Source organism: Paramisgurnus dabryanus, chromosome 24, assembly GCF_030506205.2.
Source record: "Paramisgurnus dabryanus chromosome 24, PD_genome_1.1, whole genome shotgun sequence".
NCBI classification, from domain to species: Eukaryota; Metazoa; Chordata; class Actinopteri; order Cypriniformes; family Cobitidae; genus Paramisgurnus; species Paramisgurnus dabryanus.
This window is the reverse complement of record NC_133360.1, coordinates 27,020,638-27,142,533: the sequence shown is the minus strand read 5'-3', so window position 1 is coordinate 27,142,533 and position 121,896 is coordinate 27,020,638. Positions and strand designations below refer to the sequence as shown.

General features: G+C 37.2%; 6 protein-coding genes, 4 long non-coding RNA genes and 1 pseudogene across 19 annotated transcripts; 5 read left to right on the top strand and 6 right to left on the bottom strand.

Moving 5' to 3' along the window:
- Nucleotides 1-1,125: 1,125 nt before the first annotated feature.
- LOC135741056 (solute carrier family 2, facilitated glucose transporter member 9-like) lies at nt 1,126-6,212 on the top strand. 2 transcript variants are annotated; one of them, XM_065259695.2, is made up of 12 exons: nt 1,126-1,335; nt 1,683-1,781; nt 1,976-2,136; nt 2,368-2,492; nt 2,643-2,788; nt 2,942-3,074; nt 3,394-3,581; nt 3,658-3,768; nt 4,752-4,853; nt 4,991-5,066; nt 5,571-5,698; nt 5,819-6,212. In XM_065259695.2, exons 1-12 carry the CDS (start codon nt 1,291-1,293, stop codon nt 6,059-6,061), a joined length of 1,557 nt encoding a protein of 518 aa, XP_065115767.1. In that variant the 5' UTR covers nt 1,126-1,290; the 3' UTR covers nt 6,062-6,212. The 2 variants fall into 2 exon arrangements, with proteins under 2 accessions (XP_065115767.1, XP_065115768.1); XM_065259696.2 differs by having other exon boundaries at nt 1,150-1,335; nt 1,708-1,781.
- Nucleotides 6,213-12,184: 5,972 nt separating this feature from the next.
- LOC141281600 (uncharacterized) lies at nt 12,185-23,539 on the bottom strand. Its single transcript, XR_012335942.1, has 3 exons — nt 23,478-23,539; nt 23,252-23,347; nt 12,185-12,247 (listed from the first exon to the last, which is right to left on the bottom strand). It is a non-coding gene; the product is annotated as an uncharacterized lncRNA (long non-coding RNA).
- A 3,930-nt stretch (nt 23,540-27,469) lies between these two features.
- On the bottom strand, nt 27,470-31,667 carry LOC141281598 (uncharacterized). Its single transcript, XR_012335940.1, has 3 exons — nt 31,629-31,667; nt 31,403-31,497; nt 27,470-29,028 (listed from the first exon to the last, which is right to left on the bottom strand). It is a non-coding gene; the product is annotated as an uncharacterized lncRNA (long non-coding RNA).
- A 1,146-nt stretch (nt 31,668-32,813) lies between these two features.
- On the top strand, nt 32,814-36,876 carry LOC141281596 (uncharacterized). The gene is made up of 2 exons (XM_073813487.1): nt 32,814-32,901; nt 33,366-36,876. The coding sequence occupies exon 2, from the start codon at nt 33,696-33,698 to the stop codon at nt 36,672-36,674; it is 2,979 nt and encodes a 992-aa protein (XP_073669588.1). The 5' UTR covers nt 32,814-32,901; nt 33,366-33,695; the 3' UTR covers nt 36,675-36,876.
- Nucleotides 36,877-37,451: 575 nt separating this feature from the next.
- On the bottom strand, nt 37,452-46,259 carry LOC135741085 (sialoadhesin-like). Of its 5 annotated transcripts, none has more exons than XM_073813492.1 (9): nt 45,989-46,251; nt 44,200-44,277; nt 43,552-43,911; nt 43,266-43,478; nt 42,812-43,129; nt 42,410-42,619; nt 39,889-40,010; nt 39,625-39,781; nt 37,452-39,508 (listed from the first exon to the last, which is right to left on the bottom strand). In XM_073813492.1, the coding sequence occupies exons 2-9, from the start codon at nt 44,243-44,245 to the stop codon at nt 39,426-39,428; spliced, it is 1,509 nt and encodes a 502-aa protein (XP_073669593.1). In that variant the 5' UTR covers nt 44,246-44,277; nt 45,989-46,251; the 3' UTR covers nt 37,452-39,425. The 5 variants fall into 5 exon arrangements, with proteins under 5 accessions (XP_073669593.1, XP_073669592.1, XP_073669590.1 ...); XM_073813491.1 differs by adding an exon at nt 44,570-44,704 and having other exon boundaries at nt 39,430-39,781; nt 43,552-43,899; nt 45,989-46,259; XM_073813489.1 differs by adding an exon at nt 44,570-44,704 and having other exon boundaries at nt 39,430-39,781; nt 45,989-46,256.
- Nucleotides 46,260-55,405: 9,146 nt separating this feature from the next.
- LOC135741102 (solute carrier family 2, facilitated glucose transporter member 9-like) lies at nt 55,406-59,575 on the top strand. The gene is made up of 7 exons (XM_065259768.2): nt 55,406-55,412; nt 57,303-57,490; nt 57,567-57,677; nt 58,118-58,219; nt 58,357-58,432; nt 58,946-59,073; nt 59,202-59,575. Exons 1-7 carry the CDS (start codon nt 55,406-55,408, stop codon nt 59,442-59,444), a joined length of 855 nt encoding a protein of 284 aa, XP_065115840.2. The 3' UTR covers nt 59,445-59,575.
- A 726-nt stretch (nt 59,576-60,301) lies between these two features.
- On the bottom strand, nt 60,302-64,860 carry LOC135741064 (uncharacterized). Its single transcript, XM_065259708.2, has 7 exons — nt 64,806-64,860; nt 64,523-64,732; nt 64,066-64,386; nt 62,956-63,165; nt 60,914-61,043; nt 60,752-60,815; nt 60,302-60,665 (listed from the first exon to the last, which is right to left on the bottom strand). Exons 1-7 carry the CDS (start codon nt 64,858-64,860, stop codon nt 60,645-60,647), a joined length of 1,011 nt encoding a protein of 336 aa, XP_065115780.2. The 3' UTR covers nt 60,302-60,644.
- A 14,821-nt stretch (nt 64,861-79,681) lies between these two features.
- Nucleotides 79,682-84,321, bottom strand: LOC135741092 (sialoadhesin-like). 5 transcript variants are annotated; one of them, XM_073813500.1, is made up of 7 exons: nt 84,221-84,321; nt 82,422-82,495; nt 81,744-82,091; nt 81,455-81,670; nt 80,995-81,318; nt 80,590-80,802; nt 79,682-80,034 (listed from the first exon to the last, which is right to left on the bottom strand). In XM_073813500.1, the coding sequence occupies exons 2-7, from the start codon at nt 82,465-82,467 to the stop codon at nt 80,009-80,011; spliced, it is 1,173 nt and encodes a 390-aa protein (XP_073669601.1). In that variant the 5' UTR covers nt 82,468-82,495; nt 84,221-84,321; the 3' UTR covers nt 79,682-80,008. The 5 variants fall into 5 exon arrangements, with proteins under 5 accessions (XP_073669601.1, XP_065115824.1, XP_073669600.1 ...); XM_065259752.2 differs by lacking the exon at nt 84,221-84,321 and adding an exon at nt 82,787-82,926; XM_073813499.1 differs by lacking the exon at nt 84,221-84,321 and having other exon boundaries at nt 80,590-80,799; nt 82,422-82,519.
- A 3,905-nt stretch (nt 84,322-88,226) lies between these two features.
- LOC135741103 (solute carrier family 2, facilitated glucose transporter member 9-like) lies at nt 88,227-93,119 on the top strand (annotated as a pseudogene).
- A 120-nt stretch (nt 93,120-93,239) lies between these two features.
- Nucleotides 93,240-95,282, bottom strand: LOC135741122 (uncharacterized). Its single transcript, XR_010529348.2, has 3 exons — nt 94,423-95,282; nt 94,261-94,324; nt 93,240-94,173 (listed from the first exon to the last, which is right to left on the bottom strand). It is a non-coding gene; the product is annotated as an uncharacterized lncRNA (long non-coding RNA).
- A 137-nt stretch (nt 95,283-95,419) lies between these two features.
- LOC135741119 (uncharacterized) lies at nt 95,420-96,518 on the top strand. Its single transcript, XR_010529346.2, has 2 exons — nt 95,420-96,101; nt 96,307-96,518. It is a non-coding gene; the product is annotated as an uncharacterized lncRNA (long non-coding RNA).
- Nucleotides 96,519-121,896: the final 25,378 nt, after the last annotated feature.

The window sequence follows — 121,896 nt, the reverse complement described above, 5'->3', positions numbered from 1 at the left end:
ATCACTCTATTATTATCTGTTGGGCTGAAACAAGGCTTGGGGTAAACAAATCTCACATAATTTATGCATTTATAGCATTTTCCAATAGCATCTTTAATGTGAAGCAAGTAAATTAAAGGAAAACTCTGTTAGCATGAATAATCCAGCATGTGAGACAGTAATTGATTCTCTACAAAAGCTGTCTGATTTTACAGACATTACTCAACACTGAGAGTCATATGAACTAAACTATTTGACCTAAAAACAGCACATGGACACAACTCAACTCCAGTCATTCACTGTTAAAATCATTTTTTGTGATATTCAAGACCCCTTTTTCTAAATACTGATGTTTGTACAGTGAAGCATCAGCACAGAGTCATGTGAGGACCAGTAAAGGATGCCAGAGGTTGTTTAATACGATGATGCCACAAACAGAACACAAAACTCTTATTTTAATAAAGTCAAAGGTCACAGAGCAAATGAACGTTTAAAATCATTTCCATAATGAAAATGAATATGAATATTTATTGCCCTTAATTTATACTCATAACATGAACCGATTTAAAAGTATTTCCCTGATCATGATGCAAAGATGACAGAATAAAGAGCACTTATTGTTCTGTTATACACATAACTAATGGTTTAGTGATTTGAAAGAGTTTGCAGTCATAAAACAATAAATGTGAAAACAGAAACATTAGTGTTCATTTATCTTCTCCCACATGAGTTTAAATCAATGATATAAATCAGTCATTTGTTCTTTATTTCTATCATCTCTATATCATTTTTTCGTTATGGTTAACATACAGAATGTGACTTACAGTCATGTGAAACAGAAAGTACACCATAGTTTTATATATCAGGACATTAAAGTCATGTGGTCCTTGCAGCGGTTAAAAAATTAAATATTAAATAGTTTATCCTCGTTTCATAAATGATATTCATTTTTCCTTGTTTAATCTTGGTTATTTTATTATATTACTTTATTCTTGTCCAAATGTTTTATCTATTAAACGTCAAACAAACACTCATATCTTGAATGGTTACTCAAGCATTCGTTCAAGTGGATATAATGTGAATAAAGTGTTAAATCATGCGAGTGCTAGCATGTGACAGTGGGTTTAACATTTTGAAGTCTTCATAAGTCAGGATCTCTCCCTCACCAGTGTTAAATGGGCAAAGCTCCACCATAGACAGCGCACCTTCTTCCCCAAATAATCAGCAATGGGATTTTTCTAGCTAAAAGTTTAATGGGATACACAACACCCGCTTGCTGTTTTAGTTTTATTTGTACATTCAGTCCTACAAATGGCAGAGGAGGTTTTGAAAGATCCTAACAGGACATGTACAAGGGTATGTAGCTTTAATTTAGGTTTAATGTATACTTTTCTCAAGAGAGGTTTGTCTCTTAAACAGCAATAGACTGTTTTATGTTATATTAAATATACAAGAAATATAAAGGAATATGTCATGTTTTTCATCAAACCTATGTGTGCATTCAGAAATCTTTATGTCCTCTCAAAGTTTAAGAAGATGAAGGCACTGTTCACAAAAAAAAAAGATTTGGTTTAGAAGAAAGAAAGCCCTATAGGGATGATTAGTGTGGTGATAATAAAATATATTTTTAATTGTTAGATAAACAATCTCTTTAATGAATGTTATTTTAAATGTTGAAAGATTATTTGTCACTTTTTTAACAGCATCTTACCTTGTCCCTGTTGGCAGTAGCGCTGCTCTCGTCATTGGGAAGCTCTCTGCTTTATGGTTATAACCTGGCTGTGGTTAATTCTCCTGCGCTAGTAAGTGACCTAAATATGAATAATATGAGTGAAACTAATACTGTTTTGTGTAAAAGGACTCACTGTTTAGACTCAAGATCAAATACTGATCATAACATCATTATTTAATTTAATAATATAAATGAATATTATGATGGCAGACTACATAGAAAGGAGTTAAAGAGATGTTTTTCATTGTTCTTGTTCTTCATTAGTACATTAAGGACTTTTATAACCAAACCATTGTGAGACGTTATGGGTCAGGAGTGGATGAAGAGCATCTTACGCTTTTCTATTCAATCACTGTGTCTATATTTGCCATTGGAGGCTTGCTGGGCTCTCTCACAGTAGGAATACAGGTTACCAAATTTGGAAGGTAGAAAACAAAACTCGATTCCAGAATTAATTTATTTCAAATTTTTTTGTAATGAAAGATAAAAAAACTAACAGTGTAATGTTAGAAATAAATGCATACAGGCTATGCTCTTTATCACAGTTATTAAAGACTCATTTGTTCAATCTCAAACGTGTATAAAATATATTTACATGCATGTAATAGGAAGACACTTTTATCCAAAGCAACTTTGTGCGTTTGTCTAATTTGTAGGAAAGGGACGCTGATACGCAGCACAGTTCTGGTGTTTGTAGGTGGAGGGTTGATGGGCTTCAGTCGGTTATGTGGCTCACCAGAAATGATTATTATCGGTCGCTTCATCACAGGAATACATTCAGGTAAAGCAATGTCCTAAAAATTTACAATCTTTTGCTAAAAACAATCTTTTGCCTCGCATTTCTTGTGCTATTAGTATCTTACAGTTGTGATGTCTCTTCATGCATTTATCTGCTTTACTGATGTGTCCTCTGTCTGTCGTGGTGTTGTAGGGATATCTCTCAGCGTGGTGCCCATGTTTCTTGGAGAAATCGCTCCAAAGAATCTCCGTGGATTCCTGGGACTCATGCCCAGCATTTTCATCTGTTTGGGTGTATTTATTGCTCAGGTTCTGGGGCTTCATGAGATCTTAGGCAAGGTGAGTCTTGATTGAAAGTCCTCAATCCTTTACTGAAATCATTTAAAACAATTTTTGTGTTAAAAACTGCTGTTCATTTTTAGTTGATGTATTTACTAATATGAACTTTATTGTAAAGTGTTGTTGTATTTTTGATCTGGTGTCTCCACACAGGAAGAGTTCTGGCCTCTGTTCCTCTCTCTTGTCATATTGCCCACATTCATACAGCTCGTCTTCTTGCCATGGTTCCCAGAGAGTCCAAGATATCTTTTGATAGAAAAGCAGAACATTCATGCCACAATCACAGGTAAAGACTTTCAGATTCAAAGATTGTGACATCCTGGTCTGTGTCTTCTGTGGTTTTAGTGCCTTGTTTCGTCTTGTTCGTCTCTTTGTTGATATTTAATTCATCGGTTCTTGTCTTGTATAAATACGTGTAAGCTTTGCCTGTGCACATCGTGTTTTTTTGCACCAACCCTGTGTTTGTTTTTTGTTAAAAGATGCTCCTTGTTCCTGGTGAATGAGCAGATCAATAAATATCATAATCTGTGTTTTGATTCTCTGTCATTATATGATATCATGTGATCTTGTCGTCTGATTTTGCTTTTCTGTCCTGCTTGACGTAGCATTGAAGTGGTATCGTGCTAAGTGTAACATCCAGGCTGAGGTGGAGGAGATGCAGGAAGAGCAGCGAACTTTGACCTCAGTGAAGACGGTCTCAGTATTACAGCTCTTCAAGGATTCGTCCGTGCGCTGGCAACTTATCACCATCATTGTGGTCAATGCGGGAATGCAGCTGTCGGGAATCGATGCGGTGTGAATGTTGTGTAAAAAAGACAATAATGTTGTCGTAGATAAAAACAGGACTGATTTGACTTCTCTATTTTTAGATCTGGTTCTACACCAATTCAATCTTTGAGAATGCCGGCATTCCTGCTCATCAGATCCAGTATACAACAGTAGGCACAGGAGCCATAGAAGTCATCGCTGGACTCATAGGTGTAAGATTACATTGAATGCTAAAACAGTTTAAGATCTCGTGCATTATCATGATTTAATCACGAGTAAGCGGTGCTCTTGGGCATGATTGATCTAACTATAGGCTGCCAATATATGCAGAAACTCAATTTATACTCTTCAGATTGTGTTTCTACAGTAAAATCTGATATTGTATGCTGGTATAATATATAGACGAGTAATACCAAAGTTCATAAATAAATAAATAAATAATTACATGACAAGTCATAAAAATGTATAACTTTATAACTTTTATTACAACAGATTTTGCTTTATAAACATTTTGTGCTCAACTGCTTTCACATAACTCCACAGAAACGTCTAAAACTGTTTTTTATATTTTTGTGTGTTTGTTGTTTTCTTTATTGTATAATATGATCATAAACTCCTTGAGTTTAAAGCGTCTAAGGCTTCAGTCACACCAAAAGCGCTTTAAACGCTTGCAAACGCAAGGCGCGACGCACTGCCTTTTAAAAAAAAGAGCAGTGCGACGCGGCTTTTCATATTGCTAAGCAACCACCGAGTCAGCTGTCTTGTCAATCAAATATTGAAGCATGAGCGCTCTTTTGCTGTTAACTGTCATATCAGCAGAAACTTTAAAAAGAGGACGCTTGCTCTGACCTTGTTTGAGGGTGAGAGGTGCACAAACACACAGGAGAGAGTGAGCGAGTGGTGTCCGGTTCTTCAAAGCAACTGTAAACTTCCCTCACCACAACGTTAGGCCCGCCTCTCCCCTCATTCGATTGGACAATGGAAAGACACGAATGACGTCGGGCGCTTCTCCGCTCTCAGCGCTCCTTCAAAAACGCGTGCGCGGCAGGCGGCCAAAAACCGCAAGGCGCTCGGCGCGCATAAACAGCGCGCAAACGCGCCCTGCCCATAGAATATCATTCAAAAAAGGCGCCTGCAACTGCCATAAACGCTTTTGGTGTGACTGGCCCCTAACAGTGTTTTTCTGAATCTTTAGTGCTTCACTATTGAGCGTGTTGGCAGGAGGCCGCTAATGATCGGTGGTTTTAGTTTTATGTGCATTTGCTGTGCTGGAATTACTTTTTCACTTCAGTTTCAGGTAATTCTGATGATTTCTGAACTCTTTGTGTGTTATACGCTATTTACCTTTACTTTTAAGTTGTCTTTACTTTAATTGTAATCATAATTATAATTTCAGATTTCTAGTGACTTGTGTTTGTGTTTTTCTGTTGTCAGACTCATGTGTCCTTCATGCATTATATCAGTGTGATCTGTGTGGTTGGGATTATTGCTGGATTCTGTATAGGGCCTGGTGAGGACGTCACATTGGGTCTCATCATTACACATTGTTTGCCTGCTCATTTACTGGATTTATCTCTGAAGAGTAGTCGTAAAATGTCTAAAAGATTAAGTTTGAGCTTTCTTAATGAAGCTGGTATGTTTACAGATATTGCACTAAATGGGCTCACAGAATTTCAGACAAGCGACACATTTTACTGATTTATGAGCTCAAAAATAAACTCTGCTAAATAAAACTTTATATATAACTTCATGTTTAAACAAAGAAAAGAAAAACAAGAGATAATTGCAAAGTTTGGGTGTTTATTACTTTGTCAAACCCCAAAAGATCTCTAATTAAAAGTCTAATTTATTAAATTGAGCAACTAGTGCCACCTATGGGCAGATTAGTATCACAGGTCTCTGATATTTAAAGATGAATGTCCTGCTTTAAAATGAATATGGGGTGTAATAATAATAAAGTCTTTTATAACTCACTTTTCAATACAGTTAAAAACCAAATGCATCTTGTGTGCAGCCGGTGTCTCATTATTGTTGACAGGAGAGCTCTTTAAACAGTCTCATCGACCTGCTGCCTACATTGTAGGAGGATTTCTCAACTGGATATCAAACTTCACTGTGGGCTTTGTATTTCCATTCCTACAGGTAAGACTTCCTCAGGGAACATGAACATATATGATATATTTACATCTGAGATTAGATTATTTCATTCATCTATTCACTCACTTTCATATTTATCTGATATATTGTTCAATGTTTTTCCAGATGTCAGCTGGTGCTTTCTGTTATCTGGTGTTTTGTGGTGTGTGTGTTGGCGTGGCGCTCTATGTCTACTTCGTTGTCCCTGAGACAAAGAACAAAACTTTTGTGGAGATCAGTCAGATGTTTGCCTTAAAAAATAGGCGTGAAATTGAAAAAGAGCCCCTGGCTTTCGCTGACCAACTCAGTCTTAAAAAGATGAATGGCTATGGAAGTGTTGTGCCTGCAGATCTGGAGAAATCCTGTTGATGTTGTACGCTGTGATCTGATGCTGCTAAACACTGCTGCTCACAGTGCCATCAAAATCTGAGATTATTTTTGTTATGCTTTCAACTATATTATTGTTTAATATAGTTTTTAACTTAATTTACATAAAAAATATTCAATAATCTTACTTAAAGCTGTTGAGTGTCATTGTTTTCTATATTATAATACTTCTCTTAAAATGCAAAGACAAGTAAATAATAAATTAATTGTAATGCAGGCTTTATATGACAGTATTCACTTAGCTAAAAGTTCATGTTATTTTAGGTGTTTTTTTTTTCAGTAGATGGCAGAACATTTTCACCAGACTGGTTTAATGCAAAAACTTTAATCTTTACAGTGAATTATATTATTCATTTAGCTGACGCTTTTATCCAAAGCGACTTACAATTGCTGAATATGTCAGAGGTCACACGCCTCTGGAGCAACTAGGGGTTAAGTGTCTTGCTCAGGGACACAATGGTGTGTCACAGTGGATTCGAACACCAAAGGCGAGTGTCTTATCCACTGCGCCATCACCACCCACCATTAGACTTAAAATTTTACTATTTCATTAAAAACATGAAAATAAAGAAGAAATAACGGTAAATAAATATACCTTAATGGTGGATTAAAAAAAAATAAAACAGTGATATTACAAGTCAAATTATATATAAAAAATTTACTTAAGTAACATTTATAGTTACAAAATCACATTTTGTTAGGAGTAAACGGTTCAGTGTAAATGAACAGCACAATAAATAAAGATGTGAAATACATGAAAGTCTCCCTATCAACAAATAGCCAAAACTCGGCTTCGTTTCATCTTCTCCATTCATCGGCCTATAGTTTGTCAAAAACACTAAAAATCACAAATCAACATGGACAATTTATTGTTTCAATCTTGTAGATTTTCTACTGAGTCCTGAATGAAAGCTAAGTGCACTGAAGAGTAAAACTATAGCAAAGTTTTTACAGGATTTATGCATTGTGATGTTACAGTTGATCTGACACTGACACAAGACTGTTGAATGATAAACTCAATACTTCAATGAATAATTCATGTATTTGAACATTAGATTATTTACACTGAGTTGTCATTAATATGTCAATGTATATGACATCACTGCATCACTGATGTCACTGCTGAGAGACTGTTGCTAGGTGATGATGTCATAAAGAGAGTTGTGACATCACTCCAGTAGTTCTGATGGACAGACAGCTGATCTACTCACAGACCTGCAACATCTAACAATGACAAACACACAGAAAGAGATAATGTTATAAAATCTGACCATTAGTTTATTTAACATACAGATATACAGATTTTCTCACCTCTATTTGTTTGTCATCAGTTTTGTTTTTAGATGAGTTCAATTTATTCATACGGATGAAAAACCTGTAGGGTCAAAATTCACACTCTTACAATCTGAATTCATATCAGAATATTCACTGTATGTTATGCAGTTTTGAGTTTTACTTGATATTTTTACTTACCAGATCCATACAGCTCCTATAATGAGAAACTGAGGCAGAAACACCAACAGAGGGAGAAAGTCCATTGCTTCATTGGTTTTGTCAATTTCTTTAATAGTTTCATCCATCTCTTCATTGGTTTTGTTCATTGCTTCAATTGTTTTGTTTTGTCCATTGGTTTTATTTCAGAAGAAAAAGACACAAACTCAGTTATACTTAGAGAAGGCAGAACATTCAGAATATTACTTTTCTGTTTTTCGTCATCACAAAGATGATTTCAAAATCATCGGCCGCTAAAAGAAAAAAGCCGAAAATATAAACCAAAAATAAATGGTGCTCTGCCTCTCAGTTTTCAGTCTCACTGCAGCCGTTATCACAGCACTTAACTATACAGCAAAGTGTGATCGTGACAGCTGTGTGCAAATACTCAACAGGACACAAAACAAGTTCTGTGTGAAGCGCTTTACATTGTCCACTGGCAGTGCTAAAACACTTTTACTTTGGGTCATGCTAGAACATTTAATGCCTTTGAAAATAATGATAATATAAACTTTATTACTACCTAAAGTTCAAAACAGCTGAACAGTTCAACAAATGTTCAACACAGCTCTAAATAAATCACATATTTAAAGTAAATTTCAGTTCAATAATCCTCCAGTTACACAAACAGTTGAAAGCATACACTGTAAAAAAATTCCGTAGAAATTGCAGCTGGGTTGCCGGTAATTTACCGTAGATTTAAATTTATGTTTTTAACTGGCAACATTTTGTTCAAAGTTAAATGAACATTAAACATTTACAAGTCTTTGTCTTCATAGAGTAAAACTAAAAAAACAGCATCAAGCAAAACATTCTGGGAAACAAAATCTGAAGCAAAAAACTGAAAAAGGTTGATGATGACTTCTGGTTCCCAGAATGCTTTGCATGAGGCTGTTATTGTATAGTTTTATTCTGTAAAGATAAATATTTGTTAATATTTAAAATTGATTGAACTTTGAACAAATTCTTGCCAGTAAATTACATAAATGTAAATCTACGGTAAATTACCGGCAACCCAGCTGCAATAACATTGTAATTTCTACTGAATTTCTTTACAGTGTATGTTAAAATCTTGGCTTGCCAACTTCTCTTAATGTTTGGCTGTCGGCCAGCATTTTTCTCATGATATTTGCAAATAGTTGAGAAGCGGACACATTTTTGGACGTTCTCGGCCGCTCTCAGTGTCTGCTGTGACTCGTGACTTAAGTCTAATACAGACTGTGTGAGAGGCCATATGACTGACACATAAAGCATCCAATCATGTTACTGTCTGGAGATCCAATAGCAAGTAGAAGTTTATTGACACAAGTACAGTAAATAATAATCTCAATAACTTTTCACTTTTCATAAGTGAATATCATCCAGTGGCACAGAATCTCTCAGGACAGCACTGAATAGCAATGAGTAAACTAGAAGACATGCAAAGCAAAACAAGATAAATAATACAATGATCCGACACAGAGGAATGATCGACTCCACATATATACAGCTCGTGATTGTCTACAGGTTTAGCAATCAGGGTGATAACCGGGCAAACACGCGTAAACTCACGCCAACACAATCCAGAGAGAGAAAACAGATCCATGAACAGTGATAGTTACACTTTGTGCCACCTCATCTTTAGGTTGTTGAGTTTTCGACACAATAACAACTGCAAGCATCTTTCACAAACTTCTCTAAAGTTTATAACAACAAGATAAAAACACTTTAAAATATCTCGCATACTTTTAAAAATACAGCGTTTTTCGATCGGGATGAAGAATAATGTCATCGATGTAAACATGACAACTTTCTTCTTCAATCAGACGGCTTTATGTTGTTTCCGAGCGAACTCATAAAAATCACAACTTACATGTGTATTTCAACCAATCAGAGGATGACTTTAAATGTGACGTCTGAGGCTGAGACTATGATCAAATAAACTTGAGTAGGACATGTGTGTAGACTTTACAATGATGACACCTTCAGTTCATAGGTCACGACACAAGTTAGTAAACATCATCAGTATATGCGCTGGTTGTAACAAACACAGCAAGGTGAATCACTGATGACACTTTTGCACAGGGAGCTTGCATGTAGTTTATATAAATGTAAGCTTGGCCTGTATTTACAAGAAATAATATTCATCATTACTATTGCAATGTTAGGCTCGGCAGTTTTCTCACATTGAGTTTACAGAGTAAAACATATTTAACTTGACATGTTGATCAATATATCATTTCATGTTGCATTTTCATTTACTACTCAGTGATGGTCATAGATTATGATACATTTCTGACACTGCAGTAAAAAACTCTAAAAACTGAAAGGTTGGATCAACATAAAAATTTATTCTGATGGGTAACATGTAAAACTAATTTAAACTTGAGTTTCACTTTAGGAGAAAATTTTAAGTTGAAACAACTTCATTTTTTAGGTGTAACCAATTAAAGTAATGTTTTAACAGTAAAGTCAGATGTATGATGAGATGTTGTGTTACCTCTTACAGTACAGGAATACTCTTGTAGCTCCTCACTGTTGATTGAGTCCAGGTACAGCTTGTTTAATAAAGTCAATCCATCTGTTACCTGTTGTCCATTCTTATACCAGATGTAAGTATGTTTGGTATCCAGAGTGCAATTGGTTGAACAGCTTAATATCACTTTTTCTCCATCTATCACAGGGTCTGGACTGCTTCTCACTCGTGTACCTGAGATTTCATAAAACAGAGTTCACATCAACTACTTTTTAAGTTAGGCCTGAAATGTTTGATTCAGCTCAATTCAGTATGATGTGAACAATGGCAAGATAATGCAGTCAAACACACACATACAGATAAAATATATAATGTGAACGCAGCTTAAATTGCTTTGAATAAAAGCATCTGTCAAACACACGAGTGCAACATAAACATACAGTCAACATTTAAAGTGAATCAAAACCTTTCATAAAAGTTATTTTTGTGTTTTGAACAATACAATAGTTTTTGTCTAAGAGCAACTTTTTGATTAACATTAAATGTTGATTAGTGTATTTGTTTTGAAGACTTCTGTGATGAGTGTCCTCAACATCAACATAAAATCTTGAGCGACTTTGGAAATTTGCCACAAACCACCCACTTAAACAGGACGAGACCGTGTGACAACTCATGAAACCAGTTTATACCAGTTTCAGTTTTAATACTGGATTAGACTGGTAAATGCTGGTTTGCTGCTGGCCTGGCTGCTTACCAACATTACACTATTCACCAGCATCTGGTCAACCATGCTTGCAAGCTGGTAAACTGCATAGTCTAACTGGTAATGAAGCCATTGAGATACAGCAGCATCATATATGCAGTAATCAAAACACATCATATTATTTTCAACAACTTCAAAAACAAATTCACAACATAAACACCATACAGTGTTCAGACGAGATGAAATTTCAGATGATTGGCTCAAATTATTGATAGCATTAACATTTTAATATTTAAAATGTAATCTACTCATTGTTTAACAAAAGATTAAAAAAATATATATAAGGACCCTAAATCTGTAGCATAAATATATTCATCAAATCTGATCAGTGAAAGCAGCTTTACAGAGAGTTTATTATGAGCAGTTACCTGTAACAATAAGATCGACTCCAGGATAACCAAAAACTTCATCTGATGTGTTAGTGATGATGTTGAAGTGATATAATTCAGTGTCACTCATGTTGACGTCTTTGATTCTCAGTGTGTTTCCCAGATACTCCACACGACCAGAAAACTGATGATCCTCACGCAGATCACTGAGTTTCCCACTATGATAGTAATCCCAGGATGTTTTCTCTGCTGTATATCCAGTGGGATGTGAGTATGAAGAGTGAATATCTACTGTTGATCCCACTAAAGCACAAACTCTTGTAGAGGTGTAAGTCACACCCCAACAGCCACTGTTAGAAAGACCTGAAAGAGTCACAAAATACTGCTGTAACATTCACAATCAATTACAAACACACTCATACTGTATATGAATCAACAAGAAAACTGCAAAGTTTGTTCTTCCATTTTAATTTAAATATTTTATAAATGTCAGACTCACACACAGATGAAGAGGGAACTGAAAAAAACTTAGAGCAGGAATAACTGTCAGTGTTTCCACTGGATGACACAAATATGCTTTGGCCACCTTTTAAAGGTTGTCCATTCTTGAACCAGTGGTAATTATATTCAGATGTTAAAGGGCAGGAGGAATCACAGCTCAGTTTTACTCGCTGTCCTGTAGATTCAGGATTCATCTTCACCTGTAAAACTAAATAATCAAAACCTTACATTAGATGAGAAATGAAAAGAGTTTAACTGGACTGATGAGAATGTAAATGTACCTGAGACTGTAAGATTGACTGTGACTGAGCTGAGATGTTTAACTCCATCCTTCATAATGATCATGAGCTGATATTCTCCACTGTCTCTCTCTCTCAGATCTCTTATCATGAACCCTGAGTAATCTTTAGTGATCTCTTGATTCACTCGTCCTGAGTAATCTGAATCTAAAGTCAAATCTTCAGGTTCATCTTTGTTTCTCCAGTTTGTTCTCTGTTTCTGACTGAACCAGAACACAGTTTTGATGTTGATGTTTAAGTGATCACACCTCACTGTCACCCGTGTCCCCCTCGCAGCACAAATATTCTGTTTATCACAGGTTACATTAAAGTTATCCAATGTTAGGGACCCTGAAAATAAATATGAAATATTATTGACATTGTAACACAGTATAATGTAAATGTAAGCATATTTTTGAGACCCAAATGTAAAATTCTGCTCTAGAGAATAATGATGTAAATTAATTTGAATAAATCTGAGTTTATTTATGAGTTTTTCTTTTAAATCTGACCTGCTTGATTTCAAGTTAGCTGATGTATTTAATAATATTAACAAATTTAACTTTATTGTAAAATGTTATCAATGATCTAAACTTATCGGTGCCAATGTTTGATCTCAAGATGCACACCAGTATTTTTTGTGTAAGGTATGCTTGTTAAAGTTACTTAAATGTCTTAATATAACTAAGGCCAAGTCTGGATTAATCTAAACCCTGTCTAGGAAACTGACCCAACAGCATTATCTAAGTTATTACATTACTATCCAAATCAGTTGCTAATATAAATCACAACCAGGACTCACAAATAGAAGAGAGAATATAGGAATGTATTACTCTGTTCTCCATTGGAGAGAGAGAGAGAGAGAGAGAGAGAGAGAGAGAGAGAGAGAGAGAGAGAGAGAGAGAGAGAGAGAGAGAGAGAGAGAGAGAGAGAGAGAGAACCCAGATGCAGGCTTTGTACACAGCAGGGGCGTAGGCAGAAATTGTATTTTGGGTGGGCGGGGGCAAAAGTGGGTGGGCCTATAGTTTATCTTAGGATAAAATGACTTCACTAATAATTAAACCTTTTAGTAGAAAAAAAGAACAGACAAATTGCAAAAATAGTAACACCTTTACTTTTCAGCCAAGGCAATAATAAAAACAATGTCTACATGTTCAACCAACAGAGCTCAATAAAGGCTGGACAAACCAGGCCAGCATAGACAATAACCTGTCTTATTCAGTTTAGTCAGCAGTGCAAAAACAGTTCCCCTGAAAATAAATTAGGTTAAAAGTAAAAGAAACTTAAATAATAATGAAAACTCTCAGCAGAGCACAGTTTGAAATAAATAACAACACACTGCCTAATTTATGTTAAATCAACCATGTACAGTGCAATCAGCCTGGTGGAAATTAAGCTTTTGTGCAAAAAATATAGAAAAATAGAAACTCATTTAAATTAAACAATGTAGCCTATAAGGCATACAGCTATACACAACACACACAAAAATAGCAAAAAATTAAGGAAATCAGTTAAACACCAGGCCTTTGTTTTCATTCTACAGAACAAGACGCAAGCGCCTGGGTTTAGTGTTGAAAATAGAAATGATCTCATCATAGTCCAAAGAGTCACAGAGTTCTTTTTCAAAGGACAAAAGGCACAGGTTGTTGAGGCGGGTAGTACTCATGGATGCTCTGAGGTCCGTTTTAATCCTACCTGCAGTGGAGAACAGTCTCTCAACACTACAAGATGTCATGGGAAGGGTGATGATGACTTGAAGTAGTTTGATGAGGTTTGGAAATATGTCAGGAGCAGTGCTGGGCAGTAGCTTCACTACAAGTAGCGAAGCTAATAGTTTAACTAAATTTTTCAGTAGCTTGGCAGTAGCTTAGCTGCTTTCTAAATCAAATAGCTTTTCAGTAGCTAAGTAGTGAGGTAGCTTCCACACAAGCTACAATTTTCAAACATTTCTGAAGTCGTCCTGAATTTGAGAATAAGCGCGTCATTTGAATCGACACAGGACGTTGTTTGTTCCGTATTTTCGAGTTGTGCAGCCTTCGTTCATACAAAACATTACCAGTCGCATTCTGTGAAGACTCGTGCCCAAAAAACAAACGGTGCTATATAGCACCAAAAGTGGTTCTTTGCTCGTAATCATAGAAGAACCGTTTTTAGTGCCATATAGCACCGGTGAAGCACCGGTGAAGCACCTGTGTAGAACCATATAGTGCTATGTAGAACCAAATGTGGTGCTATATGGCCCCTATATGGTTCACAGTTTTGGTGCTATATAGCACCGTTTGTTTTTTTAGAGTGTACCTCTGACTGGGTTATGTCACCAAGCTAATATAAAAACATGTAATAAATGGGTTGGTATGGAGTTATAACATTTTAAAGTTGTTCACAAGCTTTTTATTCTGCAGACCACTCTACCTATAAATGTCTTCTTTTAAAAACTCACTCGCACCTCCCATCCATAAAGTAAAGATGAGCTGACGGCGCACACAAACTATATAGCCTATTGCAACATAGCAGAGTTTGAATTCTCTGCCAGGGTCGTTATTTTCTGCTATCCTCTAGCCGGCAATTGATTAAGTATATTTTTCATTATTACTTTATTAGCCTCATTGGGTGGGGAGAAAGCTATGCCATATAATCAGAAATATTATATATAGACTAGGCCAAAGTAACAAAGGTGTCCAAAAAGTTATACAAAATACAAAATGCTTTGTAAAAGTTACAAAATGCAACGCGAGTCATGTGCGGAGTCTCCTCTGGCACTCATCACGCACCGGGTCTGCTGTTCTGTAGCTTAAGTGCAACATGGAGTTTAAAGATGTAAAGAAAAAAAGAAAAACAGGAGAATTAACTTTGAGCAAGTTTGCAGGAAAGTCGAAGGCATGGAAACAGTTTATGTATACATTCTCACTTGTGCCAGTAGCCTATACGCCTTTTTTGTTTTCCTTTGCTTAAGTTTTTACTATTTCTAAATTCTAACATGGAAACTTTATTGACATCACTCGAGTTAAGGCGATTAGTGGACCTTTTAATTCACGGGTTTCATTCAATTCTATTTTTACACGTAAGTGTAATATTTGTGTGTTAAGTTTTGTTTCAGTTTATTGTTTATTTATTTACCAGGACAGTGCATATTAACAACAGTACACCTGTAACATGCCAGATTTAGCCAATGGCTAATTTTCATCTGTAGTCCTGATTGCCAGTTGTACATTGGCACCCTAAAAAAAGTACATATTTAAAAATATTTGCACTGTTAATGTAACAAACTTAAAATAGAGAGATAAAAAACATTAAATATTAATCTAGTCTAAAAATAAATTGTAAGCTCATTTACAACTCCTTACAGTAATTGCAGTTTACATCACACAAAACATTTCACAAGTCACGACAGTAACACAAACGAGCAACAGCAGAACTTTTAGTGTTGACAGGACTGATTACAATAAGCCAACGTTTCAGATGTAATCGAAAGAGACCATATGTATTTATATCTCTAATACTCGACGGAATGGTGTTCCCCTCCTGAGAAGCCCTGACAGAAAAGGCAGATTGACTAAAAGCACTTTTCCTGTGTGGAATAATACAGTCACCTCTAGAAGTTCCTCTAGTAATTCTGTGATTAGTTGTTCTAAGATTAATTAGATCACGAAGGGGTGGCGGGGCCATATCATGTAAGATTTTGTAGACCTGGCAACAATTAAAAAACTTTATTGAATTTTCCCAACTTAAAATATCATATTTTGATAAAATGCCGCAATGGTGAAAGGCTTTTGGTTTCTTATCTAATACTTTGAGTGTTTGTTTGTATAAAGATTGTAGTGGTTTCATGGTAGTTAAATTTGACTTTTTTACAAGTGTGCTTTACATGTGATCTAAAATTTAATTTATTGTCTATGTAAATGCCGAGATATTTATATTCTTGGACAATTTGTATTTTTTCTCCTGACACCATAATATCTGCATCATTTGTTGCCTTGTATGATTTAGTGAAAAACATACCCACAGTTTTTGACACATTAAGTTGTAGACACGATTGATCCAACCATGTTGTGACTTTAACCATTACCTTTGTAAGCTTATCAGCTACCTCACTTTTTGAAGCTCCATGTACATACAAAACTGTGTCGTCCGCGTACATTTGAATGTTAGCCTCCGGACACACCTGTGGCAGGTCGTTAATATACATACAAAATAAAACAGGGGATAATATGGAGCCTTGTGGCAGGCCAGTCGACAGAGGTAGGGACTCAGACTGACTATTACCAATACAAACAATTTGTGTACGTTGACAGAGATATGATTTTATCCATTTTAACACCTCATCTGAGAGATTATAAGAGGATAATTTAGCCAATAAGATACGATGGTTTACTGTATCAAATGCTTTTCTAAGGTCAAGAAAGACTGCTCCTACAACACTATTTCTGTCAAGTAATAACTTGATTTTATCAATAAAATAGCAATTTGCTGATTCAGTTGAATGGTTTGATCGGAATCCAAACTGTAGTGGGTGAAGATTAAATGAACTTTTATTTAAGTGGTCTTTTATATGATCAGATGTCCACTTCTCAAGGACTTTAGACATTACAGGTAAAATACTTATAGGTCTATAATTAGAGACAGATTGTGGATTACCTGATTTAAAGATGGGTGATACTATAGCGGTTTTCCATATGTTTGGAAATTCAGCTTGACATATGGATTGATTCATAATTTTTGTAATGGGACTAGCTAGTGATACGCTAAACTTTTTAAGTGTTGCTGTGTCCATTCCATGGACATCTTTCGCTTTGGATGATTTAAGTTTTTTAATTATTGCTTGCGTATTTGCTTCTGTAGCACAAGTAAACACAAGACTAGATTCTGTTGATGGGGTTGTACACACTGCAATATCTACAGATTTAAAACTCTGGGCTATGGCGGTTACAGAGTTAACAAAATAATGATTAAATGTCGTAGCTACTTGTGCTGGGTTCCTAATGCGCTTTTCATCCACCGTTAGTTCAGCAGGGTTTCTTGTTTTTTGTTCTTGGCCCATTAGTTTTTTTAGCTGGTCCCATACTAATTTTGTATTACCCCTTGCCTCAGTAATTATGGTCATAAAAAAGTTGGCCCTAGACTTTCTCAACATGGATATTACAGTGTTCCTTAACATAGCCACATGATGTTTATCATGTGACCGATTTGTTTTAATAGCCTTTTTCAGTGCAAGGTCACGCTCTTTCATTTTCTTAATGATATCTGCATTAATCCAGGGGAGACTATTTCTTCTTTTCCTATGTGTATATCTGCAAGTGAATTTTTTTATAATACACTGTAGTTTATTTGAAAGCAGTGTCGGCGCCAGAGAATACAGAATGAGCGGGCCTCCTGTTTTACTGTGGGGGCACCTGGTTCATCTTATTATTTTATTATTATTATTACTACATGGCACTGTAAAATGCTTGGTACTGATTGGCCAGTCGCAACATTCAAAGGTATTTTATTCCTTGAACAACCGCCTGAAACACAGCCTAACCCGGGTACTGCGAGCGAGTCACGTTAACAGAGACAGTTACGAATTAATACAGAATAAATATGCATAATTAATCACGTATATGAGATTGTATTTACAATGATTAAACCGAATGTTCGTCTTTTGACTTTTAACTTGTTTTAACGCGTCTGGAAACGTTTTCCCAGAAGGTTTGTATTTCTTTAAAATAAGCTAATAAAAGACATCAAATCAAAATGTTATGTCTATATATTTAATCATATAGCAACTAGCCGTGAAATTAGCGGGATTGTTACAGCCAGCCAAGTTGTTAAATAAATCCCTCACTATAGTAAAACCATAACTTATAAAGACGTTAAAGTGCAAGACTGGATAACTCACGTAAATCATAAAGACCAGTACATAACCAAATAACAGCAAATGAAAACAATGTTACTGACATATCTAACACCAGAATGAACTATGCGTTTTACCTTCAGAAGAGCTGCAGGCGACGAGAGGACTTTTTTCAACTTTTTAAGATTATTTGTCGCGAAATTTCTTCGTCTTGCTCAAATGCCAAGACTTACAAGTATACATTATTTAGACAGAAAATGAGTTCTCACGCATGGCGATTGAGCCCCCGAACGTGACAGTGGCTGCGTGTATGTAACTGGCTGACTATGTTAGCATTGCATTGTGGGTTAGTATTTTAATTATTATTTTTTATTAATTATACTCCGAATTTTAATCAGTATTCATTGTAAAACCAAATGTATTTGCATCACATTTTTTTAATAATTAAGTTCATTGTTATTTTGAGAAGTAAGGGGGCACAGTGACTCAAGTGGCCGGGCCATGCCCCCTAGGGCCCGCTCGTGGCGCCGACACTGTTTGAAAGTATCTTACTTCCCTCATGGACATCTTTTCCAGCTAACAACGGATCCCAGTTAAAATTATTCACTGTGTTTTGAAAATGTTCTTGGTCTTTATGTGGTATTATAAATGATTCCTGGTCTTTAACCTTAGAGACACCAAATCTCTTTTTTGACAATTTTCTCGTGACAAGTACTAAGTTGTGATCAGATATTCCTGTGATCATGTTAAAAGATTTTTTTATTCTTTCTGGTCTATTGCTGAATATCAAGTCTATCTGGGTTTTAGTTGATGGAGTTACTCTTGTAGGGCCTTTAATTACCTGTGTGAGGTCAAAGCGATCTGTTATTTGCTTAAGATTTTTCCTGACTACTCTGTCCTCCCAATTTACATTAAAATCCCCCATTATCATGACCTCTTTATCAAAATTACAATTTGACAGCATATTTTGCAATTTTTCATAAAAATCTATATTTGAATTGGGCGGACGGTACAGTACGATAAGGCTGAACGACATTTGTGGTGATAAAATAATTTTCAGCCCAATGCATTCTAAGTCACAGTCTGTTAAGTTTATCTCCTCATACAGAATACTGTTCTTTATATAAATCATAACTCCGACTCCTTTAGATTTTGCTCTGTCACGTCTAAGAATTTGGTAGCCTGGCACCGTAATTGCAGCAGATGGTGAATTTGCCTTTAGCCAGGTTTCTGACAGACAGAGAAAGTCTAAGTTTGATTTTGTTAAAATAAACTGAATTTGTTCAAATTTAGATACAAGGCTTCGATGTGCCCACCGAATAATCCCTTTGGTTTTAATTTTGAGTCCCATATTATTTTTGAGTGGTTGACAGTCTGAAAAACATTCCACTTCCTGTTTTTCACGACAGCTGGGTTTGTAGGCCACTTCCTGTGTTGACAAGTTTGACTTCCCAATAAATCGCTATTTATTTGATTTGCATCATGTTCCTTTGGAGTAAGTTTGCAATGCCTCCTGCGCAGCGGTGTAAAAATAAGATATTTTTCGACTTTAAATTCGAACATCATATCCTAAATTGTCGGAAAATATTCCATATAGATTCATTTGAATTTATAGATGTTTAACATTAAAATCGATGCATGGGAATAATTTATATACATTTTTGAAATGCCCACCACTCTTAAATGCGCATGTTCCTTGTTGTACCAGAGGATTTACACTTTAGTTCCTTTCATGTCGTTTTAATCATTTAATTCAATCTTTTTTACTTTAAATGTTACTTTAAATGTCCTGTAACATTTACATGTGCGTTAAACACCGCGAAACAATTTGGCTATATTTTTAAATAGTTTTTGAAAAGATGACCTTTCTCTGATATGCAGGATGAGGAGTCAGTTGGAGAAATAACGCTAGTCCTCGGGGCTTTTGGGCTGTGTGATTGAAAAAATCCTAAATTCTCTTCTGAGACATTGCGAAGCTGATAGATACAGATAGCCTAAATGCATTCGTCATTGTGGCTGTGAGTGTGCATGCTTGTCTGTTATGCTTATACGTATAGACGGGTTGCAGGTTTACTACAGGGTGCGCAGCGCGCATCCAGGAGGCAGAAAGCCCGCTTGGTGAGCTGATCCGCTACTGCAACAACCTTAATTATTGAAGCGTTCTTTATTGTTTGTATAAAACTTGACTTTAGTTGGATCTGCTTTTCTGTCTTTATTTTTGCAGTGTTACTGTGATACATGTATGAATTATAATGTTAGACTAGTAACGTACTAGTCGCATCTATGTTAACATCAGGCACCCAGCACTGACTCTGTTGGTACTATTTTCCCACGCAACAACTCCTTGGCATTTTGACTTACAGACACAGCTAGCCTACAACACAATAGACATCTCTTCTTTCTGCCTCTCGGTTGCTCGCAACCAGTTAATGATGTTGCCGTGCAACCCGTCTCTTCGCAGGGCTGAATCGCAATCACGTCGTCAAAACAAATCTGATTGGCTAATAAACACTGAATTAAATTAAATAATTTTAAAATTACTAAAATTATCCCTCTCTTCATCACACACCCCAAGCATGACATACAAAATGTCTTGGAACAGAAACAAACAATCAGAGATATTTATAAGCCATCATTTTATTGTCATCGCAGTTTTAAATCTTTGCCACCAGGGGGTGCTGCAGCCCCTGCAGCACCCCCACTTCCCGCGCCCATGCTTGTTGTTTTCCCCAAACTAGTTGTGACCACTGATCCTGCGAGCCTTGCCGGGAGCTTTCTCACTCTGGTCCCAGCTGTGATGTCCCAGCTTGTGATTTCATTTTTCTGCATCAACTCTTCTGTTAACTTCATTACTTGCTCAAAAGCACACCCTGAATTGTCTCTAAACCGAGCACAGCTCTCTTTTAGTCCCTCAATAAGGTCAATGCACTCAGAGACTGACAATGTTGGGCTTTGTAACCCCCGTGTGGCAAAATCGCTCATCTAAAATAATTTCCCAAATGTGATGAGTAAAAATAAGAACTTTTTTGTTTGTATTTGTTGCAGCAGGGACTCCGCCTCAACCTTCGATTGACCGCTGCTCATGTCACTTGTGTCCATGAACCCGATTGCACGTTCTTTTATTTTCCCTCCGTGAATGTATCTCACACAAACAGCAACCAGTTCACGCTTTGAATCATCCTTATATTCAGCTGCCATAAGAGCATAATAGGTTCCCGGTGATTCACACACTTCTGCTTTAATTTTACGCAACAGCAAGGAGGCTACGGACTCCAGCAGCTCATTTTGTATATCTGGGCTCATTAAAGTTCCGTTTCTGGGCAGCTGCTCTAGATGATTTCGGATCTGTGGATCATATTTCACATGAACTTGAAAAGTTCTATAAAATTTCCTTTATTGAGAGCCTCTTCGCTTTCCCTGTGTCCACGTAGGGGGATGTCCTGCTTGGCACAAAACAGCACAATGTCTAAAACGACTTTTAGATGGTCCTGATTCCTTTCAATAAATGAAAAGTCCATAGCATCATGGTTCATTTGATTTAACACATTTCCCCAGCCTGCAGTCTGGTTGGCCCTGTAGCCTTGAAACTTATCCAGTGAAACGGAGTGGGGCTTGCTCGCCTGGTGTTTTTCACATGCCTGTCTTATGTGCTTCCAGTCCACAAACCCCTCTCTCGCAAATGGGCTGTCAGCACCGCTGGGAAAATGTCTGCACATTTTACAGAAAATCGCGTCCTTAATTACACTGTACTCCAACCAAGAAAATTTTCCATACCACTTTGATGAGAAGCTTCTTGATTTTCCATTCTTGACAGTGCAGGGGAATACCTTCAAATTGGGTTGTGAAGGTTATTCATCGATTGCAGTTAGATCGGCGGGTAAACCTGCGTCAGGCTGACCGGACACTGCCACCAGAGAGCAAGCGGCAACCGGCGCCACCAGCGCCTGACATGCCTTCTTGTGGATTAACGAGTCAGAAGAACTGGCCTGGATGGACTCGGTAGATGGAGGCAGTGGCGTATTTTCTTCCTCAACTCTTGCTTTTGTAAAATAGCACATTAAAGAAACTTGTTTAGCCATTATTGTGGCAATTTTATCGGATAAAAAGCAGTTAACAAAGTAAGCTGGCTAAAAGCTGCCGGAGCCCGCCGACCCCCACAGAGACTACCTATCGGAACCACCATAGCAACCAAGCAACCAATTACGTTCCGGAGTCTTCAACCATTCAATTTTATTCACAAAGCAAATTAAACACACACGCCAGTATACAATAAATCAGGTTTATTAATATATTTCCTTAACTCTTTCCCCGCCATTGACGAGATATCTCGTCAATCAAGAGAAAACGCTTCCCCACCAATGACGAGTTTTTCCGTCTTTCCGCAATACCGCTATTATCCACTAGACGGCGCCCTTCCGCAACTTTTTAAACCCGGAAGTATTGCTTTATGGCAAGCTGCTGCATGTCCGTGTCTGTTTTAAAGATCACTCTGAATGGGATCTCTATGAAAAGTCCGTCACAAAAATGGAATTATCTCTGCTTTTTGCTCAAAATGTGGTGTTTTTGCAGAAACTTACCCACCCAGATAGCAAAAAATATCCGCATGGCTTCTATATGCCGCCAGCCCCAAGCTGTCGGCTATAGGTGCGTCCCACTGGCGGGGATGAAACTTTTGCCGCTGAATACGTCACTCTCATTTGTTGCGAGATGCCGCCAGCATGCAGCCGGCGGACCGACTGCTTAATTTATGCAAAAGCGGCTGCCGCGGCGGTCCGCCGTCAGACCTGTTTGCGATTATGCCCTTATGACGCTTACTGCCGCCAGAGCACCGCCGGTGGTCCGCCGACTCATTGCTATTTTTTGCTATCTGGGCATATTCAAAAGCTGATTACAAAAGAACTACTGAAGGTAGGATGAAACGTTTTTTTTTTTTTTTTTTTGAAAGCAGAGGGTCTGTTCTTTCATTTGGTATATTGTATGTTTATATATTTGAAGAAGAACATTTTCTGGAAGACATTAAACTTTTGTGAAAATCATGAAAAACGCTGCCGCTGGCTGGCAACTTTTTTAAAAACGCTGGCGGTGAAAGAGTTACATACATTTCAATAATAAAAATAAACTAAAAATGTATTTTGATCAAACAAGCCTGGGCGGGCCAGGGAGTAATGTGGGTGGGCCAGTGCCGCCCTGGCCCATTACTGGCTACGCCCCTGGTACACAGACAAGGTTTATTGGGTACAAAAGAAAACCGAATTTGTGCCTAAAACACCTAAACAAAGACAGATGATAAACAGAATAAGACTACACAAAACTATGACAGGAACTACTTAACAGTAAACTTGACAATAACTTACTAGACTAGCAGAGTACACATGTGTAAGAACACCAACCCCTTCAATATGATAATTTGCATCCGATCAACCTCAATCATATTGATTATAAACCACACTGATTCTTTTTCCCAGTAAGGGTTTTAAAAATGTATAAAAAGCACAAAACTGTCGTCTACTCAAAAGTGTTCATACCTTGAATGTGTAACAGCAGGATCAATGATGAGAGTCTGAAGTTCATGATGTAGTTTTGTAGAAAGTCACATAAGACCCAAAACTCTTTTCTTATTCCTGAGAGAAAACAAAACATCATTGTGACGCTCAATTCATCAGACAGTTATTACAGTAAAATAAAACACAACTAACATGCTTGTTTTAGTAATATTTCAAAGATTCAATACATATACATGTGTATACATACGTGCTCGTGGAGATCTCTGACTTCAACCAGTCTGTAAAGTTGTGTCAATATCTGAAGTTGTGGTAGATCATTTAATGATCTGATTATCGTACTCAAGCGGATGTTAAAGAAAAACCCTCCTTCACTTTTTGACACTTTTCATAGCATAAGAAGAAGGAAAGCATTTCATCACATGCTTGGACTTTACATATTTTGACATCTATTACATACTATTATATTAAAAGTTAATTAGCTGTTAATTATTGCTGAGTTCTGTAAAAGATGTCTCTTATCTTTACTTCATCTTTTATGTCTCCAGCAGAAAAAAATCTAATCATTAATCTTCATCTTTTTACTGCTAGTGCTCTTATTCTTGAGCAACAGTCTCAACTCCTTTCACAGGACAGATTATGTTTTATATTTTTATAAACCTGTTCCTTTCATTACTAATAAACTGCATGTTTTATATTTTCTACATTGGAATTTGGGGAAACCATTAAGAAATTAATGTAATTGTTTTAAAACCTGTAAAAGTGTTAAATGGAGCTGATATTGCTCAGAAAATTAAATATGTAATGCACGTGTAAGGAGTGAAGTTTGTGCAAAACTTCCTTCCAGACTTTCCAATGCAACTCATGTGGATCCAAAAATAAGCAGGGTACAAAGGAGCTTAAAGTCCCTGACAACTAGTTATATTTGAAAATCTCCCAAAAATCTGTTTAAAATCAGGTTATTATGTCCATTTAAAGATTTAACTAAGAAATGTATTTCCTTTCTCTTTCTGTCTGTGACGTGAAGTCAAAACAACATCTCTCTGGTCCTTAAAGAGTTAAAAATGAACAACATACAACTCCATCTTCTCTATGAACTTCTTGATGTTGGATGTGTGTTTGTTTGTAAATGATGTCAGAATCACATTTAGTTTAAAGTACTGCAGGTTAACATGTACAAGGAAATTGTCTTGTGCTGCGTGCAAAACCGTCTTCTTCCATACTTTATTGTAGGCGAAAGCAGTAGGCGAGGCGAGTAGTATGTCTGAATACATATTTTGATATGTTTGATAAACTACTGCAGCTAACATTCACTGAGGTAAAAGTTAATGATATAATAATAATAATAACATTTGTGAATACTCGCATGCAGCCAATACAAAAACTCAATAGTTTCTTCTAATTGATGACAGATTAATCGTCTCTACTTCCGGTAAAGTGATGTACTGATGTTCATTTATTATCTATGCACACATTCACTCCCTTCAGATTGTAATCTCATTTAAGATGGTGGAATATCGTGTTAAGTTCACTTAATGTCGAATGTAACGCACACATACTGATAAATTTTATACTGTAAACACAAAAGGTGTCATCATTTACTCACTATCATGTTGTTACAAAACTGTATTAATGTCTTCTTTTTTTGATAAACAAGAAGGAAGATAGTTTGAGTAATGTTGAAACCAAACCGATCAGAGGCCCCATTGACTTCCAAAATCAGAAAAAAATAATACTAAGGGGTCTTTGATTGGTTTAGTTTAAATTAAAGCAATTTACATGAAACTATCTATCAAACGCAAAAACATTAAACAAATATATATTTGTTTAATTGTAAAGACAGATTAAAAATGAGTGTCGTGTTCTTGAATCAGCATAAAAACTTGATCGGCTTTGCCACAAACCACCCACTTAAACAGGATGAAACTGTGTGATAGACATCTCTGCCCAGAAAACCAGTTTATACCAGCTTCAGTTTAATACTAGATTAGACTGGTAAGCAAAACACATCATATCAGAGACAACCTCAAAAACAAGTGTAAAATTCACAACATAAACATCAGTTCATGACAGGGCTTTTTCATTTCAAAATGTTATCCAATTATTGTTTAACAAAAGATAAAGAAAACACAAATGGTAAAGCCTCTTATGATCAAAAGCATCACTTTAGTCTTTATAAATGTGTTAAATACAGCATTATTATGAGCAGTTACCTGTAACAATAAGAATGACTCCAGGAGAACCAGCAAATTCATCTGATGTGTCGTTGAAGATCCTAAATTGATAAACAGCAGTGTCACTCATGCTGACGTCTTTGATTCTCAGTGTGTTTCTCAGATACTCCACACGACCAGCAAACTGATGATCCTCACGCAGATCTCTGAATTTCATGAGATTAAATACTCAAGGATATATTTTCTCAGACTGAATGTAATGCCAGTATGTTTTCTCTACATGTTAATAAATTCAACCTCACTGAAACTCAACCTGTGGAGAGCAGCTGCCCTTATTGTCCTTACACTCCGAAGTAATCTTTTTTAAGATGTTTTATTTTAATTAATATATTTATTTCAATGAATCAATGCACATATTTGTTCATTTAAAGTTTGCACAGATTACATACGAACGTGTAAACTTTACTGTTTGTTTCTTTAAGAGACATGATCTTGGACAAATACGGCCATGGGCAAATCATTTCTACATCTTCAGATTCTGCCGTCATGTCTTGCTCCATCACAGGCATTATAATAGGATTGATGTGTCGACTTTTCCCCAGACGATCTCCACAAAGATGAGTGACAGAACAATCACAGTAATGATCAAATTAAATTTGTGATCTAGTAAGAAGAGAAGAAGATGCTGCGCTGCTTAAAGGGCCGGTCACACTACACTTTTCATTACATTGACTTCCATTCATACACAAGTGAATGCGTCAGATTGGATATGCAAACTTGTGTGATGATATTTCGCAGGTCGCTGCATAGCAAAGTTCAAGTCAAAGCTCTGTGAATTCATATCAAATGGAGCATTGTGATCAGTACAAAACTGGTACATCACTGTGTGACCTTTCTCTCTACTGAAAAGTACAAATAAATAAAATAAAATATCAAACTGATGAGCTGCTCCCCACAGCAACGTCCAGCCAAAGTGTGACCGCGGCTTAAATCAGCCTGCAATGCAATTATTGAAATTTTCACCAAAATAAGTGTATTACTAACAAATACTTTAATAATAAATAGACTTAACTCTCTATGCATTTATTGCACATCCCATAATGCACAATTGATGAAACTTTCAAGAAGTCGTGAACCACAGAATCATAAAACCCCCTCGACTAATTCTAGTCAGAAGATCCCCAAAAAGATTGGTCGCAGTCTGGAGCTCTTGGTGCCCCCCTATTGCCCAATCCGTCTATGGATAATCTGGCACTAAGTAAGAAGCTCGTAAACAGATTCAGGGCGTTGTTGTTAGCAGTAAATTGCATGTAAAGCGTCTGTGGGAAGACAACTTTGTGGTTACGGGCTCTCCAGCTTGTCTTTAACTACACTGTCAGAAAAATTGTGTCCTAATATGAACTATTTACATACCTCAGATGTATTAATATGTACCTTTGAGATACTTAATATCACATACTTAAAAACTTATTTTTTCTTAAGTAACATTTCAAATAAAAGATTAAATACATATACATGTGTATACATGCGTGCTTGTGGAGATCTCTGACTTTAAGTGGTTTGTAAAGTTGTGTCTGAAGTAGATCATTTAATGATCTTATCTCATTTTCTCGTACTCAAGCCGATGTTAAAGAAACTCTTTTTGACACTTTTTATAGCATAAGAAGAAGGAAACCTTTTCATAACATGCTTGGACTTTACATATTTTGACAACTATTACATACTATTATATTAAAAGTTAATTTATAGCTGTTAATTATTGCTGAGTCCTGTAAAAGATGTCTCTTATCTTTACTTCATCTTTTATGTCTCCAGCAGAAAAAAAATCTAATCATTAATCTTCATCTTTTTACTGCTAGTGCTCTTATTCTTGAGCAACAGTCTCCACTCGATTCACAGGACAGATTATGTTTTATATTTTTATAAACCTGCTCCTTTCATTACTTATAAACTGAGCCAATAATCTGCATATGTTTTATACTCCACACGACCAGCAAACTGATGAACCTCATGCAGATCCTTTAATTTCCAAGCATTAATGTTTGACAGATACCAGTACCCACTAAAGCACAAACTCAGAGGTGTAATTCACACCCCAACAGCTACAAGACATAAAACTTCAACATTACTCCACTAAGGTCCTGTCCCAAATAGCGCACTTCATGTGTACTTTCGGTCTCGTGGCCTTAAATTGTGCACGCTCGCTTAGTCTTTGACTCCGTTGGGTGTCCCATCCATTTGGTGTCATTTTATGCTCCAAAGTCCACACTGCTGCAGGCTTCACGCACTTTACCTACCCAGAAGTCCTTGCGAAAGAGCAATCAGACCAATCAGACGACGGATGGGAGGAGTGATGGGCAACTTCTCTTCTTATTTTCAACGTGATGCTCGAGTCTGTCTCGAAATACGACTCTAGTGCACCGTTGTGGACAAGGGTCCCTAAAGTCTGCACTACATGATGTAATCAAAGTGTGGACTCTGAGGAAGTACACAAGTCCAGGGTGTGCCATTTGGGACAGGGCCGCAGTGGAGCCGTCATCCTCCATTGTGAAGAAATAAATGTGCAAATTCACATGCTGTAGTACTTTAGTCATATTTACAGAAAGTCTCGTTCCAAGACTGATAACACATCATTTAACTTAAGTAATTTCACTGTACACTTTATACAAGATAAAACAGATTAACATGAAAATTAAACTGAAATGTCAAGAACAAATAGGCCTACATGGCAAATATGATTATCAAAAAACATTTAACACACAAATAAGAGCTCTGTCAGGTAAGAAATAAAACACAGTGCTGAAATAAATGTAAGTTTGCTACATAAAGTACTGTATATATAATATGATGGTTATTTTCATAACATTATGTCATGGAAGCGTTAACACGTGTTTGACCAGCAGATGTCAGCAAATAGCAAATATCCTATTTTAAAAAACATCTTAACAAACTATATATTGTTGGTAAGCTCAGTTATCATATTTCAAGGCCATCTGATTGTAGAAATGATGTAGTGACAGTAATTTTGTCACTGAACCCATGCATATTAATAATTATATATTCATAACAATAATATCCTATTATAAATCCACAAAAATCATGACAACCTATAAACCATTAGATATCTATGGCTTTAAGAAATTGTGTCCATATTTCAAAATCTTTTAGTATTAATGTAATGAAAGTAATTTATTATTATTTGTGACATATGAGGCTTTGTTGGTAAAATACTATTGTGCAGATATGCAGCAGTGCTTTGTTAATGTCTGTCAGTTTTAACTCTTGATAGATGATCCCATAATCTCAGTTGCTTCATTTTTATAAATGCATATGGCACTTGCTAGCAGCCTCTTCAGTATAATGTATTTATATAGAGTCTGAAACTCTTTTAAAGAATGAAGTCTTTTATTTTTCAGTAAGCAGTGGCTGACAGGAGGAGCAAAAGATTCAGAAAATAACCATTGAAGGTTGAACATTTCCTTAAAAAGGGAAATGAAGGCAAAATCACAAAAAGCATGTAAAATGGCTAATAACAGAAAACCTAACATTTAAATACATTTTTTGTTATGCTTGGGCAGCTGTGCAAAACTCTTGAGCAGGATGGCAGCAGAGGTTTCCTGAGGTGTCCTGGAAAATATTTATCACCCAACAAGTATTAGTATTAAGTTGCCAGTATGCACTCATTGGCTTAATGGAGTTTAAAAATACAACACACTGTACCATGCTGTGATTTTTATAATACTACAGTGATGTTTAAAAACATAAAACCGTTCTACATGATTTCTACCCAAATCTGACATTGTGCAGTTAAAATCACCACCCAATATTAAGTTTGGGTAAAAATTCTTTCTTGCTCTTACATTTTAAAGCCTACCCTTGATTATCTCATCAATCTGATATGAGTGTGGAGTCCTAATAGTTAAAGAAAAAGAAAAAAAACAAGAAGAAAAAAAGCAACACTCTGTCAACAAACATCACATCTAAAAATGCTCTATTAGGCTTTATCACTACCTCCATTAACATTGTCAGAAGTGAGCTTCATCACTATTTTCTTCAGTCTATAAATCTCTCTGTTTGTAAACAACTTTTCTGACATAAAGTGTCTTCACAACTGCTTTAAGTCAGGAAAAACTGCGTTACACAACCCCACTCTTGTTTTCGGTAGCCCTAAGAAAGAGTTTGATCTCATCAACTTCATAAGTGTAGTTAGAAAAATCAATCTGAGACAAACTGATGCTAGAATCAGAAGATTCATTGCCACTTTCCATTTCGTCTTCATCAAACACATCCTCTACATCCGCTTTTTTAGCTCTGACATTTTGTGAATCACCAGATTTTTTCCTTTTAGAAGGAACTTTAAACATAGTTTATTCCGTCTCTGTCACCATTTCAGGGTTATTCCAATGCAAATTAACAGAAACAGTAAAGTCACTATCATTATCACTGTATCTGTATTAACACCAGTTAATAGTTTTAAAGGCTTCGGTATTCAAGCAACTTTCATTAGTTACGCTCTCACTTATCCGAATCACCACACTTTCATTCATGGGCAGGTTTTTTACTGCTCTTTCCTCCGCTATACTATCATCCGCCATAGGTGGATCAACGTTTGAGGGTCCAGCCTGCACTACTTTGCCAACATTAACAACAGCCAGCGAGTTGTTGTTCTCTTTGTCTTTACCCGGACAAGCGCGAAATAAATGTCCTATTTCCCCACAATTGAAACATTTAAAAACATAGACTTGAAGAAACGTCTATACATATATTTTGGGCAGTTTTTGCCTCTTTTCAATAGTGATGTTAGGGGAGGACAGGAAAGTACAGGGAGGAGAGAGGGGTATGGGATCGGCAAATAACCACGAGCAGGGAATCGGACTCGGGTCGCCGAAAGTGTGAAAGCACCACATGTTGGAGCGCTGACCACTACACCATCGGCTCTGACTACATGAAGGCTTTTAGTGTAACCAATTAAATTGTAACTTTAAGTCAGTGCTGTTGTTAAAGCATTTTATTTACAAATCTGTTATTTAGTTTTGATTTAATGCTAATACTTAAACTCTACATATCAATACAATATATTTATATTCTAGCAATCCTCTACCACATATTTTGCTATCATAACTGAGCTTATTTCTGTCAGCGATATAAATTACAGAAGGGTGATAATTGACAAGAAGTTCTTGCTGTTAACATTTCTCAGTCATTTCAGCGTTCATACAGACTGAACCACTGTAGTGAATCCACCCTTACAAACACAAAGCAGTCAATTGCATGTAAAGCGTCTGTGGAAAAACAACTTTGTGGTTACATTTTGGGCTCTCCAGCTTGTCTTTACTTACACTGTCAGAAAAGTGTTTTACGAGTTTGCCTCACTGACAATAAAGTGGGACTGCTAATATGCATGTGTGGCGTGCTGTCCCGGGGCGAAGGTCCGAGCTCGGGAAATACCCCCCGAGTTCGGAACGTTCGTCCCTTGACCGGGGAAGTAGCCCCGGGCCTGGGGTGTGCCCTGACCCGTGTTATTCCCGGTGCTTAGCTAAATGTACGAAGTGAGTTGAAGGGGTGGAGGTGGGTTTGCGATAATTCTGGAGAATGAGGGTAAGGAGTCTTGATTATTATAGAGCTGGTACTAAGTTGTTGTGTTGATTAGTGATTGATAACCAGCTGTGTTCATTGCTCAATGATCGAGAGCCAGCTGTGTTTATTGACTGATCAGCTCCTCCCAAACCTTGTTTATAAAACATCATGTCCTAATATGAACTATTTACATACCTCAGATGTATCAATATGTACCTTTGAGATACGCACTGTTTATGTAGAAATAAAGTTTACTTTTGAAAGGGTATCGCCCAAGTTACAGCTTCTAGATTTTCTTGTTTGAATAATTAAGGTTTGTATGACTCTTGTCTTATATCACTGTCTTAATGCAGTAAACAACACTGATGCTTTTCCCAAATGTCCAACAAGCACAAAACTGATGTTTACTCAAAAGTGTTCATACCTTGAATGTGTAACAGCAGGATCAATGATGAGAGTCTGGAGTTCATGATGTAGTTTTGTAGAAAGTCCCAAAGACCCAAAACTCTTTTCTTATTCCTGAGAGAAAACAAAACATCATTGTGACGCTCAATTCATCAGACAGTTATTACAGTAAAATAAAACACAACTAACATGCTTGTTTTTTGTAATATTTCAAAGATTCAATACATATACATGTGTATACATACGTGCTTGTGGAGATCTCTGACTTTAACCGGTTTGTAAAGTTGTGTCAATATCTGAAGTTGTGGTAGATCATTTAATGATCTGATTATCGTACTCAAGCGGATGTTAAAGAAAGACTCTCCTCCACTTATTGACACTTTTCATACCATAAGAAGGAAATCATTTTATAACATGCTTGAATTTTACATAATCGGTCAACTATTGTTATCTTTACGTGTAGCTGTTATTTGTTGGAGAGTCCTGTAAACAGTGGCGTGTTTACCATTTTGGGGGCCCTAAAGAAAGTCCAAGGAACTGGAGCCCCACATGCCCCAACATTGCCTGAAGGGTTTTCATTTGAATTGCACGACAGAAATATTGAGTATATAGAATTAAGTTGGACATATAAAAACTGATTTATTTTATTTTGAACTGCTTAACATAACATGGTATAAGACCAAAAAACGTGTTCCAAATGACCCTTTGTACAGAAAAATATTTTCAAGCCCCTCTCAGATCTATCCTTTGCTTGCAAATTCCTTATAGGATGTGTGAGGATTTGACAATGAACAAGAGAACCCAAGCGCAGACGATGTCGGGGAAAGTGAACATTTATTAACATGAAAAACAGAAAACAAAAACCCACGAGGGGGCAACTCAACACTAAACATGATATACAAAATACTAACATGACATACTAGACTTTGATATAAAACAAGACTGAAATCAAACATGAACTCAACAAAGTACAACACATCTGTACACAATGAACCAGCACAAGATAAGAGACAAGAGGAGATTAAATAGAGGAAAACTAAACAAACTAACGAGGGCAACACAGGTGAATGGGATGAACTGATAATAAATAATTAACAAGGAGAACAAGGGGGCGGGGACTAGGACAAGACACCAGAGGAACATGACCCAATATACAAGGCCATGAGCCTCCACATGGAACAAGAGACTGTCAGAACCCTGCCATCACGATAAAACATAAATATAAAAGAAGACTCTTATGGCAGAGTCCTGACAGGATGGATTTAAAACAATATAATTTATACACTACTGCAACTTCAGTCTGTGATCTTACTAAAAAAACTACATAAGAAAAAAAAGGTTAGATTACGATTCAGACAAACACAAGCAGTGAACGTTGTAAATTGGTTATTGCCTGGATTTGTAATGGGAATCACATAAATCTCATTTTCATGTTTTAAGATTTGTCAGTGCAGCTGTTTTCTGTTACGACAACTAAAACAGGCATCTTAATGTTGGAATAAACTTCAGCTCTGTCTGGCTTTAACATAGCAACTTTTTCAACCCTGTTAACAGGCGTCTTGCAGATGCCTTTGTGGCAGCTAGACGGAGGACAGAGTCCTGGAGTTTTATGATTGACGATTTACTGCTTTTTAGTAACATCTTTAATGTGGTGTTAACATGCGCTAAAACCAAAATGAGTCATGAAGTGAATGAAGAGAACCCTTTGACTGTGCTTTCATTTTATCATGATTTGTCAACCCCTTCTGTGAAACCTATTAAGTCCAAGATAGAAAGAAGATTAAACAAGTTTCAGGGAAATCTCTCAAATATATGCTAGAGTTACAAAAGAAGCAGATGAGGCTGAGAGACGTCTCTTTTATAGGATTTTATTTTAGATACTTTTTCTCATAATAATCTTCTGTATCGAAATCAGCAAATGGTTCTTTCTTTTAGTGTATGGAGGACAGGTTTAACAATGGGACAATCTAAACTTTGAGCAGGTCATCTGGGACGACTCAAAATGTGTCTCAGAATTAGTAAGCATTTTTTTCTGGCCAGGTTTGACTAAAGATATAGTTGAGTTTACAAGACATCGCCAGTACACTGCTCATCGATGCTCTACAAAAGATCCACTAAAGCCTTTGCCAGTATTATGAGTGCCATTTTAATGATTGGGTATAAATATTGACCCACTATAGAGGAGTAAGGCTGGTAACAAACATATGTTGGACATTTCTGACACGTTTTCCTTTTAAAGAACATTAAAGCCCAATCTGTAGCTTTCTGTTTGTTTCAGAAAGAGATACATTTACTTTTATATCTCTTTTTAGATGGCGGCGCGCATAGTCGCAGCGGCTCAGTGCTCCTTAAAACAATGCTGTATGTGGTTGCTGTTTGTATTATTTTTTGTTGTCAAGTCTACTCGGGCTACACCATATATATTCTACAATAGAGAGGAATTACTGTATATCGGGAGAACATTCAGAGTACCTATAACGAGTGCCTTCCAACACTCGCATAATATCTTACCAGGAATAGCAAGAGCACCGTCGTCTACATGGATTGTTTCACCAAATGTCAAGCACCGAAGGCGGCGAAGGGAACGAAAACAAAAGCGTGGCTGTAGGTCGGGCGTCTTGGCTAGGCTAAAGAGGGCTCCTAACAGACCACCACTTCCTAGCCTTTATGTCGCAAATGCGCGATCCCTGGGGAATAAGATGGATGAATTACATCTAGATCTGTCAAACCGGACAAACATACGGGATAGCTCTGTGGTAATCATTACTGAAAGTTGGCTAAACCCAGAAATCCCGGATGCAGCAGTTGAGCTAGCGGGTCGCTCATTACATCGGAGCGACAGAACAGAGGACTCGGGTAAGAGCCGTGGAGGTGGATTATGCATATATGTGAACAAAGACTGGTGTACGAACTCTACTGTTATTGATAAGTATTGCTCACCTGATATAGAACTGTTGGTTGTTAAGTGTAGACCTTTTTACCTGCCACGTGAATTTACTGTTGCCGTGGTAACAGCGGTCTATATTCCGCCAGATGCAGACCGTAATTCAGCATTGGGTCATGCACTAATAGCTATAGATAAGCAGCAAAATAATTATCCAGAAGGCATTTTTATTGTGGCTGGTGATTTTAACCATGTTAATCTTAAAACAGTGTTACCCAGCTTTGATCAGCATGTCAAATGTGCAACACGAGGGAATAATATACTGGACTGTGTATATTCTAATATTAAAAAGGGATACAGAGCCTTCCCCCTCACACACCTGGGACAGTCTGATCATTTGTCACTATCCCTGATTCCAGCGTATCGCCCCGTTATTAAAAAGCAGAAGACTATTGTGAGAACTGTTAAGAGGTGGTCTGAGGATGCATCTCTACAGTTACAAGACTGTTTTGAACGAACAAACTGGACTTTGTTTTTTAATCAGGATGTGAATGAATATGCTTTTACGGTTCTCTGTTATATTAGGTCCTGTGTTGAAAACATCACTATTAACACAAGCATTAGGATCCCTCCCAATAGGAAACCTTGGATGACGGCAGAGGTCCATGTCCTTCTGAGGGAGCGCAACACAGCATTTAAATCCGGGGACAGAGCATTATATAACACATCCAGGTACAACTTGAAAAAGGGCATCAAGCGGGCAAAAGCAGCATACAAGGAAAAGATAGAGGGCCACTTTACCAATAAAGATCCAACACGTATGTGGCAAGGAATACAACAAATCACCAATTACAGAGGCAGTCGTGAATCACCTATAAACATTAATGCCTCCTTGGCAGAAGAGCTCAACCATTTCTATACCCGTTTTGAAACATTAGGATCAGATAACGGAACTGCTCCTCTCCTTGCTGATACAGACCCTAAATTGATGGTAACGGTAGAGGAAGTGAGATGCAGCTTTAGGTCGGTAAATACTAGAAAGGCTGAGGGACCTGATGCGATTCCGGGGAGAGTGCTCAAAGAATGCGCCTACCAGCTCGCAGATGTCTTTGCAGACATATTTAATATGTCTCTGGCCACATCAACCGTACCGACCTGCTTTAAAACAGCAACTATCATTCCAGTGCCCAAACAGAGTCACGTCAGCACCCTGAATGATTACAGACCTGTGGCGCTCACCCCCATTGTCGCAAAGTGCTTTGAGAGACTGGTGATGAAGCACGTTAAATCTGTCCTTCCCATCAACTTGGACCAGCATCAGTATGCCTATAGAGAAAATAGGTCTACAGAAGATGCTATCGTTACAGTCCTCCATAAAGCGTTGACACATCTTGACAAGGGGAAGACATACGTGAGACTACTTTTTGTAGATTACAGTTCAGCGTTCAACACTATCATTCCTAACCAGCTGGTCACCAAACTTCTTGACTTGGGCCTCAGCAGCAGCCTGTGTATGTGGATCAAGGATTTTCTGACAGATCGCTCACAGACAGTGAAACTGGGCCCACACCAATCCTCAAGCCTGTACACCAGCACTGGAGCACCACAAGGATGCGTGCTGAGCCCGTTGCTGTATTCCATCTACACGTATGACTGCATCTCCACCCACCCTTCAAATACAACGATAAAATTTGCAGATGATACAACTGTGGTGGGAGAAATCTCAAATAATGATGAGAACGCCTACAGAGATGAAGTTGACAGACTGACAGGATGGTGCAAAAACAACAACTTGACTATGAATGTCAAAAAAACAAAGGAGATGATAGTGGACTTCAGACGGTGTAAGGAGTCCCCCCAACCCCTCATCATTAATGGTGAGGAAGTGGAAAAGGTATCTTGTTTTAAATTCTTGGGGATACTGATCTCAGAGGACCTCAAATGGGAGATGAATACAATCGCTATTGTTAAAAAGGCGCAACAGCGACTTTACTTTTTAAGAACACTTAAGAGGAACAACCTGTCTGCTGAGCTTCTTAAAGTCTTTTACCAATGTGCCATTGAGAGTGTCATAACATATGGGATGACTGCATGGTATGCCAACAGCACAGGGAAAGATAGGAAATCTCTTGACAGAGTTATAAGATCTGCGGAAAAAATCATTGGACTTCCTCTCCACCGATTGGACGATATTTACACGATCCGCTGCCTCCGCAGAGCACATAACATTCTGCAAGATGAGACACATCCCTCAAAACACCTTTTCTCTCTGCTCCCATCTGGCAGACGGTATCGTGCTCTCAGAGCACGTACTTCCAGGCTGCAAAATAGTTTTATCCCCAGGGCCATCACAGAACTGAATAACCATGTACCCCTACCAACCTGTCAGCACATTTGCACTTTATAAATAGGGATTTTATTTAATGGGACTTTAGAGTAAAGTTGGATGCCCTGTTTTTATATGTTTTTTTTTTTTTTTTTTTTATATATATTTTATATTTTATTTATTGTGTGAGTGTGTGTTTATGTAAGGGAGTATTGTTTTAGAGGTTGCACACGTAAATTTCGTTGTACAGTACTACTGCACAATGACAAATAAAGTCTATTCTATTCTATTCTATTCTTATTTGTATGTAAAGCATTGTGGATGTTTATGAGAAGACTTATGGTTTATTTACTGCTTTAGGTCAAGTGACAATTATACAATGCCAATATATGCAATTTAAAATACATGACAACGTGTACTTATAATACAAGATAACAATGTGGAGTTTGTCATGTGTTACAAATCATCATACTCATAAATGGTACAACCACAAATAATGTATTGTAACTGTTGTAATGATTATTTATTAGACAATACAACATACAGTATAATACTGTTTATTATAAGGGAATATAACTGCAATAATGCATTATAAACACAGACTTCATAGAAAGTGTTACCACATACTGCAGTCAAAACAGAAAACAGAGAAATATATTCAAAAGATAACATTTATCTGACGATTATGAATGTCTTAATACAAATATAATATGTGGATAAATATCTCAGAAAGGCAGGTACAAAAAAGCTTTATTAAAACATTTACAGTAGGAAACCTTCAGAAAGCCAAGCCTTGTTTTAATCAGTATCCTACAGTTTTATGTATTTAAGCATTTGTTTTGTCCATTGTTTCTGAAAAAAAGACACAAACTCAGTTATATTCAGAAAAGGCAGAAGATTCAGAATTTGACTTTTCTGTGATTCTCAGATTTCAGTCTCACTGCAGCCGTTATCACAGCGCTACTCAGCAAATAACCATCATGACAGCTGTGTGCATATTTTCAAAATAACACAAAAGTTCTGAGTGATGCGCTATGCCGTTCAGTGCCACTGGCAGCGCTGGTCTCTGGGTTCGGGCCTAATACAGACCCCGGAGCCCTCTCTTTGTTGAGGAGTGCTCCGGGCTCGGGCCAAATACCGAGCTCAGAGCCCTCTCCTCGGACAGCATGCCAAATACGCATATAATTTATTCTATCTGACTTATTTGTAAGTGTGAACTATTGAATTAGGCAATAACTAAACAAGATGTGTTCTTGTACTTGAACATTTCTGTAATTTTGTAGCATCTCACTTCAATATTAATGATCAGCTATGAGTGCTGCACAGTGAGACTGAAAGTAGCTCAGCGATGATGTCATAGCTGAGAATAAACCAATCAGCATCAAGGATTGAAACTATCTATTTTATAATTTACACTGTAACAAGTAAAAAGTTGGATCAACTTAAAGCTGCAGTCGGCAAGATTTTTTTATCATATTTACTGAATCCGACACTATGCTCATGGAATAAATGGACAGAATTTTTTTTCAAGCCAAGTCATATTCCTTTAACTAACACTTTATGTAGGCGAGACCAATAGCATTTTAAGGGGAGATTTTTTTGCCATTAATTCCATATTGAAATCTCCTGTGGCATACATAGCTGTACTTCGCATGACATTTCAGATTAAGGCAAAACAGCTAAATAACTCACTATATAAAAAGAAAACCGAATATATGTCACAAGGTGACGATCTTTTTGGGGCGGAACCAAAAGTTGGGAAAGTTTGGTTCCGCCCGGATGTTTCCGCCCAGACCGGAGAAAGGAAACACCGGACATCCGGCAGCTTCGCGAAGGGCTGTAATCAGTCGATTAAGCACAGCGGTGTGTAGTTAAGGAGATCGCCGGGTGATTGGACAACTGGAGTACACGGAGGAGTATTTAAAGAGCAGTTAAATCACAGTTCAAGGGGGAGAGGGGATCGACGCGGGGAAAGCTCCTCTGCCTAAGGCAGAAAAAGTAACTACGCACCTTTTGAAGAGCTCGCAGGCTCTGTTGATCCGGGCTGCGCTTGGAGCGCGCGGAGAGAAGACAGGAGCTGCCTGGGGCGAAAGAAAGGCGATACGTGGGTGGAGAAAAGGAGCACCCCGAAGAGAGCATTGTGCTGTCAATCTGCGGTGGACATGCTGGAGTAAAAGGAAAATCCTATGGGTAGAAGAAACCTTGGTCTAAGCAGCACCGGTAAAGGAATAAAGCAGGAAGGAAACTGACTTTTGTTTTGCAACGTAAACATAGGCGAACCGCTGTGAGTACCAACTCTGGTGTGGAGCAACTTGTAAAAATTAGCCTGTGCATTCGTTGGGAACCTCCAGGAAAAGGAGAACGAGAGTGAACATTAGGAGAACGGACTGTGGAAAGTGATACCTACCCAGAGAGCTGTAAACAGCCGAGCCGGTGAGAAATACTCAAAGTCCAAGTTAACAGTGCTTTTGTGTCCTAGCGGCCACCTGTGGAGAGAAAGGAGAACGAGAGTGAACATTGGGAAACCAGACTGTGGAAAGTGATACCTACCCAGAGAGCTGTAAACAGCAGAGCCGGTGAGAAATACTCAAAGTCCAAGTTAACAGTGCTTTTGTGTCCTAGCGGCAACCTGTGGAGAGAAAGGAGAACGAGCGTGAACATTAGGAGAACGGACTGTGGAAAGTGATACCTACCCAGAGAGCTGTAAACAGCCGAGCCGGTGAGAAATACTCAAAGTCCAAGTTAACAGTGCTTTTGTGTCCTAGCGGCCACCTGTGGAGAGAAAGGAGAACGAGAGTGAACATTGGGAAACCAGACTGTGGAAAGTGATACCTACCCAGAGAGCTGTAAACAGCCGAGCCGGTGAGAAATACTCAAAGTCCAAGTTAACAGTGCTTTTGTGTCCCAGCGACCACCTGTGGAGAGAAAGGAGAACGAGAGTGAACGTACGACGGAGAAACGTGAAGGCACGGGGGGCGAGGACCCCCTGTCGAACAGAGGAAGGTACGCAGACAGCGGAAAATCCCCTTACCGGTCACACTGATTTTATTCTGCCTCCAGGAAGGAAGAAGGAGGGCGCCACGGATAGCAGGGTCCAGGCCGGAGCCTGACGTTTCCCCTTCCCCCCGGCTTACGGTGGTTTGCACCCCTGTTGCCCTTGCCCCTGTCTGCCCGTGGCTGCAGTCTCCCTGGAGGGAGGAGTTAGAGGCTCATTAGTTTTAATTGCCCCTTTTCCCATTTCCCCAGTTCTTTTAAATATTTAAATTCAATAAAGCTTGTTTTATATTTTACTTACCTGTTCTCGTGTTTGTCTGGTCATTGGGTTGGCTTTGGGGACCTCCTCGAGGTGGAAGTTGAGAAGGGGCGTGGCTTCAGTCAAACATAGCCAGCCCCTGGGTGTGACATATATATCACCACCTTTAATGAATCGTTTATTAATTATTTATGAATTGTAAATGTATTAATTTTAGCATTTACTAATATTTTTTTTAAATCAAAGTTGAAACTGTTAACATTAGTGAATGCACCATGAACTACCATCAATTACTGTAATGACATAAACAAGAATTAATTAATGCTTATATACTCTATATTTTTCATTGTTTGTTTATATGCATTTACTAATGTGAACAAATACAACCTTTTCATGTTATATTGTTCAGTACACATAAACGAAAAATGCAGGGTCTGTTCTGTTCACCCAACAGCTTAAAGTCACAGTTATAATACATTAATACAGTATGTCTGAATATAAGCCCTGAACGATCAACTCGAGTCAAACTCGTGTACAATTCGCACAGGATGTCTGTAACCATAGTGACAGTTGTAAATTGAATGTCTTTGCTATTTTATGCGCAATGTTTCTGCTGTTTACTTTCTCCTAAGACCTAAATGGTCGTGTTTATGAGGATACTTGCAAAGACGGGATTTTTGACGAATAGGTGTTATTCAAGGCCAATAAAGCGGCAAAAATAATCACAAGCTCAATGAGAAGCGAATGCGCGGCTTGCGTGCTCCTCTGACACAGAAACAGCGGGCGCATGTAGCTATGTTGTTTGTGTTTGAATGGCTTTAAACCACTTGTTTTAAAACTGCGGTGCTTAAATATATGTACAAATGTTACGTTTTTGTGACCACGGGCAAATGCAACTGCAAGAACCGACAGGTGGATCAAAGTGGCGCGAGAGCATTTCGGAAGCAGTCTCCTCTTAAGATTCCTCAAATCGCTCTCACAGGATTTGGATGTCGTCTGCTCTTGGTTCTTGTGGGGCCAGATGAAGTTTACCCACAAGTTTAACAAACCTGTTGTATCAGCTACTGGTTAGATCAGCATAGCAGTCAAAAACGGGATGCGGGTGATCACGTAACTTAGGGGATAAATTATTTACCCCCAAAATACAGGTAATATTGTGCAAAGACACGCAAGTTACCTGGCTGTTTGGTTGTTTTAGCCCAAGGCTTGCCAATCTTCCTCATATCGCTAAGCCAAGTCATTCTCCATTGGTCTTTTACACCTTTATCTATCTCCAAAAATCACAGCTTTCCTGCATTATAAGTTTGTCCATGCTAGCTGAAATAAAGATTTACCTCAGCTTAACGTGATACAGCCAGAAAACACGGAGTGGATCCGGTGCGTAGTGATCACAGAACGCTTACAGTGGAGAGAGGAACGTGATTTGGCTCCACTCCAGGCTTTGATTACATTCCACTTAAAAAAGGTGAATACACGTCGTCTTTATGAAAAGTTAATTTAATAATTTTGCAATTGACGGAAATCCGTCTAGCGACGGAAAACTTTAATCCATGTATGCTCCGATAGAACAACATAAATTAGACAGTTTAAGAAAAAAACCCACGCTTCTACCTCCAACTAGAGCCTGTTATCTGGTTGGCAAAAATCCACCGCTCTCGGTTCATCTGGTCCAATCAGCGCAGGGCTGTGTAAAATCTGCCTGTCAATCACAGTTCCTGCACACGCCACAGATCCCCCCTTGCGTGTGAAACATTAGGCTGGTTTGACTTCATGAAGCGCCACAAGAACCGACAGCCGGATGACGTGAAAGTACACCGAAAACAATTAGTGAAATCATACAAGGTCTAATTTCGTCTCGCTCTCGTGGTACTTTGACGTCATCCGGCTGTCGGTTCTTGTGGCGCTGCTTGAAGTCGAACAAACCTAATATCACATGATTCTGCCTGAAGTTTTCAGCTGTGTTGGATTGAACGCAGCGTGATGGCGGAGAGAACATTCACTAACAAACTTCTGATTCCTTGGCTAACAACCAGAGCTAGGAGAACAACCAATAAAAAGAAAACAACCAAGGAAAAGAAGGAAATGAAGATAGAAAGCGACCGTGCCTGTAATAAAACTAGGATCAATATCGGACCAGCATTTGAAAGGTGGAGGGATCTATGAGCTTTTAAAGGGTTCTGGATGGATGCAGGTATCTTGACAGGTAATTGTGCTTTATCAACCATTTATTGTATTTCTGAGTGTTATGTAAGTAATCTAAGTATGCTTAAACACGCACTGATGAGGACGAGCTCGATATATGGTTGCTCAGTGGTAGTGTGGGAGGGGCATTAAAACTGAAAACATTCGAAATCATCTCAATCCTCCAGAGTTGCCGACTGTAGCTTTAAAGAGTAACTTCAGTCGGTAACTAAAACTACTTAAAATTTTACTTTAATTTCACAATAAGAAACAACTTAATTTTTAAGGTATTACCAACTGAACTTATTTTTTAAGTTGATCCAACAGTTTATTTTTTACAGTGTAACAGTAAAGTCAGATGTATGATGAGATGTTGTGTTACCTCTTATAGTACAGGAATACTCTAGTAGCTCCTCTCTGTTGATTGAGTCCAGGTACAGCTTGTTTAATAATCTCAATCCATCTGTTACCTGTTGTCCATTCTTATACCAGATGTAAGTATGTTTGTTATCCAGAGTGCATTTGGTTGAACAGCTTAATATCACTTTTTCTCCATCTATCACAGGGTCTGGACTGCTTCTCATCTGTGTACCTGAGATTTCATATAACAGAGTTCACATAAACTAATTTTCCAAGTTGGGCCTCATATTTTTGATTTAGCTCAATTGATAAAGCATGGTCTAAACCTCTAATCACAGTTGTGTTGATATCAGACTCCTACTCGAGCTATAATACTTCAGTATAATGAGTGCTGCACTACAGAGAGTTTATTATGAGCAGTTACCTGTAACAGTAAGATAGGCTCCAGGATAACTAGAAACTTCATCTGATATGTTAGTGATGAGGTTGAGGTGATAATATCCAGTGTCATTCATGCTGACATTTTTCATTCTCAGTGTGTTTCCCAGAAACTCAACACGACCAGCAAACCGAGGTTCCTCATGCAGATCCAAATGAGTTAATGGCAAACGCCAGGATGTTTTCTCTACTGTATATCCAGTGGGATGTGAGTATGAAGAGTGAATATCTACTGTTGATCCCACTAAAGCACAAACTCTTCTAGAGGTGTAAGTCACACCCCAACAGCTACTGTTAGAAAGACCTGAAAGAGTCACAAAATACTGCTGTAATATTCACAATCAATTACAAACACACTCATACTGTATATGAATCAACAAGAAAACTGCAAAATTTGTTCTTCCATTTTAATTTAAATATTTTATAAATGTCAGACTCACACACAGTTGAAGAGCGCTCTGAACCAGACACAGAGCAGTAATAACTGTCAGTGTTTCCACTGGATGGCACAAATATGCTTTGGTCATGTCCTTTTTGGCCATATTGTCCATTCGTGTACCAGTAGTAATAATCTTCAGATGTTAAATTGCAGGAGGAAACACAGCTCAGTTTTACTTCATCTGTAGATTCAGGATTCATTTTCACCTGCAAAACTAAATAATGAAAACCTTACATTAGATGAGAAATGAAAAGAGTTGAACTGGACTGATGAGAATGTAAATGTACCTGAGACTGTTAGATTGACTGTGACTGAGCTGAGATGTTTAACTCCATCCTTCATAATGATCATGAGCTGATATTCTCCACTGTCTCTCTCTTTCAGATCAAATATTGTGAGTAGTGAGTTATCTTCCCTGATCCACTGATCCACTCTTCCTGAGTAATTTGAATCTAAAGTCAAATCTTCAGGTTCATCTTTGTTTCTCCAGTTTGTTCTCTGTTTCTGACTGAACCAGAACCCAGTTGTGATGTTGATGTTTGAGTAAAAGCACCTCACTGTCACATGGTCCCCCCGCAGAGCACAAATATTCAGTTCATCACAGGTTACATTAAAGTTATTCAATGTTAGGAACCCTGAAGAAGAAACTGCAACATTATTAATATTTGTAGCTTATCTGTATTTAACTTCATTAAAATTACAGAGTGAGATGAGAGATTCAGACAATTTTGTTCTCAAACAAAAATCTAAGTTCAGTTTTAAATATACAAACTCACTTTAAACATTTTAGAGACTGATCCAAATGGAGAATCCAGCCTTTGGAGTACAGCGATGTAAATTAAATTAGACTAAACTAGTTTAAAATGTGACATACTTTTAACAAATATATAATAAATTGAAGTATTTTAGTACAACAACAAAACTGTGTTTCATACCTTGAATGTGTAACAGCAGGATCAGTGATGAGAGTCTGAAGTTCATGATTTCTCTTTGTAGAAACTCACATATACCAGCTACAAAACATTAAACAAGAACTTTTCTTATTGCTGATAAAAACACAATGTTAGTTTGACTGTGACTTTCTCAATCGGATGCAAAAATATGCTGTGCACATGTGCAGAACATTTGCGCTCCAAGTTAATGTATTATATTTATGAATCTCGTCACAGAAACACGCAACAACAACGCATTAATGGGGTCACGCGCTGTACTAAATTCTGCAGCGTTTGTGTTTACTTTTAAAACATTAGACTACTTAAAGCAATAAAATAGAGTTGTGACTTTTGAAAAGTATGTTTTCATTACCTATACTGGAAAACTTCTTAAGAACAACTCAGTTTTGACTTTTATACAGAGTAAAGCGTGAACTCCAACGAGAGATGCTGTCGCAAGCGTAGCGTTGCCAAATCCTCTGCTTTTTTCCACCAGTTGTTGTTTTTTCTGCGGGTACAAGATTAAATGATTTCGTTGATAAGTTATTGGTATTTGGGCTGTGAATAGTCATTGTGATGCTTTTGGGCTAGTTTTGAACGTCCAGTCGGATGGTTTTGAAACGTGAGTCTGGCAACCCTGGCTTTGCTTGCGCAGACTTTCGGTTCAGATTCTATATAATGTACATGTAAACGAACATTTAAATCAGATTGCAATGTTTAGGGTGCATGTAAACTGTATCGTCGTGAGTGAGTGATCTTTATTGACATAATATATATTATACAAAGAATGAATGAATAAATAAATAAATACATAAAATGACTACTACTGTCTACTACTCAGCCAGTGCTTTAGGGTTGACTTAAAATGATTAGTATTGTCTGTTAACTTTAAAGGAACAGTATGTAAGAAATTTATATCAATTAATCATTAAATGGCCCTGAAATGTCACTAGACATTATGAAATAATTTTCATTTCAAATACTTATATCACTGACAACAGTGGTATAACCAGGATATTATCATTGAAAAAGTGGAGTTGCAGCCCTCAACTGATGTTTATGTTGTCGTTTTGTATATTGGCCACCAGCTGTGTGATTGCAGTACCAGCTTTAGCCACATGTTTTGTGATTGCAATACCAGTTTTGGCCACAATCCTACATACTGTTCCTTTAAGGCTGCTGGTAACGCATTCCATATGACTGCTGCTGAATACATAAAAGATCCCTTGCCCTTACAACTTTTAAATCTGCATAAAACAAAATCAGTGGTACTACCCCTTGTTGAATAGCTGTGTACAGCATTTACCCTAGAAAAATAGTTACAAAGATATTTAGGTATTTGATTTTTAACTATTCTATGTACCATACACATTTTTATATATGTTACTCTTTCTTCTACTTTAAGCCACTTAAGGCTACTAAAATGAGCTGGGTTGAGGTGTGTGTGCGGGTGTAGTTTTAAAATAAGCCTCACTAATTTGTTTTGTGATGTCTGCAACTTCTGTTTGAAAATTTTAGAAATGGTTGTGTACCATGAAGTGCAGGCATAATCAAAACACACATTTATAACGATTTCAATCGTATTAAATTTAGTCGGATTGACAAATTTTGTGCATGTAAACATAGCCATTGTGAAAAAAAATATCTAGAACTAGCTAGCAACCTCCCCAGAAAAGTGTATCTATATCTAGTTATCAGTAAATGGTCAGTGAGATAAACTTTTAGGAAAATTTTAATTGTAAACTTAGCTTAATTGTTAAACTAAACATTATAAAAGCTGTTTTAAGTTTACCTTAGTAACTCTTAACAAAAGTCTAGTTGGTGGATGATCACGAGATGGTGCCTGCAGGGTCAGGGGAAAATCTGCCCCGACAAAACGTTGCACAACGTTTATTTAACAGAAACAGTGATGCGTTGAACACTCTGTTGTGATGACGCAAGAGTTGCACTACGGTAGCTGAGAGGCCATTCTTTGTGTTCTTTTTAAAATGTTTCTGAAGCCTGATGAAATCATTATAAATGTGTGTTTAATAATGTAAAATACCCTCGATGTTACAGTCACTGACCTTGCTGTCCAGAATGAAAGACAACATTCCAACTTGAACCCATTTTGCGAGCTGTCTCTTTACTACCGCGTGGTTTTATACATCTTTCCGCTGATTGGGCCGACATTTCTGACACACCCACCAAACAAGAGAAAATGCATCTAAAACCTGTTGCACACCGTTTCTAGGAAACATGTCGTTCAACCCGGAAACCGTAGCAAAATGTTGCACCTGTGTGAGCTTGAACGTGCCCCTGGGTATCTTCCATCCATTCCATATCCGTCTAAAATCAAAAACGGAAAACGATCAACCAGTTGTATTTTTTTTTAATTTATCGTTTCGATTTATGAAATGAAAAAAGAAAACTAGGAATTGATAGGCTACATTTTTCTATTTTGTTGCTCAGTTCTTACTGAGAAAAGTCTTTAGGCACGTTCACATTATAACTATATAGGCTACATTTATATCACACACGCAACATACTATAACTTTATGCTAATTCTTTCACGCGGTAATTTTATGTAATGGAACTCAGCTTCTCCATAGTGTCATCTGTCATTCAAATGCGCGTGCACTTGAAGTAATAGATTGTATTGGCTGTCAATGGTTTATCGTTAATCAGTTGGAAAAAATTTGCTCAGAAAGTGATCTCAACGATATCGTTCATTGTAACTTTATCTTTAGTTGTGGTGTGAACTCTTCTCTTTAATATAAAACAATTTTTTTTTACTTTTTTTTAAACTATATAGTTATATATCATGTGAACGGCAAAGACTTCCAATCATTAGCATGATTAATTATCCTATGACTGTAAATATCTGAAAAGGGTCAACAAGGCCCTTTTATGGTGCTGGAGGAAGGATTGGTGTGCTGCTTTGTCCTGCGGCCAGTCCAACCCTTATTTTTAAGAGAGAGTGATGTTAGGTGACTGGGTCCAGTCTTAGTCCTTAAACCCTGCACACAGTGCACCGGCTCACATCCTCCAGGTATTGGGGAAACTCTGGGAGGCTCTGACACGAGTACCAGGGAGAAAAACTAAATGATTTAACTTCACTTTTATTTTACTTTACACAAGTACCAAGAGTGCAGAGCACTGCCTTTCCCTGTTGGTTCATCGAACAGAATTAAACCCAAAAAAGCACTAAAAGATCTGAAAGTCCCAGAGCTAGAGATCATTTTTGACTGAGTAAGGCTAGGTTTCACACACAGGTCTACATAACTAATGAGAACTACAAGCTGCATAAAAATATTTCATCTACTTTACTAACATAATAAGTATATTACACTGGAGAAAAATGCAAAGGAAAATAAAAAGTATACAACTTTATAGATTTGTTTTGGAAGAGTTTTGTTTTGACCCAGAAGGGGTAACAGTAGATGGTGGATGCTGAGAGTTTTTAGCAGCTATAGTGCCATAGAAAGAGGAGCTGGAAGGCAGGTGAAGTTCTGCACACCCTTCAAACAGAACGGTGTAGAGTGACCTCTGCTGGTTGAGCTTCCACATAGCAAGAAGGGCTATAAATAATGTTACAAAACTAAAATGAGAATTAAATAATATAAACTTATAAATAATTAGGCTACCTGCTGTCCTAAGCTACATAAAAAAATGAGTGCACGTTAAAGATCACCAATGCTTTTACAAATGTTTAATTGTCCCTAACAGCCAGAGTTGTTATTTTTTTGTATGTTTTTTCACACCCAGTGCTACTTTAGTTGTACAAAAAAAAAAACGTTATATTAGTTCAGTTTTAGTCTACAATCACCTCGCGAACTATAGTGACTTTTATTTTGAAACTGGTTTTACTTTCGCTTTCAAAAAAGGAATAGACCACGTGACTTCTGTTTTTGGTTTATAGACGAAAAAACGAATTGACTGAAGTTCAAAGACTCTCTTTATTCTTTGTTTAAAAAGGAATAATGATAAAATAATCGACAAAAACTAAAAACGTGCTTTTTCTAATTGGTTTTTCGTTTTTTTAATCTGACACAAAAAGCGGTTATTTGCTTTCTACAGAAAAACGGTATTTTCGTTTTATAATTACAAACGAATTACGGATTATCCCCTGACCGAAAATGAAAATGCAAACCAATAAAAGAGAACATAAAATTAAAACTGAACTTTACATTTTAATTTTGTCCCTATTATAGCTTGAACATGAATAAAAATCCTTATAAGAAATGTATTTACAGATTCCTTTTCAAGCTTGCCTTTTTATTTTAATATTGTCAGTCTTGCCTCAAGATTATATAGAAAATGAAATCGAAATTGTCCGATGCTTTATCACGTTAAAAATGAAAATGAAGTAATTTATGTTAATTAATGTTTTAATAATATTTAAGTCCAAAAATATCTTCCATACAATATGAATAGGCATTTGATTAAAAAAAATATCTGCAAAATCTGAAATTTATAAGAAAGAACCGCGGATGTTTGTCTATAGCAACCAAAGCACATAAGCGCTTAAGCGCCCTCAATCGGCCATTTTAAGAACAACGCCTGGCGCGTGCTGCCTTCGGTGGAGTTAATTTTACCTCAAGAGATTTAATAAATTAATGATTTAATATACTTATCACTGCATATGTATTTCGTTTTTACTTGTGTTATATCACTCTGTTGCTGAAAATAGGCTTGGGGCAAACAAATCTCACTTAATTTATGCATTTATAGCATTTTCCAATAGCATCTTTAATGTGAAGCAAGTAAATTAAAGGATGAACTCTGTTAGCATGAATAATCCAGCATGTGAGACAGTAATTGATTCTCTACAAAAGCTGCCTGATTTTACAGACATTACTCAACACTGAGAGTCATATGAACTATTTGATCTAAAAACAGCACATGAACACAACTCAACTCCAGTCCTTCACTGTTAAAATCATTTCTTCAAACATAAAACAAAACAAATCATACATGACATGCTAACAGTTTATTAAGTGTACTTGATGCAGATTGGGATTAATGTATAAACATGCATCTGTGATATTCAAGACTTCTTTTTCTAAATACAGATGTTTGTACAGTGAAGCATCAGCACAGAGTCATGTGAGGACCAGTAAAGGATGCCAGAGGCAGTTTAATACGATGATGCCACAAACAAAACACAAAACTCTTATTTTAATAAAGTCAAAGGTCACAGAGCAAATTAACTGTTTTAATTCATTTCCATAGTGAAAATGAATATGACTATTTATTGACCTTAATTTATACTCATAACATGAACCGGTTTAAAAGTATTTCCCTGAGCATGATGCAAAGATGACAGAATAAAGAGCACTTATTGTTCTGTTATACACATAACTAATGGTTTAGTGATTTGAAAGAGTTTGCAGTCATAAAACAATAAATGTGAAAACAGAAACATTAGTGTTCATTTATCTTCTCCCACATGAGTTTAAATCAATGATATAAATCAGTCATTTGTTCTTTATTTCTATCATCTCTATACAGTATATACAGCATAGCATTGATCATTTTTTCGTTATGGTTAACATACAGAATGTGACTTACAGTCATGTGAAACAGAAAGTACACCATAGTTTTATATATCAGGACATTAAAGTCATCTGGTCCTTGCAGCTCTTAAAAAATTAAATATTAAATAGTTTTTTTTCTCGTTTCATAAATGATACTCACTTTTCCTTGTTTAATCTTGATTATTTTATTATATTACTTTATACTTGTACAAATGTTATATCAATTAAACGTGAAACAAACACTCATATGTTGAATGGTTACTCAAGCATTCGTTCAAGTGGATATAATGTGAATAAAGTGTTAAATCATGCGAGTGCTAGCATGTGACAGTGGGTTTAACATTTTGAACTCTTCATAAGTCAGGATCTCTCCCTCACCAGTGTTAAATGGGCGAAGCTCCACCATAGACAGCGCACCTTCTTCCCCAAATAATCAGCAATGGGATTTTTCCAGCTAAAAGTTTAATGGAATACACAACACCCGCTTGCTGTTTTAGTTTTATTTGTACATTCAGTCCTACAAATGGCAGAGGAGGTTTTGAAAGATCCTAACAGGACATGTACAAGGGTGTCAGGAACCACAAAAGTCAGGAATCCCAATGCAGAGGTTTTAATGAGAAAACACAATGTCAGGTATGTATAGGAGATAACACTCTATGTCTTCATGAAAATGTAAATGTGGAAGGAAAACACTCTGTGACGTCAGGAACAGGCAGGCACTCGCGGTGGGAAACCCAGCAGGGCTGTAGGACATCCACCCTCCGTTCACACTCGTAACAACCCGTCACAGGGCAGAGAGAGTTCCAGGCGGGGCACAGCAGGAGAGAGAGAGAGAGGCGGACTGAGTCTTCAGCAGAGAGAAGTGCTGGACAGCGCACAGCTGGCGTCCGAGGCTTACGCAGGATTACGCGCAGAGCGCACTGCAGCTGGACAGCGCTAGATGAAGTCGGCGCTCAGAGAATCCGCAGACAGAGTGTAAGTGGAGGCTAGGCGGGGAACACACCACTCTGGAGAGACTGACAGTGGGGCGAGGAATCTGAAGGGATAAGGCAGCAGAGAGCACGGTAAATAATCCAAACAAAACTACACACAGTTTACTCGACACGACAGGACTAGAACTAGCCAGGCTAGCGGGCACGAACATACAAAGACGAACTTGCAAGGAACAGAAGAAGCGAGGGGAATTTAAATCAAACCGGATGGGCAAATAATAAGGATCAGGTGTGGGACGCCGGTGAGAAGAGTCGGAGATAATGAGGTCACCAGATGGAAGGCGCGCACGTGTGGAGCTGTCAAAACATAAACACAACACAACACATGGTGAAACAAAGACAAAGCGGCCAATAAGACCGAATTCATGACAGGACTCCCCCCCCACGACCGCCACTGGGCGGTCCATGAGGAGGCTCACCCCGTCGCCGGCGGAGATCCTCTATCAGCCCAGGGTCCAGGATGTCCCGGGCCGGTACCCAACACCTCTCCTCCGGACCATATCCTTCCCAGTCAACGAGATATTGAAATCCCCTACCCCGGCGACGCATATCCAGTAACGACTTAACCGAATACACAGGGGCACCATCTAAAAGCTGAGGGGTGGGAGGGGTGGGGGCAGAGGGAACAGGGTTAAGGTGGGAAAAATACACAGGCTTCAGTTTAGACACATGAAAAACTGGATGAACCCGACCGAGAGCTGGGGGCAATCTGAGCCTGACCGTCACGGGATTAATGACCTTAATAATGCTGTATGGCCCAAGGAATCGTGGAGCCAACTTGCGAGAAGGCTCACGGAGAGGTAAATCCTTGGACGAAAGCCATACTTTCTGCCCACAGATAAAACGGGGCGCAGTTCTACGGTGACGGTCGGCCGCGGCTTTGGTTCGTCTGGAAATCTGACGTAATGTAATTCTAGCTTTCCTCCAGGTGCGTTTGCAACGACGGACAAAAGCCAGCGCAGACGGAACCACCGCATCGGGTTCCTGTGATGGGAATAAAGGGGGCTGAAACCCCATGGACGCCTCAAAGGGGGACATGTTAAGGGAAGAAACAGGGAGAGAATTATGGGCGTATTCAACCCAGGGTAGCTGTTGGCACCAGGAGCTCGGATATTGCGATGTCAGACAGCGGAGAGCTCTACCTAAATCTTGGTTAGCCCGTTCACATTGCCCATTGGTCTGAGGATGATACCCTGAAGACAAACTAGCCGTGGAGCCTATTTGTCTACAAAATTCCTGCCAGAAACGAGAAATAAACTGAGGACCCCTATCAGAAACAACGTCTGTGGGCAGACCATGTAAGCGAAAGACGTGTTCGATCATAACCTGGGCAGTTTCCTTGGCAGTGGGTAATTTGGGCAAAGGGACAAAGTGAGCCGCCTTGGAAAAGCGGTCGACAATGGTCAAAACTACAGTGTTTCCCCTAGAACTAGGCAAATTGGTTACAAAATCGATTGCGATATGTGACCAAGGACGAGAGGGAATGGGTAATGGTTTAAGCAGACCAATAGGGGCTTGATGAGAGGCCTTATTACGGGCACAAACCTGACAGGCTAACACAAACTGTCTGACATCGGGACCCATAGAGGGCCACCAAAAACGCTGACGTACGGTAGCCAACGTTCTCCGAACCCCCGGATGGCAAACAAACTTGGACTCGTGACCCCACCGGATGACCTCGGAGCGAAGCGCATTCGGAACCCACAATCGACCCGCTGGGCACCCTTCTGGCACTTCCCCCTCCCGGCCGGCCCGTCTCACCCGTTGTTCTATTCCCCAGCGCAGGGCACCCACCACCCGCCCCTCCGGGAGGATGGTTTCGTCCCCAGCGGAACCGGGGCTTTCGAACAAACGAGAGAGAGCATCGGGCTTAGTATTCTTGGATCCGGGCCGGTACGAGAGGGTGAAGTTAAATCTGTCAAAGAAGAGCGCCCAACGAGCCTGACGCGAAGATAACCTCCTGGCTGAACGGATGTATTCGAGGTTCTTATGATCCGTCCAGACCAGGAAGGGCTCCGAGGTCCCCTCTAACCAGTGACGCCACTCACCCAAAGCCAGTCTGACCGCCAGCAGCTCCCGATTGCCTATGTCATAATTTCGCTCTGCTGGGTTTAACCGATGGGAGAAGAAGGCACAGGGATGCACCTTGCCATCCTTAGCAGACCGCTGAGACAAAACGGCGCCTACCCCGACATCCGAAGCATCCACCTCCACAATAAATTGAGCAACCGGATCTGGAATAGAGAGAACAGGAGCAGAGATAAACCGGGACTTTAAAATATCAAAGGCCTCCTGAGCACTGGAATTCCAGACAAACCTCTCCTTAGTGGAAGTGAGAGCAGTAAGAGGTTGAGCAATCTGACCATAATTTCTGATAAATCGCCGGTAAAAATTGGCGAAACCCAGAAATCTTAATAAATCCTTACGGGAGTCGGGGACTGGCCATTCGGCCACCGCTTTGATCTTGGCAGGGTCGGGACGGATCTCACCGGGGGCAACAACAAAACCCAGGAACGAAACTGACTTACGATGGAATTCGCACTTCTCCGCCTTGACATACAACTTATTCTCTAACAGCCGGCGTAAGACTCGGCGGACATGCTGAGTGTGTTCCTGCATAGAGGGAGAAAAGATGAGAATATCATCTATGTACACAAAGACAAATTTGTTAACCATGTCTCTCAGCACATCATTAACCAGAGTTTGGAAGACAGAGGGGGCGTTACAAAGGCCGAACGGCAGAACGCAGTACTCAAAGTGTCCGGTAGGGGTGTTAAAGGCTGTCTTCCATTCATCTCCCTCTCTTATTCGCACCAAATGATAGGCGTTGCGTAAATCTAGCTTAGTAAAGAACTGCGCCCCCTGCAGGAGCTCAAACGCAGTAGACATTAAGGGAAGGGGGTACCTATTCTTAACAGTAATGTCATTTAAACCCCTATAATCAATACAAGGGCGCAGGGAGCCGTCTTTCTTGCCAACAAAGAAAAACCCCGCCCCTGCGGGCGAGGTGGAGGGACGGATGAGACCGGCACGCAGGGCATCATTAATATACTGGTCCATAGCCTCTCTCTCAGGACCCGATAACGAATAAAGTCTACCCTTAGGCGGAGAAGTGCCGGGGAGGAGATCAATAGCGCAATCATATGGCCGGTGAGGAGGCAGGGAGGTGGCCCGGGCTTTACTAAACACCTGAGCGATATCCGCATACTCCGCCGGGACCCCGGTCAAATCGACCGCCGGAACCTGAGGAAGAGAAAGAACAGAACCAGAAACAGCAGAACCAAGACATGACACATGACAAGACTGGGACCAAGACAAGATAATACTATGCTGCCAATCAACGTGAGGGTTGTGTTGCGCTAACCATCCATGCCCTAAAATAATAGGGGATAGAGACGCATGAAGGACGTGCAACACAATCTCCTCACGATGATTACCAGACACAGAGAGACTCACAGGAGAAGTGCAATGTGTAATCCGCGCCATCTGCTGCCCCTTGAGGGACCAGACATCCAAGGGGGACTGGAGAGGAACAACCGGAACACCCCAAGCGCGCGCCAGCGCTTCATCAATGAAGTTGCCCTCCGCACCAGAATCGAGAAGGGCAGTGGACGGATGATCACGTCCAGCGAAGGACAAAATGACGGGGAGCTGGGTACTGGAAACAGGGGAGAGTTTTGAAGAAGTGCCCACCAGGACTCCCGTACTCACTGATGGGCAGCGGCTTTTAACGGGCAGACCCTTGCAAAATGCCCGGGCTTCCCGCAATACAAACACAGGGCCTTCTGTATGCGCCTCTCTCTCTCTCTCTGTGACAGGCGCAAACGACCCAGCTGCATGGGTTCAGGTTCGGCTGATGGTAAAGGTGAAGAAGGGGAAGTGGTGGTCTCCTCAGAAAACACTCGCTGACGGATGGAACGTCGCTGATCACGAAGCAGTCTCCGAGCCTCGATCCGGAGAGCGAGATCAATAATAGCATCAAGTGACGGAGGAAGGTCATGAAGAGCGATCTCGTCCTGCAGGTCGTCGGACAACCCCTCTACAAACTGGGCTCGGAGAGCCGCTTCATTCCAGTGGCAGGCAGCCGCTAAAGTCTTAAACTCAATAGCATAATCAGTAACTGTGAGTCTGCCCTGAACAAGATGAGCCAAGCGAGCGGCAGCGGCGTCCCCGCGCACCGATCGGTCAAAGAGTTTCTCCATCTCTTCTCTAAACTCATCAAAAGACCGACAGCAAGGGTCGCTGGCATCCCACACGGCCGTAGCCCACTCGCGCGCCTTGCCAACCAGAAGGGTGATTACATACGCAACCCGGGTGCGTTCAGAGGCATAGCGGCGGGGCTGGAGGGCAAAAACCAGAGAGCATTGTGAGAGGAAAGCCCGGCAGGAGGCGGGATCGCCGTTATATGGAGGTGGAGCTGTGACGTGAGGTTCCGTCTGCAACGACTGACTGGGCTGGGTGGCATCATGACTGACCTGGTCAAGCCGAGAGGAAAGGTCGTTCAGACGGGTTGATAAACCCTCAACCTCTTGAGAAGTGGTGGTGAGGCGAGCCGAGTGTTGTCCTAACCATGAACCCTGCTGGGCGAGCGCTGACCGGAGAGCATCAACCTCCGCGGGATCCATCTTGGCAAGTTCGTCCTGTCAGGAACCACAAAAGTCAGGAATCCCAATGCAGAGGTTTTAATGAGAAAACACAATGTCAGGTATGTATAGGAGATAACACTCTATGTCTTCATGAAAATGTAAATGTGGAAGGAAAACACTCTGTGACGTCAGGAACAGGCAGGCACTCGCGGTGGGAAACCCAGCAGGGCTGTAGGACATCCACCCTCCGTTCACACTCGTAACAACCCGTCACAGGGCAGAGAGAGTTCCAGGCGGGGCACAGCAGGAGAGAGAGAGAGAGGCGGACTGAGTCTTCAGCAGAGAGAAGTGCTGGACAGCGCACAGCTGGCGTCCGAGGCTTACGCAGGATTACGCGCAGAGCGCACTGCAGCTGGACAGCGCTAGATGAAGTCGGCGCTCAGAGAATCCGCAGACAGAGTGTAAGTGGAGGCTAGGCGGGGAACACACCACTCTGGAGAGACTGACAGTGGGGCGAGGAATCTGAAGGGATAAGGCAGCAGAGAGCACGGTAAATAATCCAAACAAAACTACACACAGTTTACTCGACACGACAGGACTAGAACTAGCCAGGCTAGCGGGCACGAACATACAAAGACGAACTTGCAAGGAACAGAAGAAGCGAGGGGAATTTAAATCAAACCGGATGGGCAAATAATAAGGATCAGGTGTGGGACGCCGGTGAGAAGAGTCGGAGATAATGAGGTCACCAGATGGAAGGCGCGCACGTGTGGAGCTGTCAAAACATAAACACAACACAACACATGGTGAAACAAAGACAAAGCGGCCAATAAGACCGAATTCATGACACAAGGGTATGTAGCTTTAATTTAGGTTTAATGTATACTTTTCTCAAGAGAGGTTTGTCTCTTAAACAGCAATAGACTGTTTTATGTTATATTAAAGATAAGAAATATAAAGAAATATATCCATTCAGTAATCTTTATTTCCTCTCAAAGTTTACAAAGATAAAGGCACTGTTCACAAAAATAAAGGATTTGGTTTAGTACAAGAAAGAAAGCCATATAGGAGTGATTAGTGTGGTGATAATAAAATCTTTTTTTTAATTGTTAGATAAACAATCTCTTTAATGAATGTTATTTTAAGTGTTGAATGATTATTTGTCACTTTTTTAACAGCATCTTACCTTGTCCCTGTTGGCAGTAGCGCTGCTCTCGTCATTGGGAAGCTCTCTGCTTTATGGTTATAATCTGGCTGTGGTTAATTCTCCTGCGCTAGTTAGTGAACTAAATATGAATAATATGAGTGAAACTAATACTGTTTTGTGTAACAGGACTCACTGTTTAGACTCAGGATCAAATACTGATCACATCATTTAAATTCACTTTTAGATTATTCATTTTATAAAATATAAATTAATATCATGATGGCAGACTACATAGAAAGAAATAAAAGAGATGTTCAAGCATTATCGGCAATGCCAAGACATTTTGAGTTTGTTTGCTCCCAGAGGAAAAACTCCTCAGTATAAATGATGATGTTTTTCATTGTTCTTGTTCTTCATTAGTACATTAAGGACTTTTATAACCAAACCATTGTGAGACGTTATGGGTCAGGAGTGGATGAAGAGCATCTTACGCTTTTCTATTCAATCACTGTGTCTATATTTGCCGTTGGAGGCTTGCTGGGCTCTCTCACAGTAGGAATACAGGTTACCAAATTTGAAAGGTAGAAAACGAAGCTTCAGATCCCAGAATTCATTTATTTTACAATTTTTTTATAATGGAAGATGAAAAGCTACTAGAGTAATGTTAGCAATAAATGCATACAGGCTATGCTCTTCATCACAGTTATTAAAGACACATTTCTCAAATAAAGATTTACATTTTAAATGTGTATAAAATAACTATCATAATCTGTGTTTTGATTCTCTGTCATTATATGATATCATGTGATCTTGTCGTCTGATTCTCTTGTGTTATGATGCTTTTCTGTCCTGCTTGACGTAGCATTGAAGTGGTATCGTGCTAAGTGTAACATCCAGGCTGAGGTGGAGGAGATGCAGGAAGAGCAGCGAACTTTGACCTCAGTGAAGACGGTCTCAGTATTACAGCTCTTCAAGGATTCGTCCGTGCGCTGGCAACTTATCACCATCATTGTGGTCAATGCGGGAATGCAGCTGTCGGGAATCGATGCGGTGTGAATGTTGTGTGAAAAAGACAATAATGTTGTCGTAGATAAAAACAGGACTGATTTGACTTCTCTATTTTTAGATCTGGTTCTACACAAATTCAATCTTTGAGAATGCCGGCATTCCTGCTCATCAGATCCAGTATACAACAGTAGGCACAGGAGCCATAGAAGTCATCGCTGGACTCATAGGTGTAAGATTACATTGAATGTTAAAACAGATTAAGATCTTGTGCATTATCATGATTTAATCACGAGTAAGCGGTGCTCTTGGGCATGATTGATCTAACTATAGGCTGCCAATATATGCAGAAACTCAATTTATACTCTTCACATTGTGTTTCTACAGTAAAATCTGATATTGTATGCAGGTATTATATATAGAAGAGTAATACCAAATATCATAAATAAACAAAAAGTTATTTATTACTTTATAACAGATATTCAATTAACCTTTTACTACAACTGATTTTGCTTTATAAGCATTTTGTGCCCAACTGCTTTCACATAACTCCACAGAAACGTCTAAAACTGTTTTTTATATTTTTGTTTGTTTGTTGTTTTCTTTATTGTATAATATGATCATAAACTCTTTGAGTTTAAAGCGTCTAACAGTGTTTTTCTGAATCTTCAGTGCTTCACTATTGAGCGTGTTGGCAGGAGGCCGCTAATGATCGGTGGTTTTAGTTTTATGTGCATTTGCTGTGCTGGAATTACTTTTTCACTTCAGTTACAGGTAATTCTGATGATTTCTGAACTCTTTGTGTGTTATACGCTATTTACCTTTACTTTTAAGTTGTCTTTAATTTAATTGTAATCTTAATTATAATTTCAGATTTCTAGTGACTTGTGTTTGTGTTTTTCTGTTGTCAGACTCGTGTGTCCTTCATGCATTATATCAGTGTGGTCTGTGTGGTTGGGATTATTGCTGGATTCTGTATAGGGCCTGGTGAGGACGTCACATTGGGTCTCATCATTACACATTGTTTGCCTGCTCATTTACTGGATTTATCTCTGAAGAGTAGTCGTAAAATGTCTAAAAGATCAAGTTTGAGCTTTCTTAATGAAGCTGTTATGTTTACAGATATTGGACTAAATGGGCTCACAGAATTTCAGACAAGCGACACATTTTACTGATCTATGAGCTCAAAAAATAAACTCTGCTAAATAAAACTTTATATATAACTTCATGTTTAAACAAAGAAAAGACAAACAAGAGATAATTGCAAAGTTTGGGTGTTTTCATTACTTTGTCAAACCCCAAAAGATCCCTAATTTAAAGTCTAATGTATTAAATTGAGCAACTAGTGCCACCTATAGGGGCAGATTAGTATCACAGGTCTCTGCTATTTAAAGATGAATGTCCTGCTTTAAAATGAATGTGGAGCGTAACACATAATAGTAAAGTCTTTTATAACTCACTTTTCAATACAATTAATAATCAAATGCATCTTGTGTGCAGCCGGTGTCTCATTATTGTTGACAGGAGAGCTCTTTAAACAGTCTCATCGACCTGCTGCCTACATTGTAGGAGGATTTCTCAACTGGATATCAAACTTCACTGTGGGCTTTGTATTTCCATTCCTACAGGTAAGACTTCCTCAGGGAACATGAACATATATGATATATTTACATATATGAGATACAAATGAGATTATTTCATTGATCTATTCACTCACTTTCATATTTATCTGATATATTGTTCAATGTTGTTCCAGATGTCAGCTGGTGCTTTCTGTTATCTGGTGTTTTGTGGTGTGTGTGTTGGCGTGGCGCTCTATGTCTACTTCGTTGTCCCTGAGACAAAGAACAAAACTTTTGTGGAGATCAGTCAGATGTTTGCCTTAAAAAATAGGGGTGAAATTGAAAAAGAGCCCCTGGCTATCGCTGACCAACTCAGTCTTAAAAAGATGAATGGCTATGGAAGTGTTGTGCCTGCAGATCTGGAGAAATCCTGTTGATGTTGTACGCTGTGATCTGATGCTGCTAAACACTGCTGCTCACAATGACATCAAAATCTGAGATTATTTTTGTTATGCTTTCAACTATATTATTGTTTAATATAGTTTTTAACTTAATTTACATAAAAAATATTCAATAATCTTCCTTAAATCTGTTGAGTGTCATTGTTTTCTATATTATAATACTTCTCTTAACATGCAAAGACAAGTATATAATAAATTAATTGTAATGCAGGCCTTATATGACAGTATTCACTTAGCTAAAAGTTAATGTTATTTAGGTGTTTTTTTCCAGTAGATGGCAGAACATTTTCACCAGACTGGTTTAATGCAAAAATTTTAATATTTACAGTGAATTACATACTTATTTATTCATTTAGCTGATGCTTTTATCCAAAGTGACTTACAATTGCTGAATATGTCAGAGGTCACACGCCTCTGGAGCAACTAGGGGTTAAGTGTCTTGCTCAGGGACACAATGGTGTGTCACAGTGGATTCGGACCCGGGTCTCTCACACCAAAGGCGAGTGTCTTACCCACTGCGCCATCACCACCCACCATTAGACTTAAAATTTTACTATTTTATTAAAAACATGAAAATAAAGAAGAAATTAAGGTAAATAAATATACCTTAATGGTGGATAAAAAAAATAAAACAGTGATATTACAGGTCAAATTATATATCAAAAATGTACTTATGAAACATTTATAATATAGTTACAAAATCACATTTTATTAGGAGTAAACTGTTCAGTGTAAATGAATAGCACAATAAATAAAGATGTGAAATAAATGAAAGTCTTCCTATCAACAAATAGCCAAAACTCGGCTTTGTTTCATCTTCTCCATTCATCGGCCTATACAGTAGTTTGTCAAAAACACTAAAAATCCCAAATCAACATGGAGAGTTTATTGTTTCAATCTTGTAAAACTATAGCAAAGTTTTTACAGGATTTATGCATTGTGATGTTACAGTTGATCTGACACTGACACAAGACTGTTGAATGATAAACTCAATACTTCAATGAATAATTCATGTATTTGACCATTAGATTATTTACACTGAGCTGTCATTAATATGTCACTGTATATGACATCACTGCATCACTGATGTCACTGCTGAGAGACTGTTGCTAGGTGATGATGTCATAAAGAGAGTTGTGACATCACTCCAGTAGTTCTGATGGACAGACAGCTGATCTACTCACAGACCTGCAACATCTAACAATGACAAACACACAGAAAGAGATAATGTTAAAAATCTGACCATTAGTTTATTTAACATACAGATATACAGATTTTCTCACCTCTATTTGTTTGTCATCAGTTTTGTTTTTAGATGAGTTCAATTTATTCATGCTGATGAAAAACCTGTAGGGTCAAAATTCACACTCTTACAATCTGAATTCATATCAGAATATTCACTGTATGTTATGCAGTTTTGAGTTTTACTTGATATTTTTACTTACCAGATCCATACAGCTCCTATAATGAGAAACTGAGGCAGAAACACCAACAGAGGGAGAAAGTCCATTGCTTCATTGGTTTTGTCCATTTCTTTAATAGTTTCATCCATCTCTTCATTGGTTTTGTTCATTGCTTCAATTGTTTCGTTTTGTCCATTGGTTTTATTTCAGAAGAGAAAGACACAAACTCAGTTATACTTAGAGAAGGCAGAACATTCAGAATATTACTTTTCTGTTTTTCGTCATCACAAAGATGATTTCAAAATCATCGGCCACTAAAAGAAAAAAGCCGAAAATATAAACTGATAATAAATGGTGCTCTGCCTCTCAGTTTTCAGTCTCACTGCAGCCGTTATCACAGCACTATACAGCAAAGTGTGATCGTGACAGCTGTGTGCAAATACTCAACATGACACAAAACAAGTTCTGTGTGAAGCGCTTTACATTGTCCACTGGCAGTGCTAAAACACTTTTACTTTGGGTCATGCTAGAACATTTAATGTGTAGCATGCCTTTGAAAATAATGATAATATAAACTTTATTACCACCTAAAGTTCAAAACAGCTGAACAGTTCAAGAAATGTTCAACACAGCTCTAAATAAATCACTTAAAGTAAATGACAGATGATTTCAGTTCAATAATCCTCCAGTTACACAAACAGTTGAAAGCATATGTTAAAATCTTGGCTTGCCAACTTCTCTTAATGTTTGGCTGTTGGCCAGCATTTTTCTCATGATATTTGCAAACAGTTGAGAAGCGGACACATTTTTGGACGTTCTAGGTGTCTGCTGTGACTCGTGACTTAAGTCTAATACAGACTGTGTGAGAGGCCATATGACCGACACATAAAGCATCCAATCATGTTACTGTCAGGCAAGAGATCCAATAGCAAGTGGAAGTTTATTGACACAAGTACAGTAAATAATAATCTCAATAATCTTCACTCTTCGTATGTGAATATCATCCAGTGGCACAGAATCTCTCAGGACAGCACTGAATAGCAATGAGTAAACTAGAAGACATGCAAAGCAAAACAAGATAAATAACGCAATGATCCGACACAGAGGAATGATCGACTCCACATATATACAGCTCGTGATTGTCAACAGGTGTAGCAATCAGGGTGATAACCGGGCAAACACGCGTAAACTCACGCACACACAATCCAGAGAGAGAAAACAGATCCATGAACAGTGATAGTTACACTTTGTGCCACCTCATGTTTAGGTTGTTAAGTTTTCACCACAATAACAGACCGTTCTGCAACCATTATTCACAAACTTCAAACTAAACTACAAACTAAAGTTTATAACAACAAGATAAAAACACTTTAAAATATCTCACATACTTTTAAAAATACAGCGTTTTTCGATCTGGATGAAGAATAATGTCATCGATGTAAACATGACAACTTCCTTCTTCAATCAGACGGCTTTATGTTGTTTCCGAGCGAACTCATAAAAATCACAACTTACATGTGTATTTCAACCAATCAGAGGATGTCTTTAAATGTGACGTCTGAGGCTGAGACTATGATCAAATAAACTTGAGTAGGACATGTGTGTAGACTTTACAATGATGACACCTTCAGTTGATAGGTCACGACACAAGTTAGTAAACATCATCAGTATATGCGCTGGTCGTAACAAACACAGCAAGGTGAATCACTGATGACACTTTTGCACAGGGAGCTTGCATGTAGTTTATATAAATGTAAGCCTGGCCTGTATTTACAGTAATACTGAATATTCATCATGACTATTGCAATGTTAAGCTCAGCAGTTTTCTCACATCGAGTTTACAGAGTAAAACATATTTAACTTGACATGTTGATCAATATATCATTTCATGTTGCATTTTCATTTACTATTCAGTGATGGTCATAGATTATGATACATTTCTGACACTGCAGTAAAAAACTCTAAAAACTGAAAGGTTGGATCAACATAAAAATTTATTTTCTTCTAACTTAATTTTTTAGGTGTAACCAATTAAAGTAATGTTTTAACAGTAAAGTCAGATGTATGATGAGATGTTGTGTTACCTCTTACAGTACAGGAATACTCTTGTAGCTCCTCACTGTTGATTGAGTCCAGGTACAGCTTGTTTAATAATCTCAATCCATCTGTTACCTGTTGTCCATTCTTATACCAGATGTAAGTATGTTTGTTATCCAGAGTGCATCTGGTTGAACAGCTTAATATCACTTTTTCTCCATCTATCACAGGGTCTGGACTGCTTCTCACTCGTGTATCTGAGATTTCATAAAACAGTGTTCACATCAACTACTTTTTAAAGTTAGGTCTGAAATGTTTGATTCAGCTCAATTCAGTATGATGTGAACAATGGCAAGATAATGCAGTCAAACACACACATACAGATAAAATATATTATGTGAACACAGCTTAAATTGCTTTGAATAAAAACATCTGTCAAACACACGAGTGCAACATAAACATACAGTCAACATTTAAAGTGAATCAAAACCTTTCATTAATGTTATTTTTGTGTTTTGAACAATACAATAGTTTTTGTCTAAGAGCAACTTTTTGATTAACATTAAATGTTGATTATTGTATTTGTTTTAAATCTGAAGACTTCTGTGATGAGTGTCCTCAACATCAACATAAAATCTTGAGCGACTTTGCAAATTTGCCACAAAGCACCCACTTAAACAGAAAGAGACCGTGTGACAACTCATGAAACCAGTTTATACCAGTTTCAGTTTTAATACTGGATTAGACTGGTAAATGCTGGTTTGCTGCTGGCCTGGCTGCTTACCAACATTACACTATTCACCAGCATCCGGTCAACCATGCTTGCAAGCTGGTAAACTGCATAGTCTAACTGGTAATGAAGCCATTGAGATACAGCAGCATCATATATGCAGTAATCAAAACACATCATATTATTTTCAACAACTTCAAAAACAAATTCACAACATAAACACCATACAGTCTCAGACGAGATGAAATTTCAGATGATTGGCTTAAATTATTGATAGTATTGGCATTTTAATTTTTAAAATGTCATCTACTCATTGTTTAACAAAATATAAAAAAATATATATAAGGACCCTAAATCTGTAGCATAAATAAATTCATCAAATCTGATCAGTGAAAGCAGCTTTACAGAGTTTATTATGAGCAGTTACCTGTAACAGTAAGAGTGACTCCAGGAGAACCAGAAACTTCATCTGATGTGTTAGTGATGATCCTGAACTGATAAAATCCAGTGTCACTCATGTTGACGTCTTTGATTCTCAGTGTGTTTCCCAGATACTCCACACGACCAAAAAACTGAAGATACTCACGCAGATCACTGAGTTCCCTGCGATAATCGTAATGCCAGTATGTTTTCTCTACTGTATCTCCAGTGCGATGTGAGTATGAAGAGTGAATATCTACTGTTGATCCCACTAAAGCACAAACTCTTGTAGAGGTGTAATTCACACCCCAACTACTGTTAGAAAGACCTGAAAGAGTCACAAAATACTGCTGTAACATTCACAATCAATTACAAACACACTCATACTGTATATGAATCAACAAGAAAACTGCAAAGTTTGTTCTTCCATTTTAATTTAAATATTTTATAAATGTCAAACTCACAAATAGATGAAGAGTACCCAAAAACAAACTTAGAGCAGGAATAACTGTCAGTGTTTCCACTGGATGACACAAATATGCTTTGGTTATGTGTTAAATATTCTCCATTCTTGTACCAGCGGTAATCATTTTCAGATGTTAAAGTGCAGGAGGAATCACAGCTCAGTTTTAGTCGCTGTCCTGTAGATTCAGGTTTCATCTTCACCTGTAAGACTAATTAATCAAAACCTTACATTAGATGAGAAATGAAAAGAGTTTAACTGGACTGATGAGAATGTAAATGTACCTGAGACTGTTAGATTGACTGTGACTGAGCTGAGATGTTTAACTCCATCCTTCATAATGAACATGAGCTGATATTCTCCACTGTCTCTCTCTCTCAGATCATCTATTATGAGCTTTGAGTAATCTTTAGTGATCTCTAGATACGCTCGTCCTGAGTAATCTGAATCTAAAGTCAAATCTTCAGGTTCATCTTTGTTTCTCCAGTTTGTTCTCTGTTTCTGACTGAACCAGAACACAGTTTTGATGTTGATGTTTGAGTAAAAGCACTGCACTGTTACTTGCTCCCCTATCACAGCACAAATATTCAGTTCATCACAGGTTACATTAAAGTTATTCAATGTTAGGGACCCTGAAAATAAATATGAAATATTATTGACATTCGTAACACAGTTTAATGTAAATGTAAGCATATTTTTGAGATCCAAATGTAAAATCCTGCACTAGAGAACAATGATATAAATGAATTTGAATAAATCTATTTTTTTCTTTTAAATCTGACCTACTTGACCTCACGTTAGCTGATGTATTTAATAATGTTAACAAATTCAAATTTATTGTAAAATGTTACCAATTATCTAAACTTATCGGTGCCAATGCACACCAGTATTATTTGTGTAGGTGTTTGTAAAAGTTACTTAAATGTCTAAATAAAACTAACCTAGTCCTGGATTAATCTAAACCCTGTACTGACCCAACAAAGTCATTACATTACTCTCCAAATGAGTTGCTGATATAAATCACAATCAGGATAGAAGAGAAACTGCATCGCAATGGGACCTTTCTGCTTAAATAAATATCAAATCAAGTAGTTGCGAACAACAAGCAAGTAGAAAGTTAAACTGTTAGCCAGAATAAAAAAATATGATGAATGTGAGAAGCCTCTAAAACATTAATGACATTGTTGTAAGCTTTAACAAAAGCATCAACAAGCTACTGTTGTTGTTTTTACACATTTGTTGTACACATCTGCTCCTTTCTGCAACTCTTGAGTTCATATCTGCCAACTTTTCAAAAAACCTTGGAGTGAGATTTTGTCAGGGGTGATAAAAATCATGCCGCGCATGCAGTAACACAAGTTGGTTGATAGGGGCGGCCTACTGGAGATGGTAACACAATATTGGTAACATTCTGTGAGGCGACATACTGTAGCTAAAGGTTCACCCCAAGGAAATTTTGGATTAAGTTGATGTGATTTCCTGCATTCTAGTGGATTTGTGGTCTGCTAAAGATGTGCAATACCTGAACTTATTCTGATTCATGTTTGGCATCATGACTTGTTGGGCCTTCTAGACTTGAGCTGAACATTCAAACAGAAAACTATTGTTGTGCCTAAATGACGACAATAAAGTCTTATTTATAGACCCGAGTTTAAGATTTGACCTAGGTAGTTTACTGTTATTGATATTTTTTATTAGAATGGTAAAAGTCAGCTGAGTTTACATTCACCACACTAAATGTTCACAGACACACGCCCAAACAAATAATTTCTTTCAAGATTTAAACTATATGAGTGAGTACTAAACTGGACAACATTTCATTGTTACACACTTATTGTTACGTTACAGGGTCAGATTTACTAAATGGGGCAAATTAGCACGAGAGCGCAATTCCAAAAAAAAAGCGCTGATTGGAGTGCTAATATCTGCGAGTTAAAAATTTTATTAAAATGAAGACACAGGCGCAACAGCTGATTTCCATAATGACCAACAATCTACTAAGAGCACAAATTAGTTCAGGGTCACAAATAAGCAGAGCTGATGCTCCTGCGGTGATCTAACGCCTGATGCGCTTGAGTTCAGCACCACCGACATCTTAGCTGAAAATTCAAGGTAAAATCCCAGCTAATGAAGCCATAGTACAAAAGAAGACCAAAAAAATGACGGGTATGAAGTTTTGAAACACCTGATATTGTGTTACTTCTCCTAGTCACTCCTCTTTTATTTCCTATCAGCAAATAAAAAATAACATGGCTTAGCAAACAATTGTTTTGAATAATATGTTCCTCTGGCATTCCAAATAAACTGTTATGTGTTCCTCTCTTTTGTATCATGCACATCTGATGTCTCTATTATCAGCAAAAATTGCAACAATTTCAAGCTCAAAACGACATGCTTTTATTGGCATTAAATAATGGGTCAAATATCAGTAATATCACACGTAAAAAAAAATGTAAATCTCATTGCGTAAATCTTTATATAATATCCTCCCACAAATTTTGCATCTGAAAAGGAAACTGGCAGCTCTGTGAGTGATTCACATTTTTTACAGATAAAGAGGCCACATATTTTATTGTTATTAGGTTTGTGTTAAATTCTTTTTAATTCTTTTGGCCCTATCTTGCAGCCAGCGCAATTGACTTTGTCAGTGACGCATGTATCATTCGTATTTTGCACCGGCGCACAGCGGGTTTTTCCCTCCACAGACGCACGTCAACAAACTAGGGAATGAACTTGCACTCCCTGAGCGGTTCAGCGCAAAAAAGAGGCGTGTTCCAGCGCAAACCATCCCTGATGCTATTTTGCAGTTTCAAAAAACAATTGCGCCACTGACCAGAAAAAAAAAAGTTTAAAGTCAGTGGCGCGTTGCGCGTTGTTCATTATGCTATTTTAAGGGCGCATGCTTGACCATAATGTATAGCGTGCACAACGCGCACACACTTTGCTTATCTAATCTACACAGATATAACAGTTATTTTTGCAAATCATAAATTGTTACACTAAAAAATATTAACACATGAGATAAGGGGAATCATAGTGGTGAGCATTGGGGTGATAGTTTTTATTTATTGTGTGGCTGCGTAAAAAAATTCTCATGCAAATAACGATTAAAATATTTTCATTTTAATAAATATTTTCAAGTTTGTTGTGTGGCTGTATTACATTTATTTTATGTAAATAATAATTAAAATATTTTCATAAGAAACCTTAATGTATATGAACTTGATTTGTAAGAGTACTTTGGGGTTGGACCTTGGTTGCGTTTCTTGGGTTCGATTTCAAAGCCCCCAAACCCTTACATGGGTGAGGGTGGACGCAGCGATGTCCTCTGCTGGCGTCAGGTCATGTGTGGAGGCAGATCCACCTCCCGTTACACGGCGTGCCCGATTTATGCTGGCAAGCTTGGGATTCCCCCGTCTCCTGACATCATTGTAGCGCTTGGCGCAACGATGGGGATGCCAGCTGATGAGACTGTGGCTATTTCCTCTCACGCCTGTTTAACCAACGCTGATTTGGGCGGGTTTCTCCTATCCCCATACAAAACAACTTCTCTGTCTTTGACTGCTCTTACAAGAACGTCGGTCTCCTCGGCTGTGAACCGCTCCTGGCGTACGCCTGGTAAATCCGTCATAATAATAGCAACCCGCCATGGAACTTGCGCCCTTGCGTTTAAAGGGAATGTTGGATAGCGTTCTGATCGGTTTATTTGACGTTACGCCCAAACCACACCTATGAATAATGAACCTCCTTCAGACCAACCCCTTATTGATTTGCGCCCGGCGCAAGAGTTATTTCTCACGCCGGGAAAATAGCAACAGCACCCAAGATCCGCCCACAAACTCACTTGCGCTTTGCCCTTCGTACTTGCATTTCAGATCGTTAAAATAGGGCCCTTTATATGAACTGAGAGAGAGCGAGAGAGAACCCAGATGGAGGAGGTCTTCTGATTGGTCAGTTTGAATCTATCATGTTGGGTTTAGTCACATGGTCAAAGAAAGAAGATAAAAGATAAAAGTGTCTTCTGTCTGTTTCTTCTTTTTGCACTAATCCTTCTTTGTTCTGGTCTTCATGAGCTCTGCTCTTGGGTTCTGTTCATTTTCTATGCTTTTCTTTTTTACTTAAGCTCTGTGGTTCAGGCCATTAGGCCTAGATTTCAGTTTTCAATGGATATGTTTACATGCACAAAATTTTGTCAATCCGACTGAATTTGATACGTTTGAAGGTTACGACATTACAGCTTACATGCACCCTAAACATTAAACCAAAAATTCACAGCCCAAATACCAATAACTAATAAACAAAATCCTTTCATCTTTAACCTGCATGAAAAAACAACAACCGTGGAGACAGTTTAAACAGTAGCCGAAAAAAGCAAAGGACTTGGCAACCCTACCCAGCGCACCGCATCTCTTGTCGAGTTCACGCTTTATCTCTGGATAAATGTATAAAGCTGAGTTGGAGAAAGTTGTTTTAAGACGTTTTCAGATATAGGCAATGAAAATACAATTTTCAAAAGGCTTTTTGTCCTAATGTTATGAAAGTATTCATGAATGCTGCAGAATGTACAGCACGTGACATCATAATAATGCATGGCCATTGCCTTACTATTGCATGTTTCTGTGACGAGAATTATGTGAGAGTAAATAAGAGATAAAAAAAGAGATAAATATAAGACGTAAACTTGAACACAACATTTAATGTTCTGCACATGTGACCAATTTATTTTTGCATCCGATTGAGTATAATATTCTAGCAATGCTCTCCCACATATTTTGCTATCGTAACTGCGCTTATTTCCATTTAAAAAGGGTGATAATTGACAAGAAATACTTGCTGTTAACATTTCTCAGTCATTTCAGCGTTCATACAGACTGAACCACTGTAGTGAATCCACCCTTACAAACACAAAGCAGTAAATTACATGTAAAGCGTCTGTGGGAAAACAACTTTGTGGTTACATTCTGGGCTCTCCAGCTTGTCTTTACACTGTCAAAAAATTATTTTTTATTTGAACTATTTACATACCTCAGATGTATTAATGTGTACCTTTGAGATACTTATATGGACTGTCAATGTAGAAATAAAGTTTACTTTTGAAAGGGCACTGCCCCGGTGACAGCTTCTACATTTTCTTGTTTGAATAATTAAGGTTTGTATGACTCTTGTCTTATATCACTGTCTTAATGCAGTAAACAACACTGATGCTTTTCCCAAATGTCCAACAAGCACAAAACTGTCTTCTACTCAAAAGTGTTCATACCTTGAATGTGTAACAGCAGGATCAATGATGAGAGTCTGGAGTTCATGATGTAGTTTTGTAGAAAGTCACATAAGACCCAAAACTCTTTTCTTATTCCTGAGAGAAAACAAAACATCATTGTGACGCTCAATTCATCAGACAGTTATTACAGTAAAATAAAACACTACTAACATGCTTGTTTTTTGTAACATTTCAAAGATTCAATACATATACATGTGTATACATACGTACTCGTGGAGATCTCTGACTTCAACCGGTTTGTAAAGTTGTGTCAATATCTGAAGTTGTGGTAGATCATTTAATGATCTGATTATCGTACTCAAGCGGATGTTAAAGAAAGACTCTCCTCCACTTATTGACACTTTTCATAGCATAAGAAGAAGGAAAGCATTTCATAACATGCTTGAATTTTACATAATCGGACAACTATTCTTATCTTTACTTGTAGCTGTTATTTGTTGGAGAGTCCTGTAAACAGTGGCGTGTTTACCATTTTGGGGGCCATAAAGAAAGTCCAAGGAACTGGAGCCCCACATTCCCCAACATTGACTGAAGGGTTTTCATTTGAATTGCACAACAGTAATATTGAGTATATAGAATTAAGTTGGACATATAAAAACAGATTTATTTTATTTTAAACTGCTTAACATAACATAATATAAGACAAAAAATCCACCAGCCTTCCTTTGTACAGAAAAATATTTTCAAGCCCCTCTCAGATCTATCCTTTGCTTGCAAATTCCTTCTAGGATGTATTTAAAACAATGTAATTTATACAGTACTGCAACTTCAGTCTGTGATCTTACTAAAAAAACTAAATAAGAAAAAAATGTGAAGCATTAGATTACGATTCAGACTGATCTAACAAACTGAACTAACAAACACCAGCAATGAACGTTGTAAGTTGGTTATTGCCTGGATTTGTAATGGGAATCACATAGATCTCATTTTCATATTGCAGAAACAAACTTACTGTGAGATACAACAAGCATATAGACGCCACTGCCTGTAAAAGATGTCTCTTATCTTTACTTCATCTTTTATGTCTTCAGCAGAAAAAAAATCTAATCATTAATCTTCATCTTTTTACTGCTAGTGCTCTTATTCTTGAGCAACAGTCTCAACTCCATTCACAGGACAGATTATGTTTTATATCTTTATAAACCTGTTCCTCTTTTATCATTAAACCCCTTCGAAGCGTCTGCAGCAGGCACTTATTTTGACATTACACGTGATACACATAAGTTTACATGATGGGCGGACACATATTTTGAAATGACGAACCACACACATGATGAGCTACATACATGTTGTGACGAGCTTCGCATTGTGCGCCCTCGAAAAAACTGTCCAAAACACATTATTTATAAAACATTATTAAAAAATTGTACTGATGTTCATTTATTCCCTATGCACACATTCGCTCCCTTCGGATTTTAATCTCACTTAAGATGCTGGAATATCGTGTTAAGTTCACTTACTGTAAACACAAAATGTGTCATCATTTACTATCATGTTGTTACAAACCTGTATTATTATTAGTATTATTTGATGAACACGAAGGAAGATAGTTTGAGTAATGTTTGAAACCAAACCGATGCTGAGGCCCCATTGACTTCCAAATTCAGAAAAAAATAATACTATGGGGTCTCTGATCGGTTTATTTTAAATAAAAGCAATTAAAATAAAAGCATCTTTCAAACATATAAACATAACACAAATATATAAATATATTTTTTTATTCTGCAGACACAGATTAAAGATTAGGAAAGGAAACGCAGCTGCAAAATCAGTGTCCTGTTCTTGAATCAGCATAAAAACTTGATCGGCTTTGCCACAAACCACCCACTTAAACAGGATGAGACTGTGTGATAGACATATCTGCCCAGAAAACCAGTTTATACCAGCTTCAGTTTAATACTAGATTAGACTGGTAAGCAAAACACATCATATCAGAGACAACCTCAAAAACAAGTGTAAAATTCACAACATAAACTTCAGTTCATGACACGGCTTTTTAATTTCAAAATGTTATCCAATTATTTTTTAACAAAAGATAAAGAAAACAAAAATAGTAAAGGCTCTTATGATCAATAGCATCACGTTAGTCTTTATAAATGTGTTTAGTAAATACAGCATTATTATGAGCAGTTGAAGTTGTAGTAGATCATTTAATGATCTTATCTCATTTTCTCGTACTCAAGCGGATGTTAAAGAAACTCTTTTTGACATTTTTCATAGCATAAGAAGAAGGAAACCTTTTCATAACATGCTTGGACTTTACATATTTTGACAACTATTACATACTATTATATTAAAAGTTAATTTATAGCTGTTAATTATTGCTGAGTCCTGTAAAAGATGTCTCTTATCTTTACTTCATCTTTTATGTCTCCAGCAGAAAAAAATCTAATCATTAATCTTCATCTTTTTACTGCTAGTGCTCTTATTCTTGAGCAACAGTCTCAACTCCATTCACAGGACAGATTATGTTTTATATTTTTATAAACCTGTTCCTTTCATTACTAATAATCTGCATATGTTTTATACTCCACACGACCAGCGAACTGATGAACCTCACGCAGATTCTTTAATTTCCAAGCATTAATGTTTGACAGATGTCAGGATGTTTTCTCTACTGTATCTCCAGTGGGATGTGAGTATGAAGAGTGAATATCTACTGTTGATCCCACTAAAGCACAAACTCTTCTAGAGGTGTAATTCACACCCCAACAGCTACAAGACATAAAACTTCAACATTACTCCAGTAAGGTCCTGTCCCAAATAGCGCACTTCATGTGTACTTTCGGTCTCGTGGCCTTAAATTGTGCACGCTCGCTTAGTCTTTGACTCCGTTGGGTGTCCCATCTGTCATTTTATGCTCCAAAGTCCACACTGCTGCAGGCTTCATGCACTTTAACTACCCAGAAGTCCTTGCGAAAGAGCAATCAGACCAATCAGACGACGGATGGGAGGAGTGATGGGCAACTTCTCTTCTTATTTTCAACGTGATGCTCGAGTCTGTCCCGAAATACGACTCTAGTGCACCGTTGTGTGCAAGCCAGGGTCCCTAAAGTCTGCACTACATGATGTCATCAAAGTGTGGACTCTGAGGAAGTCCACAAGTCCAGGGTGTGTCATTTGGGACAGGGCCGCAGGGGAGCCGTCATCCTCCATTGTGAAGAAATAAATGTGCAAATTCACATGCTGTAGTACTTTAGTCATATTTACAGAAAGTCTCGTTCCAAGACTGATAACACATCATTTAACTTAAGTAATTTCAGTGTACACTTTATACAAGATAAAACAGATTAACATGAAAATTTTACTGAAATGTCAAGAACAAATAGGCCTACATGGCAAATATGAATATCAATAAACATTTAACACACAAATAAGAGCTCTGTCAGGTAAGAAATAAAACACAGTGCTGAAATCAATGTAAGTTTGCTACATAAAGTACTGTATATATAATATGATGGTTATTTTCATAATATTATGTCATGGAAGCGTTAACACGTGTTTGACCAGCAGATGTCAGCAAATAGCAAATATCCTATTTTAAAAAACATCTTAACAAACTATATATTGTTGGTAAGCTCATCATATTTCAAGGCCATCTGATTGTAGAAATTATGTAGTGACAGTAATTTAGTCACTGAACCCATAATAATGCATATTAATAATTATATATTCATAACAATAATATCCTATTATAAATCCACAAAAATCATGACAACCTTTAAACCATTAGATATATATGGCTTTAAGAAATTGTGTCCATATTTCAAAACCTTTTAGTATTAATGTAATGAAAGTAATTTATTATTATTTGTGACATATGAGGCTTTGTTGGTAAAATACTATTGTGCAGATATGCAGCAGTGGTTTGTTAATGTCTGTCAGTTTTAACTCTTGATAGATGATCCCATAATCTCAGTTGCTTCATTTTTCTAAATGCACATATGGCACTTGCTAGCAGCCTCTTCAGTATAATGTATTTATATAGAGTCTGAAACTCTTTTAAAGAATGAAGTCTTTTATTTTTCAGTAAGCAGTGGCTGACAGGAGGAGCAAAAGATTCAGAAAATAACCATTGAAGGTTGAACATTTGCTTGAAAAGGGAAATGAAAGGCAAAATCACAAAAAGTATGTAAAATGGCTAGTAACAGAAAACCTAACATTTAAATACATTTTTTTGTTATGCTTGGGCAGCTGTGCAAAACTCTTGAGCAGGATGGCGGCAGAGGTTTCCTGAGGTGTCCTGGAAAATATTTATCACCCAACAAGTATTAGTATTAAGTTGCCAGTATGCACTCATTGGCTTAATGGAGTTTAAAAATACAACAAACTGTACCATGCTGTGATCCGAAAAACTTAATGGAGTAATTATACACTTTTTTATAATACTACAGTGATATTTAAAAACATAAAACCGTTCAACATGATTTCTACCCAAATCTGACATTGTGCAGTTAAAATCACCACCCAATATTAAGTTTGGGTAAAAATTCTTTCCAAAAGTTGCTCTTACATTTAAAATCCTACCCTTGATTATCTCATAAATCTGATATGAGTGTGGAGTAAAACTCTTAGTAAAAAGAATAGCTCCTCCTTCACTAAGTGAGGTGATGTGACTTAACACAGACACCCCGTCCCACTCTCCTGTCCAATCAGCAGCATTCCTTGAATCACAATGGCTGAATCCCAAACCGCCTACTTCCATACTATTTAGTATGTAAAAAGCGCTACTTTGCATACTATATAGTATGGAAGTAGGCGGTTTGGGATTCAGCCTGTGTGTCTCTTGCAACATGGCAACATCAATTTTTCTTTGCTTAATCACTTGAAACAGTTCTGCCCTCTTTTCCATTTCCCTTGCTCCATTAACATTTACTGTTGCAATATTTACTTCCGCCATAGTTAAAGAAAAAGAAAAAAAACAAGAAAAAAACAACACTCTGTACACAAACATCACATCTAAAAAAGCTCTATTAGGCTTTATCACTACCTCCATTAACATTGTCAGAAGTGAGCTTCGTCACTATTTTCTTGAGTCTATAAATCTCTTTGTTTGTAAACAACCCTTCTGACATAAAGTGTCTTTTCCACAACTGCTTTAAGTCAAGAAAAACTGCTTTACACAAACCCCACTCTTGTTTTTGGTAGCCCTAAGAAAGAGTTTGATCTCATCAACTTCATAAGTGTAGTTAGAAAAATCAATCTAAGACAAACTGATGCTAGAATCAGAAGATTCATTGCCACTTTCCATTTCGTCTTCATCAAACACATCCTCTACTTCTGCTTCTTTAGCTCTGACATTTTGTGAATCACCAGATTTTTTCCTTTTAGAAGGAACTTTAAACATAGTTTATTCCGTCTCTGTCACCATTTCAGGGTTATTCCAATGCAAATTAACAGAAACAGTAAAGTCACTATCATTATCACTGTATCTGTATTAACACCAGTTAATAGTTTTAAAGGCTTCGGTATTCGAGCAACTTTCATTAATTACGCTCTCACTTATCTGAATCACCACACTTTCATTCACGGGCAGGTTTTCTACTGCTCTTTCCTCCGCTATACTATCATCCGCCATAGGTGGATCAACGTTTGAGGGTCCAGCCTGCACTACTTTGCCAACATTAACAACAGCCAGCGAGTTTGTCTTTGTCTTTACCCGGACAAGCGCGAAATAAATGTCCTATTTCCCCACAATTGAAACATTTAAAAACATAGACTTGAAGAAACGTCTATACATATATTTTGGGCAGTTTTTGCCTCTTTTCAATAGTGATGTTAGGGGAGGACAGGAAAGTACAGGGAGGAGAGAGGGGTATGGGATCGGCAAATAACCACGAGCAGGGAATCGGACTCGGGTCGCCGAAAGTGTGAAAGCATCACATGTTGGAGCGCTGCTCACTACACCATCGGCTCTGACTACATGAAGGCTTTTAGTGTAACCAATTAAATTGTAACTTTAAGTCTGTGCTGTTATTAAAGCATTTTATTTACAAATCTGTTATTTAGTTTTGATTTAATGCTAATACGTAAACTCTACATATCAATGCAATATATTTATATTCTAGCAATCCTCTCCCTCATATTTTGCTATCATAACTGAGCTTATTTCTGTCACCGATATAAATTACAGAAGGGTGATAATTGACAAGAAGTTCTTGCTGTTAACATTTCTCAGTCATTTCAGCTTGTAAAAAATTTCAGTTTAGCTAAATGTAGGTAGTGAGGTGAAGGGGTGGGTTTGCGATAATTCCGGAGAATGAGGGTAAGGAGTCTTGATTATTTATAGAGCTGGTACTAAGTTGTTGTGTTGATTAGTGATTGATAACCAGCTGTGTTCATTGCTCAATGATCGAGAGCCAGCTGTGTTCATTGACTGATCAGCTCCTCCCAAACATTGTTTATAAAACATCATGTCCTAATATGAACTATTTACATACCTCAGATGTATCAATATGTACCTTTGAGATACGCACTGTTTATGTAGAAATAAAGTTTACTTTTGAAAGGGTATTGCCCAAGTTACAGCTTCTAGATTTTCTTGTTTGAATAATTAAGGTTTGTACTGACTTTTGACTTATATCACTGTCTTAATGCAGTAAACAACACTGATGCTTTTCCCAAATGTCCAACAAAAGCACAAAACTGTCGTCTACTCAAAAGTGTTCATACCTTGAATGTGTAACAGCAGGATCAATGATGAGAGTCTGAAGTTCATGATGTAGTTTTGTAGAAAGTCACATAAGACCCAAAACTCTTTTCTTATTCCTGAGAAAAAACAAAACATCATTGTGACGCTCAATTCATCAGACAGTTATTACAGTAAAATAAAACACAACTAACATGCTTGTTTTTCATAGCATTTCAAAGATTCAATACATATACATGTGTATACATACGTGCTCGTGGAGATCTCTGACTTCAACCGGTTTGTAAAGTTGTGTCAATATCTGAAGTTGTGGTAGATCATTTAATGATCTGATTATCGTACTCAAGCGGATGTTAAAGAAAGACTCTCCTTCACTTTTTGACACTTTTCATAGCATAAGAAGAAGGAAAGCATTTTATAACATGCTTGAATTTGACATAATCTGACAACTATGCTTATCTTTACGTGTAGCTGTTATTTGTTGGAGAGTCCTGTAAACAGTGGCGTGTTTACCATTTTGGGGGCCCTAAAGAAAGTCCAAGGAACTGGAGCCCCACATGCCCCAACATTGCCTGAAGGGTTTTCATTTGAATTGCACGACAGTAATATTGAGTATATAGAATTAAGTTGGACATATAAAAACAGATTTATTTTATTTTTAACTGCTTAACATAACATGGTATAAGACAAAAAACTTGTTCCACCGGCCTCCCTTTGTACAGAAAAATATTTTCAAGCCCCTCTCAGATCTATCCATTGCTTGCAAATTCCTTATAGGATGTGTGAGGATTTGACAATGAACAAGAGAACCCAAGCGCAGACGATGTCGGGGAAAGTGAACATTTATTAACATGAAACACAGAAAACAAAAACCCACGAGGGGGCAACTCAACACTAGTGATGTTAGGTTCTCGAACGAATCGTTCTTTCGAGCCGGTTCTCAGGAAGTAACCGGTCGAGCCGGTTCACAAATCGAACTGAATCGAACTTTAGTTTTGGGCATAGGTTCCGGGTTGATGACGCAGGACGCACAGCCGAAATAGCACGTCGAACTAAAAAAGAACCGAACGAAGATTGTCGATGATTGCCGAGGCGAGGATTGCCGATGATTCTGACGGATGAGTTGCTGACACTGCGTGTGAATCACAGAGGATTTGAACGAGCCATTCTTGTTTTATTAGTTTCTTGATATGCTTGTTTTATTAAAAAGCTTTAGTTTTAGTACGATTTATTGTGCATGCAAATCATATTGTAGTTGTTTAGGGAAGACCAATGAGTTTAAAAGAACAAGTTTATTTATTCTTTATACTTACACATCCGCAATTGTGCACCAGTGTCTTTTTCTTATTCAAGTTGTAGGCTAGTCAAAACTGGGATCTGGCATTTACAATCCGCGATTGAAACTGTGAACACAAACATTACTAACTTGTGAATGAAAGGCAATAAATCAGCTATGCCTTCACAAAAACTACTTTTTATTTGAATGTTTTAATGTGTTGACACAAACGACCTTATTTGAATGTTTCATTGATACAAGTAATTAGAAAATAAATGCGTAGCAATGTCATTTCTTGATGACATCAGCAACCGTTGAATCGGCTTTTTGAACCGGTTCAATGAGCCGAACTGTCCGAAAAGAGCCGGTTCGCGGAAATGAATCGGACTTTGCATCACTACTCAACACTAAACATGATATACAAAATACTAACATGACATACTAGACTTTGATATAAAACAAGACTGAAATCAAACATGAACTCAACAAAGTACAACACATCTTTACACAATGAACCAGCACAAGATAAGAGACAAGAGGAGATTAAATAGGGGAAAACTAAACAAGATAACAAGGGCAACACAGGTGAATGGGATAAACTGATGATGAATAATTAACAAGGAGAACAAGGGGGCGGGGACTAGGACAAGACACCAGAGGCACATGACCCAATATACAAGGCCATGAGCCTCCACATGGAACAAGAGACTGTCAGAACCCTGCCATCACGATAAAACATAAATATAAAAGAAGACTCTTATGGCAGAGTCCTGACAGGATGGATTTAAAACAATGTAATTTATACACTACTGCAACTTCAGTCTGTGATCTTTCTAAAAAAACTAAATAAGAAAAAAAGGTTAGATTACGATTCAGACAAACACCAGCATTGAACGTTGTAAATTGGTTATTGCCTGGATTTGTAATGGGAATCACATAAATCTCATTTTCATGTTTTAAGATTTGTCAGTGCAGCTGTTTTCTGTTACGACAACTCAAACAGGCATCTTAATGTTGGAATAAACTTCAGCTCTGTCTGGCTTTAACATAGCAACTTTTTCAACCCTGTTAACAGGCGTCTTGCAGATGCCTTTGTGGCAGCTAGACGGAGGACAGAGTCCTGGAGTTTTATGATTGACGATTTACTGCTTTTTAGTAACATCTGTAATGTGGTGTTAACATGCGCTAAAACCAAAATGAGTCATGAAGTGAACGAAGAGAACCCTTTGACCGTGCTTTCATTTTATCATGATTTGTCAACCCCTTCTGTGAAACCTATTAAGTCCAAGATAGAAAGAAGATTAAACAAGTTTCAGGGAAATCTCTCAAATATATGCTAGAGTTACAAAAGAAGCAGAGGAGGCTGAGAGACGTCTCTTTTATAGGCTTTTATTTTAGATACTTTTTGTCATAATAATCTTCTGTATCGAAATCAGCAAATGGTTCTTTCTTTTAGTGTATGGAGGACAGGTTTAACAATGGGACAATCTAAACTTTGGGCAGGTCATCTGGGACGACTCAAAATGTGTCACATAATTAGTAATCATTTTTTTCTGGCCAGGTTTGACTAAAGATATAGTTGAGTTTACAAGACTTCGCCAGTACACTGCTCATCGATGCCCTACAAAAGATGCACTAAAGCCTTTGCCAGTATTATGAGTGCCATTTTAATAAATATTGACCCACTATAGAGGAGTAAGGCTGGTAATAAACATATGTTGGACATTTCTGAGACGTTTTCCTTTTAAAGAACTTTAAAGCCCAATCTGTAGCTTTCTGTTTGTTTCAGTTATTTGTGTGTAAAGCGTTGTGGATGTTTATGAGAAGACTTATGGTTTATTTACTGCTTTAGGTCAAGTGACAATTATACAATGCAAACATATGAAATAACAATATGGAGTTCGTCATGTGTTATAAATCATCATACTCATAAATGGTACAACCACAAATAATGTATTGTAACTGTTGTAATGATTATTTATTAGACAATACAACATACAGTATAATAATGTTTATTATAAGGGAATATACCTGCAATAATGCATTATAAACACAGACTTCATAGAAAGTGTTACCACATACTGCAGTCAAAACAGAAAACAGAGAAATATATTCAAAAGATAACATTTATCTGATGATTATGAATGTCTTAATACAAATATAATATGTGGATAAATATCTCAGAAAGGCAGGAACCAAAAAGCTTTATTAAAACATTTACAGTAGTAAACCTTCAGAAAGCCAAGCCATGTTTTAATCAGTATCCTACAGTTTTATGTATTTAAGCATTTGTTTTGTCCATTGGATCTGAAAAAAAAGACACAAACTCAGTTATATTCAGAAAAGGCAGAAGATTCAGAATTTGACTTTTCTGTGATTCTCAGATTTCAGTCTCACTGCAGCCGTTATCACAGCGCTACTCAGCAAATAACCATCATGACAGCTGTGTGCATATTTTCAAAATAACACAAAAGTTCTGAGTGATGCGCTATGACGTTCAGTGCCACTGACAGCGCTAAAACACTTTCACTTTTGGTTGTGTTAATACATTTAAAGCAAGTATGCTTGCACACGCACTGATGAGGACGAGCTCGATATGAGGTTGCTCTGTGGTAGTGTGGGAGGGGCATAAAAATTGAAAACATTCGAAATCATCTCAATCCTCCAGAGTTGCCGACTGTAGCTTTAAAAAGTTACTTCAGTTGGTAACTAAAACTACTTAAAATTTCACTTGAATTTCACAACAAGAAACAACTTAATTTTTTAGGTATTACCAACTGAAGTTATTTTTTAAGTTGATCCAACTGTTTACTTTTTACAGTGTAACAGTAAAGTCAGATGTATGATGAGATGTTGTGTTACCTCTTACAGAACAGGAATACTCGTGTTGCTCCTCACTGCTGATTGAGTCCAGGTACAGCTTGTTTAATAATCTCAATCCATCTGTTACCTGTTGTCCATTCTTATACCAGATGTAAGTATGTTTGCTATCCAGAGTGCATTTAGTTGAACAGCTTAATATCACTTTTTCTCCATCTATCACAAGGTCTGGGCTGGTTATCACCTCTGTATCTTCTGAGATTTCATAAAACAGTGTTCACATAAACTAATTTTTCAAGTTGGGCCTCATATTTTTGATTTAGCTCGATTGATAAAGCATGGTCTAAACCTCTAATCACAGTCGTGTTGATATCAGACTCCTACTCGAGCTACAATGCTTCAGTATAATGAGTGCTGCACTACAGAGAGTTTATTATGAGCAGTTACCTGTAACAATAAGAAGGACTCCAGGATTACCAGAAACTTCTTTTGATGTGTTAGTGATGATGTTGAACTGATATTCTCCAAAGTCTCTCCTGCTGACACTTTTTATTCTCAGTGTGTTTCCCAGATACTCCACACGACCAGCAAACTGAGGATCCTCATGCAGATCTCTGAATTCCCCATGATAAATGTTACGCCAGTATGTTTTCTTTGCTGTATCTCCAGTGGGATGTGAGTATGAAGAGTGAATATCTACTGTCGATCCCACTAAAGCACAAACTTCTGTAGAGGTGTAAGTCACACCCCAACAGCTATTGTTAGAAACACCTGAAAGAGTCACAAAATACTGCTGTAACATTCACAATCAATTACAAACACACTAATACTGTATATGAATCAACATGAAAACTGCAATGTTTGTTCTTCCATTTTAATTTTAATATTTTATAAATGTCAGACTCACACACGGATGAAGAGGGTGATGAAAAAGACACAGAGCAGGAATAACTGTCAGTGTTTCCACTGTATGACACAAAAATGCTTTGGGCGTCTGTTACCGGTAATTGTTGTCCATTCTTGTACCAGTCGTATTTATATTCAGATGTGAAAGGGCAGGAGGAATCACAGCTCAGTTTTACTCGCTGTCCTGTAGATTCAGGATTCATCTTCACCTGTAAACCTAAATAATGAAAACCTTACATTAGATGAGAAATGAAAAGAGTTGAACTGGACTGATGAGAATGTAAATGTACCTGAGACTGTTAGATTGACTGTGACTGAGCTGAGATGTTTAACTCCATCCTTCATAATGATCATGAGCTGATATTCTCCACTGTCTCTCTCTATCAGATGTGTTATTGTGAGCTCTGATTTATCTTCAGTGGTCCCCTGATACACTCGTCTTGAGTAATCTGAATCTACAGTCAAATCTTCAGGTTCATCTTTGTTTCTCCAGTTTGTTCTCTGTTTCTGACTGAACCAGAACCCAGTTGTGATGTTGATGTTTGAGTAAGAGCACTTCACTGTAAACTTGTCCCATTCCACAGCACAAACATGCAGTTTATCACAGGTTACATTAAAGTTATCCAATGTTAGGAACCCTGAAGAAGAAACCGTAACATTAATAATATTTGTAGCTTATCTGTATTTAACTTCATTAAAATTACAGAGTGAGATGAGAGATTCAGACAGTCCTGTAAGGATATGAACCCTGATTCATCAGTTTTGTTCTCAAACAAAAATCTAAGTTCAGTTTTAAATATACAAACTCACTTTAAACATTTTAGAGACTGATCCAAACGGAGAATCCAGCCTTTGGAGTACAGCGATGTAAATTAAATTAGACTAAACTAGTTTAAAATCTGACATACTTTTAACAAATATATAATGAATTGAAGTATTTCAGTATAACAACAAACTGTGTTTCATACCTTGAATGTGTAACAGCAGGATCAGTGATGAGAGTCTGAAGTTCATGATTTCTCTTTGTAGAAACTCACACCAGCTACAAAACATTAAACAAGAACTTTTCTTATTGCTGAAAAAAACACAATTAGTTTGACTGTGACTTTCTCAATCGGATGCAAAAATACGTTGTGCACATGCGCAGAACATTTGCGCTCCAAGTTCATGTATTATATTTATGAATCTCGTCACAGAAACACGCAACAACAACAGCATTAATGGGGTCACGCGCTGTACTAAATTCTGCAGCGTTTGTGTTTACTTTTAAAACATTAGGCTACTTAAAGCAATATAATAGAGTTGTGACTTTTGAAAAGTGTGTTTTCATTACCTATATCGGAAAACTTCTTAAGAACAACTCCAACTCAGTTTTGACTTTTATACAGAGTAAAGCGTGAACTCCAACGAGAGATGCTGTCGCAAGCGTAGCGTTGCCAAATCCTCTGCTTTTTTCGAGTTTAGATTTGGGATACTGTTTAAACTGTTTCCACCAGTTTTTTTTTTTCTGCGGGTTAAAGATTAAATGATTTCGTTGATAAGTTATTGGTATTTGGTCTGTGAATAGTCATTGTGATTCTTTTGGGCTAGTTTTGAACGTCCAGTCGGATGGTTTTGAAACGTGAGTCTGGCAACCCTGGCTTTGCTTGCGCAGACTTTCGGTTCAGATTCTATATAATGTACATGTAAACGAACATTTAAATCAGATTGCAATGTTTAGGGTGCATGCAAACTGTATCGTCGTGAGTGAGTGATCTTTATTGACATAATATATATTGTACAAAGAATGAATAAATAAATAAATACATAAAATGACTTTGTACAATTATCAGTCAAAAGGATAGACACAATAATCCATTAGGCTTATTTCCATTGTGGTCCTCCAAAATGTGTGCATTACAAGATGCGTGTAAATGTTTAAAAATGTAGGGATATGGGTTAAGCATTTGTAAGTTAAATGTTATTATATATTTTGAATATGCGGATGATTAAAACAAAAAATAAAACCATAAAACGTGGACAAAACATCCCCAGAAACGTACCACATAAAACAAAAATGGAAAATACAGTACATACAATAACACTACTACTGTCTACTACTCAGCCAGTGCTTTAGGGTTGACTTAAAATGATTAGTATTGTCTGTTAACTTTAAGGCTGCTGGTAACGCATTCCATATGACTGCTGCTGAATACATAAAAGATCCCTTGCCCTTTCAACTTTTAAATCTGCATAAAACAAAATCAGTGGTACTACCCCTTGTTGAATAGCTGTGTACAGCATTAACCCTAGAAAAATAGTTACAAAGATATGTAGGTATTTGATTTTTAACTATTCTATGTACCATACACATTTTTATATATGTTACTCTTTCTTCTAGTTTAAGCCACTAACGGCTACTAAAATGAGCTGGGTTGAGGTGTGTGTGCGGGTGTAGTTTTAAAATAAGCCTCACTTATTTGTTTTGTGATGTCTGCAACTTCTGTTTGAAAATTTTAGGAATGGTTGTGTACCATGAAGTGCAGGCATAATCAAAACACACATTTATAACGATTTCAATCTTATTAAATTTAGTCGGATTGACAAATTTTGTGCATGTAAACATAGCCATTGTGAAAAAAATATCTAGAACTAGCTAGCAACCTCCCCAGAAAAGTGTATATATATCTAGTTATCAGTAAATGGTCAGTGAGATAAACTTTTAGGAACATTTTAATTGTAAACTTAATTGTTAAACTAAACATTATAAAAGCTGTTTTAAGTTTACCTTAGTAACTCTTAACAAAAGTCTAGATGGTGGATGATCACGAGATGATGCCTGCAGGGTCAGGGGAAAATCTGCCCCGACAAAAGGTTGCACAACGTTTATTTAACAAAAACAGTGATGCGTTGAACACTCTGTTGTGATGACGCAAGAGTTGCAACTACGGTAGCTGAGAGGCCATTCTTTGTCTTCTTTTTAAAATGTTTCTGAAGCCTGATGAAATCATTATAAATGTGTGTTTAATACTGTAAAATACCCTCGATGTTACAGTCACTGACCTTGCTGTCCAGAATGAAAGACAACTTTCCAACTTGAACCCATTTTGCGAGCTGTCTCTTTACTACCGCGTGGTTTTATACATCTTGCCGCTGATTATGCCGACATTTCTGACACACCCACCAAACAAGAGAAAATGCATCTAAAACCTGCTGCACACCGTTTCTAGGAAATATGTCGTTCAACCCGGAAACCGTAGCAAAATGTTGCACCTGTGTGAGCTTGAACGTGCCCCTGGGTATCTTCCATCCATTCCATATCCGTTTTAAAATCAAAAATAGAAAACGATCAACCAGTTGTATTTTCATTTATCGTTTCGATTTATGAAATGAAAAAAGAAAACTAGGAATTGATAGGCTACATTTTTCTATTTTGTTGCTCAGTTCTTACTGAGAAAAGTCTTTAGTCACGTTCACATTATAACTATATAGGCTACATTTATATCACACACGCAACATACTATAACTTTATGCTAATTCTTTCACGCAGTAATTTTATGTAATGGAACTCAGCTTCTCCATAGTGTCATCTGTCATTCAAATGCGCGTGCACTTGAAATAATAGATTTTATTGGCTGTCGATGGTTTATCGTTAATCAGTTGGAAAAAATGTGTTCAGAAAGTGATCTCAACGATATCGTTCATTGTAACTTTATCTTTAGTTGTGGTGTGAACTCTTCTCTTTAATATAAATTTTTTTTTACTTTTTTTAAACTATATTTTTATAGTTATATATCATGTGAACGGCAAAGACTTCCAATCATTAGCATGATTAATTATCCTATGACTGATGTAAATATCTGAGAAGGGACAACAAGGCCCTTTTTATGGTGCTGGAGGAAGGAGTGGTGTGCTGCTTTGTCCTGCCAGTCCAGCATTTATTTGAAGAGAGAGTGATGTTAGGTGACTGGGTCCAGTCTTAGTCCTTAAACCCTGCACACAGTGCACCGGCTCACATCCTCCAGGTATTGGGAAAACTCTGGGTGGCGCTGACACGAGGACCAGGGAGAAAAACTAAATTATTTAACTTCACTTTTATTTTACTTTACACAAGTACCAAGAGTACAGAGCACTGCCTTTCCCTGGTGGTTCATCAAACATTAAACTCAAAAAAGCACTAAAAGATCTGAAAGTCCCAGAGCTAGAGATCATTTTTGACTGAGTAAGGCTAGGTTTCACACACAGGTTTACATAACTAATGAGAACTACAAGCTGCATAAAAATATTTCATCTACTTTACTAACATAATAAGTATATTACACTGGAGAAAAATGCAAAGGAAAATAAAAAGTATACAACTTTATAGATTTGTTTTGGAAGAGTTTTGTTTTGACACAGAAGGGGTAACAGTAGATGGTGGATGCTGAGAGTTTTTAGCAGCTATAGTGCCATAGAAAGAGGAGCTGGAAGGCAGGTGAAGTTCTGCACACCCTTCAAACAGAAGGGGGTAGAGTGACCTCTGCTGGTTGAGCTTCCACATAGCAAGAAGAGCTATAAATATGTTACAAAACTAAAATGAGAATTAAATAATATAATATAAACTTATAAATAATTAGGCTACCTGCTGTCCTAAGCTACATATAAAATGAGTTCACTTGTCTAAATTTAAAGTTAAAGATCACCAATGCTCTTACAAATGTTTAATTCTCCCTAACAGCCAGAGTTGTTATTTTTTGTATATTTTTTCACACCCAGTGCTACTTTAGTTGTACTAAAAAACGTTATATTAGTTCAGTTTTAGTCTACAATCACCTCGCGAACTATAGTGACTTTTATTTTGAAACTGGTTTTACTTTCGCTTTCTAAAAAGGAATAGACCATGTGACTTCTGTTTTTGGTTTATAAACGAAAAAACGAATTGACTGAAGTTCAAAGACTCTCTTTATTCTTTGTTTAAAAAGGAATACCGATAAAATAATCGCCAAAAACGAAAAACGTGCTTTTTCTAATTGGTTTTTCGTTTTTTTTTAATCTGACACAAAAAGCGGTTATTTCCTTTCTACAGAAAAACGGTATTTTCGTTTTATAATTACAAACGAATTACGGATTATCCCCTGACCGAAAATCAAAATGAAAACCAATAAAAGAGAACATAAAATTAAAACTGAACTTTACAATTTAATTTTGTCCCTATAGCTTGGGCATGAATAAAAATCCTTATATGAAATGTATTTACAGATTCCTTTTCAAGCTTGCCTTTTTATTTTAATATTGTCAGTCTTGCCTCAAGATTATATAGAAAATGAAATCGAAATGGTCCGATGCTTTATCACGTTAAAAATGAAAATGAAGTAATTTAATATAATGTTTTAATAATATAAGTCCAAAAATACCTTCCATACAATATGAATAGGCATTTGATTAAAAAAAAAATATCTGCAAAATCTGATATTTATAAGAAAGAACCGCGGAGGTTTGTATCAACCAAAGCACATAAGCGCTTAAGCGCCCTCAAGCGGCCATTTTAAGAACAACGCCTGGCGCGTGCTGCCTTCGGTGGAGTTAATTTTACTTCAAGAGATTTAATAAATTAATGATTTAATATACTGATCACTGCATATGTATTTCGTTTTTACTTGTATCACTCTGTTGCTGAAAATAGGCTTGGGGCAAACAAATCTCACATAATTTATGCATTTAAAGCATTTTCCAATGGCATCTTTAATGTGAAGCAAGTAGATTAAAGGAAAACTCTGTTAGCATGAATAATCCAGCATGTGAGACAGTAATTGATTCTCTACAAAAGCTGCCTGATTTTACAGACATTACTCAACACTGAGAGTCATATGAACTTAACATATTTGACCTAAAAACAGCACATGGACACAACTCAACTCCAGTCATTCACTGTTAAAATCATTTTCTTCAAATATAAAACAAAACAAATCATACATGACACGCTATCAGTTTATTTAGTGTACTTGATGCACATTAGGATTAATGTATAAACACATCTGTGATATTCAAGACTTCTTTTTTTCTAAATACTGATGTTTGTACAGTGAAGCATCAGCACAGAGTCATGTGAGGACCAGTAAAGGATGCCAGAGGCAGTTTAATACGATGATGCCACAAACAGAACACAAAACTCTTATTTTAATAAAGTCAAAGGTCACAGAGCAAATTAACTGTTTTAAATCATTTCCATAATGAAAATGAATATGAATATTTATTGCCCTTAATTTATACTCATAACATAAACCGATTTAAAAGTATTTCCCTGATCATGATGCAAAGATGACAGAATAAAGAGCACTTATTGTTCTGTTATACACATAACTAATGGTTTAGTGATTTGAACGAGTTTGCAGTCATAAAACAATAAATGTGAGAACAGAAACATTAGTGTTCATTTATCTTCTCCCACATGAGTTTAAATCAATGATATAAATCAGTCATTTGTTCTTTATTTCTATCATCTCTATACAGTATATACAGCATAGCATTGATCATTTTTTCGTTATGGTTAACATACAGCATGTGACTTACAGTCATGTGAAACAGAAAGTACACCATAGTTTTATATATCAGGACATTAAAGTCATCTGGTCCTTGCAGCTCTTAAAATAAACTATTAACATTGATTTTTTTCTTGTTTCATAAATGATATTCATTTTTCCTTGTTTAATCTTGGTTATTTTATTATATTACTTTATTCTTGTCCAAATTTTATATCAATTAAACGTCAAACAAACACTCATATGTTGAATGGTTACTCAAGCATTCGTTCAAGTGGATATAATGTGAATAAAGTGTTAAATCATGCGAGTGCTAGCATGTGACAGTGGGTTTAACATTTTAAACTCTTCATAAGTCAGGATCTCTCCCTCACCAGTGTTAAATGGGCAAAGCTCCACCATAGACAGCGCACCTTCTTCCCCAAATAATCAGCAATGGGATTTTTCTAGCTAAAAGTTTAATGGGATACACAACACCCGCTTGCTGTTTTAGTTTTATTTGTACATTCAGTCCTACAAATGGCAGAGGAGGTTTTGAAAGATCCTAACAGGACATGTACAAGGGTATGTAGCTTTAATTTAGGTTTAATGTATACTTTTCTCTTGAGAGGTTTGTCTCTTAAACAGCAATAGACTATTTAATGTTATATTAAATATAAGAAATATAAAGGAATATGTAATGTTTTTCATCAAACCTATGTTTGCATTCAGTAATCTTTATTTCCTCTCAAAGTTTACGAAGATTAAGGCACTGTTCACAAAAAAAAAAGATTTGGTTTAGTACAAGAAAGAAAGCCCTATAGGGATGATTAGTGTGGTGATAATAAAATATATTTTTTAATTGTTAGATAAACAATCTCTTTAATGAATGTTATTTGAAGTGCTTGAATGATTATTTGTCACTTTTTTAACAGCATCTTACCTTGTCCCTGTTGGCAGTAGCGCTGCTCTCGTCATTGGGAAGCTCTCTGCTTTATGGTTATAATCTGGCTGTGGTTAATTCTCCTGCGCTAGTAAGTGACCTAAATATGAATAATATGAGTGAAACTAATACTGTTTTGTGTTACAGGACTCACTGTTTAGACTCAGGCTCAAATGCTGATCATCACATTATTTAAATTAACTTTTAGATTATTCATTTTATAAAATATAAATTAATATTATGATGGCAGACTACATAGAAAGGAGTTAGAGATGTTTTTCATTGTTCTTGTTCTTCATTAGTACATTAAGGACTTTTATAACCAAACCATTGTGAGACGTTATGGGTCAGGAGTGGATGAAGAGCATCTTACGCTTTTCTATTCAATCACTGTGTCTATATTTGCCATTGGAGGCTTGCTGGGCTCTCTCACAGTAGGAATACAGGTTACCAAATTTGGAAGGTAGAAAACGAAGCTTCAGATCCCAGAATTAATTTATTTTTGTAATGAAAGATAAAAAGCTAATGGTGTAATGTTAGAAATAAATGCATACAGGCTATGCTCTTTATCACAGTTATTAAAGACTCATTTATTCAATCTCAAATGTGTACAAATATATTTACATGAATGTAATAGGAAGACACTTTTATCCAAAGCAACTTTGTGTGTTTGTCTAATTTGTAGGAAAGGGACGCTGATACGCAGCACAGTTACTGGTGTTTGTAGGTGGAGGGTTGATGGGCTTCAGTCGGTTATGTGGCTCACCAGAAATGATTATTATCGGTCGCTTCATTACAGGAATACATTCAGGTAAAGCAATGTCTTAAAAATTTACAATCTTTTTCTAAAAAACAATCTTTTGCCTCGCATTTCTCGTGCTATTAGTAATCTTATGTTGTGATGTCTCTTCATGCATTTATCTGCTTTACTGATGTGTCCTCTGTCTGTCGTGCTGTTGTAGGGATATCTCTCAGCGTGGTGCCCATGTTTCTTGGAGAAATTGCTCCAAAGAATCTCCGTGGATTCCTGGGACTCATGCCCAGCATTTTCATCTGTTTGGGTGTATTTATTGCTCAGGTTCTGGGGCTTCATGAGATCTTAGGCAAGGTGAGTCTCGATTGAAAGTCCTCAATCCTTTACTGAAATCATTTAAAACTATTTTTATGTTAAAAACTGCTGTTCATTTTTAGTTGATGTATTTACTGATATGAACTTTATTGTGAAGTGTTGTTGTATTTTTGATCTGCTGTCTCCACACAGGAAGAGTTCTGGCCTCTGTTCCTCTCTCTTGTCATATTGCCCACATTCATACAGCTCGTCTTCTTGCCATGGTTCCCAGAGAGTCCAAGATATCTTTTGATCAACACAGTCTCACACCCATGGCGTCATAAATCTAACCCTAAACCGACGCGAAAATGGTAGAAAATGGTAAGAAAATAGGAAAGAGAATTTCGCGTACCTGATAGTATTGAAGTCCCCAGTTCGTCAAAAAGTGACGCGAAAGGTATACCCTCCGCGTCAACATATTGACGCATGGTCAAGTGTCGTCAAATATTGACGCCATGGGTGTGAGACTGGGTTGTTTTGATAGAAAAGCAGAACATTCATGCCACAATCACAGGTAAAGACTTTCAGATTCAAAGATTGTGACATCCTGGTCTGTGTCTTCTGTGGTTTTAGTGTCTTGTTTCGTCTTGTTCTTGTGTTGCTCCGTCTCTTTGTTTGTTGGTATTTAATTAATCGGTTCTTGTCTTGTATAAATACGTGTAAGCTTTGCTTGTGCACATCATGTTTTTTTTGTACCAACCCTGTATTTGTTTTTTGTTAAAAGATGCTCCTTGTTTCTGGTGAATGAGCAGATCAATAAATATCATAATCTGTGTTTTGATTCTCTGTCATTATATGATATCATGTGATCTTGTCGTCTGATTCTCTTGTGTTATGATGCTTTTCTGTCCTGCTTGACGTAGCATTGAAGTGGTATCGTGCTAAGTGTAACATCCAGGCTGAGGTGGAGGAGATGCAGGAAGAGCAGCGAACTTTGACCTCAGTGAAGACGGTCTCAGTATTACAGCTCTTCAAGGATTCGTCCGTGCACTGGCAACTTATCACCATCATTGTGGTCAATGCGGGAATGCAGCTGTCGGGAATCGATGCGGTGTGAATGTTGTGTGAAAAAGACAATAATGTTGTCGTAGATAAAAACAGGACTGATTTGACTTCTCTATTTTTAGATCTGGTTCTACACCAATTCAATCTTTGAGAATGCCGGCATTCCTGCTCATCAGATCCAGTATACAACAGTAGGCACAGGAGCCATAGAAGTCATCGCTGGACTCATAGGTGTAAGATTACATTGAATGTTAAAACAGATTAAGATCTCGTGCATTATCATGATTTAATCACGAGTAAGCGGTGCTCTTGGGCATGATTGATCTAACTATAGGCTGCCAATATATGCAGAAACTCAATTTATACTCTTCAGATTGTGTTTCTACAGTAAAATCTGATATTGTATGCAGGTATAATATATAGAAGAGTAATACAAAAGTTCACAAATAAATAAATAAATAATTACATGACAAGTCATAAAAATGTATAACTTTATAACTTTTATTACAACAGATTTTGCTTTATAAACATTTTGTGCTCAACTGCTTTCACATAACTCCACAGAAACGTCTAAAACTGTTTTTTATATTTTTGTTTGTTTGTTGTTTTCTTCATTGTATAATATGATCATAAACTCTTTGAGTTTAAAGCGTCTAACAGTGTTTTTCTGAATCTTCAGTGCTTCACTATTGAGCGTGTTGGCAGGAGGCCGCTAATGATCGGTGGTTTTAGTTTTATGTGCATTTGCTGTGCTGGAATTACTTTTTCACTTCAGTTACAGGTAATTCTGATGATTTCTGAACTCTTTGTGTGTTATGTGCTATTTACCTTTACTTTTAAGTTGTCTTTAATTTAATTGTAATCTTAATTATAATTTCAGATTTCTAGTGACTTGTGTTTGTGTTTTTCTGTTGTCAGACTCGTGTGTCCTTCATGCATTATATCAGTGTGGTCTGTGTGGTTGGGATTATTGCTGGATTCTGTATAGGGCCTGGTGAGGACGTCACATTGGGTCTCATCATTACACATTGTTTGCCTGCTCATTTACTGGATTTATCTCTGAAGAGTAGTCGTAAAATGTCTAAAAGATCAAGTTTGAGCTTTCTTAATGAAGCTGTTATGTTTACAGATATTGCACTAAATGGGCTCACAGAATTTCAGACAAGCGACACATGATTTATGAGCTCAAAAAATAAACTCTGCTAAATAAAACTTTATATATAACTTCATGTTTAAACAAAGAAAAGAAAAACAAGAGATAATTGCAAAGTTTGGGTGTTTATTACTTTGTCAAACCCCAAAAGATCTCTAATGTATTAAATTGAGCAACTAGTGCCACCTAGGGGCAGATTAGTATCACAGGTCTCTGCTATTTAAAGATGAATGTCCTGCTTTAAAATGAATGTGAGGTGTAACTCATAATAATAAAGTCTTTTATAACTCACTTTTCAATACAATTAATAATCAAATGCATCTTGTGTGCAGCCGGTGTCTCATTATTGTTGACAGGAGAGCTCTTTAAACAGTCTCATCGACCTGCTGCCTACATTGTAGGAGGATTTCTCAACTGGATATCAAACTTCACTGTGGGCTTTGTATTTCCATTCCTACAGGTAAGACTTCCTCAGGGAACATGAACATATATGATATATTTACATATATGAGATACAAATGAGATTATTTCATTGATCTATTCACTCACTTTCATATTTATCTGATATATTGTTCAATGTTTTTCCAGATGTCAGCTGGTGCTTTCTGTTATCTGGTGTTTTGTGGTGTGTGTGTTGGCGTGGCGCTCTATGTCTACTTCGTTGTCCCTGAGACAAAGAACAAAACTTTTGTGGAGATCAGTCAGATGTTTGCCTTAAAAAATAGACGTGAACTTGAAAAAGAGCCCCTGGCTATCGCTGACCAACTCAGTCTTAAAAAGATGAATGGATATGGAAGTGTTGTGCCTGCAGATCTGGAGAAATCCTGTTGATGTTGTACGCTGTGATCTGATGCTGCTAAACACTGCTGCTCACAGTGCCATCAAAATCTGAGATTATTTTTGTTATGCTTTAACTATATTATTGTTTAATACAGTTTTTAACTTAATTTACATAAAAAATATTCAATAATCTTCCTTAAATCTGTTGAGTGTCATTGTTTTCTATATTATAATACTTCTCTTAACATGCAAAGACAAGTAAATAATAAATTAATTGTAATGCAGGCCTTATATGACAGCATTCACTTAGCTTAAAGTTCATGTTATTTAGGTGTTTTTTTTCCAGTAGATGGCAGAACATTTTCACCAGACTGGTTTAATGCAAACATTTTAATCTTTACAGTGAATTACATATTTATTTATTCATTTAGCTGATGCTTTTATCCAAAGCGACTTACAATTGCTGAATATGTCAGAGGTCGCACGCCTCTGGAGCAACTAGGGGTTAAGTGTCTTGCTCAGGGACCCAATGGTGCGTCACAGTGGATTCGGACCCGGGTCTCTCACACCAAAGGCGAGTGTCTTATCCACTGCGCCATCACCACCCACCATTAGACTTAAAATGTTACTATTTCATTAAAAACATGAAAATAAGGAAGAAATTACAGTAAAGAATATACCTTAATGGTGGATTAAAAAAAAATAAAACAGTGATATTACAGGTCAAATTATGTATATAAAATTTACTTATGAAACATTTATAATATAGTTACAAAATCACATTTTGTTAGGAGTAAACGGTTCAGTGTAAATGAATAGCACAATAAATAAAGATGTGAAATAAATGAAAGTCTTCCTATCAACAAATAGCCAAAACTCGGCTTTGTTTTATCTTCTCCATTCATCGGCCTATAGTTTGTCAAAAACACTAAAAATCCCAAATCAACATGGACAATTTATTGTTTCAATCTTGTAAAACTATAGCAAAGTTTTTACAGGATTTATGCATTGTGATGTTACAGTTGATCTGACACTGACACAAGACTGTTGAATGATAAACTCAATACTTCAACGAATAAGCATTAGATTATTTACACTGAGCTGTCATTAATATGTCACTGTATATGACATCACTGCATCACTGATGTCACTGCTGAGAGACTGTTGCTAGGTGATGATGTCATAAAGAGAGTTGTGACATCATTCCAGTAGTTCTGATGGACAGACAGCTGATCTACTCACAGACCTGCAACATCTAACAATGACAAACACACAGAAAGAGATAATGTTATAAAATCTGACCATTAGTTTATTTAACATACAGATATACAGATTTTCTCACCTCTATTTGTTTGTCATCAGTTTTGTTTTTAGATGAGTTCAATTTATTCATGCTGATGAAAAACCTGTAGGGTCAAAATTCACACTCTTACAATCTGAATTCATATCAGAATATTCACTGTATGTTATGCAGTTTTGAGTTTTACTTGATATTTTTACTTACCAGATCCATACAGCTCCTATAATGAGAAACTGAGGCAGAAACACCAACAGAGGGACAAAGTCCATTGCTTCATTGGTTTTGTCCATTTCTTTAATAGTTTCATCCATCTCTTCATTGGTATTGTTCATTTCTTCATTTGTTTTGTTTTGTCCATTGGTTTTATTTCAGAAGAAAAAGACACAAACTCAGTTATACTTCGAGAAGGCAGAACATTCAGAATATTACTTTTCTGTTTTTCGTCATCACAAAGATGATTTCAAAATCATCGGCCGCTAAAAGAAAAAAGCCGAAAATATAAACCAAAAATAAATGGTGCTCTGCCTCTCAGTTTTCAGTCTCACTACAGCCGTTATCACAGCGCTACACAGCAAAGTGTGATCGTGACAGCTGTGTGCAAATACTCAACATGACACAAAACAAGTTCTGTGTGAAGTGCTTTACATTGTCCACTGGCAGTGCTAAAACACTTTTACTTTGGGTCATGCTAGAACATTTAATGCCTTTGAAAATAATGATAATATAAACTTTATTACCACCTAAAGTTCAAAACAGCTGAACAGTTCAACAAATGTTCAACACAGCTCTAAATAAATCACATATTTAAAGTAAATGACAGATGATTTCAGTTCAATAATCCTCCAGTTACACAAACAGTTGAAAGCATATGTTAAAATCTTGGCTTGCCAACTTCTCTTAATGTTTGGCTGTCGGCCAGCATTTTTCTCATGATATTTGCAAATAGTTGAGAAGCGGACACATTTTTGGACGTTCTCGGCCGCTCTCAGTGTCTGCTGTGACTCGTGACTTAAGTCTAATACAGACTGTGTGAGAGGCCATATGACTGACACATAAAGCATCCAATCATGTTACTGTCTGGAGATCCAATAGCAAGTAGAAGTTTAGGTAACACTTTATTTTACGACCCGCAAAGTACCGCGTAATTAAACCGAATTTACAGCGTACCTATTTGTAACAACAGGGTAGGTAACCTGTAGGTATAAGGGAATAATATTTTAAGTTTGGGGTAATAAGGGGGTAAGAATATGAAGAATTATAAATTATTTATACTCTAAGTATTTTATAACAACAGGGTACCTATTGTAATATTACGTGGTATGTATGACTTAGTCAAGTCTATGGGGAAATTATGTTTTATTTATTTTTTATTGTGAATTTTTCATATTGACTACTGAATGTTGTATACAGTCAATGTCTACGAGCCACATCAGCAAATAAATATAACAGCACATCACTTTTATTTTAGTAGCCTATATTACTTGCTTTTAATAACAAAAGTCCAGCTGATTTAATGTGGTTATCTTTTTTTTAAGGTAAGTACAATACAAATAGCAACTTATTATTTACCAGGAAACTCCTACATTTGCGGACATATTTGAAGTGGTGCTTTGCAATTTATTTACTGTAAACACAAGTATTTTAGCCAAATATAATTTATGAAATGGCAAACCAGAATGAAACAACAGCAGATATCAGCTCCCGCTAAAGCAAAAGACGACTACATGCGTAGGTTAGTGCGCAGGTGTAGAGCGCGCAGCCGTCTGCAGGAGGTTTGCTGGAACGTGATCCTGAGGTGAAATTTCTTTAAGAGGTTTTAAAAACGTTCTACAATGTGGAGTACAGCTGCGAGTGATGTTAGCAGGTTCCGCATGCTGGATAAGGTGACTGGTTTTGTTAATACATGACTCACGCATTTCAAACAATGTTTTTCAAGAAAGTTGCTAGCTAACGGTAGCAGGTTAGCTAGCACATAAGTAAGCCTAAAATTTATAAACGTAACTGGCTTAGAAAACTCTGTTTCTGTCAAGGCACAGTGAAGAAACATTTACTGAAGGCTTTCATTTATGTTTTTTATATGTAATGCAGAACAGCATTTGTGAGACGACATCAACTCATCATCCGAGTGGACAAGAACACCAACAGAGGAAGCCAAGCCGCAAAAACAATGAAAAATTGTCATGACTTTTTATTTTAAATAAAAGTTATGTGATAATAAACATTAAGTGTTGGCTTAATTATAGTGTTTTAAAGATGTTTTGAAATAAGTTGTTTTAAAATAAAAATAACAATATTCTGTATGTTTATGGTATTTACCCTATAACAAGAGGTGAACAAAGCACCACTTTAGTTTACAGCCCGCAAATATGTGAGTTACCTGGTACATACACCGAACAATCGGGGAATAAGCCCCACTTTAGTTTACAGCCCGCAAATATGTGAGTTACCTGGTACATACACCGAACAATCGGGGAATAAGCCCCACTTCAATTTACAGCCCGCAAATATAAGAGTTACCTGGTAACTCCTGTATACATATACAGATCAAAGAGGTACAAGTTGCTATTATTTTTATTGTGTGTTATATTTTATTTGCCGACGTGGCTTGTAGACATCAACTGTAGGCTATACAAAACACTTCATCAGGTAAGTAGCAAATATGAAAAAAAAAACATATTACACATAGACCATATTACCCATAGACGTAAGTCATACATACCACGTAATATTACAATAGGTACCCTGTAGTTATGAAATACTTAGAGAATAATTTTCCATATATTCTTACCCCCTTATTACCCCAAACTTAAAATATTATTCCCTTATAACTACAAGTACGTACTGTAGAGGTACTCTGTTGTTACAAATAGGTACGCTGTAAATTCGGTTTAATTACGCGGTACTTTGCGGGTCGTAAAATAAAGTGTTACCCTTCAAACTAAACTACAAACTAAAGTTTATAACAACAAGATAAAAACACTTTAAAATATCTCTCATACTTTTAAAAATACAGCGTTTTTCGATCTGGATGAAGAATAATGTCATCGATGTAAACATGACAACTTTCTTCTTCAATCAGACGGCTTTATGTTGTTTCCGAGCGAACTCATAAAAATCACAACTTACATGTGTATTTCAACCAATCAGAGGATGACTTTAAATGTGACGTCTGAGGCTGAGACTATGATCAAATAAACTTGAGTAGGACATGTGTGTAGACTTTACAATGATGACACCTTCAGTTCATAGGTCACGACACAAGTTAGTAAACATCATCAGTAGGGGAGAGTGGGGTAAAGTGAGACATCGGGTAAAGTGAGACACCCCCTGTATCTAGGCAACGGAACACATTTGTGGTCCTATGACCATTATGTTTTTAAGCCCCTCAAATTTCCCCTTGGCCATGAAGGACAGGACCTCATGCTGCTGTGGTTAACATGTTTTTTTCACAAAAATATATTTTTTGCTTGTAAAAGTAAATTTTCTTGCTGTCAACTTAATCAACTGTTGTGCCAAAGCAAATTGATTCAGGTAGAAAAACTTATATCACACATGTTTATGAACTACCAACATATAAAACCTTGTGTTGATGCTAGCTGAAGATTAGCCTGAATTTCCAAGAGAGAGAGTTTTTTTCCAAAATGTGGTTGTGGGGTAAAGTGAGACAAATGATGTGGGGTAAAGTGAGACATGAGGCACAAGTTCAGTTTAGTCTAAAACATATTTTAATGTAATATTACATTACATATGTTTTATTTTTAATGTTATAAACATTGCAGAAAAACCATTATGCCTAGTCAATACACCAGGAAGACAGCCTGGGGAAAAACACCCCTTGAGGAGATGGAGAGTGCAGCTGCTTAGGTCAAGGAAGGAAAGAATTCTCTAATGCTATGTACACACCAAACGCGAGGCATCATGGCACTGTGGGTTCACACCAGACACAAGTTCAACAATTTGCGCAAGTAGATTACATACAAAGTCAATGCAAAGACGCAATCAGACATGTCCTCGCATGTGGCGATGCGAATGACGTGATATGGGTGGCGCGTTTTCCACGAAAACACGCGCTATTCGCCGCAAACATGTCTTCGCCCAATTTGAAAATATTCAACTTGAGCGAAAAATTCCATTACACAATGTTAAATCCTGCGAGTAATCTAGATCAAGTAACGCACTGCCCCGCATTTGGTGTGTACGTAGCATTATTCACTCTAGATTACTCACGGGATTTAACATTGTGTCATGCAAATTTTTCGTTCGAGATAAATATTTTCAACTTGGGCGAAGACATGTTTGAGGTGAATAGTGTGTGTTTTCGCGGCAAATGCTCCGCTCATATGGCGTCATTCGCATCGCCCCAGGCGAGGATGCGTCTGATCGTGTCTTTGCATTAACTTTGAATGTAATCTACTTTCACAAATCGTTGAACTCACGTCTGGTGTGAACCCACAGTAAGAGCAGCTGCAAGGGATAGAAATATTGATAGATGGTTCTGATTGTCTTTTGCGCTGACCCGCAGACACTAGCTGGCTCTAAGGGTCCTTTGTTCTGACCCCCAGACTGCGTTCTAATCTAACTGGTTCTATATGTCATTTGAATGTTAATTAAAAAAATTTGAATTGTCGGAGCCAATGGTCTACAGTGGGCAGCGCTCCGACATGTGGTGCTTTCACACTTTCTGGGAGTTCGATTCCCGGCTCGTGGTCATTTGCCGATCCAATACCCTTCTCTCCTCCCTGTACTTTCCTGTCCTCTCCAAAACTCACTGTTAAATAAAGGCAAAAACTGGCCAAAAAATATAACTTTTGAATTATGTTATGTTGTATTTGATTTTGGTTCAGAGTTACTGTACTTTCAAGTGTTTAGAAAAATAATGTTCTTAATTGACCAATCCCCTTGATTCTGTTACTAGTCCAACATTAGTTCTGGAATGTGTGGTTGTCAAGCTAGCCGTCAGGATTTTATCTGTTACAATATGTGCTGTTATGGTAGTTTCAGAGTGTAAAAAGTAAGTGGATCAGTTTACCCCGAGCTGGTTCACTTTACCCCCTTGATTTTTCTGGTCTGTCTCAGTTTACCCCTAAGCTGGGGTAAAGTGAGACACAAGACCACTTTTTTTAAAACAATCATATTTTTACTGCTCTTCGTCCTGAATACATTCTGGTAATTTCCATAGCTAGGAAACATCCTGAATTAATGGGAAATGTGTAAATTTGACTGATATATCATTTTAGCTCGCTTAGAGGGGAGCAAATGTAAAAAATGTCTCACTTTACCCCACTCTCCCCTATATGCGCTGGTCGTAACAAACACAGCAAGGTGAATCACTGATGACACTTTTGCACAGGGAGCTTGCATGTAGTTTATATAAATGTAAGCCTGGCCTGTATTTACAGTAATACTGAATATTCATCATTACTATTGCAATGTTAAGCTCCGCAGTTTTCTCACATCGAGTTTACAGAGTAAAACATATTTAACTTGACATGTTGATCAATATATCATTTCATGTTGCATTTTCATTTACTACTCAGTGATGGTCATAGATTATGATACATTTCTGACACTGCAGTAAAAAATTCTAAAAACTGAAAGGTTGGATCAACATAAAAATTTAATTTTTTAGGTGTAACCAATTAAAGTAATGTTTTAACAGTAAAGTCAGATGTATGATGACATGTTGTGTTACCTCTTACAGTACAGGAATACTCGTGTTGCTCCCCACTGCTGATTGAGTCCAGGTACAGCTTGTTTAATAATCTCAATCCATCTGTTACCTGTTGTCCATTCTTATACCAGATGTAAGTATGTTTGATATCCAGAGTGCATCCAGAACAGCTTAATATCACTTTTTCTCCATCTATCACAGGGTCTGGACTGCTTCTCACCCGTGTACCTGAGATTTCATATAACAGAGTTCACATCAACTAATTTTCAAAGTTAGGTCTGAAATGTTTGATTCAGCTCAATTCAGTATGATGTGAACAATGGCAAGATCATGCAATCAAACACCACATACAGATAAAATATATAATATGAACACAGCTTAAATTTCTTTAAATGAAAGCATCTGTCAAACACAAGAGTGCAACATAAACATACAGTCAACATTTTAAGTGGATCAAAACCTTTCATAAAAGTTATTTTTGTGTTTTGAACAATACAATAGTTTTTGTCTAAGAGCAACTTTTTGATTAACATTAAATGTTGATTAGTGTATTTGTTTTAAATCTGAAGACCTCTGTGATGAGTGTCCTCAACATCAACATAAAATCTTGAGCGACTTTGCAAATTTGCCACAAACCACCCACTTAAACAGAAAGAGACCGTGTGACAACTCATGAAACCAGTTTATACCAGTTTCAGTTTTAATACTGGATTAGACTGGTAAGTGCTGGTTTGCTGCTGGCCTGGCTGCTTACCAACATTACACTATTCACCAGCATCCGGTCAACCATGCTTGCAAGCTGGTAAACTGCATAGTCTAACTGGTAATGAAGCCATTGAGATACAGCAGCATCATATATGCAGTAATCAAAACACATCATATTATTTTCAACAACCTCAAAAACAAATTCACAACATAAACATCATACAGTGTTCAGATGAGATGAAATTTCAGATGATTGGCTCAAATTATTGATAGCATTAGCATTTTAATATTTAAAATGTAATCTACTCATTGTTTAACAAAAGATAAAAAAATATATATATAAGGACTCTTAATATGTAGCATAAATATATTCAGAAAATCTGATCAGTGAAAGCAGCTTTACAGAGAGTTTATTATGAGCAGTTACCTGTAACAATAAGATCGACTCCAAGAGAACCAGAAACTTTATCTGATGTGTTAGTGATGATGTTGAAGTAATATCGTCCAGTGTCACTCGGGTTGACGTCTTTGATTCTCAGTGTGTTTCCCAGATACTCCACATGACCAGCAAACTGATGAACCTCACGCAGATAACTGAAATCCCCACTATAAATAAAAAGGTAATCCCAGTATGTTTTCTTTACTGTATATCCAGTGGGATGTGAGTATGAAGCGTGAATATCTACTGTTGATCCCACTAAAGCACAAACTCTTCTAGAGGTGTAAGTCACACCCCAACAACCACTGTTAGAAAAACCTGAAAGAGTCACAAAATACTGCTGTAACATTCACAATCAATTACAAACACACTCATACTGTATATGAATCAACAAGAAAACTGCAAAGTTTGTTCTTCAATTTTAATGTAAATATTTTATAAATGTCAGACTCACACACAGATGAAGAGGGATCTGAACGAGACTCAGTGCAGTAATAACTGTCATTGTTTCCACTGGATGACACAAATATGCTTTGGTTTTTTGTTAAATATTTTCCATTCTTGTACCATTCGTAATCATATTTAGATGTTAAAGGGCAGGAGGAATCACAGCTCAGTTTTACTCGCTGTCCTGTAGATTCAGGATTCATCTTCACCTGTAAACCTAAATAAACAAAACCTTACATTAGATGAGAAATGAAAAGAGTTTAACTGGACTGATGAGAATGTAAATGTACCTGTGACTGTTAGATTGACTGTGACTGAGCTGAGATGTTTAACTCCATCCTTCATAATGATCATGAGCTGATATTCTCCACTGTCTCTCTCTCTCAGATAATCTATTGTGAGTTTTGAGTAATCTTTAGTGATCCACTGATCCACTCGTCCTGAGTAATCTGAATCTAAAGTCAAATCTTCAGGTTCATCTTTGTTTCTCCAGTTTGTTCTCTGTTTCTGACTGAACCAGAACCCAGTTGTGATGTTGATGTTTGAGTAAGAGCACCTCACTGTAAACGTGTCCCCTCTCAGAGCACAAATATTCAGTTCATCACAGGTTACATTAAAGTTATCCAATGTTAGGGACCCTGAAAATAAATATGAAATATTATTGACATTCGTAACACAGTATAATGTAAATGTAAGCATATTTTTGAGATCCAAATGTAAAATCCTGCACTAGAGAACAATGATATAAATGAATTTGAATAAATCTAAGTTTTTCTTTTAAATCAGACCTACTTGACCTCAAGTTAGCTGATGTATTTAATAATGTTAAAAAATTCAAATTTATTGTAAAATGTTACCAATTATCTAAACTTATCAGTGCCAATGTTTTGTCAAAAGATGCACACCAGTATTTTTTGTGTAAGGTGTTTGTAAAAGTTACTTAAACGTCTTAATATAACTAAGGTCTAGTCCTGGATTAATCTAAACCCTGTACTGACCCAACAAAGTCATTACATTACTCTCCAAATGAGTTGCTGATATAAATCACAACCAGGATAGAAGAGAAACTGCATCTCAATGGGACCTTTCTGCTTAAATAAATATCAAATCAAGTAGTTGCGAACAACAAGCAAGTAGAAAGTTAAACTGTTAGCCAGAATAAAAAAATGTGATGAATGTGAGAAGCCTCTAAAACATTAATGACATTGTTGTAAGCTTTAACAAAAGCATCAACAAGCTACTGTTGTTGTTTTTACACATTTGTTGTACACATCTGCTCCTTTCTGCAACTCTTGAGTTCATATCTGCCAACTTTTCAAAAAAACCTTGGAGTGAGATTTTGTCAGGGGTGATCAAAATTATGCGGCGCATGCAGTCACACAAGTTGGTTGATGGGGCGGCCTACTGGAGATGGTAACACAATATTGGTAACATTCTGTGAGGCGACATACTGTAGCTAAAGGTTCACCCCAAGGAAATTTTGGATTAAGTAGATGTGATTTCCTGCATTCTAGTGGATTTTAGGTGGTCTGCTAAAGATGTGCAATACCTGAACTTATTCTGATTCATGTTTGGCATCATGACTTGTTGGGCCTTCTAGACTTGAGCTGAACATTCAAACAGAAAACTATTGTTGTGCCTAAATGACTGCCTATGTACCACAATAAAGCCTTATTTATAGACCCGTGTTTAAGATTTGACCTAGGTAGGTTACTGTTATTAATATTTTTTATTAGAATGGTAAAAGTCAGGTGAGTTTACATTCACCACACTAAATGTTCACAGACACACACACAAACAAATAATTTCTTTCAAGAATTAAACTATATGAGTGAGTACTAAATTGGACAACATTTCATTGTTACATACTTATTGTTACGTTACATGGACAGATTTACTAAATGGGGAAAATTAGCATGGGAGCGTAATTCCAAAAAAAAGCGCTGATTGGAGTGCTAATATCTGCGAGTTATTTACTAAAAATGTTATTAAAATTAAGACACAGGCGCAACAGCTTATTTCCATAATGACCAACAATCTACTAAGAGCACAAATTAGTTCAGGGTCACAAATAAGCAGAGCTGATGCTCCTGCGGTGATCTAACGCCTGATGCGCTTGAGTTCAGCACCACCGCCATCTTGGCTGAAAATTCAGGGTAAAATCCCAGCTTATGAAGCCATAGTACAAAAGAAGACAAAAAATGACGGGTATGAAGTTTTGAAACACCTGATATTGTGTAACTTCTCCTAGTCGCTCCTCTTTTATTTCTATGCTTTTCTTTTTTACTTAAGCTCTGGGGTTCAGGTCATTAGCCCTAGATTTCAGTACTCAATGGATATGTTTACATACACAAAATTTTGTCAATCCGACTGAATTTGATACGTTTGAAGGTTACGACAATACAGCTTACATGCACCCTAAACATTAAACCAAAAATTCACAGCCCAAATACCAATAACTAATAAACAAAATCCTTTCATCTTTAACCCGCATGAAAAAAACCTGTGGAGACAGTTTAAACAGTAGCCGAAAAAAGCAAAGGACTTGGCAACCCTACCCAGCGCACCGCATCTCTTGTCGAGTTTACGCTTTATCTCTGGATAAATATATAAAGCTGAGTTGGAGAAAGTTGTTTTAAGACGTTTTCAGATATAGGCAATGAAAATACAATTTTCAAAAGGCTTTTGTCCTAATGTTATGAAAGTATTCATGAATGCTGCAGAATGTACAGCACGTGACATCATAATAATGCATGGCCATTGCCTTGCGCATGTTTCTGTAAAAAGAATTATGTGAGAGTAAATAAGAGATAAAAAATAGATAAATATAAGACGTGAACTTGAACACAACATTTAATGTTCTGCACATGTGACCAATTTATTTTTGCATCTGATTGAGAAATATATATTAATATTCTAGCAATGCTCTCCCACATATTTTGCTATCATAACTGCGCTTATTTCTATTTAAAAAGGGTGATAATTGACAAGAAGTTCTTGCTGTCAACATTTCTCAGTCATTTCAGCGTTCATACAGACTGAACCACTGTAGTGAATCCACCCTTACAAACACAAAGCAGTCAATTACATGTAAAGCGTCTGTGGGAAGACAACTTTGTGGTTACATTCTGGTCTCTCCAGCTTCTCTTTACACTGTCAGAAAAAAACATTATCCTAATATGAACTATTTACACACCTCAGATGTATCAATGTGTAACTTTGAGATACTTATATGCACTGTTTAGGTAAAAATAAAGTTTACTTTTGAAAGTGCACTGCCCCGGTGACAGCTTCTACATTTTCTTGTTTGAATAATTAAGGTTTGTATGACTCTTGACTTATATCACTGTCTTAATGCAGTAAACAACACTGATGCTTTTCCCAAATGTCCAACAATCACAAAACTTTCGTCTACTCAAAAGTGTTCATACCTTGAATGTGTAACAGCAGGATCAATGATGAGAGTCTGGAGTTCATGATGTAGTTTTGTAGAAAGTCACATAAGACACAAAACTCTTTTCTTGTTCCTGAGAGAAAACAAAACATCATTGTGACGCTCAATTCATCAGACAGTTATTACAGTAAAATAAAACACAACTAACATGCTTGTTTTTCGTAACATTTCAAAGATTCAATACATATACATGTGTATACATACGTGCTTGTGGAGATCTCTGACTTCAACTGGTTTGTAAAGTTGTGTCAATATCTGAAGTTGTGGTAGATCATTTAATGATCTGATTATCGTACTCAAGCGGATGTTAAAGAAAGACTCTCCTTCACTTTTAAACACTTTTCATAGCATAAGAAGAAGGAAAGCATTTCATAACATGCTTGGACTTTACATATTTTGACAACTATTACATACTATTATATTAAAAGTTAATTTATAGCTGTTAATTATTGCTGAGTTCTGTAAAAGATGTCTCTTATCTTTACTTCATCTTTTATGTCTCCAGCAGAAAAAAATCTAATCATTAATCTTCATCTTTTTACTGCTAGTGCTCTTATTCTTGAGAAACAGTCTCAACTCCATTCACAGGACAGATTATGTTTTATATTTTTATAAACCTGTTCCTTTCATTACTAATAATCTGCATGTTTAATATTTTCTACATTGGAATTTGGGGAAACCATTAAGAAATGAATGTAATTGTTTTAAAACCTGTAAAAGTGTTAAATGGAGCTGATATTGCTCAGAAAATTAAATATGTAATGCACGTGTAAGGAGTGAAGTATGTGCAAAACTTCCTTCCAGACTTTCCAATGAAACTCATGTGGATCCAAAAATAAGCAGGGTGCAAAGGAGCTTAAAGTTCCTTGACAACTAGTTATATTTGAAAAAATCTGTTTAAAATCAGGTTATTATGTTCATTTAAAGATTTAACTAAGAAATGTATTTCCTTTCTCTTTCTGTCTGTAATGTAAAGCCAAAACAACATCTCTCTGGTCCTTAAAGAGTTAAAAATGAACAACATACAACTCCATCTTCTCTATGAACTTCTTGCTGTTGGATGTGTGTTTGTTTGTAAATGATGTCAGAATCACATTTAGTTTAAAGTACTGCAGGTTAACATGTACAAGGAAATTGTCTTGTGCTGCGTGCAAAACCGCCTTCTTCCATACTTTATTGTAGGCGAAAGCAGTAGGCGAGGCGAGTAGTATGTCTGAATACATATTTTGATATGTTTGATAAACTACTGCAGCTAACATTCACTGAGGTAAAAGTTAATGATATAATAATAATAATAACATTTGTGTATACTCGCATGCAGCCAATACAAAAACTCAATAGTTTCTTCTAATTGATGACAGATTAACCGTCTCTACTTCTGGTGAATTGATGTACTGATGTTCATTTATTAACTATGCACACATTCACTCCCTTCAGATTGTAATCTCATTTAAGATGGTGGAATATCGTGTTAAATTCACTTACTGTCGAATGTAACGCACACATACTGATAAATTGTATACTGTGAACACAAAAGGTGTCATCATTTACTCACTATCATGTTGTTACAAACCTGTATTAATGTCTTCTTTTTTTGATAAACACGAAGGAAGATAGTTTGAGTAATGTTGAAACCAAACCGATCAGAGGCCCCATTGACTTCCAAAATCAGAAAAAAAATAATACTATGGGGTCTCTGATCGGTTTAGATTAAATTAAAGCAATTTACATGAAACTATCTATCAAACGCAAAAACATTAAACAAATATATTTTTAATTCTAAAGTCAGATTAAAAATGAGTGTCCTGATCTTGAATCAGCATAAAAACTTGATCGGCTTTACCACAAACCACCCAGTTAAACAGGATGAGACTGTGTGATAGACATCTCTGCCCAGAAAACCAGTTTATACCAGCTTCAGTTTAATACTAGATTAGACTGGTAAGCAAAACACATCATATCAGAGACAACCTCAAAAACAAGTGTAAAATTCACAACATAAACATCAGTTCATGACAGGGCTTTTTCATTTCAAAATGTTATCCAATTATTGTTTAACAAAAGATAAAGAAAACAACAATGGTAAAAGCTCTTATGATCAATAGCATCACTTTAGTCTTTATAAATGTGTTAAATACAGCATTATTATGAGCAGTTACCTGTAACAATAAGAAAGACTCCAGGAGAACCAGCAAATTCATCTGATGTGTCGTTGAAGATCCTAAACTGATAAACAGCAGTGTCACTCATGCTGACGTCTTTGATTCTCAGTGTGTTTCCCAGATACTCCACACGACCAGCAAACTGATGAACCTCACGCAGATCTCTGAATTTCATGAGATTAAATACTCAAGGATATATTTTCTCAGACTGAATGTAATGCCAGTATGTTTTCTCTACAAGTTAATAAATTCAACCTCACTGAAACTCAACCTGTGGAGAGCAGCTGCCCTTATTGTCCTTACACTCCGAAGTAATCTTTTTTAAGATGTTTTATTTTAATTAATATATTTATTTCAATGAATCAATGCACATATTTGTTCATTTAAAGTTTGCACAGATTACATACGAACGTGTAAACTTTACTGTTTGTTTCTTTAAGAGACATGATCTTGGACAAATACGGCCATGGGCAAATCATTTCTACATCTTCAGATTCTGCCGTCATGTCTTGCTCCATCACAGGCATTATAATAGGATTGATGTGTCGACTTTTCCCCAGACGATCTCCACAAAGACGAGTGACAGAACAATCACAGTAATGATCAAATTAAATTTGTGATCTAGTAAGAAGAGAAGAAGATGCTGCGCTGCTTAAAGGGCCGGTCACACTACACTTTTCATTACATTGACTTCCATTCATACACAAGTGAATGTGTCAGATTGGATATGCAAACTTGTGTGATTATATTTCGCAGGTCGCTGCATAGCAAAGTTCAAGTCAAAGCTCTGTGAATTCATATCATGTGAAGCATTGTGATCAGTACAAAACTGGTACATCACTGTGTGACCTTTCTCTCTACTGAAAAGTACAAATAAATGAAGTAAAAGATCAAACTGATGAGCTGCTCCCCACAGCAACGTCCAGCCAAAGTGTGACCGCGGCTTAAATCAGCCTGCAATGCAATTATTGAAATTTTCACCAAAATAAGTGTATTACTAACAAATACTTTAATAATAAATAGACTTAACTCTCTATGCATTTATTGCACATCCCATAATGCACAATTGATGAAACTTTTAAGAAGTCGTGAACCACAGAATCATAAAACCCCCTCGACTAATTCTAGTCAGAAGATAGCTACCCAAAAAGATTGGTCGCAGTCTGGAGCTCTTGGCGCCCCCCTATTTCCCAATCCGTCTATGGATAATCTGGCACTAAGTAAGAAGCTCGTAAACAGATTCAGGGCGTTGTTGTTAGCAGTAAATTGCATGTAAAGCGTCTGTGAGAAGACAACTTTGTGGTTACATTCTGGGCCTTCCAGCTTGTCTTTAACTACACTGTCAGAAAAACTGTGTCCTAATATGAACTATTTACATACCTCAGATGTATTAATATGTACCTTTGAGATACTTAATATCACATACTTAAAAACTTAAAACTTGTTTTCCTTAAGTTACATTTCAAATAAAGATTAAATACATAGACATGTGTATACATGCGTGCTTGTGGAGATCTCTGACTTTAAGCGGTTTGTAAAGTTGTGTCTGAAGTAGATCATTTAATGATCTTATCTCATTTTCTCGTACTCAAGCCGATGTTAAAGAAACTCTTTTTGACACTTTTCATGGCATAAGAAGAAGGAAACCTTTTCATAACATGCTTGGACTTTACATATTTTGACAACTATTCCATACTATTATATTAAAAGTTAATTTATAGCTGTTAATTATTGCTGAGTCCTGTTAAAGATGTCTCTTATCTTTACTTCATCTTTTATGTCTCCAGCAGAAAAAAATCTAATCATTAATCTTCATCTTTTTACTGCTAGTGCTCTTATTCTTGAGCAACAGTCTCCACTCGATTCACAGGACAGATTATGTTTTATATTTTTATAAACCTGTTCCTTTCATTACTAATAAACTGAGCTAATAATCTGCATATGTTTTATACTCCACACGACCAGCAAACTGATGAACCTCACGCAGATCCTTTAATTTCCAAGCATTAATGTTTGACAGATCCCAGTATGTTTTCTCTACTGTATCTACAGTGGGATGTGAGTATGAAGAGTGAATATCTACTGTTGATCCCACTAAAGCACAAACTCTTCTAGAGGTGTAATTCACACCCCAACAGCTACAAGAAATAAAACTTCAACATTACTCCAGTAAGGTCCTGTCCCAAATAGCGCACTTCATGTGTACTTTCGGTCTCGTGGCCTTAAATTGTGCACGCTCGCTTAGTCTTTGACTCCGTTGGGTGTCCCATCTGTCATTTTATGCTCCAAAGTCCACACTGCTGCAGGCTTCATGCACTTTAACTACCCAGAAGTCCTTGCGAAAGAGCAATCAGACCAATCAGACGACGGATGGGAGGAGTGATGGGCAACTTCTCTTCTTATTTTCAACGTAATGCTCGAGTCTGTCTCAAAATACGACTCTAGTGCACCGTTGTGGACAAGGGTCCCTAAAGTCTGCACTACATGATGTCATCAAAGTGTGGACTCTGAGGAAGTCCACAAGTCCAGGGTGTGCCATTTGGGACAGGGCCGCAGTGGAGCCGTCATCCTCCATTGTGAAGAAATAAATGTGCAAATTCACATGCTGTAGTACTTTAGTCATATTTACAGAAAGTCTCGTTCCAAGACTGATAACACATCATTTAACTTAAGTAATTTCAGTGTACACTTTATACAAGATAAAACAGATTAACATGCAAATTTAACTGAAAAGTCAAGAACAAATAGGCCTACATGGCAAATATGATTATCAGTAAACATTTAACACACAAATAAGAGCTCTGTCAGGTAAGAAATAAAACACAGTGCTGAAATAAATGTAAGTTTGCTACATAAAGTACTGTATATATAATATGATGGTTATTTTCATGACATTATGTCATGGAAGCGTTAACACGTGTTTGACCAGCAGATGTAAGCAAATAGCAAATATCCTATTTTAAAAAAAATCTTAACAAACTATATATTGTTGGTAAGCTCAGTTATCATATTTCAAGGCCATCTGATTGTAGAAATGATGTAGTGACAGTAATTTTGTCACTGAACCCATAATAATGCATATTAATAATTATATATTCATAACAATAATATCCTATTATAAATCATGACAACCTATAAACCATTAGATATCTATGGCTTTATGAAATTGTGTCCATATTTCAAAACCTTTTAGTATTAATGTAATGAAAGTAATTTATTATTATTTGTGACATATGAGGCTTTGTTGGTAAAATACTATTGTGCAGATATGCAGCAGTGGTTTGTTAATGTCTGTCAGTTTTAACTCTTGATAGATGATCCCATAATCTCAGTTGCTTCCTTTTTCTAAATGCATATGGCACTTGCTAGCAGCCTCTTCAGTATAATGTATTTATATAGAGTCTGAAACTCTTTTAAAGAATGAAGTCTTTTATTTTTCAGTAAGCAGTGGCTGACAGGAGGAGCAAAAGATTCAGAAAATAACCATTGAAGGTTGAACATTTGCTTAAAAAGGGAAATGAAAGGCAAAATCACAAAAAGCATGTAAAATGGCTAGTAACAGAAAACCTAACATTTAAATACATTTTTTGTTATGCTTGGGGAGCTGTGCAAAACTCTTGAGCAGGATGGCGGCAGAGGTTTCTTGTCCTGGAAAATATTTATCACCCAACAAGTATTAGTATTAAGTTGCCAGTATGCACTCATTGGCTTAATGGAGTTTAAAAATACAACAAACTGTACCATGCTGTGATCCGAAAAACTTAATGGAGTAATTATACACTTTTTTATAATACTACAGTGATGTTTAAAAACATAAAACTCTTCGACATGATTTCTACCCAAATCTGACATTGTGCAGTTAAAATCACCACCCAATATTAAGTTTGGGTAAAAATTCTTTCCAAAAGTTGCTCTTACATTTAAAATCCTACCCTTGATTATCTCATCAATCTGATATGAGTGTGGAGTAAAACTCTTAGTAAAAAGAATAGCTCCTCCTTCACTAAGTGAGGTGATGTGACTTAACACAGACACCCCGTCCCACTCTCCTGTCCAATCAGCAGCATTCCTTGAATCACAATGGCTGAATCCCAAACCGCCTACTTCCATACTATTTAGTATGTAAAAAGCGCTACTTTGCATACTATATAGTATGGAAGTAGGCGGTTTGGGATTCAGCCTGTGTGTCTCTTGCAACATGGCAACATCAATTTTTCTTTGCTTAATCACTTGAAACAGTTCTGCCCTCTTTTCCATTTCCCTTGCTCCATTAACATTTACTGTTGCAATATTTACTTCCCCCAATAGTTAAAGAAAAAGAAAAAAAACAAGAAAAAAACAACACTCTGTACACAAACATCACATCTAAAAAAGCTCTATTAGGCTTTATCACTACCTCAATTAACATTGTCAGAAGTGAGCTTCGTCACTATTTTCTTCAGTCTATAAATCTCTCTGTTTGTAAACAACCTTTCTGACATAAAGTGTCTTATCCACAACTGCTTTAAGTCAGGAAAAACTGCTTTACACAAACCCCACTCTTGTTTTTGGTAGCCCTATAGAAAGAGTTTGATCTCATCAACTTCATAAGTGTAGTTAGAAAAATCAATCTGAGACAAACTGATGCTAGAATCAGAAGATTCATTGCCACTTTCCATTTCGTCTTCATCAAACACATCCTCTACCTCCGCTTTTTTAGCTCTGACATTTTGTGAATCTCCAGATTTTTTCCTTTTAGAAGGAACTTTAAACATAGTTTATTCCGTCTCTGTCACCATTTCAGAGTTATTCCAATGCAAATTAACAGAAACAGTAAAGTCACGATCATTATCACTGTATCTGTATTAACACCAGTTAACAGTTTTAAAGGCTTCGGTATTCGAGCAACTTTCATTAGTTACGCTCTCACTTATCTGAATCACCACACTTTCATTCACGGGCAGGTTTTCTACTGCTCTTTCCTCCGCTATACTATCATCCGCCATAGGTGGATCAACGTTTGAGGGTCCAGCCTGCACTACTTTGCCAACATTAACAACAGCCAGCGAGTTGTTGTTCTCTTTGTCTTTACCCGGACAAGCGCGAAATAAATGTCCTATTTCCCCACAATTGAAACATTTAAAAACATAGACTTGAAGAAACGTCTATACATATATTTTGGGCAGTTTTTGCCTCTTTTCAATAGTGATGTTAGGGGAGGACAGGAAAGTACAGGGAGGAGAGAGGGGTATGGGATCGGCAAATAACCACGAGCAGGGAATCGGACTCGGGTCGCCGAAAGTGCGAAAGCATCACATGTTGGAGCGCTGACCACTACACCATCGGCTCTGACTACATGAAGGCTTTTAGTGTAACCAATTAAATTGTAACTTTAAGTCAGTGCTGTTGTTAAAGCATTTTATTTACAAATCTGTTATTTAGTTTTGATTTAATGCTAATACTTAAACTCTACATATCAATACAATATATTTATATTCTAGCAATGCTCTCCCACATATTTTTCTATCATAACTGCACTTATTTTCATTTAAGAAGGGTGATAATTGATAAGAAATACTTGCTGTTAACATTTCTCAGTCATTTCAGCGTTCATACAGACTGAACCACTGTAGTGAATCCACCCTTACAAACACAAAGCAGTCAATTACATGTAAAGCGTCTGTGGAAAAACAACTTTGTGGTTACATTTTGGGCTCTCCAGCTTGTCTTTACTTACACTATCAGAAAAGTGTTTTACGAGTTCGCCTCACTGACAATAAAGTGGGACTGCTAATATGCGTGTGTGGCGTGCTGTCCCTGGGCAAAGGTTCCGAGCTCGTGAAATACCCCCCCGAGTTCGGAACGTTCGTCCCTTGACCAGGGAAGGAGCCCCGGGCCTGGGGTGTGCCCTGACCCGTGTTATTCCCGGTGCTGAGCTTAATGTAGGTAGTGAGGTGAAGGGGTGGAGGTGGGTTTGCGATAATTCCGGAGAATGAGGGTAAGGAGTCTTGATTATTTATAGAGCTGGTACTAAGTTGTTGTGTTGATTAGTGATTTATAACCAGCCGTGTTCATTGCTCAATGATCGAGAGCCAGCTGTGTTCATTGACTTATCAGCTCCTCCCAAACCTTGTTTATAAAACATCATGTCCTAATATGAACTATTTACATACCTCAGAAGTATCAATATGTACCTTTGAGATACGCACTGTTTATGTAGAGATAAAGTTTATTTTAAAAGGGTATCGCCAAAGTGACAGCTTCTAGATTTTCTTGTTTGAATAATTAAGGTTTGTCCTGACCCTTGACTTATATCACTGTCTTAATGCAGTAAACAACACTGATGCTTTTCCCAAATGTCCAACAAGCACAAAACTGATGTTTACTCAATAGTGTTCTAGTGTTCATACCTTGAATGTGTAACAGCAGGATCAATGATGAGAGTCTAAAGTTCATGATGTAGTTTTGTAGAAAGTCACATAAGACCCAAAACTCTTTTCTTATTCCTGAGAAAAAATAAAACATCATTGTGACGCTCAATTCATCAGACAGTTTAAACAGTAAAATAAAACAAAACTAACATGCTTGTTTTTTGTAACATTTCAAAGATTCAATACATATACATGTGTATACATACGTGCTTGTGGAGATCTCTGACTTTAACTGGTTTGTAAAGTTGTGTCAATATCTGAAGTTGTGGTAAATCATCAAATGATCTGATTATCGTACTCAAGCGGATGTTAAAGAAAGACTCTCCTTCACTTTTTGACACTTTTCATAGCATAAGAAGAAGGAAATCATTTTATAACATGCTTGAATTTGACATAATCTGACAACTATTCTTATCTTTACGTGTAGCTGTTATTTGTTGGAGAGTCCTGTAAACAGTGACGTGTTTACCATTTTGGGGGCTCTAAAGAAAGTCCAAGGAGCCCCACACGCCCCAACATTGCCTGAAGGGTTTTCATTTGAATTGCACGACAATAATATTAAGTATATAGAATTAAGTTGGACATATAAAACAGATTTATTTTATTTTGAACTGCTTAACATAACATGCTATAAGACAAAAACACTTGTTTCACCGGCCTCCCTTTGTACAGAAAAATATTTTCAAGCCCCTCTCAGATCTATCCTTTGCTTGCAAAATTCCTTATAGGATGTGTGAGGATTTGACAATGAACAAGAGAACCCAAGCGCAGACGATGTCGGGGAAAGTGAACATTTATTAACATGAAACACAGAAAACAAAAACCCACGAGGGGGCAACTCATTACTAAACATGTTATACAAAATACTAACATGACATACTAGACTTTGATATAAAACAAGACTGAAATCAAACATGAACTCAACAAAGTACAACACATCTGTACACAATGAACCAGCACAAGATAAGAGACAAGAGGAGATTAAATAGGGGAAAACTAAACAAGATAACGAGGGCAACATAGGTGAATGGGATGAACTGATAATGAATAATTAACAAGGAGAACAAGGGGGCGGGGACTAGGACAAGACACCAGAGGAACATGACCCAATATACAAGGCCATGAGCCTCCACATGGAACAAGAGACTGTCAGAACCAGTGGCGGCTGGTGACTTCTTTTTCTGAGGGCGCACAATGCGAAGTTCGTCACAACATGTATGTAGCCCGTCATGTGTGTGGTACGTAATTTCAAAATACGTGTTCTGCACTTTGAGAGATCGTATGTGCATCACGTGTCCTGCCAAAATAAGTGTCTGCTGGAGACGCGTCAAAGGGTTTATGATAAAAGAGACGCTCGCGTTTGCCAGATACTCGCATAATCTCATGCGTAATCAGAGTTTAATGTTAAGGGAGTGTCTTTTGGAACATGAGCGTCTCTTTTATCATAAACGGTTTTGATGCGTGTGCAGCAGGCACTTATTTTGACAAAACACGTGATGCACACACGATCTCTCAACACGCAGGACACATATTTTGGAAAAGGGAACCACACACATGATACTCCGAACACTTATTTTGAATTCGCGCCCCTCGGATGAGGAGTCACGAGCCGCCACTGGTTAGAACCCTGCCATCACGATAAAACATAAATATAAAACAAGACTCTTATGGCAGAGTCCTGACAGGATGGATTTAAAACAATGTAATTTATACACTACTGCAACTTAAGTCTGTGATCTTACTAAAAAATCTAAATAAGAAAAAAAGGTTAGATTACGATTCAGACAAACACCAGCATTGAACGTTGTAAGTTGGTTATTGCCTGGATTTGTAATGGGAATCACATAGCTCTCATTTTCATACTGCAGAAACAAACTTACTGTGAGATACAACAAGCATATAGACGCCACTGCCTGTAAAAGATGTCTCTTATCTTTACTTCATCTTTTATGTCTCCAGCAGAAAAAAATCTAATCATTAATCTTCATATTTTTACTGCTAGTGCTCTTATTCTTGAGCAACAGTCTCAACTCCATTCACAGGACAGATTATGTTTTATATTTTTATAAACCGGTTCCTTTAGTTCCTTATTAAGTGAGCCAATAATCTGCATATGTTTCATCCTCCACACGACCAGCAAAGTATGAAGAGTATGAAGTGTGAATATCTACTGTTGATCCCACTAAAGCACAAACTCTTGTAGAGGTGTAAGTCACAGCCCAACAGCTACAACACATAAAACTTCAACATTACTCCACTAAGGTCCTGTCCCTAATAGCGCACCTTATGTGGGCTTTCGGTCTCGTGGCCTTAAATTGTGCACGCTCGCTCAGTCTATGAGTCCGTAGGGTGTCCCATCTGTCATTTTTACGCTCCGAAGTCCACACTGCTGCAGCCAAAACATTTAAAATAAACTGAACAAATGCTTTCCTAACTGCAAGATTAAAGCACAGCCCTGTAATAAAATCTTAACCTAACTAAAAACAGCATTGAGTTCAATAACAGCCTGACTAAGATGAAAGTAGATCACAGTATCATCTACATAAAGATGCACTATAGCAAAGTTTTTGCAGGATTTATGCATTGTGATGTTACAGTTGATCTGACACTGACACAAGACTGTTGAATGATAAACTCAATACTTCAATTAATAATTCATCTATTTGAGCATTAGATTATTTACACTGAACTGTCATTAATATGTCACTGTATATGACATCACTCAGTGGCGAACCGTGGGTACTTCAGCTGGGCCTTCAAAATATGCAATGAAGTGCAAATGCCTCTCCATCCATAATACTAGGCTATTCGTATTTCGTTAAATCATACAGTGAACGTGTAAAATTTCTGAGCACGCAAAGTTAAATTACAGAATGGGCATTGTCTGCCTTTAAATGCAGTTTTAAAGTTTAAAATTACTTTTATCTAACTGATAACCACAAATACAGATTCTGCTGCTCTGTAATGACAGGGGCTCTGTAAATTTGCATTTAACAAGCTTAAATTAAGCTATTTAATTTGTTTTTTTATTTTTTGGAAATATATATTTAGCTGTAGGATACCTTGTTAATCTTTTTCATAAGGGGAAATATAGCACCCTGCGTTCTCAGTGCACCTCCTTGTGGCTTATAACTGTTGTCTGGTATAGCGAGGTAAAAAATATTTGAATGTTTTCGCATTCTCTCAGATTTAGTTAGGAAATTATATTGTATGTAATTCGGCGTCGTCTGTCAGTCATTACTATCCTCGCGTAACAAGTGAAACTGTCAGGAAGTAAAAGTATAATTAAACCCATTATTTTTCTCGTGTTCGCGTCATATGCAGGGTCCTCTGCACGCGCTTCTCCCAGCTGTGCTCTTCACGAGTACGCGCTTAAGTAATTTCGTTTTTACCTCAGTCCTATCAAGCTAGCCACAACGTCAATCACGTTTTCCGCCATTTACCTCAACCACTCTCACCGCAGAAATTCGGGCCATTAGACTGTATTAATATTAACGGTCTATGATCTTCGTCTTTGGTGTTTTACGGCAGCTCGCATCCAGTTTGTTGCATGCTTAGGACTTCATGAAGGCTTACAATGTTTCGTTTTTTGCCCGCCCACTTGAAATCAAAACGTGATTGGTCGATTTGCCCGTCACTCTCCACACCAAAACACATAGCTTGGCCTTCCCTGGGATTCATGAAGTCCTAACCAATGAATGAGCCAGATAACCGGGCCTTGATAGAGACAGACGATTCTGATTGGATTAGATGTTTTCATGACATGAACCTGACAGTAAGCTTAACGTTAGAACATAAATGAGAGAAAATATATTATATGTATTGTATTAAATTGAATTAAATAGAAATTTAAAAATGTAAAAACATATTTTTATTGAATATTATTTATTTGTATTATTATAATAAAAAATCTTTTTATACATTTTTTAGGCCTTCTCTGAAGGCGTAGAAGGCCCTGAAGGTTCCCCACTGACATCACTGCATCACTGATGTCACAGCTGAGAGACTGTTGCTAGGTGATGATGTCATAAAGAGAGTTGTGACATCACTCCAGCAATTTTGCTGATCTGCACACAGACATTTGCAGCACTAGAGTCTAACAGTGACAAACACATAGAAAGAGATAAAATATCAAATCTGACCATTAGTGTATTGTATTATAGTCTATAATTTATACAATTTATAAAATTTTATATAATTTATAGAAGAGTATACATTATTTCTCACCTCTATTTGTTTTACTTGATAATTTATTTACCACATCCACAAATCACCTACAAAGAGAAACTGAGGCAGAAACATTGAACTGTCCATTTCTTTATTGTTTCTGTCAGTTGTTACATTGGTTTTATTCATTGTATCTGAAGAAAGACATAGCCCAGAAAATTCATTTTGTTTAAGTTGCATATAATTAAAAGATTAAACATGAATACATTACACACTGCAGTTGTTATGCAGTTATCTATCCACATACTGATGTGCATCTTGAGACAAAATAATGGCACTTATATGTTTTAAGATTTGTCAGTGCAGCTGTTTTCTGTTACGACAACTCAAACTGGGACAACTCAAAATGTGTCACAGAATTAGTAAGCATTTTTTTCTGGCCAGGTTTGACTAAAGATATAGTTGAGTTTACAAGACATTGCCAGTACACTGCTCATCAATGCTCTACAAAAGATCCACTAAAGCCTTTGCCAGTATTATGAGTGCCATTTTAATGATTGGGTATAAATATTGACCCACTATAGAGGAGTAAGACTGGTAACAAACATATGTTGGACATTTCTGACACGTTTTCCTTTTAAAGAACATTAAAGCCCAATCTGTAGCTTTCTGTTTGTTTCAGTTATTTGTGTGTAACGCATTGTGGATGTTTATGAGAAGACTTATAGTTTATTTACTGCTTTAGGTCAAGTGACAATTATACAATGCAAATATATGAAATTTAAAAAACATGACATCGTGTACTTATAATACAAGATAACAATATGGAGTTTGTCATGTGTTACAAATCATCTGGTACAACCACAAATAATGTATTGTAACTGTTGTAATGATTATTTATTTGACAATACAACATACAGTATAATAATGTTTATTATAAGGGAATATAACTGCAATAATGCATTATAAACACAGACTTCATAGAAAGTGTTACACTGTCAGAAATAAAGGTACAAAACTGTACCTTTTCTGTCACTGGGGCTGTACCCTAAGTTTCCGTTTGATACCTTTACCGGAATACAAAACAGAATACAATTTTGGGTAGATTACTGTACCTTAAGGACCTACATTGTTAGAAAAAAGTCAAAATTTGTACCCTAGCTGTCAGTGGGGCAGCACCCTTTAAGAAGGTAATTGTATGGATCATTAGGTACAGATGTCTAAATATTTAGTACCAATATGTACCTTTGAGATACTAATATGTATTTTTGAGGTACTAATAAGCTCTCTTTGGTCCCAGAATGTATTTCTGAGGTAATAAAATGAAATCCTTAGGTGCAAAGCTGTACTTTTTGAAAGAGTACAGCCCCAGTGACAGAAAAGGTACAGTTTCGTACCTTTATTTCTGAGAGTGTACAACATACTGCAGTCAAAACAGAAAACAGAGAAATATATTCAAAAGATAACATTTATCTGACGATTATGAATGTCTTAATACAAATATAATATGTGGATAAATATCTCAGAAAGGCAGGTACCAAAAAGCTTTATTAAAACATTTACAGTAGCAAACCTTCAGAAAGCCAAGCCTTGTTTTAATCAGTATCCTACAGTTTTATGTATTTAAGCTTTTGTTTTGTCCATTGGATCTGAAAAAAAAGACACAAACTCAGTTATATTCAGAAAAGGCAGAAGATTCAGAATTTGACTTTTCTGTGATTCTCAGATTTCAGTCTCACTGCAGCCGTTATCACAGCGCTACTCAGCAAATAACCATCATGACAGCTGTGTGCATATTTTCAAAATAACACAAAAGTTCTGAGTGATGCGCTATGCCGTTCAGTGCCACTGGTAGCGCTAAAACACTTTCACTTTTGGTTGTGTTAATACATGTAAAGTACAACTTGCGTCAGAAAATAGTAATTCCACCTCATCTTCTTTTTTAGGGGTTTTCCCAGTAATGATGGTACACAAAACAACGCAGCACACCGGCAGCTGAATTTGAAACCTGCAGAAGCTGCGCCAGTGACTTATTTGATTTATTAGGCAATATTTAACTAAGATTTCTTGTACTTGTACTTGAACATTTCTGTAATTTTGTAGCATCTCACTTCAATATTAATGATCAGCTATGAGTGCTGCACAGTGAGACTGAAAGTAGCTCAGCGATGACGTCATGGTGGTGCTGCTTGAAGTCGAACAAGCCTAATATCACATGCATCCACCTTGGATTGAACACAGCATGATGGCGGAGAGAACATTCACTAACAAACTTCCGATTCCTTGGCTAACAACCAGAGCTAGGAAAACAACAAATGAAAAGAAAACAACCAAGGAAAAGAAGGAAACGAAGATAAAAAGCGACCGTGCCTGTAATAAAACTAGGATCAATATCGGACCAGCATTTGAAAGGTGGAGGGATCTATGAGCTTTTAAAGGGTTCTAGCTGGATGCAGAGCTTGACACATTTCTTCTTGACAGGTAATTGTGCTTTATAAACCATTTATTGTATTTCTGAGTGTTATGTAAGTAATCTAAGTATGCTTAAACACGCACTGCTGAGGACGAGCTCGATATGAGGTTGCTCGGTGGAAGTGTGGGAGGGGCATAAAAATTGAAAACATTCGAAATCATCTCAATCCTCCAGAGTTGCCGACCGTAGCTTTAAAGAGTTACTTCAGTTGGTAACTAAAACTAGTTTTGTTCAACTTAAAGAGCACCTATTATGAGATACACATTTTTAAACATCCTTTTGTGTGTAAGTGTGTATTAGTACATGCTAACGATATTCAAAAAGTACATACCTCAAAGAAAACGATGACGCGAGTTATCGTCTCTAACGTTCGAGGACTACAAAAAACACTCGGATTGTAGGCAACAGTTTACTCCCTGGGATTAGTGACGTAGATAAGACCAACATTATCATAGTTCAGCCCTCTCTGCTTCGCTTGGGTACGCCCTCAAAGACGAGGGTGGGGAGCGCCGAGTCAGAAGAGAGCTAAAATGGCGGAGGTTGGGAGTCCCTGCTTTGACTCTGTTTGCAAACTCTTGTTTCATCATTTAAGCGATTAAATCTCTCGAGTAGATGCTGTCTCTTTAGATGCGAGGGCAAAATAGCACTTTATGGACTTCCACAGATGACATCAGGTTTAATATGGTTCCGGAAAAATCCAGTCAGAAGTTGTTCACGGAGTTTTCACAATAACTGCTTCTCATGAACCGAAGCTGGATTTGCGCGACGTCTCCTCCTGAAAGTTGGATTACTGTGCACTTCTGGATCACAGGCTGTAAGTATTCATGTTTATTATTTGCCTTTTACTGTAAGTTACGTAACCGGTAACCGGAGATTAACATAATGTGCGTGTAGAGCTAAGCTTGCAAGCTAATTGTTTTGTGTTGTAATACTGTATTTCATAAACAACGTACCATATTTACACACGTGTATGTTGAATTATGCAGACTATCGTTTTATCGATGTTGGTTTAGACATGTTTACAAACTTGCTAAGTTACTAAGCTAAATACAAATACAAATGCCAGCTAAACTGTTACAGGTAAAATTTGTTCTCATGATCAAACTCAAGAAACTCTAAGTACAGATGATTTGTTTAAAGTTATATGTATTTTACTGTTGTATTTACTTGAAGCTTTCTTAGATTTTGAAACGAAGTAAACACGTAATGTGTGTTGCTAATGTTGGGCCATGTAATATGTAATACATTAACGTTTTAATGAATAGTCTAACGATTTATAGTCATGGTACTCTATTGTTATAATATGTCTTTTTGACTGAATACATGTTTGTTTTATTTGTCTATATCCTAGATTCGCAGCTGGACACATCCTTCTACACTGTATGCAAACATGCAACATCATAACACACAGTACAAGGAGTCAGACTGGCATATGAGGAGCAAAGGTGTGTAACACATATGATGTATTTAGCTAGTGAAACCACTACCAGTCTTAGATGTATAACTGATGATGACAAAGTTTTTTTTCTCTGCATAATCATAGGAATCCAGGCAGTAGCATCGTTTCACAATGTTTCCATCACCATCATCAGTGGATGCCTTTGCCGTCCGTAGCCTGAGATTTCAGATTTGCAGCAAAAAATTAGATTTTCCCATTTATTGGAATGCTGTGCAGGTATTTAAGTATTTTAGTAACTGTGTTAAATAAAGTAGTATTTACTTTTACAATAAATGTATTGCTTGATGTAGC

Bases quoted from the DNA above. Each gene is read 5' to 3' on its own strand.
- LOC135741056 (XM_065259695.2), top strand. From the start codon at position 1,291: ATGGCAGAGGAGGTTTTGAAAGATCCTAACAGGACATGTACAAGG. The intron at 2,493-2,642 runs GTAAAGCAATGT...GTGGTGTTGTAG, and splicing joins CATCACAGGAATACATTCAG to GGATATCTCTCAGCGTGGTG. The intron at 3,582-3,657 runs GTGTGAATGTTG...CTCTATTTTTAG, and splicing joins AGCTGTCGGGAATCGATGCG to ATCTGGTTCTACACCAATTC.
- LOC141281596 (XM_073813487.1), top strand. From the start codon at position 33,696: ATGGCGGCGCGCATAGTCGCAGCGGCTCAGTGCTCCTTAAAACAATGC.
- LOC135741085 (XM_073813489.1), bottom strand. From the start codon at position 44,245: ATGAACTTCAGACTCTCATCACTGATCCTGCTGTTACACATTCAAG. The intron at 43,479-43,551 runs GTACATTTACAT...TTCATTATTTAG, and splicing joins AGTCAATCTAACAGTCTCAG to TTTTGCAGGTGAAAATGAAT. The intron at 42,620-42,811 runs GTAACTGCTCAT...ATGAAATCTCAG, and splicing joins AGCCTATCTTACTGTTACAG to GTACACAGATGAGAAGCAGT.
- LOC135741102 (XM_065259768.2), top strand. The intron at 57,678-58,117 runs GTAAGATTACAT...CTGAATCTTCAG, and splicing joins TCATCGCTGGACTCATAGGT to TGCTTCACTATTGAGCGTGT. The intron at 58,220-58,356 runs GTAATTCTGATG...TTCTGTTGTCAG, and splicing joins CTTTTTCACTTCAGTTACAG to ACTCGTGTGTCCTTCATGCA.
- LOC135741064 (XM_065259708.2), bottom strand. From the start codon at position 64,860: ATGAAGGATGGAGTTAAACATCTCAGCTCAGTCACAGTCAATCTAACA. The intron at 64,387-64,522 runs GTGAGTTTGACA...TGACTCTTTCAG, and splicing joins TGGGTACTCTTCATCTATTT to GTCTTTCTAACAGTAGTTGG. The intron at 63,166-64,065 runs GTAACTGCTCAT...ATGAAATCTCAG, and splicing joins AGTCACTCTTACTGTTACAG to ATACACGAGTGAGAAGCAGT.
- LOC135741092 (XM_073813498.1), bottom strand. From the start codon at position 82,506: ATGTTTTGTAGCTGGTGTGAGTTTCTACAAAGAGAAATCATGAACTTC. The intron at 81,671-81,743 runs GTACATTTACAT...TTCATTATTTAG, and splicing joins AGTCAATCTAACAGTCTCAG to GTTTACAGGTGAAGATGAAT. The intron at 81,319-81,454 runs GTGAGTCTGACA...TGACTCTTTCAG, and splicing joins ATCACCCTCTTCATCCGTGT to GTGTTTCTAACAATAGCTGT.